Raw genomic sequence first — 121,021 nt, 5'->3', positions numbered from 1 at the left:
AAACACCAAACTCTCCTCTTTCACAGCATCGTACGCAGCGTCAGCGTTAACCTCCCTGTAGCGGCACGCAGTACAGCCCCGCTGACACTTCTTCTGTCCCTAATGGATTTTTAATCTCCTCCTCGTGTCCTTGGCATGACCTGACACTTACTTCTTCCTCATGTCTTTAACTTCCCTTATCATTTTTCCACGTACCATAAATTCTGATTTACAGTGATTTCTGTTTCCAACTGGCTCCATTCATTACGCGTGGCTTTGTGTCCCGAGTTCCTAAGGAAACAGTCAGAGATATCATCCAGCTGGGGGTTATTCAAGCGGCTGCCTCCGAGGAAGCTCCGGTGCACTCCGGCAGGGGCTGGGCTCCGCAGGGCGACTTCCCCCGGGGGCAGCCCCGCAGCGCCCAGGCCGCCGGCGCCCCCCCGCAGCCACCCAACGGCCCCGCTCGGAGGCTTTGCTGAGGCCGTGCACCAAAAATCGCCGCTGATGGAGCAAAGCCTGGGCTTCGCTGAACAACAAGGTCCCACCGTGGCTGAAAATGTCAGATTGCTTCAGAAGCCTTTCTACAGCCTGACGGGAGAGCAGAAGTCCTTCTGCAGGAAGATGTGAACCCAGACTACCCCATGAAACCAACCTAAGTGGGACACCTGCCTTTTTGTCACGGTTTTCTTTTATTACAGGAACACGCATGGCTCTCCCACTGACGGCACAGAGGAGCCCATGCCTGGATGGACCCCAGGGCGCGGATCCCTGCTGCGCTCCAGTTGCTCTGCTCCTTCCAGGCCCCTCCAGCCCATGGGCTGTGTCGCCGTGGGGGGGTCTGGAGGTCCGGGTCTCAGGGTCCATGTGGCCCTGGGGCAACTGCTGACAGAAAAGCCCTGAGACCACCAGTGCCTGCCCCAGAAAAGAGCTGAGCTGAGAAGATGTCAGGGAGAAACGGAGCTGCACTCCTCCATCGCTTGTGCTGCCGTGGGTTACTCAAGGAGACTGAGAATGGGAAAAACTGGGCCAGGCAGAATTCTGTTAGCATGGGGACTCTTGCCCCGAGGAGGCATTTCATCACTCAGACGGCAGACATCCCGAGGCTGTCGGCAGGGAAGCCCAAGGAGCGCGGGCAGCATCGCCGTGATCTCCTCTGCTCCGGTGGCCGTGAGGACGCCCAGCTGCGGAGCACCGCGGAGCACAGCACGGTGCCAGCTGAAATCCCGAGGGCGAGGGAGCTCGGGCCTCGCTGAGACCTGGGGCAGAAATCCCCCCCCAGCATCTCGCTGAGCGTTTCCTGTAGCTTGATGCTCAAACTCGCAGCCTGAACGAGGAGAACATTTCCCGGGCGGCACCACGGCTGAGTGCCGGTCCTGGTCCCCCGCCTCCTCCCGGCACGCCACCGCCGGCCCGACACGGCCACAGCACCAGCCCCGTGGGACTGCGGGGCCCAACCAAGCGGGACAGGCAGGGCCCTGCAGGCAGCACAGCACCGGGGGTCCTCTGGTGCTGCTGAGCACCCGAGGGTCCCGCACCGGAGCAGGGCAGTGAGGAGGGGATGGTCCCCGCGGGCGCTCGTGTGGCCCTCGGCCGGCTGGATGGAGGCGCGGGGCATGGGGCAGCCACCCCATGCCACGTCGGCCCAGCGTGGGCAGATCTCCACGGGGCCACGGAGGGAGGCGATGCCGGCCCCTGGTGCACCGCAGCCCTGGGCACCCAGCGTGGAGGCAGGGCTGGGGCAGAGCCCACGGCCCGGCAGCGCCGGTGCTGCAGCAGCGCGGACGTGCGCCCAGGCAGGTGCCGGCACAGCGCTGCCACCGCCACCCCTCCGCGGGCCCGATCCAGCCAGCAGCGGCATCCTGTGCTTGTGCAACTGCTCATTAGCACACACTTCCCAGACCTTGTAATTTACGTTATCAGCACTTGGGAGCAGCAGTGGCAGCCTCAGCACGATGCCTCCATCCTGCTGCTATCTGATGGAGCCCTCCTCGGAGGGTCACAAGCAGCTGGTGCCGTTCCAGCCATGGAAACCACCCGTTGTGCTGGCAGCGGTCTCATCACATCACCAAACCGTGACCCTGCACAGACAACCCCTCCTCCTCACTGCCCGCGCCCTGCTGCCCACCCTGAGCCGCCCGCTGGTACGCACACGGTGAGCTCCATTTCCTCATGCTGCCTGCACAAAGCCAATCAGCGACATCAGGAAACTCTCTGTGTCATCAGTATCGGAGCTCTTTTATTTATAATGTCTTGCAACAGCCTTGGAAACAAGGGGATTGGCAAAAAGAGCATTCAGCCGGGAGGGGTGCCTGCTCTGAAGCTGGCACTACTCAGCCTGGCAGGACCGGGCTCAGCAGTGTCGGGGGGCAGAGGCAGCGCGGGGTGGCTGCAGCCCTGCCTCGGCGAAGAGGGGCGAGAGGAACTGCAGCACTGCAGGCACGGGTGGTGAAAATCCCCGTGCCACAAAAAGCACAGTGCCAGGGAGGTGTCACCCCCTGCGTGTGCAGATGAGATTTGTCATCTGCTGGCCCCGCACTCGGCACCCCACAGGCAGCGGCCCCGGTGCTGACGGCAGCCGCGGTGCCGGGGAGCCTGAGTCACCCCGCGCCCTTCACGCGGCAAAGGTGCCGCTGCTATTTTGGGGCCGTGACTGCAACTTAGGAAAACAGCTAACTCCGAACGTCCCTTCAGCGCTCTCTGCTTGTGTTGAACAAAGCAGCAGAGGAGGCAGCACATGGCCTGCCCAGACACGAGCTGTGTGCGCCCGCCGCCTGCCCCTGGGGACAGCCGTGGCCTGGCAGACGGCGCGGGCGCGGGGGCACGTCTGCAGCCGGCACCCCCCCGGCACAGCCCTGCAGCCGGTGCTAGCAGCGGGCAGCGACACCCCGAATGCTGAAGGCAAAGGTGGAGGTGCTGGAAGCTGAGCCCGGGGGAGGTGAGGTGAGGACTGGCAGCAGGGCGTGCGGTGCGCTCGCCCCAGGAGCGCCCCATCACCTCCTGAGCGGCCGCCAAGGACCAAGGGCAGCGCCTGGACCAGGCAGCGCGGCACTGGGTGGCCGCCCAAGGGGCTCTGAGCGGAAGAGCGGGCGCTGAGCCCCGCGGCTGTGCCCGGAGGGGAGAGGCGGCTGCGGCACCACCGGGGCATGCCGAGGGCCGGCTCCGTCCCCCGGGCCCTCCTCCTGCCCTGGGGGAGCTTGCGCAAAGCGCGCCGAAACAGAGGCGCACAGCTGTCGGTACGGGTGTGCAAAGCAGGATGTCCTCCTGGTCTGGTAAATACCTTCCGACATCGTTTTATAATAAGGTGGCAAACAGGAAAAGACAAGACTTTGTGAGGCTGGGCCAGGAGGGGCACCTGGAACGATGCAGGGGCGGAGCGGGGTCAGTGAGGGCGGGGGACAGCGACGAGGCCGCGCTGGGGCCGTGGGGCTGGGGCTGGCTGGGGCTGGGCACTCGTCCCGGGGGTCCCGGGGTGCCGGTGGGGCCGGGGCTCGGGGGCCAGGGCAGGTGGCAGCGCCCATCAGCGCCCCCGGCCCCGCGGCTCCGCTCCCCGTTGTCTCGCCCCCTGCGCCTCCGTCTCCATCATCGCGGTGTGGGCTCTCACCGTGCCGCAGGGGGTTGGGGCTGATTCCTACTCATCTCAAGCTTGTCTGGTAAGACATTATCTGGGAGCGATTATGAAATTGCTGCTGATGAAATTAGTGGATTTCACAAAAAAGGAGAGGAATGATAAACAGCAATTATAGAGCAGACACAGAGAGAACCAGATATCTTGGCAAGCCAGTCCCGTTCAAATAACATATATTTAAATAGTCAAATACATTCATCTCCCTGGTAATGAAAACTGCAGCCCCAAGCTGAAGAAATGTGGTCTTTGCTCTAGGAAGCAAAGAATCCAAGAAGGATTTAGGGGCTGTGTGTTAAGCTAATTCGATGCAGAACTGTCCTGAGAGCGGCCAGAGCAGTTGCTGGGAGTTTCACCGAGGGAGGGACGAGCGGGTTCAGGAGCAGGGGGGGCCTCGTCCAGCCGCGGCACCGGCGAGAGCTGCGCCAACACAACGCCCCCGCCTCCAGCGGAGCCGCGCTCGGAAGATGGAGAGGCTGCGCGGCGAGGGAGAGCTGCACCGCGGAGCTGGGGAACGACGCTCAGCGAGCGACTGAAAAAATCTGCGCCTGTTGAGCTTGTCAGGAAGGTTCAAGAAGTGGCAATTACGGCAGACAAGTACATTTCAGGGAGATAATACCGAGCTCTGAAGGCTCCTTGCTTCAGAAGAATAACGAGAACTCCTGGCTGCTGTGGAAACGACACAAGCACCGACAAGAAGCACGATGTATTCGCAGCGTGTTTTAGGTTTGCTATCAGAATGGTCTCAGCGCGTATCGGTCCCAGGGAGAGCCCTTCTGGAAGGCAGGACTTGGCTGAACGCTGACGAGAGCTCTCGTTCGGTGCCCGCAGTGCCCGGGGCCGGCCCCCCTCCTCCCGCAGCAGCCCCGGGGCTCTGCCCCCTCCCCGTGCCCGAGCACCCCCTTCGCAGCACCGCCGCCTGTCCCAGCTCTCCGGATCCGTCCCCTGGGGCGCCCAGAACGAGGGCACGGGCACGGCCCCTGCCCCTGGTGCCAGCGGCACTGCCCAGGGCCCCCGGATGGAAAAGAGCATCGGGGACCGTCTCGTCCAGAGGGAGAACTGCTCGGCCCCCAGCAGCCGTGCCTGGCGCTGATCCCCAGGCACAGGAGGGCTGCGAGGGCCACGGCTCAGCCCCGGGATGCTGCCGAGCTCAGCCCTGCGTCTCCCACCTTCCCTGTCCTGCCCGGGCCAAGATATGCAGATTTGCATGCAGACAGTGAGTTTAAAAATAAACCAGTGAAGTATTTTTACATTTTGTAAAAGGATGAAAAAGAACGAGGAACATACCAGCAGTGCTGGAGAGGACTGCAAGAGCTCGTTTTTATTCATCCCCTCATCCCAAGCCAGGCTGCTATCTGACCGGGTTCCTGAGAAATATTTAGCATGCCCTTAAAAACCTCCAGTGACGGAGATCTGACAACTTTTGCTCTATTCTGGTGTTAGGTTATTCTTAGAAAATTATCAAACTTTGAGTTCCCCTTCTGGAGGTTCAGCAGATGATTCCTTTTCCTTTCTAAACGATTCCCTCCCTCTGTTAATCAGCTTTCCCCACGTTTCAATACACTGCAAAGTCATCGCCATCGTCTCCTCTCCCAGCTGAAGCCAACCCACGCTTTCGAGCCTTTCTCGCAAGCAAGGAGCTCGTGGCCTCCGCTCGCTCTGCTGCTCTTGCTCGGGGTCTCTCCCGCTCCTCCCGGCCTCCCCCGCCCCAGGGACCCCCTCTCCCACTGCAGCCTTCCTCCGGCCCTCGCCTGCCCCCGGCGGAGCCCCCGCGTCCTGCTGCGGCCGCCCCAGCAGCGGCTCACCCAGAACTGTTCAGAAATTCGCCCGTTTCAGACCCTTTCCGGACCCAGCAGCGCAGTGTGCTCGCAGCCCCCCTCGGCTCTGTCCCCGTGGTGGGAGCCGTGCACCCCCTGCACCCCCACAGCCCCTGCACCCCCACAGCCCCTGCACCCCTGCCACCCCCGCAGCCCCCACGGCCCCGGCCGGCTCCAACCCGGGGCACCCTGGCCCCGTGCACCCCCCTGCAGCCCCTTCTCCTGCGCGGCTTCTGGGGCCGCATCAGGCTTTGCATCCCCCTGTCCTCCTTCGCCCCGGCCCGGGAAGCAGCTGGGGCAGCTTGGTGTGATTCCTCCTGGCGAACCGCCCCCCATGCCCCAGCACCGCCACCCTGGGCAGGGGGTGCCGGGGGGGACAGCGGCTGCACCGGCCCCACAGCACCGCGGGTGCTGGGAACCGGAGCCCGAAGTCGGTGCAGAGGCAGCGCGGGAGCAGCGAGAGGAGGAGCCCACGGTAATGGCAGGCGGACGGACGGAGACAGCGCTCGGTGCTCAGCGCAGGCAAGGAAGAAAATAACCCCGGGAGGCTGAATGTGCCGAGGGGCTGCGGAGCGGGGAAGGGGGGGAGAGGGAAGGGGGCGGGGGGCAGCGCTCACGGGGGGCTGGAGCCTCCCCTAACGGGAATTTCACGCCCAGCCCCATTCCCCCAGCACCTCCTCACACCTCGCTGGGAAGGGGAAGGGCGGCAAGCCTCGGCTCCCCCGGCGGCTGCCGGGCACGCGGTGGGGCTGGCGTCGTGGTGCTCCTCGGGTGGGCTGCTCCACGTGGACGGGGGCAGTGGCTGGGCGGGGAGGGGGCTCACAGCGGGATGTCACCCCCAGCACAGCGGCTGTCCCTACGGACAAGGTCCGGGTCAGGGTGCGGGTCAGGGTTGAGGTCGGGCTCGGGGTCGGTGGGCTTTCTCCCCACAGCACGGGCAGCTCCTCAGCTTTCCTCGGAGCTGGCCCCAGCCGCACACACGCCTCAGAGGCACCAGCACCGAGCGCGGCTGGCCGGCAGCAAGCATGAAGTGCAGGGAACTGCTTCACGGCGAGACCTGCGCGCTGCACCACTGCCTGCACCGGCACCGGGGGGCACACCGGGCACCAGGGGCTGCGGGGAGGCCAGAGACACCGGCAGAGACCTCGAGACCTCACACCAGCAGCTCCCTGGGTGCCGGTGGCAGCGGGGCCTGGGCGCTGCTGCTTGTAAAGGACCCGAGGGAGCGCCGAGGAAATCCCAGCCCGCGAGGGCAGCAGCTGCAGCGGGCGAAGCGGGGGCAGCCTGCTTCTGGCACCGGGCACAGGGCGGAGCGGCAGGGAAGGCACACGGCAGCCTTGGGGCGCAGCCGGTCCTGCGCCCGCCGCAGCGCTGCCCACGCCTGCGGGGCAAGGGGCAGCCGTGGCTCTGGGCTGAGCCCCTCGTGGCACAGCGCCTGCGGCAGCACCGGGCACAGCTCGGCAGGGGTTTGGGGCCATTTCCCTCTCCGGTGCTCAGGGCAGGACGCGAGGGGCGGGTGCGGAGCGGGGCCGGCCGGTGCCGGGGCACGCGGAGCCCCGCGGCTTCGCCTCTGCACCCCGACGGAGCAGCGATGCTGTGAAACTGGGCACGGCTTCGTGCTAACGGCGCTTCAAAGGAATATTGAAAAATCAAAGAGATTTTGAAGAGACCCACGCAGAGCGATTTGAGGGCTAGAGCGAGTGCCTTACAGCAGAAGATTTAAAGAGCACAATCTGTTCGGCTTATCCAAAAGAAGATTGAGGGGTGACTTGATTACACTGTAGAAGCACTTTCGCAGGGAAATATTAAATGGCTCTTTAATTGAGCCAGGAAAGATATAAAAAGACTCAATCGCCAGAAGCTGAAGCCAGACAAATCCACATTGAAAATTAGGCAAAATTTAATCGGTGAGGGTGATTAACCACTAGATAAAGCACGTGGAATTTGAGCAGTCACAACCACTCCAATGATTTTTTTCAGACACGGCTTATTTTCTACATCCTCAAAGTTATAAATCCTCCTTCTGCTTCGTATGCAACACATGCATTCTTCTAAAATCTGCTGCTCCTTTTGCATCCTGCCCTCCAGCCCCCTCCCAGCCCTGCGATCCTCTTTCCTCTTTGCAGCAGCCTCTCCTGCAGTCCCGGGCGCTTGCTCTGCCTTCCTGCCGGGGGCCGAAAGCTGCGCCCTAGAGCTGTGCCTGCAGCTGAATCATCATTGCTAAAACCCTCCCCTTCTCTCTCCCCGGTGCATGCAGCAAGCTCCCGTGATTTCTCCCCCTCCGTGCCCCAGCGGCTCTTCCACACCCCGCGTGCCGGGTTCGACGCCTCCTGCGCCCTGCGCCCTCCCCACACCTCCCACGGCTCCTGCTCGACACTGCCTCTGCCCGGGTGACCCGCGAACACCGTCTGCTCTGCAGACAGCTTGCCAGCTGTCCTTCCGTCTAAAAACTTTGCTCTAAAACCTGTGCCAAGGAATCCCTAAGTAATGCACGTCACTTTTTAAAGTACCAAACAGAAAGACGAAAGTTGTGAGATTTTCATCAGGCTCCCGCGGTCCCTGGGGCCAGCAGCTGGCCTGGAGCTGGGCTCCCTCTTCCATCCCCACTACAGCTTATTTAAATAATTTACCAGCAGCTAATAATAAATTTTGAATAAATAATGATAAAATAATTTTTTTCACCATATCTTTTCCTGTTCCCTTCCATCAGTGCTCTGCTGCCCTCAAAACTTTGCCTTTTCTTTACTCATTTATTCGGCCCAAAATCAGTGGGGCTGCCCCTGGGCACGGTGGAGCCGGTGCTGGTCCACCCCAGTACAAAAGAGACCTGGACACACTGGAGTCCAGTGCGGGGCCAGGAAGATGCCGCAGGGCCCGGAGCCCCTCTGCTGTGAGGAGAGGCCGGGAGAGCTGGGGCTGCTCAGCCTGGAGCAGAGGAGGCTCCGGGGGATCCCGGCCGTGGCCGGCAGCACCTGCAGGGAGGCGCCGAGAGGCCGGAGCCGGGCTCTGCCCGGCGGTGCCCAGGGCCGGGCCCGGCGGCCCCGGGCCCGGCCCGGAGCCCGGGAGGCTCCCCCTGCCCCCCAGCAGCACGTCCGTGCCGGGCGGGTGCCGGAGCCCTGGCCCAGGCTGCCCCGAGAGGGGCTGGGGGCTGCTCCCTGCACAGCTCCAGCAGCGCCTGCCCGTGGGGCTGGGCGCCGGCTCCGGGGGCTGCTGGAGCACGCCTGGGACCAGAGGGACCCGGGGGGCCTCCAGCCCCAAGCGGGCTGGGATTCTGTGACAATAACATGGGTCCGACTTCTCCCCGGTGCGTGTCCCCATCCTCGTCCTCCCTGAGGTCCACACGAGGTTCTCTCTGCCCCTTTTCAGCCACCACACCAGTGACGCCAGCTGCCGGCAGCGGTCACCGGTAGCGTTGGACGCACTGGTGCTGTGCCTGGACGATGGCAGGGGCTGTGACAGCCGCGTGCAGCGCTGCTCCGCCAACGGCTGGGTGCTGTGTGGAGGCCGCTGTGGGTGGCAGCTCCGAAGGAATCAGGCACTGGAAAGCCAGGGACTGGTTCTTCACGCTTTGGGCAGTGATGCCCACAGCATCCTCCCTCTCCAGCCATCTCCCTGCCCTGCTCTCCCCGTCCAGGCCGGTCTCTGCCCCGCACCGACCCCCCTCCCTTGTGCCCCCGCTTTCTCCTGTCACTGGGATGCTTTCAGGGGGACCTAGAGGGCACTGGGAGGCCTGGTAGAATTGCTGAGTATCTCAAGTGCAGTGAAAAAATATGGGAGGCCTACAGTTTGCCTGGAAGTACATCAGAGAGTAATGTGTCCCGTGCTCCTGCCCTCGGGCTCTGTTTTCTGCCCAAGCGCCCTCCCCACGGCACATTCCCACGGCTTGCGCTGGGGCGGGCGCCTGGCTGCTGGCGGGAGCTTCTGGAACACAGCTACGTCGGTGAAGGTTTCATCTCTGCCGCACCGCCATGCCCACGGGCACTGTGCTGGCCAACGATGCTCAGCCTCAGGGACTCAGCCCCGCAGCAGCCAGCACCCATCGCGAACCCGGAGCTGGGGAGGATGCAGGCCGTGGCTGGGGGCGCTGCCAATGCCTGGGGGCGCTCCCACATCCACCGGCTGAACCCGCAGCTTCCCCCCGCGGTGCAGGCACCAAGGCGCGTTACGTCGGGGGCCGCATCTCCCCTCAGCTTGGAGAGCCGTCCCCCCGCGGGCTTCCTGGCGCTGTGGGTACATGTCGGTGTGGGCAGGAGCCTGTTTTGGGATTCCGCTGTGCACACCGGAGCCCTGCCCCGGCAGCGCCGCCGTCAGCTCCGCCGGTGCCGGCTGCAGGCCGGGAGGGACCTCGCTCCCTGCGGCCGCAGGACGTCTCCTCGTGAACGCCGCGAGGCGGCTCTTGTGCTCAGCAGGGACAGCCAGGCCTTGGGATGGCGGCGCAGGGGGCGGTGGCGTCACCGTCCCTGGGGGTGTTCAGGGGGAGGTCGGACGCGGTGCTTGGGGACAGCGTTTGGTGGTGACGCTGGGGGTAGCGGGTGGTTGGGCCAGGTGTTGGACGGCTTTCCAGCCCTAGCGGCTCTGCGGTTCCGTGACTGCCGCGGTGCGGTGGCAGTGCCCCCGGTAACGGCAGTGCCACGGGTACGTTCCCGGAGCCTGCAGCCCCCGCGCTGCTCCTCATCGGGCTGCGGGGCGCCAACGAGCGGCGGCGGTAACGGGACCGGGCTGGGGGAGGCGGCCGAGCCAACCCCGCCCCGTCCCTGCGGCCCCGCTCCGGGGCTCCCGGTGCCCGCCCCGTGCGGGAGGGGGCGCGGGGAGGGGGGGGGGGGGGGGGCGGGGGCGTCCCGCCCAGTGGCGAACTACAACTCCCGACATGCCCCGCGTGAGAGCGGCGCCGCGCACGCGCCGCTCGGCTCCACCCCCGCCTGGCCTTCCATGCCCCGCCCCCCCGGGGCTGCACCGCAGGACTACAGCTCCCGGCGTGCCCCGCGCGGCCGCCCCGGCTGGGGGCTCCCGGCGTGCCCCGCGCGGCCGCCCCGGTTGGGGGCTCCCGGCGTGCCCCGCGCGGGCGGAAGCGGAGCGCGGCGCGATGGCGGCCGGTGAGGGGGGCGGGCGGCGGGCGGGGGCCGCGGCTCTGGGCCCGGCGGGCTGACGGCGCCGCTCTGTGCCCGCAGGTCGGTAGCCGCCGCCACCGCCGCCGCCATGGCGCTGATCGAGGGCGTGGGCGACGAGGTGACCGTGCTGTTCGCGCTGCTGCTGGCCGCCCTGGTGCTGGGCCTCGCCTGGGCCTCCACGCGCGCCCCCGAGCCCGCCGCGCCGCCCCGCGCCGCCCCGCCGCTGCCCGAGCAGGGCCCGAGCGCCGCCCCGCCCGCTGCCCAGCACAAGGCCCCGGCCCCGGCCCCGGCCCCGGCGGGCGGAGCGGCCCCCGATGGGCCGGGCGGGCTGGCGGCGGGGCTGCGGCCCCGGGCGGGCCCCGCGGCCGCGCGGCAGGGCCCCGGCGGCGAGGAGGAGGCCGGCCCCGGGGAGCCCGGCATGGTGCTGCGCCTCAAGTTCCTCAACGACACCGAGCGCCTGGCCCGGGTGCGCCCCGGAGACACTGTGGGGGCCCTCAAGAGGTGAGCGCGGGGTGGGCGCCGCCCCAGGGGGGGCCCGGCCCCGCCGCCGGTGGCGCCCTCGCTGCTGGGGACACGGTGGGGCCGGACAGGCCCCGGGGCGCCGCGGCGGAGGGGGCGGGCACGGGGACCGCGCTGGCGGGAGCGTGACCCCCCCCCCCCGTTGCGCCCCCCCGTTGTGCTCCCCAGGGCCTACTTCCCGGGGCAGGAGCAGCAAGTGCGGCTGATCTACCAGGGCCAGCTGCTGCGCGACGACGCCCAGAGCCTGGCCGCCCTGCACCTCACCCACAACAGCGTCCTGCACTGCCACATCTCCCAGCACAGCCCGGCCCCCGCGCCCGCCGGCCCCCACGCCTCCGCCGACCCCGTGCACGCCGCCCTCAACGTGGGCAGCCTGATGCTGCCGCTCTTCGTGCTGATGCTGGCCGTGCTCTGGTACTTCCAGCTGCAGTACCGCCACGTCTTCACCGCCACCGCCACCACCTTCCTGGCCGGCCTCACCCTGCTCTTCAGCTTCATGGCCTTCACCATGTACCGCAGATAGCGCTGCCCCGTGGGGCCCTCCCGCCCGGATAACCGCGGTGCCGGGCGGAGTTCACCCGCCGCTCCCGAACTCGAGGGGAGCCTGAGCGACCGACCGCGGCCCTGGCGTTCCCAGGGGCTGTGAGACTCGGCGGGCCTGGAGGAGCCGCGGCGGCCCCGTGCTGAGGCGGGCGCCCGGCCCTCTGCCTGCTGAAGGGGCGCACGGACACGCAGCCCGGCACTGCCGGCACCGGACCCTTGCCTGGCGCGGGGCGGAGCGCGCCGCTGGGGCGGGTGGCGCTGCCGGGGGGAGGGGGGGGGGGGGTGGGGGGGGCCTGGGGCGCCCTGAGCCCCTGCTGCCGCCCGGTGCCGCCGCGAGCCCCCGCAGCCCTGCGCCCCTCGTGCCGTGGGGCCGGGCTCCGCGAGGGGCCGGGCACCAAGGGGCGGCGGGGCCGGCGGCCCCCGGGGGTGTCCGTGTGCCGGGGGCACGCGCTGCCCCGCGCTGCTTTTAAAGATTAAAACGGAAAAAAAACGGAGAGTGCTGCGAGACGCTGCGGGGGGCGGGGGCGGGGCGGGGGCGGGGGGAGGCCGCGCCCCTCCGCGCGAGACCACGCCTCTACGCGAGGCCACGCCCCCGGACGAGACCACGCCCCCGTGTGGGCCGCGCCTCCGCGCGAGGCCACGCCCCCGCCGCGGGCCGCCCCCGGCAGCCGGCGGGGCGGGGCCCTCTCGTTCCACGCGTTCCGCAGGCCCGCAGCGCGCCTGCGCCGCGAGAGCCGGCCCCGCCCCGCCCCTCCCCGGCACCGTCGCTGATTGGCGGAGGCCCCGCGCTCCGCGCGTGCCCCGCCCGGCCCCGCCCCGCCCCGGAAGCGCGTCCCGCGCGGGGGGGCGGTCCCCCGGCGCCGCGGGGGCCGTCGGGAAGATGGCGGGCTCGGCGGCCGGGCGGCGCTGAGCGCGGGGCGCGGCGGGTCCCGGGCGGCCGCGAGCGCCATGTAGGGGGGGGCGGGGCTGCCGCGGGGCCGGGCGCGGGGGGCGGGGCGGGGCCGGGGGCCGGGAGCCGGGGGGCGCGGGGCGGGCCGGGGGGCCGGGGCCGGGCCGTTCCGTTCCGTTCCCGTTGCGCGGGCGGGGCCCGTTGCGGCCCCGCTGAGCGCCGCCTCCTCTCCCCGCAGGCTGCCCCGGCCGGTCGGAGCCCCCCGCGCCGCCCCGGCCGCGCCATGCTGCGCCTGCCGCCATGGCTCCGCGCCCTGAGCCGCCCCGGTGCGCGGCCCGGCGGCCCGCGGGGGCCGGCGGCCGGTGAGGGCGGCGGGGCCGGGATGTTCCCCGCCTGCTACTGCGCCGGCAGGGCCAAGCCCCGCGCCGTGCTGCTGCCGCTGGACGCCTACGGCCATGGGCTGCTGCACGCCGTGCCCCCCGCCGCGCCCCCCCCGCCCCCCGCCCCGGACGGCGGCAGGCCGCGGGGCCCCGGCAAGAGGCGGAGCTGGGGCTTCGTGCAGGAGAAGATGAGCTACGACACCTTCTTCACCATGAAGCGCCTCATCGAGCGCTCGCGCAGCGTCGGCGAGGTGCTGCGCTGGGTGACGCAGAACCCCGGCAAGGTGTCCGCCAGCCACTACCCCATCGCCCTGCACAAGCTGGGCCAGCTCCTGCAGCAGCAGCAGGGCCCGGCCGCCGTCACCGGGGAGAGCCGCGGGCCCGGCCAGGTGCTGGAGCAGCCCGAGTTCCAGACGCTCTGCCAGGCCATCATCAGCGGCTGCCCCAAGTTCGACAACTTCAGCATCGTCAACTGCCTCTACGCCGCCGCCGCGCTGGGTGAGTGTCCTGCGAGGGTCCTGCGCCCGGGCAGGGCCGTGGGGGGCGGTGGGTGCTCCGAGGTCACATGGGGAGAAGGGAGCCCGCCGGTCCCGGTGCGCTGGGACGGGAGCTGCCGAGTATGAATCCGTCTGCCCGTGCTGGCTGCGTGCAGGCGGAGCTGAGCCCTCTGCGGGCGGAGGCTCTGCCTGGGGCACGTGGCGGGATGGAAACCAAGGGGGCTGCTCCTGCGGGAGCTGGGGGCCTCGGGTCACCGGGCGCCTCGTAGGAAGGGGCCTTCCAGCGGCTCTGGATCCTCGTCCGCGGCAGCAGCCCCTCGTGTCGCGGAGCCTCTCCGGCCTTGTTGCCGCCTTTCCGGCCTGCAGGCAGTGTCCCGAGAGACCCCTCGTTAGCCTGATGAAGGGCCTCACAGGGCTCCCCGTGTCCTCCTCCCGCCTGTTGCGGAGGGATGACGTGCGGTGGCTGCCTGTGGCAGCAGGTGCCTGCCCTCCCCGCCCCGTGCTGCCGCGTCCCACGCTGCCCTTCCCAGCCACTCGGTTCAGTTTTCTGTCGCCGCGCCGAGCCGCGTGCCCAGCCGCCCGCTGCCTGCCGGGGGCGGTGCAGGAGTCGAGGTCCTGCCAAAGGCAGGGGGAGGTCTCTGCCCCCCTCGGCCCCGCGGTGCTTCGTGTTCGTTGGCACCGAGCTCTGGGCTGTCGGCCGCCTCTCCCCCGAGCTGGGCTCCCCCGGCCTGCTCTGGTTTTGACCCACGCTTTGTTCCCTGAGCCAGCCCTCCCTGCTCACCGGCTCGTTAATGAAGGTGCTAACCCGCCCTTCCCAGGGCAGTTGGGGGAACAAAGCAACCGCTCAGACCAATTCTTCGCTTCCCACCTCCCGACTGATTCCTGATTAACGGTAACGCGCAGCGACTTACCCCCTGCCGCCCTGCTTTCTTTAAAGCCCTTTTAAAAACCGAAATCCTGTCAGCTGGCGTGGGAGATCAGCGGGCTCCGGGAGCCTCATACGGCGTGCAGAACGCTTCATGCGCCCGCTGGAAATATCTCTCCTGACACGCCAGGCACGGCCTTTGCCATTTTTCGTAATCGCACTGTGCCCGTGGCCTCTCGTCCTTCTGTGGCCAAATAATGAGCCCGGAGTTAGGAGAAGTGCCTCCCCCGGGAGCTGAGCGCGGAGGACCGCATCGAAGCTACAAACTCTGAGAGGAGAAAGTTAGAAACGTGCAAGGATAAACTCCTGCCGCGCGGGCAGGTTCTGTTTTGGTGGCGTGCCGACGCCTGGGCTGGTTTCTAAGCAAAGCTCAAAGTGCTCCGAGGTGCATTATTCATCCCGGGGGAGTCCGGGGCCTAAAAAATCAGCCTGACTTCTGCAGATCAGTCAATGCACTTCTGCATCGGTGGGGTGGCAGGGGACGGTCCGAGGGCCCCGAAGGGTTGGCTCCGCAGTGCCGAGGCGCTGACGGCGCAGCCCGAGCTCTGCTCTTCCCCCTTCTCCTCCCTGGCCCGACGCAGCCGTGAGGAACCTGCTCCTCTCTGGCTGCGGTCTCGCGCCTGAGCTGGCGAGCGCGGGGGTCCCTGACGCCGCCCCTCCTGCAGGCCTGCCCGGGGAGTCGCCGCTGGTGCGGGTGCTGGAGGACGAGTCCCGCAGCCGCCTGGGCCGCTTCAACCAGAAGGACGTCTCCATGGTGTTCAGCAGCGTGATGAGGCTCCACCCGTCCAGCCCGCACCCCCTGGTCGAGTCGTGCCTCAGCAGCCTGGAGCGGCACCTGGAGAAGGAGCGCCACCCCCAGACCCTCTTCCTGCTCCTCTCCTACTACCGGCTGCGCGCGCAGGCGCTGCAGGGCCACCCGGCCTCCGACCAGCAGCTCATCAACAACCGCAAGATCCTGCGCCTCGTCCGGCACACGCTGGGGCAGGTCAGCGCCATGCGCGAGCACGAGCTGGCCCTGCTGGACGAGATGCTGGCCCTGTGCGCCCAGGAGGCCAACAACAAGGCCCTGGAGGCCATCTTCAGCTCCCAGCTCTTCTACGAGAACCGCCAGGAGCGATTCATCCGCAGCATGGCAGGTAGGGGCGGGGGCCCGGCCGGCTGCCAGCCTCACCCCGGGGCTCTCTCGGTGCGCTCCGTGGCCTTAGAGCCTCTTCTCCAGCCCCAGAGCGCGTCGGGGGCCGTGCCGGGGCCGGCCGGGGCCGTGCGGAGCTCCAGGCCCGTGGTGCTGGCGGCTGGAGCAGGAGACGCTTCTGCACCACCCTGCCGGCGACCGCCCCGCCTGCCCCTTCGTGCTGGGCGCCAGGGCAGCGGGCTGGTTCCTGGGGGGGTCCTGCAGAACCGCCCCTGTCCCCTGCACGCTGGGGCTCTTTGCCTGGGCTGCCTGGGTGCGTGGGGCGGGGGTCCCTCGGCCTGCCGGGAGCCCGGTAACTGCGCGTTTGCCGGGGAGCTGCTCGGATCTCGGCCCCGTTGCCAGGCTCCTGTCGCCTCCCCCCAACCCTCGCTTCTGCGGTTGCTTCTGGGGAGCGGCGGCCCGGGGCCGGCACCTGCGTGACGCCCCGCCGCGGCTTGCCCCGCAGAGTGGCTTCCCAGGAAGGCGGAGAACCTGACCCCCTACACCATGGCCCTCATCGCCAAGTACGTGGCCCGGCACCGCCTGCGCGAGCCGCGGCTGCTCGATACCATCGCCAACTTCCTTCTGAAGCGCGGGGAGCAGCTGGACAGCAAGGTGAGCGTCCTGCCCGCTCCGCGGGGCGGCCCGGGGCTGCCTGCGGGGCCCGGCCCGACTCCGTCTCCCTCCGGCCGCAGGTGATCCAGAAGCTGGTGTTTCCCTTCAGCCGCATGAACTACCGCCCGTCCAACCACGGCGAGCTCTTCCCCAAGCTGGAGGCCATCCTGGAGCAGAAGGCGGGCAGCTCGCCCCTGGCCACCGTCAACATCCTCATGTCCATGTTCCAGCTCAGCCACTTCCCCCAGACCGTCCTGCACCAAGTCTTCTCTCCGGCCTTCATCACCAACGTGATGAGTACGTCGGGCCCTCCCCAGGGGAATCCCGGCCCTTGAGGCCTGGCGGCGAGGTGGGGGCGGCTCTGGGACGCCCCGGGCTGAGCACGGCGCGTCGGCTCGGGGAGCTCGGGGTGGCTGCGGCGGGGGCGCGCGGCGGGGAGCCGCAGGGCCGCCTCCAGCCGCCCGTCCCCCCGCAGGCAGCCCCTACGCGCTCATCGTGCGCCGCTACCTCTCGCTGCTGGACGCGGCGGTGGAGCTGGAGTTCCGCGATTACAGCGGCCCCCGCCTCGACCCGCGCTACCGCGTCCTGATGTTCGAGCACGCGCTGACGGCCGACGAGGCCAACAGGAAGTACAGGTGAGAGGGGGCGCGCAGGAGAGCAGGGCCCTGACAGCACCCACTGCCCGTCCCCTGCAGCGCGGCATCGTCCGGGGCGCGGGTGTGCCCCGGAGGAGCGAGGGGGCGGGCCGGGGTGCTTGGGGGGCGGGCCGGGGGCCTGGCGGGCCTGTGCCGACCCTTCTGTCCCTGCTCAGTTACAAGGGGCTCGTGGCCGAGGCGCTGCGGCAGCTGGTGGGAGAGGAGTGCTACCGGCAGGACGAGGTGCTGCCCCCCGGATACTGCACAGGTACCGGCCCTCGGCGGCGGGCGCTCGGGGCAGGGCCAGCCCCGGCTGGTGGTCGCTGCCCTCCCCAGCTCAGCCCGGGTGCCACGGAGCCGGCCCAGGGCGCGTTCCCGCCCCAGGGCTCTCGGGGTCCCCAGGCCCGTCGCTCATCGCGGCGGGCTCGCGGGCCCGGCGCTGACCCCGCGCTCCCCCCGCAGACTTCCTGCTGTGGATTAACCGCTCGGGCACGGTGCTGCCCCTCTCCCGCGTCCCTGCAGCCTCCAAGGCGCCCCCCGCCCACGCCGCGGCGTCCCCCGCCGCCATCTCCTTGCGCTCCAGCGTCCTGGCCCTCGCCTCGGACTTGCAGGACTTTGCCCCGTTCGCTCCGGAGACGCCGGGCAGCCCCCCGGCCCCCCGGGAGAACAACCTGGCGGGGCGCTTCCTCTCCACGCTGTGCCCGGCCCCGGGGGGACCCTGCTACCAGCCCCCCTCGGACTATTACCGCGGCCTGAGCAAAGAGTCTTCCCTGGAGAGCCAGGGCAGCTCCACCCTGAGCAGCCCCTCCGAGTGCCTCTCCGCGCAGCCCGCCGGCACCCCTGACTGCTCCCCGCGGGGCTCCTCCGCGGCCACCCTCTTCCAGTTCCCCATCGGCAAGATCCTGGAGGAGGAGGCGGCGGCGGCGGCCGGCTGCCCCCAGCGCGAGCACGGCTGCTTCCAGGGGGAGCAGGCCCAGGAGGACGCGGAGGGACGGAGCCCCCCGCCCGCCGAGGAAGCCTGCCCTCCGCCCTCCCCGTGCCGGCCCAGCCCCACCAGGGGGCCCGGCGAGGGGCCGCCGGCAGCCGACGAGATTCAGAGGTACCGAGCAGAGCCCCCCGCGCCCCCCCAGCCCCTGCAGCACGGCCGCCCCGGCCCCCCTGCGCCCCGCGGGGTCAGGTACGGGGGCGCAGCGTTGTCCCGCGCAGGGCACGGCTGCTCCCCCCCCGGCGCCGGGAGCGGGGTGCCCTCCCCCTGCTTCCCTCCTGCACGGTCCCGGGGAGGCGGGCGCGGCGCCCTGGGGTGCTGCCCGCGGTGCTGCCCTCCTGCCGCCGCTCTGTCCCTGCAGGGTGGTGCTGTCGGTCAACGACAAGTGGCATTACTGCCAGAACTCCGACATCCTGGTGGGCTCGCGAGCCATGCGGGACAGGCACCTGCGGCTGCTGGGCTACTGTCTGGTGCAGGTGAGTGCCCGGGCTGCTCCCGGCCCCTCTTCCCCTCGGGCGGAACCGGCGCTGCCAGGCGGCACGGGGCCGGCCCAAACGCGGCGGGGGGGCCGGCCCGGAGCTGGCGTCACTGCCGGGGGGCCGCCCCCGAGCAGCCGTCCCCGCGCTCCCTGCTCCTTTCTGCCCCGTCCCGCCCCAGGGCTCCCACCCGGCCGCGTTGGCAGGAGGAGCCCTGGCACCCGGGTGGGGCACGTGCCTGGCCCCCACGCGAGCAGGGGTCGGCCCGTCCCCTGCCACCGCAGGGCCCGCGGGGCCCCCGTCCTGCTGCTCCGTCCTCGGCGCTGCGCGGAGCTGGGCAGGGTGAGGCAGCTCCTCCCGGCGCGGGGGGAGCCGTGGGGCGAGCCCCCCTCAGTGACCCCGGCTTTGGGGGCCGGGTGGCTTTGGGCGGTGGCCGGGGACGGCGAGCCCTCGGCGAGCGCCCTGGTGTCTGCGTGCGCTCGGGGCGTTACTGCGGTGTGTGCGGCTGGCGTCCGGCTGTCCTGAGCCGTTAGCCGGAGGGGAGGTGCTCCCGAGGAAGGCAGCTGAGAAGCGCGGGGCTCTCGCCCCGTTTACTTCTCTGCAGAGAGTCAGAGACTCTCCGGGGCCGCGCTCAGGCACGCGGCGGTGCGACAGGGCTGCAGGCCCTCCCCTGCCGCCAGCCCCGCGGCTCCTGACCCCGGAGCTGGCAGCGTGGGGCCCAGAATCCCATGTTCATGGTGGCTTCTGGGCGCCCCGTGACGGCAGTGCTGCTGCTGGGCTCCCCTGGGGGCCGCGCTGCGGGAGGCCCGGCTCCTCGCTGGGGGGGCCGGGGCGTGGGGCTGCCCCCGCGGCCGTGCCGGGGCGCTTCCTGCGTGCCACAAGGAGCGCGCTGCCCCCCCCCCCACGTGCCCCCTCCGACAGGCAGCGGCGGGCAGGTAGGAGAGGAGTCGCGCGTGGGCCGTGCGTGGCACGCACGGTTCGTGGCCCCTGTCCTGCGGCTCCGTCCCTCGGCGCTGAGGCCCCCGCGTGCGGCATGGGGCTGCGTGGGGTGAGCCAGCTCAGCTCGTCCTGGCCCCCGGCCCAACCCCTGCGGCTCCCCCGCCAGAGCCCCGTGTGGGACAGCTACAGCCCGCCGCCACCCGAGGAGCTCTGCCCGCGAGCACTCGGTGCCTTTCTGAGCGGGTCCTTTCTCCCCCGCCCGCAGCGCCCCGTGCTGGCGGCTCCCTGCGGCCCTGCGTGCGGGGGCCTGTGGTGGTTTTAGGCCCGCTGGCTGCCCGCGGTGCCGCCAGGCCTGGCACCGCACCAGTGGCGCGCGGCTCTGCGGTTACCTTCTCCCTGCGCTTGCGGTGCCAGAGGTCTCTCCTGTTCCCTTTGGTCAGCCCTTTACAAAAAGGAGGACCCCGGGCGCTTTAATTCCTTCCCGAGCCGAGGCCCCGTCGCAGCTCGGCTGTTCTTCTTGCTCTTCTCGTTTGAGGTTTGCTTCCTCCCGGCGCCTTCACGGGAGCCGTGGGGAGCTGCGCTTGGCAGGGCCCTGCAGAAGGTGGAGCCCAGCCCCTGCTGCGAGCAGGGCGCGCTGGGGCTGGTTGCTCGGTGCCACGACCGAGCCCCAGAGGCCTCCAGCGCTGGAGGTCGGTTGTTTTCTGGGTCACCTGCTCCAGCGTCCAGCCGTGCTCACAGACAAAGCCTCTTCTCACATTTCAGACAACCAGCTGCTGAAGTGTAAGTAGGGTTTCCTATATTTTAGGTGTGCCCACTGCCTCAGTCCCGTTTGCTGGGCACCACGGGGAGTCTGGCTCTGTCCTCACCATCTCCTCCCGGGTGCCTGTAGACAAGGTGCCCCCAGGCCTCCCCTTCTCCAGGCTGAGCAGTCGCGCTTCTGCCAGCACCACGCGTGTGCCCTGGCCCTGCCCTGACCCCCCCGTGCCCCCGCCTCGGGCCGGGCCGCCCAGCGCTGGACACGCTCCAGGCCGTGCGGCAGCGAAGGGTCGGTTCCCTCGCCCCTCGCCGCGCTGCCCTAGCCCGGGGGCCGCCGGCCTCCCCCAGCCCTTGCCTGCCCGGGCCCCCCGTCCCTTTCCTGCCAGCCCACCTCCCGTGGGGCGGCCCCCAGCCTGGCCCGGGGCTGTTCCTCGGCCCGGGGGGGCCCTGCCGAAGGGCAGCATGGGGACCCGCTGCACCCCTTGGCCCCGTGCTGCCTGCGGCCCCGCCGCGGGGCGCTCGATGTCGCCCAGCTCGTTAGCGGGGGTGTTAAATGGTTGCTAAATGGGGTTAGCGGGGTTGTTAAATGGGCTGCCTCCCGCGGGATGCCGCTGGAGCCGGGGCTGCAGCCGGGCAGGGCGCTCCGCTCGCAGCCCTGGGCCTGGCCGCTCGGCCCGCCTCGTGCTTAATTGACGTCCCACTGCTGGCGGCGGCGCTGCCACCTCCCTGCTGGGCCTGCGCTGCCTGGCACGGCTGGCACGCCGCGGCCCCGGCCGTGTCCCCACGGTGCGTGCCAGCTCCCCGCTGCGCGGCCTGCCCGGCGGGCCCGGCGGCCGTGGGGCCATGGCTGGCTTCCAACGGCTCCTTCTGTGCTGCAGCGCCTCGGGGCTGCCCGCGGTACCCGTGGGGTGCGTTGCTGGTCTCGCACCCGCTCCCTTCCCGTCCTCCGCTGGGCTCCATGGGCTGGGCCTGGAGCCGCTGCCCCTCGGTGCGGGCGGCCGGGCGCTCGGCCCTTGCCGAGGCAGAGTTCTGTTTTCCCCCCGTGGTCCTGACCCCTGCCAGCCCCCTTCCCTCCCGGGATCCTGTCTGGAATAGCGGCCCCACCTGCCGTCCCCAGCCCGTCCTGGCCGTGGCACCGCTCGCTCCCAGCCCCTTTGGCCCCAGGGGCTTTCTGTGCCGCCGGTGCTCGGGCAGGGCAGCCCCGGGGCACTGGGTGTGCGGAGCCGAGCGTGGGAGGAGGCGGCGGTGCCGGGGCCAAGCGGCCAGAAACGCGCAGCTCAGAGCCCCCGCAGCCAGGGGGTCCCTGGGTCCCTTCTGCCCGTGCCGTGTCGGTGGCTGTCTTCTGCCCCGGCCTGCGCCCGGCGTGTTTGCTGTGACGGCAGCAGACGGGCCCCAGGCCCCGCGCAGCACCGTGTCAGGATCCGGCCTCGGGCCCCCCAGGACCGTTTCTGGCTCTGCCCGTTCCGCCGCGTGTCCCTCCCTGTTCCCTGCAGCTGGGGATGCCGGGGGGGGCTGTGGGAGCTGGCCAGAAGGACGGAAATGCCCCTGGGCTGCTCTTCTGGGCCTGAAGCTCTCCGCTCAGCCCCCGCGTCTGTGCCAGGCTCCCACGCCCCGTCCCTGCAGGGTGCCCGCCGTTGGCCCCGGTTCTCCATGAGCTGGTGCAAAAAAGCCGCCTCCTGGGCAGGCCGCTGTGCGGGGAGCCCTGCAGCTCCTGAGGGGGGGGAGGCCCCCGAGCAGTGCCGGGTGCCTGTGGTGTAACGGGACCCCCCTGGGGACCCCCCCAGCCACGCGTGGGGCACTTCCCCCCTTACGGCTCCTTCCGGGCTCGCGCCCAGCCCCGTCGCTGCCTCTTCGCGGGGCCGAGCCTGCGGTTTCCTTGCGTTTCCTTTGGCCCCGAGGGGAGGGGAAGGTTTCCTCTCCAGCGTGAGGCCGCCGAGGGTGGCAGCGCCCGTCCCGCGAGGCGATGTGTCGGGTTAGCCCTCGGCCGCTGCCCCGCACGGGGCTGAAGCAGGCACAAACAGCGCGGCTCCTCCAGCCCCCGGGGTGGCCGCGGGCGCTCGGGTGCCAGCTGGAGCCTCCCCCTGTCCCCAGGCAGCCCTGGGCCAGCGCTGCCAACGTGGGAATGGGGCAGTTGGGGTTTTTCCCCGCAGTCCACAGGCAGTGGCTGGGTGCGGGCAACGGGACTGGGCCCCAGCAGTGCCCGTGCTCGCCCTGGGGGTGCCCCCCCCTCACGCACCGGGGTCTGGGGGCGCAGGGCAGGGGGAACGTTTAGGGCTCCCCGGTGGGCTGCGGGACGGCGCCGTGTGGGGGAGGTGGTGACCGGGGCTCGGCTCGGGGCTTTCCGCTGCCGGAGGCTGCGTGTGGGGGGCTGATGGGCGCCGTGCCCCCCATGGCCGTGCTCTGCCTCCCGCCTGCGGGGCAGAGACCCGAGGGCCGTCCCCTTCCCTCTCCCGGTGGCCTTGCACGGTTCGTGGAGAACGGAGGAGGAACCACCAGTCCCACACCCTGGGCCCGGTGCGGGGGCTCCAGGGGGAGGCTGGGGGTGCAGCCGGACCTCCAGAGCCGCGCGGGCTCCGGCTCTGCCCGACGTGGGGCTGGCCAGAGGGCAGGGAGCCGCGGCCGCCCGGGGGCACCGGCAGTGGAAGGGCGCTCCCTGCCCGGCTGTTCGGGCCGCGGGGCAGCTGCCGATCCCCTGGGGACAGAGCAGCGCTGACCCCACACGCACCACGGAGAAGGGTCCCGAGTCCCGTTTGTCCCCCAGCGATCCCCAGCCCCTGCCCCTGTGGGGTCTGCCCGTGCCGGGGGGGCTCTCCCTGCCCAGACCATGTGCCGGGGGGGGGTGAGAGGCAGCCGCCCAGCTCGTGGGGCTGCACTGACGCTCCTGTCCCGTTTCAGCTGCCCTACACGGAGCTGGAGAAGGTGAGTGGCATCGAGGAGGCCAAGCACTACCTGCGGCAGAAGCTGAGGGAGCTGCGCTTCTGAGGGGGCTCAGCCCTCGCCGGGTGGGCGCTGGGGCGGGCGCGGAGCCCCTGGCCGGGGCTGGGGGGGGGACGGAGCTGCCCCCTTCCCGTGGGGAGCGGGGCTCAGCCGCGGGCACCTGCTCTGCGACGTGGGGCCGGGGTGGTGCGAGCTATTTATTGCCGTGAGCGTGGGGAAGGGGCGCGACGTGACCGCTGCGTGGCGGGAGCCCTGGGCTGCGTGACGCCGGGGGGCGCGGGCCCCTGACGGCCACCCCCGGCCCCGCCGGCCTCAGGGTCGCTGAAGGGCTCTGGCGGTCCTGGGTGGGGGGTCCGGGGCCCCCAACACACCGCGGGGGGGAGGGGGGGGAGGCTCTGCCTGGCCCCCCCCGTAGGGGCCGTGGCAGCCCCACGCTGGGGCAGGAGGGGGTCGGGCAGGGCCGCGGCCACTTGCACAGGGGCTGCTCCCGGGGCCCTGGGCGGGAGGAGGGGGGTGCTTGGGACGCAGGGGTTAACTTTACAATAAAACTGGTGAAAAGTGTGCAAAGTCCGTTCTCTTTATTAGTACGAGGCAGCGGGCTGCCCCCGGCCCCGGGGCTGCCCGGGAGGTGGCGGGGGGCGGCCGTGGTCCCCAGGGCCAGCACCCCACCGCCGTGCGCGGGTGCTGCCGGCAGCCCTGCCCTGCTGCGGGCGGCCGTGGGGCAGGGCAGGGGGGGCTGCCCCCCCCGCACCTCCACACCGGGCTGCCTCGGCGCTCCTCATCCCGCCACGCTCGCTATAAAGCTGTTTATTGCCATTTACGTTAAATAAAACACGGTGGTATTCAGTTAACACCTGATTGTCGGGCAGGAGCCCAGGGCCAGGCCAGGGTGGCAGAGGAGCTGGGGCAGGGCACGGACCTGCAGCACTGCAGGGGAGTGGTGGGAGGGCTCTGCCCCACGGCGTGGTCAGGATGTGTCCGGGGGGGCGGGGGACCAAAGGCACGGGCCCCCTGTGCTGCAGCAGCGGCGAGCGGGGTGCCCTGGGGGGGTCCCCGTGGGGTGAGGCCACGGGACGGCTTCTCTTTGGCAGGGGGCCCCCGGCCGGCAGAGCGGAGCCCCAGGGGCGCGGGGTGCCCGTCCCCGGCCAGGCACGGCTGCGCAGCCGCTGCCCCCAGCCCCGCGCAGGGCGGCAGCACGGGGGCCTGGCCGTGCCCGGCCCCGCGGGCGGCTCGCTGGCTGGCACAGGCTCACACTGGCATCGGCATCTCGTTGTACTCGTCCACACCTTCCCGCTCGTCGAGGATGGGCTCGGCCTCGTCTGCGTCCAGCTGGAGGAGCGGGGGCTGAGCGCGCAGCGGGGGGCTCCCCTGCCGCCCCCATGCCGCCCCCCTGCCGTCCCCGTCCCTCCCCGAGGAGGGCACGGCTGCGGCGCACCCCGGCGCCGCGGGGCTGGTACTTACACACTTCATCTCGCGGTCGGTGAAGATGCGGCTGAGCAGGCACATGCGGAGTGGCACCGTGAGGATGAGGATGAAGGGGAAGGCCAGGGAGGCCACCGTGGACATGACAGCCCACAGCACGGCCAGGCACGCCAGCTGCAGCCCGGTGAAGAGGTGCATGCGCAGTGTGCGCACCTGCGCGGGGATGGGCGTCAGGGACGGGGCACATGGGACCCTGCGTCCCCCCCACCTCACCCTGCTGAGCCCCCACCCTGTGACCTGGCTCCCGCAGCCCTGCTTGTGCCCCCCCTCCCCCTCCCCCCCCCCAAGCCCCAAGGTAAGGGTCCCACAGGTGCCCTGGTGCCCCTGACCCCGGTACAGCCGAGGGTGCCTCAGGCGAGGGTCCCGCACCCCACCAGGCAGGGCACGGCCTCACCCACCCGTGGCACACCCCCCCCCCCCCCCCAACCTTTTTGACGTAGGGGACATCAGGGTGGTGCTTGGGGGGCATCAGCAGCAGCTGCAGGCGCTCGTAGAACTGGATGCCATTGAGGGAGGTGACGCCCATGTAGAGAAAGATCCCGAAGAGCACGGCCAGCGGGATCTGCTGCAGCAGCTTCCCGATGACGATGGACAGCCCTGTGCAGAGGGGGGGGTGTCTGTGCAGTGCCCACTGACCCCCGCACCCCTGCAGCCCTCCCTGCCCCCCCCCATGGCTGCCCAGGCCCTGTGGCCACCTGGGACCCCGGCGGGCAGGGCTGGACCTACCGACGAGCACGGCCACCAGCAGCCCGGTGACCCGCTGCTCCTTCACCTCCTGGATCTTGGGCTTGTCCCCGGGCGCCACAGCCTTACTCATGACGGTGAGCGCGTTGGCGTGCGTGACGGAGCGCACCGTGGCCGCGGCGAGCCACGGCAGCCCGAAGAGCGCGAAGAAGCCGCCCATGGCCACGATGAGCAGGAGGTCGAGGTGGAACCCAGAGCCCTTCTGCAGCATCCGCTCCTTCTTGCTGATGATCAGCCTGGGCACAAGGGCGGACTGTTGGCATGGCTCAGCACAGCACGGCATGGCACAGCTTGGCATGGCTCGGTACAGCACAGCGTGGCTCAGCACTACACAGGATGCTACGGTTCAGCATGGCATGGCACAGTTTGGCATGGCATGGCTCAGCACAGATGATCACAACTCAGCAAAGCATGGCACAGTTTGGCATGGCACAGCTTGGCATGGCTCAGCACAGCATAGCAAGGCATGGCTCAGCATGGCACGGCATGGCACAGCATAGCAAGGCAAGGCTCGGCACGGCACGGCGCCCCCTGCCCCGCTCGTGCCCCGCACGGTGCTGCTGGGCCCCCAGCCCGGCCCCGCCGCGCTCACGTGGTGATCTGCGTCTCCATGAAGATGAGGATGAAGACGAGGATGGCGGGGAGGCCGCTGGCCACCATCATCCACACGGGGAAGTCGCTCTTCTCGCCCAGGGGGTTGATCACCCAGCCCCGCTTTTCCGGGGCCGTCACCGAGAACCCGCTGGGCACGCTCAGCTTCTGTGGGGGGGCGCAAAATGCTGGGGGGGCACCGCAGGCTCTGGCCCCAGCCCCCGGCTCCCCGGGAGCGAGGAGGCCCCCGCCCCACGCTAGGGCACAGAGGCACCCGATGGGGCTGGACCCCCGGGGCTTGAGGCAGGGGGACGCCAGGAGCCCGAGGTGGCCGAGTGCCGTGGGGCCCGGTGCCTGCGCCCGTCACCCCCAGGCCCAGGAGGGAACGGGGCCGGGGGGGGGGGTCCCGCCGTGGCGGCGGCTTGGTGCTGACCTGCGTGAAGGTGTCGTGGATGCTGTAGTCCACCAGCACCATCACCAGGATGGCAATGGGCACCCCGAAGTCCCCGATGAGCCGCCGAATCTGGAGGCAGAGCAGCGTCAGCCCGGCCCCAGCCCCTGCCCGCCCCCCCACCAGCTCAGCCCTGCCCCCCAAAGCCGGGCTCACCCCAGGGCCCCGCGCAGCGCCCGCGCCGCCGTCCCGCCTGCCCCACGCACCCGTCCGGGGAAGAACCGGCTGTTCTTGAACTTGCGCAGGAAGAAGGCGATGAAGAAGGTGCCGGCCATGAGCACCAGCGAGAGCAGCGCCGTGTTGGGCTGCCCCGTCACCTTGGCGGCAGCGCGGCCCCCCGTGCTGTTGGCCGGGGCCGTGCTGCCGTCCCTCCAGGCCTCCGCCTCCGTGCCGTTGGCCCTCGTGCAGTTGTGCAGGGGGTGCTCCTGGAAGATCTGCAGCAGCGGGGGGTGGGGGTGTCAGGCCCGTCCTGGCCCCCGCACTGCCCCGCAGGCATCCCGGACCCCTGGCTCACCTTGGCCAGCTTGGAGAAGGTCTCGTAGATGAAGATGAGGGAGATGAGGAAGGCGAAGATCTCCTGCGTGAAGCGGGAGACGAAGCGCACCAGGAAGCTGCCCTCGAAGGCCACCATGACCAGCACGATGAGGATGAGCCAGAAGCCGATCCAGACGCGTCCCACCAGGTACTCCAGGCCATTGGACGTGCAGAACTGCGGGCGGACGGACGGGCGGGTGTCAGCGGCAGGGACAGCCCCAGGGCCGGGCAGAGCACCCAGCCGTGGGCTCTGCCCCCCCAGCACCCAGGAATGTCCTCCCAGTTCCCACCGTGAAGAAAGCCTCCTCAAAGACGAGCAGGGGCCCCGAGAAGCCAATGACGAGCAGGGGCTGGGCGCCCAGCAGGCAGAAGAGCACGCCCTGCAGCGACGTGGAGATGATCAGCTCCGACACCCCGATCAGGTCCTGCGTCTTCTCCCCTGCGGGCAGGACAGGGTCAGGCACAGCAGGCGGGACAGGTCTGCGCCCTGCTGTCCCCAGGCAGCGCGCTGCTCCATCCCCCCGAGCACTGCGTGCCCCGTCCCCACGCAGCACAGCACACCCCAGAGCTCACCCAGCAGCCCTCCGAAGGTGATGGCTGGGGACAGCGCAGCAAAGTAGATGAAGATGACGGCTGCGATGCACTGCGGGTTCAGCGCGTCCCTGAAGTCGCTCAGGTACTTGGGGTAGCGCCGCCGCACGTCCCGGATCAGCCCCCCAAAGGGCCGGCCCGTGCGCCGCAGGGGGTCGTCCTCATCCTCGCCCTCGCCCTCCACCACCTTCAGCTTCAGCAGTGCTGCACCCCGGGACAGACGGACGGGCGGTGAGACGCCGCCACGCCGCCGAGACCCTGCCCTGCCCCGGCCCCGCCAGCACCTTTCTCCTCGGGGGACTTGGGCTCCAGCAGCAGCCTCCGCTCCTGTTCCTCCCTCTTCTTCAGCATCTCACGCTGGAAGTGGGCGACGCTGCGCAGCAGCTCCTCGCCCTGCACCTCCGAGGGCGGCAGCACCACGCTGCAGTCCAGGAACTCGTTGATGGCGTTGAGGAGGTCGTGGCGGTCGTCGGCCAGGTAGGCGGCCTCGTGGAATTGCTGCGGGACGGCGGGGTCAGAGCCCCCGGCCGGGGGACTCGAGCCAGGCGGGGGCATGGGCAGGGGACGCCTCTAGGACACATTCCCAAAGACGGGACGCGGCCCAGGAGGCGGCGCTCACCTTGTCGGACATGAGGGTGGAGATGGAGCGCCCGATCTCGTGGTAGTCCATGTGGGTGCTGCTGGGCCCCAGCAGCACGAAGAGGAACCGCACAGGGACGGGCACCTCCAGCACCGAGTCCAGCTCCACGGCCTCCTGCAGCCGCACGAAGGCCATGGTGGGCTGGTCCAGGAACTCCACGCAGCCTGCGGGTGTCCAAGGGATGCAGGGGGTCACCTCGGGGTGCCTGGCGTGTGGAGCCCCCCCACCCCCCCCTTGCCGCCCCTCCATACCCACAAGCACCACCGTCGCCTCGGCGTTGTCTGGGATCTTCTCCAGCAGCTTCAGCTCATGCTTGGACTTGGAGCGAGTGATGCCAGCCGGGGGCGTTGGGGCCAGGACCTCCCTCTGGGGGGGCAGAGTGTGCGGCGGAGCTCAGGCCAGGGCCCGGCCCGAGGATGAGGAGCGGCAGCAGGACAGAGGAAGGCGCGGGGGGGGCTGGGGACACAGCGCAGTGGTGGTGCTGGGCTCACCTCCCGCTCCACGTCGATCCGCGTGTCGTGCTCCACGGCGTGGCCGGCGATGAGGGGCTCGGTGACGGCCGGCTCGCTGCCCTCGCCCACGTGGTTGGTGCTGTGGTGGTGCACGAGCAGCGAGCCCAGGCTGCCGGCCGAGATGTTGCGGGGGAAGGAGAAGTCCTTCTCGTCGCTCGGGTGGCTGCGGGACAAACCCAGGGCTGTCTGCGGCGGCCCGACAGCTCCGCGTACCCGAGGGGCTGCTGGCACTGACTGCCCCGGGAGAGTTCCCAGCGTCCCGGCAGGGACCGGTGGCACCAGGGACGGTGCTGTCCCCGCGGCCGTGGGGAGCAGAGCCCAGAGGAGTGGGACGCTGTCGGGTTGCTGTCCCCTGCTCACCTGTGCTTGAGCAGCAGCGCCCGCAGCACGTTGGCGCGGTCCTCGGCCCGGATCTGGTCGGTGATGACCATCTGCTCCACCACCTGGTGAGCCACCCCCGGCAGAGTCTTCTGGTCCAGGTCGAGGAGCACGGCGCCTGGGGCAAGGGAGAGGGGGCTGAGGCGAGCGGGGCCAGGGCTACGCCCGCCTGTGCCCTGAGGGGCTGCCCCCCTGCCCTACCGTGGGACAGGGTCTTGCGCAGCTCCAGGAGGCTGCGGAAGGACAGCGAGGCCACGTGCGGCTTGCCCCAGCGGTCCGTCTCCTCCTCCACGTCCTCCTCAAACTTGATCCAGCGCGCTGTCTCCTTCCACTGCAGCTCCTGGTTCTTGTCCACCACCAGCTCGTTCAGCTCCACAAACACCTGCGGGCACACACGGGTCAGCGGGGACACCCCACGGCAGCGGGGGGGCCATGCGCTGGCAGCCCCCGTTCACCGGGCCCTGAGCGAGATGGCCCCGTGGGGATGCTCCCGCGCGGAGCTGCCACTCGCTCGGCTCCTCCGCGGCACCCACGCGAGCAGTGGGACCCCCGCCGTGCCCCAGCCCCCCTGGGCGCAGACCCCACCTCGTGGGGCTGCCGGTCCTGCTTGCGGTGCCGCGTGCTCGGCTCCTTGTGGTCCTTGCTGACGTGGACAACCTGCGCCTTGGCGCTCTTCCGCACGAGGTGCCGGCGCACCCCGGGCACGTCCTCGAAGCGGTGACCTGCCAGAAACGGGGACGGACGGCGGTGGAGGCAGGTGGGTAACCCGTGGGGGGCACGGCCCTAAGAGCCCCCCGCACCACGCAGCCATGGGGAGCCCTTCCCCAGCAGTAGCCCCCCGGCAAGCTCAGGGACTGCAGCTGCGGCAGGGCAACGGCCACCACAGGACCGGGGGGCCACGGGAGCAGGGGGTGGGACTCGGCCCGGGGGGATGGGGGCCGTGTGCTGGCAAGCACCTGCACAGCGGGGGGGCCAGCAGCGAGCAGCAGCCGCCCTGCACCCCTTGCCAACGGGCTGCGGGTGCGCTGAGGGCAGAGAGGCCCCCAGGGAGCTGTTATGGCAAAAGCAGCCCTGGAAGTCCCGGAGCTGCAAGCCGGAGAGCCCTCGGGGGAGGCATCGCCGCCGCCTCCTGCTCCAGCCGCCCTGGGTGCCAGCCCCTGGCTGAGCGCCACTGGCGCTGCTCCTGCCTGTGCTCGGCGCCCGGCATCCCCTGCGCCCAGAGCCTGCGCCCAGCCCCGCTCGGCCGGCCCCAGCCCCGCTTGCCCCGTGCACGGCTCCGGCTTTGCAGCAGCCGGCACAGCTCCGTGCTCCCCAGAGCCCCTCGCCCGCCAGTCTGAGACCCCACTCACTCTTCATGTAGTCCAGGTCGGCCGAGGCCAGCGTCTGGGCCTCCGACTCGTCTGTGGGCATCTTCTGGTACTGCGCCTGCTCCACGCCCGTCATGCTGCCGATCCGCCGCCTCTCGTGGAGGTTGTAGCTCCGGTGCCCCGGCTGGGACTTGGCCGCGGGGCGGCCGGGGGAACCGGCTTCCTCGGTGGCGGGGCCCTCAGCTGAGCGTCCCTCCTCGGCATTGGGGCTGCAACGCAGGCACCACCCCGGGGCTGAGCACCACCCCTGCTGAGCCCCACAGGACGGGGTGCCCGGACCCCCGGACCCATTTCTCACCTGGCTGCCCTGGCTGCCTTGGGGGACACAGCCCCGCAGGGCTCTGCCGGGGGGGCTGGCGGTGCCGGGGGTGCCGCTGGCTCTTCTGCGCGGCGGTCGGCCACCTCGTCCTCCTGCAGGAAGAACTGCGGCGAAGGGCGGGGGGAGAAATTTGCTGCTGCAGCCCCACGGGCACCAGCAGCCCCCCGGCTCCTGCGCTCCCTGCCCCGGCTGGCCCCCACCTGCACCGCCTCCGGCGGGGCGCCCTGCAGCAGCTCCTCCGCGGAGCGCTCCGTCTCCGTGTCGCCCGCCTCGTCCTCATCCTCTTCGGCCTCCTCGATGGTGGGGGTCTCGCCGGGGGCAGAGGCGCGGGGGCGCTTCTTCTTGCCCTTTTTGGGTGCTCCCTTCTTGCGGCGGGTGTCGGGGGGCAGGTGCGTGGAGAGCGGGTGGTGGATGTGGTGGGACGACTGGCGGTGATCTGGGGGAACGGGGCGGGGTGGGCGCGCTGCCGCCCCGCTCGCCCTGCCCGGGGCCCTGCCCGCGCCCCCCGGCCCCACTCACACTCGAAGTCCTCCTCGCCGTAGCTGCGCCCGGCCTCCTCCGCGTTGCGGGGGTACGAGTCGCTCAGGATCTCCTCGAAGCGCTCCACGCCCAGCGCCTTGTTCAGGTCCTTCTCCTCCTCCTCCTCCTCCCCGAACTTGGGCGAGCCGGGGCCCAGCGCATCCTGCTCGGGCTGCGGGACGGCCGCGGGGCTGAGCGGGCACCGGGACCCGCCGCCCCCCCCGGCCCCCCCGGTCCCCCCAGCCCCGACCGCGCATCCCCGCGCCCCGCAGCCCCCGGTGTCGCCCCCCCGGTGCCGCCCCCCCGCCGCCCGGTGCCGTGTCCGCTCCCCGCCCCCGCCGTGCTCCGGCCCCGGCCCCGGGTGCGGGTGCGGTGCGGGGGGGGCCGGGTGCGGGCTCTGGGTGCGGGCGCTGGGTGCGGGCGCGGCGCGCCCCGGCCGGTGCCGTCCCCACCTGAGTCATGGCGGCGCGGCGCGGTGCGGGGCGGTGCGGGGCGGTGCGGGGCCTCCCCCGGGCGCTTCCCCCGCAGCGGCGGCGGCGGCGCTTTATGGGGGCGGCGGGCGGCGCGGCCGCGAAGGTCACGGCGGCGGCTCCGGCCCCCCCCCGCCTCGCCAAATATTGACGGAGCCGCCCCGCGCCCGCCTCAAGGTGACGGCGGCCCGCAGAGGGCACCGCGCCGCGCCCGCAGCATCCCGGCACCGCGCGGCCCCCCCCGGCACCGCGCCCCCCCCCCGCCGTGTGCACGGCGCCCCCCGCGCTGCGCGGAGCCTGCTCGGGGCTGCCCGGCCCCCCCCGCCCCGCCCCGCCCCCTCATCCCGCGGGCACGCGCGGCCCCCCCGCCCCGTTCCCCCCCCCCCGGCCGTGCCCGGGTCCCGCTCGGGGCCGCGCCGCCGCCGCCGCCCCCCCGGACCCGCCCGGGCTGAGGGGCGGGGGCGCTGCCAGCCCCCCCCCCCATGGCCAGCCCCCCCCCGCCGCCCCCCGCCCCACCGCGACCCGGGGCGACCCCAGAGGGCCCCGTCCCGGCGGGGCGACAGAAGCCGGGCGGAGCCCCCCCGGAGCCGCCCCCCCCCAGGGCTCCCCCCAGTCCCCAGCCTGCGCACGCCGCCCCCGCTCCCCAACCGCCAGCGCCCTGCTGCCCCCCCCGGGACCCCCCATCGCTGCCTGTGCTGTGAGCGCAGCCCCCAGCCCTGGCCCCCAGCCCCGTGCCCCCACGCTGAACCCTGGCCGCGGTCACGCCGAGGACCCCCCCCCCCCCCGTGCCAAACCCGCCCCCGTTCCTGGCCGGGCGTGACCGGGCACCGGTGGCCCCCTCCGCGGGTCCCCGGGGCTGAGCCCTCCCCGTCCGAGCAGCGGCTCTGGCGGGCGATGCCCCGTGTCCCTGGCACGCTGGTGGCACTGCCACCGGCATGGCCCAGCCTCGGGCCCCAGGACGGGTGGGGACAGGAGCCCGTGGCCGGGCAGCGCGGGATGCGAGGCCACGGCTTACCCGGGGGTGCAGGAGGAAATCCATGGGTGGCGGAGCGGTGAGGAAGGGGCTGGGGCCACAGCGCCTGTGCCACCCGCAGGTCCCATCCCCGATCACGTGCCGCGGCGATGGGGACTTGCCCAATGGCATGGGGCAGCCATCCCGCGTGCCACAAGGGGTTAATCATTAACCCCGCTCCCGGCAGCCCCATAAACCCCAGCAGAGCCGAGCCGCGCGCTGGCACCGGGCACGGCACCGGCAGAGCCCGCCCTCGAGGGCACCCCCAGCCCCACAGCCCTGCCCCGTGGCAGCGCACCGGGCTGGGCGCCGTGCGGCCCCGCTGGCAGCCCCTCGGTCCAGCAGGGCCGTGCCTTGCTGTGCCGTGCCGTGCCATCCCGCCCCATGCTGTGCCCCAGGACGCTGCGGCTCCCCTCGCCCGGCAGAGCACTGCCCGCAGCCCCCCGGCCCCCCGGCAGCACTTACGCTCTCGAAGGCCGACGAGACGATGTGGTGAATCTCGGAGGACACCTGGGAGTGGCTCATGGCGCTGGCCGCGGGGCCCGCTTAGCCCTTCTCCTTCTCACGGGGACTCAGAGGGCGGTGTTGGGGCAGCATAACCTGGGGGAGCAGAGCGGGGGGCTCGGTGGGGGCTCCCCGGGAGCCCTGTGGGGCCGTGCGGCTGCCCAGCCATGCCCCCGACCCCGGCACTGGGTGCCACCTCCAGCCCCACGGCTGCCCCGCAGGGAGGGCGGCCGCGCTTGGCGTCCCCTCCGGCTGACCCGGGGGCCGGGGAGAGAAAGAAAACAGCGGAGCAGGCTGCGCCCCGGGGCCGGCTCCAGCCGGGTTTGTCTTGGCCGCTGGGTCCGAGCGGGAGAGCGGGCGCCAAGACAAACGCCGGAGGAGAGCGGGGCCCAGGGCTGGGCTTGGACGGGGCCCAGCCCCTCGGCGTGACCCTGAGCGTGCGCTGAACCCAGCCCCGTGCGGCAGGGACCCCCAGACGGGCACCCCCATGGGTCCCGCCGCTGCCCTCGTTCGCCCCAAACCCTGCCACGCGCCCTCCTCCAGCCCCTCGCCCCCTGCAGCCCCCCACGCCCCCCCACTTGCCCTCGGCAGCTCCCCGGGACCCGGCTGAGCCCTCGGTCCCGGCGTGTGGGGTTTATTGCTGCGGGAGGCGGCCCCACGTGACGGCGGGGACCGCGGAGGGTGGTGATGGATGACTGCGCCTCACATGGGTGCCTCGCCGTCCGGCATGGGCACCCCTCCCGCCCCGCCGCCCCACACCTGCAACCCCTCCGCACGCCCCACGCCGCCGCTACCCCGCACGTGGGGTCCGGCTGCCGCAGGCTGCTGGGCCCCCCCGGGCCTTAGGGGGGCTGCTTCCCCCCCCGCCCCCCCGATGGCAGCGCCCCCAGGAGCGGGCGGGAGCTGCCCTGAGCCACAATTTCCACACCGCGGGGTTTTCCAGGAGCCGTCCCCGCAGCCCCGTGCCCTTGCCAAGGTGGCTGCTGCCCATCAGCAAGGGGAGGCGAGGCCGGGGCAGGCACGCCGCAGATAAGGACGGCGTTTGTGCGCCGCCCCCGGGCCGGGGTGCCTGGCCGTACCCTGCCAGCACAAACACCGCCACGGGTGGCACGGGGCCACGCTCCCCCCCTCTCCATCCCGTGCCCAGAGCGGGGGCTGCGGCCGGCCTCAAGGAGCTGCGGCCTCGGCGTCCGCTGAGACTGCGGCTCCTAGGGCCCGGCTCGGCCCCAGCGCGGTGCCGCTCGGCTGACACGGGGCCAAGCGCGGCACGGCGCTCTGCCCGCGTCTGCTTGCTCTGGGCTCGGCGCTGCCCGGCTCCGGCTGCTCCCTAATCCCGGGGCCGGAGCCAGAACATCCACATTCCAGCCGAGCGAGCGCAGATTAGCGACCTGCCGGGGCGCCCGCCAAACCGCCGCTGCCACTCCCCCGCCGCCGGCCGGGGCGCGGGACGGGGAGCCCCGGTGTGTGCCCCGCAGCCCCGGGGAGGGACACGTCCTGCGGCCCCTGCGGCCACCGCACCCTGCAGGGCACGGGGACGGCCGGGAGGCCCCAGTTCCCGTCATCTCTGCAAGGAACTGCGTGGCTCTGGTCTCGCCAGTGTGCCCAGTGGGGCTGGAACTGGGGGTGGGGGGGCACAAACTGGTGCCTGCCCCGGCAGAGCCGGGACCCCCAAAATGCCCTTCCTGGGTGCAGGGGGACTCAAGGGTGGTGCAGAAGGATCCGCACCCCATGTGGACACGGGGGTGCTGTGCTCCCTGCACGGGGACACGCAGCGCAACGTGCCCGTGGGCTGCACCCTGCCTGGGGGCCCCGTGCCACTGCGCCCCCCCAGCCCCAAGGGCTGCAGTGGTGGGGAAGGGCAGGGGGGGGGGCGGGGGGGGGCGTGTACTCTGCTGTGCCAGGCAGCACCCGGGCACGGGGATGGGGAGGATGAGCCACCGGACAGCGGCAGCACGTGCCGAGCATGCAGCGGGGGCAGAGGCACCCAGAAGAGCCTGGCTGGGTGCAGCCGGAGCCTCCACGCGGCTCCAGCCCCGCTGTGGGGTCATGGCCGCGTCGCCCCATGGGGGCAGCCCCGCCGCGGTGCCCCCGTCCCAGCCGCACCAGGCAGGCGGTGCCGGGCCCCCACCCAGGGGTGCCAGGTCCGGTGCGGGAGCGCGCTCGCCGCTGCCCTGAGAGGCTTTGCCGCGTTTAATCCTGGCTGCAGCTCACAGGGATTAGAGCCTCATAAACATCTTTGGGACTGCTCTGGGGAGAGCGGAGCTGGGAAGCAGTCCTGAGCCGTGTTCTCATGGGCACCGGGAGCCGCGCGCTAACCCGCGTCCAACCCCTGCACCGCCTGCCCCTTGCCCAAAAGCGGGGCTCCGAGCACTGCCCCGCTCCCCCTGCCTTTGGCGGTGCCACAGCGGGGACCCAGCAGGACCGCGGGGATGGCGGAGCCGCAGCGCCGGCCACAAGGGCTGCGGGCGCCCTTGGCTGACCCCGCTGGAAAGGGTGACGGGCGCCAGGGCCTCTGCTGCCCCGGTGGCGGCTGAGTCACCGCGAGCGCGGCCGGGCGGAAACGGCTCAGCAGCTCGTGCCGCGGCCGTGAGAGGAGCCACGAGGAGCCCCGAGTCAGGCGCTCCCGCACCCGCACCGGGCGCTGCGCTGGCTCCCGCACCCGCTCCCTGCAGCCCCGCGGGGACGGGAGGGCGCCCTGGTCCCTGCACTCCCTGGCCCCGCAGGAGCCCCCCGGGGGCCGGTGCCCCCCGCGCCCCGCAGCACCGCCCCGCACCAGAGCCGGTCCCGCAGCGCTCCGTGTGCTGCGTTTCCCAGGCCCTCGGCGCAGCACAATGGGCTCTTGTTTGCAGGGAACAATCCAGCTCAGATAAGCAGGGCAGGTCTCAGATAGGGAGATAGGGCTGCCAACACCGCTCTGCTCCATTAATTACCGCCTGGCTCCGATCGGTGCCTGTGCGTGAGCCGGCTCTGCTGCTGCCGCCCCGGTGCTGCCGCCGCATTCCTGGGGCCAGCCTCGACCTGCCCGCCTGATCCCGCCTAAGACGATTACAGGGCATCGTCCCGGCCCCGCGGCACCACGCCTGGAGCTCCCGGGGCTGCTCCCTGACCCGGGCCTGCTCTGCCCCGCCGCAGGCCGGCAGCACCCAGCAGCTGCTCCTTGGATGCAGGACCAACACCACTCGTGCCCGTGCCGCTGGCCACCCATGATGAGCCCACGTGCCCCCCCCACAGCACCCCCGTGTCTCTCCAGAGGTGGATGCCCCAGGCACACATCCGCGTGCTGCACGTTTGTGCCCGCAGGCCAGGGAGAAGCCTTCGGCGGCCACTGCTCCGGGCATTGGAGCCGCATCCACAGCCTGGCCACGGGGCCCAGCCCAGCCACCGCTGCCCAAGCTGGGCCCGGTCCACGGGGACTGCCCCTGTCATGCTCCGGGTGCGCTGCCACAGGCACGGTGCGGCGCTGGTCAGGCCGTGCCCTGCGCCGGGTGGACGTGCCCCGGCCCCAGCCCTGCCCCGGCCAGCGGAGCGAGGAGCCCCGGTGCCACGGCCGGCAGCCCGGCCCCACGCGGGGACCGCCGGGTGCTGTGTGGTGACGGGCACCACTGACCCCGCGGGGCTCTGCTCCCCGCAGCTTTGTGCCCCCCGTACACCTGCTGTGAGCTGCCAGAGGGGACGCTGCACCAGGTCACCAGCAGCCGTGGGCCCCCCACCCCCGGGGCTTTTTGGGGGGGGGAAAGTCCCCTTTTCCCATGCTCCATGCACGGGCCCCCACCCGTCTCTCTGTGCACTGTGTCCCAGAGCACCCGAGGGGGACCAGGCACGGCCACGTCCCCACAGAGCTGCATACACTGCCCCGGCCCGGTGGGACGGGGTCCCCGCGCCCCCGCGGAGCGCAGGCTGGGGGTGCTGCCTGGGGCTGGCACCTCGAGGACCCCCCGCAGCCCCCGCGCTGTCTCCAGCCCCACGCCATGCGGGTCGCGGGACAGCCCCCTCCCTCTGCGGCGGGTGGGCTGCCCTGTCCCTGTCCCATCCCCACCGCGGCACCGGGAGCTTGGTGGGCACTGTGGTGACGAGGAGCCCCCAGGAGAGCAGGGCTGCAGCCTTGGGCACAGCTCAGCCCAGGGCACCGGGCCGCCCACCCCATCCAACGGCGGCGGGAGGACGAGGAGGAATTTGGTGGCTGCGAGCACAAATCCCCCTGCTCCTGTCCAGGACATTGCTCAGCGCTCTCGTGCTCCGGGCGCAGCAGCCAGCCGGGGCAGCGCAGCCCCAGCCCGGCACTGCCGTGCCAGCGGCACCAGCCCGTGACCAGCGCCCCAAGGTAGGGCTGCTTCTGCGCCCCGGGGTGCCGGGCTCACCGTGCTCCCCACGGGTCACCGACACCTGCAGTGGCCATGCGCGTGTGGCCACCCCTGTACCCCCACCCCGGTCCCGCTGCCCCCCCGCTCACCTGGCGGCTCCGTGTGGCTCCGTGAGCCCCCGGCAGAGCCGGGCCTGCAGCGCAAAGGGCCAGGGAGCCCGCGCCCGCTCCCACGGCCATGGCAGGCAGCAAGGGATGGAGCGGGGCCCGCTGCCACCACCACGCCGCAGCCACCCTCGGCACGGCTCCCGTGCCCGCCGAGGTTTTCTGGACACAGCAACTTCAGAAGCCGCCACCAAAAATATCCTCCTCCCCCCGCTCAGTGACCTCAAAACAACCGGATCCAGGGGATGAATCACGGCACTGCTCTGCGCGCACGCCCACACGCGGTGCCACCGCCATGGCCCCAGGGGACCGGCCCCCCCCCGGCAGCACGGGGACACGGGGCTGGGCACAGGACTGGCCCCGGGAGCTGCCGGCCAGACCCCGCAGAGCCCCGGCCCAGGGGCTCCATCCCACGGCATCCGCCAGCCCCTGCCCCGGCCCGAGGGCTGCGGCTGCCCCAGGGTGCGCCCGGGGAGGGATCAGGCACAGCCGCGCCGCGGGCTCGGCAGGATGCCCGGGGACAGGCGCTGGCACCAGCCCCATGTCCCCGGCTGGGCTGGGGGCTGCGTGCCCGCCCTGCCTCTGCCCGGCCCCACTCACCCCATCGCCCGGCACCGCCGCGCTTCCGCCGCTCCTCGCTCCCGTGCTGCAGGGCCCGCGGGTGCCCCCGGGACAGGAGCGTGTCCCGGGGGGGCCGGGGCCCTTGGCACAGCCTCTGCCGTGGGCTGAGCTGGCCGCTGGCCGTCTGTCTGTCTGTCTGTCCGCCCGCTCCGCGCTCCGAGCTGCCAAGTGCCCGGACAACGCCGGGAGCTTTTATACCGGTGCGCGAGAAAAAAACAGCAGCAGCAGCAGCAGCAGCGAGTCTTTGTTTCGCCAAGCCTGTAACAGGCCACTTTATCCAAACACAGCCCGAGTGCCAAGTCCCAGTAACTGTTACCGAGGCAGCCACACCTCTGCGCGCAGCGAGGCTCCCGCTGGGCACGGGGGCCGGCGAGAGGCGAGCGCGGCTGGGCTGGGGGCGGCCGTGCCAAGGGAGAGGCCCCGCTCCTGCGGGGGGGCGCGGGGAGGGTCGGGCGGCAGCGGGGCGCTCGGGCACTGCGGGGAGCGGGACGTGCACCGGCGGCTGCACAGCGCCGGGAGCCAGCATCCTACAAGGGGACAGGCACCGGGACGAGGGGCACCGGGGGACGCAGCCCCGGGGTGGCAGCAGCAGGAGCTGGGGGGCCCGGGGGGGGGCAGACCCGCTCGCTGCGCCGCCCTCAGCGCCCGCTCGCCGGCTCCGTCGCGGTGGGCGCGGGCAGCGAGCCCGGGCTGCGCGGCGATCCGCTCCCCTCTAATGACAGGGCTGCGCCGGGGCCCGGGGCCAGGCTCGGTCCCACGGCCCCCGGGGGCGCTCCCTTCCGCCCGGCCCCACGCCCCGGGGTCGCCGCCGTGCCCCTGCGCCCGTCCTGGCCCCGTGCGGGGCGGGGGGGAGGAGGGGGGCGGGATGGGCGCCGCACCCGCCACCCCCGGCCACGTCTCCGCCAGCCCCCGGGGAGCTCACCGGGCCGGGCCGGGCCGGGCCAGAGCATTTCTCGGTGTCCCGTGCCCGGGGGGGGGAGCGGAGCAAAGCGGGGCAGGGGAGAGGCGGCGCCGCTCGGCGGGCAGCCTGAGGCCGCGGGGTTACCGGGGGTTACCGGGGATAACCGGGGGTTACCGGGGGCACCCGCGCAGGGTCCCCGCCGAGCCCCCCGGCCGTGCGCCGCCAGCCACGGGTGCAGGCAGCAGGTGCGGGCAGCCGGGGGGGCGGGGGGGCTGCACACCGACCGCTGCTGCCGGGAGCGCGGCCGGGGGGGGCGGCGGAGGAGCTGCCCCGCGGGGGGGGGCCGGGCCGTGGACCCCCCGCAGCTGCGGCCCCCTCGGGGCCGGGCGCCGCGCCACCGGCTGGGCTCGGGGCCGAGCGGCACCGCGGGGCCGGGCCCCCCCGGAGTTACCGAGCGGGGCCCCCGCCCCCCCCGGCAGCTCCGGGACCGTCCCCAGCGCCACCGGGGCTGCCCCGGGGGGGTGGCGGCGCCGAGCCCCCGCCGCTCCCGGGGCCCCGACCCCGCTCCGGAGGCGGCGGCACCGGCAGCGGGACCGAGCGGCGGGGCTGGGCCCGCGCCGGCGTTACCCAACCCCGGGGCCTTGCGCAAGCACCGGCACCGCGGGCGGGGGGCGCCGAGCCGCGAGGCCGGGGGGCCGGGAGCGGGGCGCTGCGGCCGGTGCCGCCCCGGAGCCGGGGGCGTCCTGCGGGGCCCGGCGGGGCTCGGGACGGGAGCGGACGGGACCGGACGGGACGGGAAGGGATGGGACGGGACGGGACCGGAGGCGCCTCGGGTCCCGCCGGCGGCCGCTGGAAGCGCGGAGGGGCGCTCCGGGGCCCCGCGGAAAGCCGGGGGGAACGGGCCGGGGGCGGCGGACGGGGGGACCGGCCGGGAGCAGCCCCGGTGCGAGCGGGGACCCCGGAGCCGCCCGCGCCCCCCCCGCCCCGCGGGCGCCCCGTCGGAACGGGGATGGCGGCGGGGCCCCGGCGGGGCGCGGAACGTGGCCGGCAGCCGCTCGCGGGTCCGCGCTGCGTCCCGCCGGGGATGCCCGGCCCGGCACTTACCGGAGCTCCCCGCCGCGCCGGGCTGCTCTGCGCGGGGCGGGGCCGGGCGGACCCGGAACCCGGCACGGGAACGGCACCGGGGGGCGGCGGGGCTCGAACCCGCGGCCCAGGGGAGGGGAGTGCGGGGGGGGGGGGGGGAAGCGGGGGGCGTGGCCACAGAGTGGGCGTGGCCTGAGCGCGGCTGGCGGGCAGCGTGGCGGGTACCGGGGCGGGGCCGGCGCGGGGGCTGCCGGGAGGTGTGGCCGCGAAGGGGGCGGGGCCTAGCAGGGGGCGGGGCCATCGCGGGGGCTGCCGGGAGGTGTGGCCGCGAAGGGGGCGGGGCCGCGCGGGGGGCGGGGCCATCGCGGGGGCTGCCGGGAGGTGTGGCCGTGCCGGGAGGCGTGGCGGTACCGGAGGGGCGGGGCCGGCGCGGGGGCTGCCGGGAGGCGCGGCGGCGGCCGGTCGGTGCGGCCCGGAGCGGAGCGCGGCGCGATGCAGAAATACGAGAAACTGGAGAAGATCGGGGAAGGTGCGGGGGGAAGGGACCGGGACGGGCACGGGGGCGGGGATAGGGGCTGGTCCCGGTACCGGTACCGGTGCCGGTGCCTGTGCTGCCCGCAGGCACCTACGGGACCGTGTTCAAGGCCAAGAACCGGGAGACGCACGAGATCGTGGCGCTGAAGCGGGTGCGGCTGGACGACGACGATGAGGTGAGGGTGCCGGGGCCGCGCCGGGACCGATCCGAGCCGTGCCGAGCGGTCCCGGGCCATACCGAGCCGTACCGGGCTGATCCGAGCCGGGCCATACCGAGCCGTACCGGGCTGATCCGAGCCGGGCCATACCGAGCCGTACCAGGCTGATCCGAGCCGGGCCATACCGAGCCGTACCGGGCTGATCCGAGCCGGGCCATACCGACCTGTACCGGGCTGATCCGAGCCGGGCCATACCGAGCCGTGCCGGGCTGAGCCATCCTGAACAGCCCCGTGCCATACCGAGCCGTGCCGGGCCGGGCCATACTGACCCGGGCCGTGCTAAGCAGTCCTGTGCCATGCCGGGCCATACCGAGCCGTGCCGATCTGAGCCATACGGAACGGTCCTGTGCCATACCGACCGGAGTCGCGCTGAGCAGTCCCGTGCCATGCCAGGCTGTGCTGTGCCGTGCCGGGCCAATCTGAGCCGTACCAAGCCGTCCCATGCCATACTGAGCCGTGCCGTGCCGTGCCGGGCCATACCAATCCGAGCCATACCAAGTGGTCCCATGCCGTGCCGGGCTGGGCTGCGCTGTACCAAGCGGTCCCGTGCCATGCTGAGCCGTGCCAAGCGGTCCCGTGCCATGCTGGGCCATACCGAGCGGTCCCACGCCATACCGAGCCGTGCCGTGCCGTGCCGTGCCATGCCGTGCCGACCCGGTGCTTGGTGCCCGCAGGGCGTGCCCAGCTCGGCGCTGCGGGAGATCTGCCTGCTGAAGGAGCTGAAGCACAAGAACATCGTCAGGTGAGGACGGCCCGGCCCCGCGGGGCGTGTGCCCCCCGGGACCCGGTGCGAGGTGCCGCCGCCCCCGCAGGCTGCACGACGTCCTGCACAGCGACAAGAAGCTGACGCTGGTGTTCGAGTTCTGCGACCAGGTGAGCGCCCGGCGCGTGCGGCACGTGGCCCCCGGCCCCCGCCGCGCCCTGACGCCGCCGCTGCCTCCCCGCCAGGACCTGAAGAAGTACTTCGACAGCTGCAACGGGGACCTGGACCCCGAGATCGTCAAGGTGGGGGTCCCGGGGGGCGGGGGGCGCCCGGCTGCGGCGGTGCCGGGCGGGCACATCGCGCTCACGGCCGCGCTCTCCCCCGCAGTCCTTCATGTACCAGCTGCTGAAGGGCCTCGCGTTCTGCCACAGCCGCAACGTGCTGCACAGGGACCTCAAGCCCCAGAACCTGCTCATCAACAGGGTGAGCCCGGGGCGGGGGGCGTCTGTCCCTCCGGGGTCCCTCTGGGGTCCCTCTGGGTTCATTTCGGGCGCGGAGCAGTGGCTGCCGCCGGGCACGGGGCTCTCTGACCCCGCTGACCCGGAGCTCTCGCCGCAGAATGGGGAGCTCAAGCTGGCGGACTTCGGCTTGGCGCGAGCCTTCGGCATCCCCGTGCGCTGCTACTCAGCCGAGGTGAGCCGGGCGGCCGGCGGGACGCACTCCTGCTGCCGGTGTCTGGGGGGGGGGGGCCCGGCCCCGCCTGCCCCGCCGCGAGCATCCCCCCGCCGCCCCCGCACAGGTCGTCACGCTGTGGTACCGGCCCCCGGACGTGCTGTTCGGCGCCAAGCTCTACTCCACCTCCATCGACATGTGGTCGGCCGGCTGCATCTTCGCAGGTAGCCGGGGGCGGCCCTGCCCTGGGGGGGGGGCGGGGGGGGGCGGGACCCCGCGGGGCCGCCGGGGCTCATCCCCGCTCCCTGCCTAGAGCTGGCCAACGCGGGGCGGCCGCTCTTCCCGGGGAACGACGTGGACGACCAGCTGAAGAGGATTTTCCGATATCCTTCTGGGGAGAGGGGGGGAGAAGGGGGGGGGTGCAGGAGGAGAGCTGGGATGGGGCCGGGGGGGCGCGCGGGTCCCCGGGCTGGGGTCTCCCGAGCACCCCGGAGCGGTGGCCCTTGACTGCGGCCGCCCCCACGCTGCTGGGCACCCCCACGGAGGAGCAGTGGCCGGCCATGGCCAAGCTGCCCGACTACAAGGTGAGGCGCGGGGGGGGCGCGGGGGGGCGGCCGGCGCGGGGCCCGGCTCTCACGGCTCTCCCCAGCCCTACCCCATGTACCCCGCCACCACCTCCCTCGTCAACGTGGTGCCCAAGCTCAACGCCACCGGCCGGGACCTGCTGCAGGTGAGCGCCGCGGGGAGGGCGGGGGGGGGCGCACCGAGGCCGTGCGGGGAGGGGGGGCTGCTCCGGGAGCCCCCAGCCTCACCCCCCCCCGCCCGTGCCGCCCGCAGAACCTGCTGAAGTGCAACCCGGTGCAGCGGATATCGGCGGAGGAGGCGCTGCAGCACCCCTACTTCACGGACTTCTGCCCGCCCTAGGTCTGGCCTGGTCCCGCGCGGAGCCGCGGCCGCGGCGGGGGGAGCAGGGGACAAGCGCCCCGCGGCCCCCCCCCTCCCCGCTATTTATTAGGTTTTTATCCAGCGCCCCCCGCGCCCGCCCCGCGTGCCGGGCGCTGGCTCGGCCGCCTCTGCCCCCCCAGCAGCAGGGCTGGGGCACCGGCGTGCCCCCCGCGGTGCTGGCAGAGCGGCAGGACCTGGGGGGGGCCAGACCCCCGCGCCCCCCCCGCCTCTCCCCAGCCCTGGCAGCGGACGGGGCCCCCGGTGCTGGCTCCGGGGGGGGCACCGCGTTTCCCACCACGCTGCACGCGGGTGGCTGCGCGTGTTTGGTACAGACATAAAGAGCTTCCCCCTCCCCGAGCCGCCTCCTTCCTGGTGCAGCTGGGGGCCGCCGGGACAGCCTGAGGCTGCGTGGGGGGGTGGCGGGTGGGACCCCCCCCGGGTTGGGACCCCCCCGAGGCACAGCCATGAGGCACAGCCACACCACCACCGCGTGGGGCAGGACTTTAATGGCGCGGGGAGGCGCATGTACAGCGGGGACGTGGGGACAAGCAGCACATGCAGGGACACGGGGAGCCCCGCAGCCCCCTGCCGCCTGGGCACCGTGCCGGGCTGGGGGGGGTCTGCTCCCCACCAGCCCCCCCCCGGCCGGCCGGGGGTGCGGGGCCGGGCCCCTCAGCAGGCGAACTCCTCCAGGGCGCCTACAGCCGGGTGACGAGGTAGCACGTTCGGGGCGAAGGCGACACCGTCCGCGTGGCTGCGCAGGGGGCGGCAGGCACTCTGCGGGCACGATGGGGGGCAGCAGTTGGGGGGGGGGCTCTGGGGGGGCTGCTTCCACCCCCCCTCAGCTGCCCCACGGGGCCCCAGAGGACTGGAGCTGTTGTCCAAGCTGTGCGCGGTGTCATTGCATCCATGCGCGCTGTGGGAGCCAACACACGCACACACCCCCCACACACACACTCCATGGGGCAGGGCCCCCCCCCAACCACAGCCCCCCATTTTGCCGGAGCATCACCCCGACCCCGGGCAGGGCACGGCCCCGGCGCTGTCCCCGCTGTGCCTGGGGACGGTGGCACGCCGCCGGGGGTGATGCATGAGGATGGGAGCGCAGCCGGCCCCGCGGATGGTGCCGAGAGAAGCCTGGGATGGAGGGGGACGTGGGGGGGCCCTGCCGCCGTCCTCGCCCCGCGCCCCCCCCACCCCCCCCCCGGTGTCCCTGGGTCCCCGTGGCTGGGCTGGCGGCGCGGCGTCTACCTGGGCCCGGGCGGGAGCGCGGCGGCGGGGCTGCCCGGCACGGCTGGATGCTCCTGGGGCAGGGCGGGCGGACAGAGAGGAGACAATGAGGCGCGGGGGCCGCAGATGGGGTGGGATGAGGTGCCGGGGGGGGGGGGAAGCGGGGCAGGGGGCTTGCGGGGCACCGGAGGGGGGTTACCAGGGTGCTGCTGCTGCTCCGCCGCATCCGCTTCTTGTCCTTGTAGAAGCCGAGGAGCTTGTCCCGAAACACCTTTGGGAGGGGAGAGGTCAGCGCCCCCCCGCCCGTGGCCCCGATGGGCCAGGCGAGCGGCCCCGTGGCGCGGGCAGCCTCACCTCGTACAGGTAGTCGAAGATCTCCAGGATGGTGAGGAGGCTGGCGCCGATGAAGAGCCCCATCTGTCCCCCGATGTCGCCTGGGGCGCGAGGGCAGCGTTGGTGCGCGGCCGCCCCCCAGCCCCGGCCCCAGCCCCAGCCCCAGCCGCAGCCGCAGCCGGGCACTCACCCAGCAGTCCCGCCACCTCGTACGCCTTCTTCTGCTCTATCATCTCATAGTTCAGGGCCTCGAAGAAGATGTCCAGCACCAGCACGTTGTCCCTGGGGGACAGGCGGGTTTGGGGCAGGCAGACGAGCCGTCCGGCGCGGCGACGAGCTGGGGTCTGCGCTGTGCCGCGGGTGGGACGGGGGGGGGTCTGCGTGCACGCCGGGGGCGGCACAGCAGGGCCGTGCCATGCAGTGCCGTGCGGTTTGCCCAGTGCTGGGGCGGGTTTGCATCCGGGAGGCCATGCCATGCCGTGCCGTGCTGCTCCATGCAGTGCTGCGTGCTGGGGGGTGGTACGTGGCTGTGCCGTGCCGTGCCATGCCGTGCCATGCCGTGCCGTGCCGTGCACCATGGGAAGCAGCGGGGCCACGCGGCACTCACGCGATGTACTGCTCGGTCTTGTTGAACTTCTTGGCCAGGTAGCGGGCGGAGGCCTTGCTGGGGATCTTCACCATGGAGAGCTCTTTGCCGTAGCGCACCATGTCGCAGGGCGTGCGGCAGGCGCAGTACTCGCTGTCCTTCTTCACCAGGAAGTCTGGGGGGGGGGGGGGGGCATGGGCTGGGACGGGGGGCGCAGGCCCGCAGCCCCCCACCCTGCACGTGTCCCCCGAGCGCTGCCGGCGGGAGCCCAGACCCGCACATCCCCAGTGGAACCGACGGGGACGGGCTTGGGGACAGCGGGGCTGTGACCGCGGGGCTGCACCTACCCAGCGCAGGGTCAGCGCACTCCTTGTACTGCTCCGGCGTGCAGACGTTGGCGTTGCCTGTGGGGGGACGCAGCGGTCGTGGGGTGCTGGGGGGTCCCGGGGGGGGGGGTCCCCGCTCCCCCGCCGCCCCCCCACTCACCCGGCATGTGCACCATGCGGCAGTTGCAGTTCTCGGCCAGGTAGCGCGTCTCGCAGTCGAGGCGGCAGGCGGTGATGCTGTAGTTGGTGAAGAAGTCGGACTCGATGGGGGTGGCCTTGCAGTCCCCCCAGGGCGGGGGCAGGTACACCAGCTGCCGGGCCGGTGCTAAGGAAAACTCGGCAGCGCCGGCGGCCCCGTCCCACGGCCCCATCCCACGGCCCCGTCCCACGGCCCCAGCCCGCCTCGGTGGCCCCATCCCACGGGTGGGCAACGCAGAGCCACGGTGGGGCCGAGAGGGGAGACCCATGGCGGGCACTGCGGGATGGGGGCTCCGGACCCCACGGGGACAGGGCCTGGTGTAGCCAGGGGGTCACCAGCACCGCGGGCTTGGTGGTGCGAGAGGGGGGTGTTGGGGGGGGGGACAGCAGAGAGGGGCAGGGGCAGCGCTGCTGCCCACACCAGCAGCACCGGCACACATGGAGACGCCCACTCGAGGCACCTAAATTTAGGTGTCTGGCTGCGCCAGCTGGCGGCCGCCCCTGCCCGCAGGCTGCTCGGCAGGAGCCGGGGGGAACGGTGGGGGGGGCACAGCCCGAGCCTGCGGCAGGGACCGAGCGGCCCCGGCACGGGGCTGCCCCACGCCACGGTGCCAGAGCCGCTGCACCAGTGCCCGCGAGCTGCGGCACCGCACGGGACGACCCTGCCCAGGCACTGCCGGAGCCTGGGGCAGCCTCGGTCCCCGCAGCGGGGGCTGCCTGTGCCGGGGAGGGGTCCCGGTGCCCGCCCAGCGTTGGGGTGCACCCGCGTGGTGCGGGAGGCGCCGGATACCCGCTGCTGCTGGCAGGACACGAAGGTCTGGAAGCCGGGCGCCACCCCGAAGCCCAGCTGGTCGATGAAGGGGGGCTCCTGCTGGCTGTGGATCTGCACCTTCACCCCCGCCTCGTAGGATGTCTCGTCTGCAAGGCAGCGCGGGGCTATGCAGGGCTGGGCCTCCTCTCCCCCCACACACACACACCCAGTATGCAGGGTCCTCACCAGTGTCCCCCCAGACGGGCAGGTATTCCTCCTGCTGGATGTTGAGCATCAGCTCCAGGCCGTTGCCCGCGCCGCCCTGCAGCGTGGTCAGCAGCTCGGTGCCCGGCTGCCCCGAGTTGAAGGTGTAGCACTTGCCCAGGCGGGTGAAGATCTGCGGGGTGGGGGCGGCAGCCTCAGCACCTGCCCTGGGGCAGGGGGACGGGAGCTGGGCCCCACAGGGCCCCGAGTGGGGCTGGAGGGCCGGGGGCTGGGACCCTGCAGGGCCCCGCGGCGCAGGGCAGGGCCGGTGCGCTGCTCCCTTCCCCGCTGGCACCAGCACGGGGCCGCAGCCCCTGCCCCAGCGCCGTCCTACAGCGGTGCCGGAGCCCGCCCGGCCCCACGGCGGCTGATCCCGTGCTGAGGGGCCGGGAGGCGGCTTGGCACCGCTGGGCTCCCCTGGATGCGCCCTGGTGCTGCAGCCCCCACGTTGCCCTACGTCCCTGGGGGTGGGCGAGAGGAGCTGCCCCTGCCAGCGCCGTGGGGGCTTCACCAAGCACCTGGGGCTGGGGACGGAAAGGGTGGGCAGGTGCCATGCCCCACAGACACTGCCCCACATCCTGTGCACCCCACTATCCCACAGCCTGTGCATCCCATTGCCCAACAACCTGTGCACCCCACTATCCCACGGCTTGTGCACCCCACTACCCCACAGCCGGTGCGTCCCACAGCCTGTGCATCCCATCACCCCACAGCCTGCACAGCGCACCACCCCACAGCCTGTGCACCCCACAGCCCGCAGCCTGCACATCCCATCGCTCCTCAGCCTGCCCTGCCCTGGGTCCTGCCCAAGCCCTGCCCTGGACAGAGCCACCCTGGGGGCAGAGCTGGCCGGGCATGGGGATGGGGAAGGGAATGGGGAAGGGGATGGAGAAGGGGACAGGGGCTGCTGCGAGTCCTGCCCAGGGCCGAGCTGCCTGCGGCAGAGCCGGCCACGGCCACGGTGGTGGCGGTGGCCACGGCAGTGGCCACAGTGGTGGCAGTGGCACTCACGGCGGTGAAGTTCTCGGGGCCGCAGTCCTGGCCGCGGAAGCGGCAGCTCAGCAGCATGTCGTGGATGGGGTGCCCGGCGCGCTGGTAGAAGGCGGCCAGGTCGTAGCTCTTGCTGGGGAAGAAGCCGGTGAAGTCCGCGGGCTGCCCCAGCGCCCGCAGGTAGCGGGAGAAGTCCTCCCGCTCCACGGCCAGCAGCTCCTTGCCCAGCCAGAACAGGTCGTTGGGGGTGAGCTGGGAGCGCCGGATGCGGTTGTAGTTGCAGAGGGTGACGGCGGGGAAGACGAGGACGCGGCTCTCCGCCTCGTCCAGCATGGTGACGTGGGGGTAGGCGGCGTAGTGCCGGACCCGCTCCCCGGCCTGCAGCAGGAAGGCGCCCAGCGAGGCCAGGAAGGCGCCGGCCCAGAGCAGGCGGCGCGGGGCGGGGGCGCCGGGCACGAAGACGTGCCCCAGCCCGTGCAGGGTGCAGGAGCTGGCGAAGGCGGCCAGGCTGGCGGCCCCGCGCGCCCCGCTGCCCGGCTGCGCGGCCATGGTGGCCCCGTCCTGCGGCGCGGCTCTGCAGGGGGATTGGGTTTCAGCGCCAGCGCGGGGCAGCGCGGGGACGCGGGGGACACGTGAGCGGGCGCGAGGCAGGGCGGCAGCGGGGAGCGGGGCGGTGGGGACACAGCCCGTCACCCTGCAGGGACACAGCCTGTCACCCCGCGGGGACACAGCCCCTCACCCTGCTGGGACCCACCCGCCTGCCCAGTGCCGGGGACCCCAGGGAGCAGGACGCCAGCACCCACAGTGCGAGCCGGAGCCGAGACCCCACGGATCTGTGAGAACCCCTCCCTGCCACCAAAGCCCCCGGGCAGAGCAGCCCCCGCACCCTGCACCCCCCTGCGCCCAGCCCCGCGCCCCCTGCACCGAGTCCATCCCACGCAGGCTGCGGGGCCCCACGGAGCCCCCCCGGAGGGGCTGCATCAGGCGCAGGGGAAGGGGGGCGGTGGGCTGCTTGGGCCTGCTGCAGCCTCGAGCCCCCAGCCCCGTCCCACGGCCGCACGTGGCTGTGGGACCCCCCCGGCGGCCCCGTCCTGACCCCACCGCGGGGGGGGGGGGGGGGGCGGCTGCTGCAGTACCGAGCTCCCAAAGAGGGGAGCCATCGCCATGGCAACGCTGCCCATGGGGGGGGGGCTGCCATGGCAACCGGCGGCCCAGCGCCGGGACGTGCTGGCTGGGGGGGACGATGGGGACGGGGACGTGGCCCCTGCGCGCGCAGCGCTCGCCCCAACCATCTCCCACCTCCACCCCGCAGCGGGGACCACATGTCCCAGCCCCCGGCCCCACTGCCTCGGGGGGGCCCTGGGGGCACAGATGCGGCGTGAGCCCCCCGCCGCTCATGGCCCGGGCTTGGGACCCCCGTCACACGGCCGGGTGCCCGCACGCAGCCACCTCTGTGCCTGCGCCACAGTGGGAGCCGGTGTCCGGAGCGCGGGGCGGCGGCGGGGGGGCAGCGGGACCCTAATCCCCGCTCAGCCCGCGCATTAGCGCTGTATTTTTAGCAGGCAAAGTTGCAGCCGGTGCAGCCAGCGGTGGGGCTGAGCCGTGCTGCTGGGGGGGGGGCACGGCCGGGCTCCGGGCAGGGCACTGCTGCGCACACTCCTGCTGCCAGCGCCGGGGCCACACGTGCCCGGTGCAGCCCGTGAGCCGGGAACGTGGTGAGCAGCAGCCCCAAGAGCGGCAGGTGGCACGGGGGGAACGGGCGCTGGCCCCAAGACCCCCAGCTTGGCCCCGCGCCCTGCCCCCGCCCCACCGCCCCCCCCCGCCACAGCACCCGGCCCGGGGGATTACAGCCCGGGGAGGGGGTGCCGCAGCCCAGGGCTGCCCGGGGGAGTCCTTGGTGCGGAGCTGCAAAGGCGAATTAATTTCCTGCTCCCAAGTGTCAGGCTGGCGGCGGTCGCTGGCGTGACCGCGCGCCGAGCTCGTGCCGACTGCGGTGGGGACTGGGGAGCAGAATGCGTGCACGAGGGTGCTGGCAGACAGACGTTTCCTGATCAACATGCCCCTTCCCCACAGAGCGAGCAGGGTGCCCGCCCCATGGCCCCACAGCCCCCCACCCCGTGGCCAGGCACTGCCTGCGTGGGTCTCACCTCTGCCGCAAGCGGGACCCCGCAGTGCTGAGTGTGCTGGATGGGGGTCCCAGCGCCCATCCCGGCTGCACCGGGTACACGAGGCCCCTCCTCGCTGCTACTACCCCCCGGGGGCTCAGCTCCCCGGCACCGTGCTGCACTCACTGCAGGTGCCTGGGGCTGAGCCCCCTCGTCCTGTGCAGGGCGTGCAGCACGCCGCGGGGCACGGCAGCAGGGGGTGCTGATGGCATGGGGAGGGCAGGGGGGGGTGGAGGCTGCTCGGCTGCAGCACGGGCACTGTTCCCAGCTGCCTGGCACCCCCGTGGTGGGCACGGGATGGGGGCACCGCCAGCCAGCACCCAGCCCACCACAGTGCCCGGGCTGGCGGTGCCAAGGAAGGGGCTCGCCCAGGTGCCCACCAGCACCGACACAGCCCCTGCATGCTGCTGCCCAGCCCCGTGGGGACACCCCCGGCCACCTGCGGCCCCCAGGAGCGGCGACCGCCCCGTCCCCCAGCGCGACCTCGTCCTGTGGCCGGGCCCCCCGGCGCGCCCGCACCCCGCACTCACCACGGTGAAGTTGCGGGCGGTGCAGTTGGCGCCGCGGAAGGAGCACTGCAGCAGCATGTCGGTCAGGTCGTGGCCCGTGCGGTTGTAGAACTCGGCCATGCTGAAGGGCTTGGCCTTGAAGTTCTTGAAGTTGGCCTTGTCGCGCAGCGCGGCCAGCACGTCGGGCTCGGCCAGCTGCGGGTTGCTGATCTCGTAGCGGTCGTTGAGCAGCGCCAGCAGCTCGCCGACGTGGTACATGTCGTTGCGGGTGATCTTGGAGAAGCGGAACTCGTTGAGGTTGCAGATGGTGATGGCCGGGAAGGTGAGGTTGTGCGCGGCCACCTCGTCCAGCTTGGTGACGTGCGGGTAGGTGAGGAAGTAGGCGACGCGCTCGGCGCACACCAGCAGCAGCAGCCCCAGCGAGCCCAGGAAGAACACGCTCCAGAGCACGCGGCGCAGCGACACGGCGCCGTAGGCGAAGATGTGGCTGATGCCGTGCAGCGACGAGCTGCTGGCGAACGCCCGCAGGCTGGAGAGGGGCTCGGGGCCCCCCCCGCCGCCCTCCCCGCCGCCCCTCATGCTGCCGCCGCCGCCGGTCCCGCGGTCGCCGCCGCCCGCCCCCGCCCCATCGCCGCCCCAGCCCCGGCCCGGCCCGGCCCGGCCGCTCCGCTCCGCCGCGGGAGGCGCCGCTCTCCGGGGGCCGCGCCCGGTGCGGCACCGCCCCCGGCCCCGGCACCAGCCCCGGCCCCGGCCCCGGCCCCGGCCCCGCCGCCGCTGCGCTCCCCGCGCCGGGCGCCTCCCCCGGGGCTCCGCGCTCCGCTGCCGCCGCCCCGGGCCCCGCCGCTCCCCGGGGCCGCCCCCGTGCACGGCGCCGAGGCTGCGGCTGCGCTGCCGGGGCCGCGAGCTTCCCGCAGCCGTGCCGCGGGCCGGGAGCTGCCCGGGGGGGCCGCGGCGGGCAGAGGCTGGGCCGGGGGGGCTCAGAAGGGAGGCGGCGGGGCGGCCCCCGGCAGCCCCCTCCGTCCCCGGGAACCCCCCGCGCTGCGCCCCGGCCCCCAGCCCCGGCGCTGCCCTGCCGGGGGGGCGGGCGGGGACCCCCCCTGCCGCTGCCGCAAACTCCGGGGGGAGGCCTGGGGGTCCCGGGCGGCGGGGAGCCGAGACCGTGCTGCAGCGCCGGGACCGGCCCGGGGGGGGTCCCGGAGCGCCCGGAGGAGCCCCGCGGGGGGACAGCGGCCGGGGGACGCCAGGGGCAGGCGGCGGAGCGCCCCGGTCCCTTCCCGGGGCCGTGCGGGGGGCGCCGCCGGGACGGGGCAAACCGAACCGAACCGAACGGAACCGGGCCGGGCCCAGCCCCCCCGGGACCCCGCTGCCCTCCCGGTGCCCCCCGCCGGAGGGGCGGGGCTTAGGAGCAGCACGGAGCCCGGCCCCGCCCCCCGGCCCGGTGCCCCGCCCCCTCCCGGAACTGCCGCCGCTGCCCGCCCCGCCCCGGCCCCCCCCGCACACGTCACAGCCGGTGTCCGGCACCGTTTTATTGCCCCCCCCGCCCCGCTCAGCGCCGCTCCGCCGCCTGCCGCCGGGTCAGCTCCGCGTACAGCCCGCCGCGCCGCCACAGCTCCTCGTGCGTGCCGGCCTGCGGGGCCGCCGTCACCGGGCGGGGCACGGCCCGGGCCCGCCCACCTCGGGACAGGCCCCGCCCACCTCGGGACAGGCCCCGCCCACCTCGGGACAGGCCCCGCCCACCTCGGGACAGGCCCCGCCCACCTCGGGACAGGCCCCGCCCCCAGCCCAAGCCCCCCCGAGGAACCCCTCCAAGCCCCGCCCCCTTGCCCCTCCCTGGAGGACCCCCGCCAAGCCCCGCCCTCAATTTGAGCCAAGCCCCGCCCCCCGCCCCTCCCCAGAGGACCCCTCTCCAAGCCCCGCCCTTCCCTGGGCCAGGCCCCGCCCCTTGCCCATCCATGAATGAAACCCCCAAGCCCCGCCCCCTTTGAGCCAAGCCCCGCCCCCTGGCCCCACACCCTTAGGGCACCCCGCCAAGCCCCGCCCCGCTTTGGTCAAGCCCCGCCCCCTTGCCCCTCCCTAGAGGACCCCCTCCAAGCCCCGCCCCTTGCCCTGCCCCGCCCCTTGCCCCGACGACCCCGCCCCGCCCCTCACCCTGTCCCCAGATGACCCCGCCCCGCCCCCTGCCCCTCCCACGGGTGGCCCCGCCCCCGCCCCGCCCACCTCGGCCACGCGCCCGCCGTCCAGCACGACGATGAGGTGGGCGCCGCGCACGGTGCTGAGCCGGTGGGCGATGACCAGCACCGTGCGCCCGCGCGCCGCCCGCTCCAGCGCCGCCTGCACCACGCGCTCCGACTCGGCGTCCAGCGCGCTGGTGGCCTCGTCCAGCACCAGCACGGCCGGGTCCTTGAGCAGCGCCCGCGCGATGGCGATGCGCTGCCGCTGCCCCCCCGACAGCGCCGCGCCGCGCTCGCCTGCGGAGCGCGGGGACGCGGTGGGTGCCCCCGACCCCCAGCACCCGCCCCGCCGCCCCCCGCCCGCACCCGCCCCGCCGCTCACCCACGACGGTGCCGTAGCCCTCGGGGAAGCTGCGGATGAAGCCGTCGGCGTTGGCGAGGCGCGCGGCCGTGTACACCTCCTCATCGGAGGCGCCCGGCTTCCCGAAGCGGATGTTCTCCATGATGGTGGTGCCGAAGAGCACGGGGTCCTGCGGGACCGCTCGGCCTTGAGCGCCGGGACTGGACCCGGCCCCCCCACCCCAGACGCGCCCGGCCCCCCCGCGCCCCGCACCTGGCTGATGAAGCCGATGACCTGGCCCCGCAGCCAGGAGGGGTCCAGCGAGGCGATGTCGTGGCCGTCCAGCGTGATGCTGCCCTGCGTGGGCTCGTAGAAGCGCTCCAGCAGCGCCGCCACCGTCGACTTCCCTGCGTGGGGGCACCACGGGGGCAGTGTCAGGTCCCGGCCCCAGCCCCGTCGGGGCGCACTGGGCAGCACACTCGCCCCTGCCTCCAGCCAACAGGGGTCCTGTGCCCCAGGGGTGTCGGGAAGGGGCCGTGCCGGTACCTCCTCCGGAGGGTCCCACGATGGCCACGGTCTTGCCAGGGGGCAGGCTGAGGCTGAAGTCCCGCAGGACGGGGTGCCCGGGGCGCGTGGGGTAGCTGCGGGCAGAGGTGCGGGGGCTCAGGGGGCTGCAGGCAGCTGGGGGGTCGGTGGGGCAGGGGCAGGGGCCGGGGGCTCACCTGAAGGAGACGCGGTGGAAGGCGACGTGGCCGAGCAGCGAGTGGCTGGGGATGGAGGCGCCCCCCCGCAGCGGCACCTTGGGCTCCAGCGTCATGAACTCCAGGACGCGGGCACCCGCGCTCAGACCGCGCACAACCTGGGGGGGGGACAACACGGACACAGCCGGAGTGCCCCCGTCCTGCCCAGCAGCTGGGGGTCAGCGCGGGGACCCGGTGGGACCCCCCCTACCTGCCCGAAGAGGATGGAGATGTTCGCCATGGACCTGCCGGCACGGGGGAGAGGCCGAGCTCAGGGTGAGCCCTGAGGCGGTGGCAGCGAGGCGGGGGGGGCGCAGGGGCCCTGCCCTCACCTTTGCACCGTCTGCGAGGCCACCAGGAAGGACATGAGGTCTCCGGGCGAGAGCTCGTTCCCGGCCATCAGCGAGCCGCCCACGAAGATGGTCCCCAGCACGATGCCTGCGGGCATGGGGCGCTTGTGGGTCCTGCCCCCCTGTGGGTCCTGCCACCCCCCCCGCGGGGTCACTCACCGTTGAGCGCCAGGTTGGAGAGCCCCTGGAAGGCGGCGATGCCCAGCCCCAGCCGCTGGCTCAGCTGGCTCGAGTGCTCCGCCTCGGTGCAGTACAGCCTGCGGGCGGGGGGGTGACGGCACCGCGGCCAGCCCGCGCCCCCCCGCCCCGTGCCACCACTGCCGGACCCCGCCGCGTCCTCACCCCGCCTGCTGGTCCTCCATGGCGAAGGCGCGCACGGTGCGGACGTTCCCCAGCACCTCGTCTGCCACCCCGGTGGCCTTGGCCACCTGCGCCGAGAGGGACGAGGGACATGGGAGAGGGCAGCCGGCGGGACAGGGCGGCCCCGGGCTCTGCCCCTGGGGGGTCGCGGGTGAGGGGCGCGGGGTTTACCTGCTCCTGCGCCCGGCGGGAGAGGCTGCGGAGGAAGGAGCCGACGAGGGCGCCGGCGCCCACCAGCGTGGGCATGACGAGGAGGAGGAGGCCGGTGAGCTTGGGCGAGAGCAGGTACAGCGAGAGGATGCAGCCCGCCGCCTGGGTGCTGCTGCGCAGGCCCTGCGGAGAACGGGGCCGTGGCAGGGCCGGGCACCGGGATGGGGGTCCAGGGGGGTCCGGTGCCACGGCCTCACCTGGGAGATGATGAGCTTGAAGGAGGACTTGAACTCCTGGACGTCGGCCGTCAGCCGGTTCACCAGCTGCCCCGTCCGGTTGGCGTCATAGAACGCCACGTCCTGCCTGCGGGACAGCGGCGGGGTGGGTCGGGGGGCTGCAGCAGGACTTCCCCCACCGCCCCTCGTTTGTGTCCCCCCCCGGGGCATCGTACCGCAACAGGGAGATGAAAAGAGCCTTGCGCATGCTGGCGGCCACCTGCTCCCCAACCCGCGACAGCAGCGCGATGTACCCGAAGGTCAGCAGCCCCTGCGGGAAACGAGCGGGGGGCTTGGGACGGGGCGCGGGGTGCAGCCCCCCTGCCCCCCCCCCCCCCCAGCACGGTGCCGGTGCCCACCTGCAGGCAGTAGAGGCCGAGCAGGCGCAGCGCCGGCGGGCGCGCAGCTCGCAGGTACCCGGCCAGGCGGCTCTGGGCGCCGCGGGCCACCACGTTCACCAGCTGCCCCAGCAGCACCGGGATGCGGACGTTGAGCAGGGCTGCGCCCAGGGCCAGCTGCGGGACGGGGCGTCAGCGGGACCGGGACGGGGACAGGATGGGACCACAGCCCCTGCCACCCGCCTCTGCTCACCACCACGGCCGCTGAGAGGGCGAGGAGCTGCGGGCGCAGGAAGGCCCAGAAGACCGGCCAGTCGAACACGGGCTCCGGACGGGGCTGCGTGGGGTCAGTGGGGACACCGGGGACACCGGGGACAGCCGGGACAGCGGGGACAGCAGCCTCCTGGCAGCGCACAGCCGAGCCCAGGCAGCCCAGCGCCAGGCCAGCCGGGGCGGCCAGCAGCAGGCAGCGCGGGGCGAGCGGCGCGGGGCGGCGGGGGGGGGCGCTGGGCCCCGGCCGGGCCCCCCCGTACCTGCAACTGGGGAGCGCCGTGAGCGCCCCGCCCGGGCACGGCGGGGGGGCGGCGGGGGACACGGGGGGGGGGAGGGGGTCTGTGTCCCCCACAGCTCCCCCCCCCCGCGTCCCTTCCCCTCCCCCCCCCCCCCCGAGGACCCCGGTTCCCCCCTGCCCCCCCCCGCTACCTGCGCCCCGGGGCCGTGGACGGGCGCAGCGCAGCGCGCACCGAGCGGGCACCGACCCGCGCCCCGAGCGCCAGCAGCAGCAGCATGGCGGCACCGGCGCGGCACGGCCCGGCTCGGCGCGGCTCGGCACGGAAGGGGCGGGCTCCGGAGGGGCGGCCCCGGCAGCGGCGGGCGGAGCCCCAGCACCGCGGCCCGGGCCCCATCGCTGCGGGGCCGAACCGGAGCCCCCAGCCCGCGGCACCGCGCCGGGACCCCCCCCCGGCTCCGCCACCGGGACCGGGACCGAGACCGGGCCCCGCTCCGCGCCCCGCGTCCGGACCCCGACCCCGACCCCCTCCCGGGCCCCGCTCCGCGGCCCCGCCGAGCCCCCGGGGCGCCCCCCCCGTGCCGGTGCCGGTGGCGGTGCGGCCATGCCCGGCGGGGGGGCGCAGGCCCGGTCCCCGGGGGGGCGCGGGGCCGTGTGAGCGCCCAGCGGCGGGGACGGCGGAGCCCCCAGGTGAGCCCGGGGACGGGGACACGGCGACACGGGGGCACCGCGACACGGGGACATCGCGACACGGGGACGCGGGGACGGGGCCCGTGCGCTGCCTCCGCCTCGGCCCCGCCGCCCGGGCCCGGTGCCCGAGCCCACCCCGCTCGGGGGTCCCCACGCGTGTCCCGGGGGCCGTGGCGGGGCCGCGATCCCCGCGGCGGGGCCGTGCCCGCGGAGGGCGCGCGTGTCCCCGGGCGGTCGCGGCGGGGCGGGGGGGTGCCGGGGGCACCGGGGGGCCCGCGGGGACAGCGAGTCCCGCAGGGGCGCGCGTCCCGGGGCTCCCGCGTGTCCCGCGGGAACACGCGTGGACGGGGGCGGTTCGGGGGGGGACTCCCCGGGCGCCGGGGTCCCGCGCCTGGCCGTGCACCCCCAGCCCCCCCGCCGGTGTTTACGCTGCCCCCGGCTATTTTCGGGCCCCCGGCTATTTTTGGCCGGCAGGGGCGGGGGGGGGCGCGGGGGGCGGTGTCACGAGCGGGCGGCGCGCGGGGACACCCGATCCCGGGGGGCAGCGCGGGGACAGCGCGTCCCGGCCGGCCCGGGCCCCGCCGTGCCCCCGGTGCTGAATCACGGCCCCGGCCCCGTGAGTCAGCCCCGGGCGGGGCGGGGCCGCGCGGCTTCACCTGCGGCCGGGCCGGGCTCGGCCCCACGCGCGGGACCGGCGGCGGGCGAGCAGCAGCGGGAGCCGAGCGGCGGTACGGGGCGGGGGGGGCGTCCCGCCCGGGGAGGGGGCACGTCCCGTCCCGTCCCGTCCTGTCCCACCCCGGGGGGTGGGGGTCCCAAGGGAACGGGGGCCTGTCTTGCTTCGGGAGCGCGGGGGTCCCATCCTGCCCCAAGGGTTGGGGTTCCATCCTGCCTGGGCGTTTATGGGGGTCCCGTCCTATCTGGGAGGGTTATGGGGGCCCCCTCCCGCCCTAGGTTATGGCCATCCCATCCTACCCCAAGGGGTCAGAGGGCCCATCCTGTCCACGAGGGTCCTGAGGGTCTCACCCTGCCTGGGCGTTTATGGGGTCCCTATCCTTCCCTAAGGGGTCTGGGGTCCCATCCTATCAGGGAGGGTTATGGGGGGGCCCCATCCTGCCTGGGCGTTTATGGGTGTCCCATCCTTCCCTAAGGGGTCTGGGGTCCCATCCTATCACGGAGGGTTATGGGGGATCCCATCCTGCCCCAGGTTCTAGGAGTCCCATCCTTCTCCAAGGGGTCTGGGGGTCCCATCCTGCCTTAGGTTATGTGGGGTCCCATCCTACTTGGGGTGGTTACAGGGGCCCCATCCTTCCCCAAGGGTTCTGGGGTCCTATCCCACTGGGGGGGGTTACAGGGGTCCCATCTTTCCCCAAGGGGTCTGCCCCCTCCCGGGCACCAACTGACCGCAGGGCACGGTGCTGGGCCCTGGTCCGGGCCACCCCTGCGGGCTGTGGGGTGCTCGCTGCCATGGGGCCGGGGCCACCTCATGCTGGGTGCAGCTGAGCCCCCGCTGGCACCGCACGGAGCAGGTCCGGGTGCCGGCGGTGGTCCAGCCGGTGGGACGGGACCGACGGCCTGGCCCTGCCCGGGGCTGTGCCTGCGGCTGCGGTGCGGGGCCAGCTCAGGCCACCCGAATTCGGGGCACGCGGGCGGCGCTCTGTGGCCTCCCCGGCATTTCCTGTGCCCGGCCCCGGGGCAGACAGCTCAGCCTGGCTCGGTGCGGCACGGCACGGCACCCCTCTGGGGCTGGGCTGGGTGGGGGCCCCATCCCCGCCCCGCTGCCGGGGGTCCCGTGCCAGGGGCTCTCCGGTGCCAGCGCACGCGTCCCGTCCCATCCCGCCCCACGCAGGCGGCACGGCCGGAGGCAGCGATGGCGGCGCAGGCCGAGTACCACCGGCTGGAGGACTACGAGGAGGACTCCCCCCCCGGCGAGGAGGAGCTGCTGGTGCACGTCACCGAGGGGCTGCAAGGTGGGGGCACCCCCCGTTGGCCCGGGGGGGCGGCCGGAGACGTGGCCTCGGCTGAGCCCCCCCCGGTGTTTTTCTCTCCCGCCAGACTCCTGGCACCACATCAAGAACCTGGATAATTTCTTCACCAAGATATCCTTGCCGGGCCACGTGCCTGCCTGCGGGGGGGTGGGGAGGTGCGGGGGGGGCAGCACCGTGGGCACGTTCCTTAACGCGCGCCCAACATCTACCACTTCCACCAGAAGAACGGCTTCGCCTGCATGATGCTCTCCGACCTCTTTGAGCTGGTGTAAGTGCCGCTGCGGGGCAGGGGCTGGGGCTGTGCCTCCCCCCCCCCCCGCTGAGCCCCGTGCCCCCCCCAGGCAGTTCCTGTTCGTCGTCACCTTCAGCACCTTCCTGCTGTGCTGCGTGGAGTACGACGTCCTCTTCGCCAACCGCCCGCTCAACCACAGCCAGGTGCCGGCCCCGGAGCGCAGCAAGGTGACGCTGCCTGACGCTATCCTGCCCGCGCCGCAGTGCGCCCAGAGGTGAGGAGCGGGGGCACGGGGGGGCACGGCGATGCGGTGGGGCCCCCCCCGAGCCACGTGTGCCCATCCCGCCCGCCCAGGATCCGCGCCAACGGCTGGGTCATCTTCCTGCTGGTGATGGCCGCGGTGTTCTGGCTGTACCGCCTGGTGAAGGTGCTGTGCAGCCTGCTGAGCTACTGGGAGATCCGCGCCTTCTACATCAAGGCCCTGAACATCCCCTCGGTGAGCGGGGCCGGACGGGGCGCCGCTGGGGCGGGCGCACGGGGGCCGCCCGTGCCGCGGTGGTGCCGGCGTGCCCGCGGCGACCCGCCTCTCCTCGGCGCAGGACGGGCTGTGCAACTACAGCTGGCAGGAGGTGCAGGCGCGGCTGATCTCGCTGCAGCGCGAGCAGCAGATGTGCGTGCACAAGAAGGAGCTGACGGAGCTGGACATCTACCACCGCATCCTGCGCTTCAAGAACTACACCGTGGCCATGGTCAACAAGTCGCTGCTGCCCGTCCGCTTCCGCCTGCCCCTGCTGGGCCACGTCGTCTTCCTGACGCAGGGCCTCAAGTACAACCTGGAGCTGCTCCTCTTCTGGGGCCCCGGCTCGCTCTTCCAGAACAAGTGGAACCTGCAGCCGCAGTACAAGCGGGCGGGCTCGCGGCTGGAGCTGGCGCAGCGCCTGGCGCGCACCATGGTGCTGCTGGGGCTGGCCAACCTGCTGCTGTGCCCCTTCGTGCTGGTGTGGCAGGTGCTCTACGCCTTCTTCAGCTACACCGAGGTCATCAAGCGGGAGCCGGGCAGCCTGGGCGCGCGGCGCTGGTCGCTCTACGGCCGCCACTACCTGCGCCACTTCAACGAGCTCAACCACGAGCTGCAGGCGCGCCTGAGCCGCGGCTACAAGCCGGCCACCAAGTACATGAACTCCTTCACCAGCCCGCTGCTCACCGTGCTGGCCAAGAACGTCGGCTTCTTCGCCGGCTCCATCCTGGCCGTGCTCATCGTCCTGACCGTCTACGACGAGGACGTGCTGACCGTGCAGCACATCCTCACCGCCATCACCCTGCTGGGGCTCGTGGTCACGCTGGCCAGGTGGGTGTGCCGTGCCGTGCCACCCGCAGGCACCAGGGCTGCCGTGGCAGGGGTCCGACGCCCGCCCCTGCCCCGCAGGTCCTTCATCCCCGACGAGCACATGGTGTGGTGCCCGGAGCAGCTGCTGCAGCGCGTCCTGGCGCACATCCACTACATGCCCGACCACTGGCAGGGCAACGCCAGCAAGTCGGAGACACGCAACGAGATGGCGCAGCTCTTCCAGTACAAGGCGGTGAGCGCGGGCCGGCGGCCGCGGCAAGGGGGGGCCCTTCCTGCCCCCTGACACGCCCCCTGCCCACCCACAGGTATTCATCCTGGAGGAGCTGCTCAGCCCCATCCTCACCCCCCTCATCCTCATCTTCGCCCTGCCCGCCCGCGCCCTGGACATCATCGACTTCTTCCGCAACTTCACGGTGGAGGTGGTGGGGGTGGGCGACATCTGCTCCTTCGCCCAGCTCGACATCCGCAATCACGGCAACCCCCAGGTGAGGGGGCCGGGGCCGGGGGGCTGGGGCCGAGCGCTGCCGCCCCAGTGCCCCCGCTCACCCCGCTCCCCCGCAGTGGCTGTCGGCGGGGCAGACGGAGGCCTCGGTGTACCAGCAAGCCGAGAACGGGAAGACGGAGCTGTCGCTGATGCACTTCGCCATCACTAACCCGCGCTGGCAGCCGCCCCCACAGAGCGAGCTCTTCCTCAGCCATCTGAAGGAGAAGGTGCAGCAGGACGCGGCCGCCGCGCCGCCCGCCCAGCGCATCCTGGCCGAGGGGCCCCTGGGCACCTCGCTGCTCTCCGACGACTCGGCCACGGCGGTGAGTGGGGCGCGGGTACTCCCGTGGGGACTGCGGTGTGCCGGGGCCACCCGTGCCCCCCGGGCGGGGGGAGCTGGAGGGGCGGCGCGGCAGGGATTCGGCTCGGCACGGCATGGGCGGCTGTGAGCGCAGTGTCTCCGCAGCCGGACGGCTTGCTGGCCAGCGTGCTGGCCCGCCCCATCCTCTCCGCCAGCGGACTGGTGTCCCGGGACCGGCGCTTCGTCCAGCCCTGCAGCACGGCCAGCGCCGCCGCCAGCGTCCTGGCGTCCCTCTCGTCCCCGTTGCCCGGGCGGGCGCGCGTCCCCTCCGCCGACAGCCCCGGCTGCCACAGCGACCGCCTGCTCCCGGAGGAGAGGTGCTGCCGCCGCGCGTCCCGGGCTCGGAGCCCTGCCGGGGGCGCGGGGTGGGAGTGGGGCAGGGGGGCTCGTGCTGGGGGGGTGGGGGGGGTGCCCTCACCCCATGCCAGCCCCGTGCTTGTGCTCTGCCTGCAGCTTGCTGCTGAGTGAGTCGCGCCTGCTCAGCCTGAGCCGTTCCGCCGTGCTCGCCGAGGTGGCCTCTGCCGAGATGAGCCTGCACGCCATCTACATGCACGAGGTGAGGTCCCGGCCCCCACCCCGTGGTGTCCCCGCGGCCGTGCCCCTGCCACCCGCAGTGCCTCCCCCGTCCCCATCCCTGAGCCGCAGCCCCCCACCCTGCGCCTGGCTGGGTGTCACCGCGAGCCCCCTCCTGCCGCCCTGTGCCGCAAGGCCCCCAGCCCTGGAAGGCCAGCCCAGCCGCCCCGCGCTGTGTGCCCCCGCTGGGGGGGCAGCGAGCGGTGACTGCCTCTCCCCCCCCAGCTCCACCAGCAGCAGCAGCAGGGCCCTGCGCCCCTGGCCGTGGGGCTGTGGGTGGCTGCAGGGGCTCCCAAGCAGCCCTCCGTGACCGCAGGTGAGTGCCGCGGGGTGCCGGATGCGTGCTGGCCCCAGTGCCTGTGGGGCTGAGCTGGGGGTGACTGGGGGGCTCCCCCGACCCCACAGCGGGGGGCTGTGGGGCACAGCATGCCCTGACCCTGCTCTGTGCCAGGCTCGGCTGCCCGCGCCTCGCAGGCTCAGCTCCGGGAGATGCCGCTGGGAGGCTGGGCTGAGGAAGACGAGGAGGAGGAGGAGGAGGAAGAGGAGCAGACGACGGGCTAGCTGTCCATTGCTCCGGTGAGTGCAGAGGGGAGGCTTGGCACCCCCCAGGGCCGGGACCTACAGCGTGCACGTGCTGCAGGGTGCCCCTGACGGCCCCCTTTCCCCGCAGGTTCCTGGGTGCACCAACAGCGCCCGGCACCCCCAGGCCCGGGGGAGCTGCTGGAGGGGGCGGCCGGGGCCCGGGCGCCGTGGGGCCGCTCGACGCCGCCTGCTGCAGCCGGGGGCCCGACCGTGGGGACCCCCGCTTGGCTGCGTCTCCGTGCCGCTGCCCGGCCTGCGGCGTGGGGCCGGGGCGCTGCCGGGGGCAGCCGGCCCCACCAGGTGCTATATTTATATGGGGGGCACGGCGCGCCCGGGGCTGCTGCCGTCCCTGCTGCCCACCCGTGCCGGGGCCCCCCCACTGCTGTGGCCAAGCCTGGGGTGACGCAGGACCCCCCTCGGCCCCGGGAGCCCCAGGGGCAAATAAAGGTTTACAGACTGGTTGTGCTGGAGAGCGCTGCGTGCGCTGCCCCGCCGGGGTGCTGCCGGCTCCGCGTGGGGACCGGGGCAGGGGGGTGGGGGGGGGTGGCACTGGGGCGACGCCGTGGTTCCGTGGTGTTTTGTGACACGACGCCGGGGTGCGCCGGGAGCTGCTGGTGCTGCTCACCCGCTGCCCCCTCACCCCCTCAGCCCCAACCCTGCCTGCAGGGTGCAGGGGCCGCCGAGGCGCTGCCCGGACCCCAACCCGCACATGGTCCCCCCCTGCCGCCCCCGGAGCCCCCCGGGACGCAGGACGCCGTACGGGGTTATCAAAACTAAACCTTTACCAGGGGCGGGCGCTGCCTGCAGCGGGGGGGCAGCAGCGCGGGGGCACGGGGGGGGTCCCCGGCGCGCTCAGGGGGCCGGGCGCGGCGGCCGGCGCTCCTGCATGGAGAAGGACTGGCTGCGGATGCGGAAGGCCACCTCCTGCGTGCGGAAGGTGAGGCCGAAGATGTCCTCGTGGTACCGGTTCTTGTCCTGCGGGGAGGGGGCGGTGAGGACAGCGGCTCCGGGCACCCTCCCCAGGCCCTCCCTGTCCCCGCGCCCCCCCGTCCCTTACCCGCAGCTCGCTGATGAAGTCCCCCGCCTGCCCCAGCGTCATGCCGGCCTGCTGCACCAGGATGTGCTGCACCGTCTGCAGCACCTCGGTGGCCATCGTCACGTCCCCGCACACGTACATGTGCCCCGCGCACTGGCACAGCACCCGGTGCACCTCCTCCGCCAGCTGCGTCCGCAGCACGTCCTGCACGTAGGCCTGGGGGCGCGGGGGCTGCGCTGAGACCCGCACGTGGCCCCCGTCCCCGTCCTGTCCCCATCACGTCCCTGTCCCCGCCCCGTCCCTGTGTCCCTGTCCCCCCTGTGTCCCCACGCCAGCCCTGCCTCCCTCCCTCTGCGCGCCCCCAGCCCTGTCCCTGTCCCCATCCCGTTCCTGCCCCTATCTCGCCCTGGCCCCCACCTCCCTCCCCTCCCCGTCCCCGGTCCCCGTCCCTGTCCCACCTTGGGGGTGTCGGGCTCACGGGAGAAGGCGGTGAGGACCTGGCTGAGGGCCCCCCGCTCCCGCGCCTCCTCCATCTCCTGCCGGTAGATGTGGTCCAGCGCGGACGAGCGGCACCCGAACACCAGCACCATGCTGCCCAGGGGGCCGCCTGCGGGGGGCAGCGGCTGCAGCACCCGCCCCGAGCCCCGCGCCCCCCGGCCTGCCCCCCAGCGCCACCACAGCCCCGTGTCCACGCCTCCCCGGCCCCCCGCCCCTTTTCCCTGTCCCCGTGTGCCCACGTCCCCGCAGCCCTGTGCCCCATGTCCCCACGCACCGTGTCCCCGTGTCCCATATCCACGTGCACAGCGCTTGTGTGGCCCCATGCGTGGTGTCCCCATGTCCCATGTCCCCACGAACGATGTCCCCATGTCCCTGCACGGGGTGTCCCCATGCACAGCGTCCCTGTGTCCCTGTGCGTGGTGTTCCGGTGTCCCATGTCCCCACGCACACTGTCCCCATGTCCCCAAGAATGGCGTCCCTGCAACCCGCTGTCCCCAGTGTCCCCATGCATGGTGTCCCCACGTCCCAGTGCCCCGGTATCCCTGCGCGTGGTGTCGCCATGTCCCTCCGCCCGATGTCCCCTTGCCCCCCATGGTGTCCCCATGTCCCCTTGCCCCCGCACAGTGTTCCCATGCATGGTGTCCCCCCGCCCAATGTCCCGGTGTCCCCACGTCCCGGTGCCCCGGTATCCCCCCCCCGACGCCCCCCTGCCCCCCGCAGTGTCCCGGCGCCGCACCTCCGCCCTGCAGCTCGTGCAGCCGGTGCTGCCAGAAGCTGCGGAAGGGCGCCACGCCGGTGCCGGGTCCCACCAGGATGCACGGAGCCTCGGCGGCGGGCGGCAGCCGGAACGAGGGGGCGCTGCGGGGCGGGGCCGGGCGGAGGGGGCGGGGTCAGCGGGGAGGGGGCGGGGTCATCCCGGAGGGGGCGGGGTCAGCAGGGAGGGGGCGGGGCCAGCAGGGAGGGGCGGGGTCAGCCCGGAGGGGGCGGGGTCAGCCCGGAGGGGGCGGGGCCGGGCGGAGGGGGCGGGGTCAGCAGGGAGGGGGCGGGGTCAGCCCGGCGGGGGCGGGGTCAGCCCGGGGGAGGGCGCGGGGCATGCTGGGGGTTGGAGTCCGGGGAGGGGACGGGGTGGAAGGCGCTGAGGGAGGGCGAGGGGCGGCCGCGGGCGGGGAGCCGCGGGTTTGGGCTGAGGCGGGGGCTCAGGGGCGTGCTGGGACACCGGGCTTGGGCTGGGCGGGGGCAGGGGAATGTGGTTTTGGAGGGGGGGGGAGGGGGGGGGAGGGGGGGGGGGCACCCAGGAATGCTGGGGAAGGTAGTTGAGGAGGAGTGGAGCACCAAGGCATGCTGGGAGGTGTAGTTTTGGGAGCGCCAAGACAAACTGGGGAATGGGGGGGGGGGGGGGGGCGCTGAGGCACCAAGGCATGCTGGGAAATGTAGTTTGGGGGGGGCTGGAGCCCGAGGCATGCCTGGAAATGTAGTTTTGGGGCTATAACTCCGAGGCATGCTGGGAAATGTAGTTTGGGGGCTATCGCGCCAGAGCATGCTGGGAAATGTAGTTTGGGGGCTATAGCACCGAGGCACGCAGGGAAATGCGTTTTGGGTCTGGGGGCGCGGCGCAGCGGTCCCTCACCCCCGGATGAAGGCAGGCACGGTGTCCCCGGGCTGCAGCCGCGCCAGCCACGTGGAGCAGACGCCGTGGTGCAGCGGGCCCTGGCCGTCTGTGGGCAACAGGCACGGCTGCGGCACACGGACCCCAGCCCCACAGCGGGGCTAGGGGACGGGGCCCGCAGTGCTGTGGGACACGGGGTGCTGCAGGGGGGGGTGGCGGCTGGTGGGACCCCTGGGGCTGCGTGGTGGGGCTGGGCAGGGTGGGACCCCAAGGTACTCGGGGACTGGCAGTGCCCTGGGGACCCGGAGGTGCCCCTGGGGTGTGGGAGTTCCCCGGGGACTGGCGGTGCCCTGAGGGGGTGGAAATTCCTTGGGGGACCCCAAGGTTTCCCAGAGACTAGTGGTGCCCTGAGAACCCCGAGGTACCCCAGGGATGAAGAGGTTCCCCAGGGACTGGCAGTGCCCTGGGGACCCCGAGGTAACCCAGGGATTTGGGGGTTCCCCGGGGACTGGAGGTGCCCTAGGGGCGTGGAAATTCCTTGGGGGACCCCGAGGTACCCGGGGAGTGGCGGTGCCCTGGGGACCCCAAGGCACCCCAGGGATGAGGAGGTTCCCCGGGGACTGGCGGTGCTCCGGGGCCATGCAGCAGCCGCAGGGCAGGGGGGCACCAGCACCAAGCCCCTGTCCCCCCCACCCCCCGCCCCCGTCCCCGCTCACTCTCGCTGTGGTAGGTGACGACGGCCACGGTGAGGTGGATCTGGCCGGGGCAGGGGCCCGGCGCGGAGCTGATGGAGTAGTAGCGCGGCTGCAGCAGCGGCAGCTGGGTGAGCAGCAGGGGGGCCGGCAGCCCCACCGAGGGGAACTCCTCCAGCACCTCCAGCAGCGTGGGGCACCGGAACCACTTCCAGTCCTCGTACAGCCGGGCGTCCTGCAGCACGCACCGCTGGGCCACGCGCAGCGCCCGGCACCGCTGCCGGCAGGGACCCCTGCCAGCAGGGGCCCGTGGCCCTGCAGCCTGGCACCCCAGCAGCCCAGTATCCCGGGATCCCACTATCCAGCATCCCCGTATCCAGCATCCCAGTATCTCAGCATCCCAATATCCTAGGATCCCAGTACTCAGCACCCCAGTACTCAGCACCCCAGTATTCAGCATCCCAGTATCTCAGCATCCCAATATCCAGCATGTCAGTATCTTGGGGTTCCAGTATCCAGCACCCCACTATCTCAGCATCCCAATATCCCAATATCCCAGTATCCAGTATCCCGATATCCCCGTATCCAGCATCCCAGCACCCCAGCCAGAGGGACCACCGCACCCAGTGTCCCAGCTGGGCCGGAGCTGCCTGTCCCAGTATCCCAGCCCATCAGGATCCCAGCAGCCCAGCACCCACCCCCACCCCCGTCGCCAGCCCCTTCTCCCCACGTGTCCCCCGGCCCCGACCTGGCTGAGCTGCTGCAGGCGCTCACGGTCGGCTGGCTCCTGCGCCAGCGTGGCCAGGAGCTGCAGGAACTGGGGGCTCGGCGGGGCCGTGATGTCCAGGAAGAAGGTGAGCGCCTGGTGCAGGGTGCAGGGGGGCAGGCGACTCTGCGGCACCCAGCTCGACTTGTGGCCGGGGAACCTGCCTGCAGGACACCGGGGGGTGGGCGCGGGGATGGAGGGGGGGGACAGGGACAGGGACAGGGATGGGTAAGAGAGGGGAGGGGAAGGGGCATGGGGAAGGGGATAGGGAAGGGGATAGGGGAGAGGAAGGGGATGTGGAAAGCGGATGAGGAAGGGGAAGAGGAAGAAAGGGGATGGGGAAGGGGATGTGAAAGGGGATGAGGATGGGGAAGGGGATGAGGATGGGGATAGGGATGGGGATTGGGATGGGGATTGGGATGGGATGGGGATGGGGATGGGATGGGGATGGGGATGGGGAAGGAAGGGGTGGGGAAGGAGGGGTGCTCTCCCCAGGGAGGAGCGTGGCACGGTCGGACATCAAGAGCCACCCCGTTCCCAGGCAGTCCTGGTGGGGGTCCCGCTCTGGGTGCAGCCCCCACGCAGGGTCTCTGGGGACCGGCCCCGAGGGCCCTACCGCTGCTGTCCTTCTCCAGGACCTCCACCAGGACGGGCTCGTCGGCGGGCAGCGGGTCCTCCACGCGCTCCAGCAGCTCCTGCACCAGCTCGGGGCGGTTGGCGGGGAAGACGCCGAGGTGGTCCCCGGGCAGGTACTGCAGCTCGGGCTGGCCCGCGGCGTCCAGGCGCACCAGCATGGTGGCGCGGCTGCGGGGGCGGCCAGGGCACGGTGTGGGCAGGGGTCCCTGCCGGGGATGGGGGGGCGTGGGGGCTTGGGGGCACGGGGCTCACCTGGACGCCTCGCTCTGCAGGTTCTCCACCGATAGCACTGTGCACGGGAACACCTTGCGCTTGTGCACGTGGGCCAGCCCTGTGGGGCAGGGGTGTCAGTGGCGCTGGGGGGCTCGGGGGGACGGATGGGGGTCAGAGGAGCTGGGGGAGGGGTCCCAGGACCTGGAGTGATGGTGGGGGTGGGGGCTGCAGCAGCGCCTGGGGGGCTGGCTGGGGGCCATTGGGGTTGGGGGCTTGAGGGGGGCTGCAGGGGCTGGGGTGCTGGTGGGGGGTCCCAGGCTGGGGTGCTGCTTGTGGTGGGGGTCCCGTGTTGGCCATGGGGAGTCCGGCTGGGACTCTGGAGCTCTGGGACTGGGGAGCTTGGCCATGGTGGGGGTGTCCCAGATTGGGGGGAGGGTCCCGCAGGGGGCTGGTGGGGGCGGGCCCGTGCCAGGACACCAAGGGGTGCACGGTACCGGTGAGGATGTCAGCGGCCTCGGGCTGCACGGCCAGCCGGTGCTTCTGGCGCTTCCAGCCCTGCTGGGGGGCGAAGACCTCCTCGGCCGCCGCCTCCGCCCCGTCCCCCACGCAGAAGGTCTCGCAGGCGGCCTGGGGGTGGCAGGGCCAGCAGTGGGTGCCAGGCCCGGCCCCGGGGGTCCCTGCCCCGTAGCCACCCCGCTGACCTGGAAGACGAGCTTGGCCCAGGTGCGGAAGGACTCCTCCTGCGCGCAGAGCTCGTCCCCCTCGCCCATGGGCAGGATGCGCTCCCCGCCCAGCTCCTCCAGCCGCGTGTCCACCGCGTGCGCGAAGGCGCAGAAATGGGGGTACGCCCGGGACCCCAGCCCAAAGACGGAGAACCTGGTGGTATGGGGGTGCACTGAGCAGGGTGCCCCCAGCCCCAGCCCCACTCTGCCATGGGGGCCTTGGCAGTAGCTGGCTACTTCCCTGCTCCAGGTAGCATGGCTGCTTCCCTGCTCCAGAGGGGGCAGAGGTAGCCACCCCATCCCTATCCCAACTCATCCTCATCCCACCCAATCCCAATCCCACCCAGTCCCCATCCCATCCCCATCCCATCCCATCCCATCCCATCCCATCCCATCCCATCCCATCCCATCCCATCCCCATCCCCATCCCATCCCATCCCCATCCCATCCCCAACCCATCCCATCCCCATCCCATCCCATCCCATCCCATCCCATCCCATCCCCATCCCAACCCATCCCATCCCACCCATCCCCGTCCCGTTCCCATACCGCAGGGCCCCCAGCGTGCCCGCACTGTCCGTGTTGCTCAACTGCCGCCGCTTCCTCTTCCAGGAGGCCACGAGCTGGTCCGACTGCGAGACGCTGTTGAACCGCAGCTTGTAGCTCCTGTGGGGGGTGGTGTGAGTAGGTCTGGGGGCTCCCAGGGCCCGCGGCAGGCAGGGGGAGCTGGCCCCATAGCAGGGGGGACCGGGACAACCGTGGCCCCCACGCTCACTTGGGTGGCTCAGCCTGCGAGGCGCTGGTGTAGGGCGAGGACATCTCCATCAGTGCCTTGGAGAAGCTCTGTGGGGAGGTGCACGTCACTGCCCCATCCCTGTCCCATCCCTGTCCCATCCCCATCCCCACTCCATCCCTGTCCCATCCCCGTCCCTTCCCCATCCCCATCCCCATCCCATCCCATCCCATCCCATCCCCACACCTCCCCATCCCGTCCCCGTCCCCCTCCCTGCCCCACGCCGCCCCTCACCTCCCCGCACTCCGGCGGGTCCCCGTTGCCGAAGGTGCTGGTCACCACCAGCACCAGGGTCTCGTGCTCCAGGGACACAATGTCATACTCGTCCATGCACAGCACCTGTGGGGTGGCGGGCAGGATGGGGTCTGGTGGCCAGGCCACCTTGTGCCCCCCCCGGCCCCTCTGCCCACCTTGGGGTCGAAGGCGCGGCGGAAGAGCTGGCAGAGGCTCCAGGCGTAGGTGCGCGACTTGCCGGTCTCGGTGGCGTACAGGATGGTGGCCTTCACGCGCCGCGCCATCACGTGCCCCATCAGCTTGGCCGAGATCTTCACCGCACTGTGGGGGCGAGTAGCTCAGCACCAGCCCTGCCGCGGCCCCAGCGCCCTCCTGGGGCTGCCACCTACTTGGCCACCTCCTTGAAGGTCTTCCTCCTGGTGACGGTGGTGCCTTTGGAGACGTAGACCTTCCAGGCGTCGGGCTGCGGGCGGGCAGGGGGGTCAGGAGTGGGGCAGGACCGGTGGGGTGGGGAGGGGATGGGGTGGAGTGGGATGGGATGGGATGGGGATGGGGAACGGGAGGAGGAGGGGGAACGGGAGGAGGAGGGGGAAGGGGAAGGGGAAGAGAAGGGGGAAAGGGGAAGGGGAAGGGGAAGGGGGAGGGGGAGGGAAAGGGGAAGAGGGAGGGGAAGGGGAAGCGGAAGGGGCCGGGCACACCTGGTAGCGGAAGGTGGGGCAGAGCTGGTAGTTGACCATCTCCTGGTGGAAGACGGGGGTGAGGCTGCCCGAGATGGGGGGCACGATCCAGACCCAGTCTGCCGGGCACCCGCCCCGCGTCCGCAGCTCGTTCTCCATGTGCTTCACGAAGGACTCGGTGGCCGCGTGGTGGTCCACGATCGTCACTTTGGCGACCTGCGGGAACAGGGGCGCGGGCAGCGGCCAATCCCCCCCCCACATGCCGTGCCCCAGGGGTGTCCTCCTTGCTGCCCCCCAAGGCCAGCCCCCCGAGGCCGTGGTGCCCCCGGCCGCGCCAGCCCACCTGGTAGCTGTGCAGCACGGCGATGTTCACCTCCACGGCGGCTTTGTCCTTCCAGAGGGACGAGGTCTTGCGCGTGTCCAGCCCCATGCGCAGGGCCACCTCCTGTCGGGGGGGTGCAGGCTCAGCAGGGCCCCCCAGCCCCCAGCTCCATCCTCCCCTGCGGCGCTGCGGCGCTCACCTGCAGCAGGTTGTAGCGGTGGCTGTCGCACAGGTTCCTGGTGCCGATCTCGCTGCTCATGTACCAGCCGTTGAAGGGGGCTGCCGGGAACTCCAGCCCCCCGATCTCCAGCAGCATGTTGGAGACGGCGGGCAGCGCGTACCAGCGCAGCCCCAGCTCCCCGAACCACTCCAGCCTGTGTGGGGAAGGGGATGCAGCCCAGGGCCCCGCACCGGCCCCAGATCCCTATCGCAGACCCCCCACCTCCACCCCTGCCTCCCGTCCCCACTCCTGTCCCCTGCTCCAGGGCTGCGCTGGGATGAGCACGTGGAGCCCCCACCCCCGTCCCCATCCCTGTGGCCGTGCCCATGCGCTGGGGCAGCCCCCGATCCATGGGCACGGACACGGGGGTCCCGGACCCACTCACGTAGGATGCGTGAGGGGCACCTCGAGGACCAGCTCCGGCGGCAGGGGGAAGAGCTCGGGGGCCTCGTCGGGGCCCTGCAGCAGCAGGGGCAGGACGTCAAAGCGGCCGTTGCCCGGGCTCCAGCCGTAGTGCACGCAGAGCTGGGGGCACAGGTGGCATCAGAGGGGGGGGGCTGCGGTACCCTCGCCCAGTGCCGGGGCGGCATGGTGACCGCGGGGCCCCCACCTCGGTGATGTCCACGTTGGCCGGGTCACCCAGCACGGAGCCGTCGGGCTGGCGGTACCCGGCGTAGCGGATCAGCTGCGAGTTCCAGATGCGGAAGTCGCCCCGGCCCGGCACCCGCTGGGGGAAGATGGTGATGGCTGACCTGCAGAGCGAGGGCGGGGGAGGTTACTGATTGCCCCCCCATGTCCTCATCGCTGTCCCTGTCCCTGTCCCATCCCATCCCATCCCATCCCATCCCATCCCCATCCCCATCCCCATCCCATCCCAACCTATCCCCATCCCCATCCCCATCCCCATCCCCATCCCCATCCCATCCCCATCCCATCCCCATCCCCATCCCATCCCATCCCATCCCCAACCCCATCCCATCCCAACCCATCCCCGTCCCATCCCATCCCCATCCCCATCCCCATCCCATCCCCATCCCATCCCCATCCCATCCCATCCCCACCCCACCCCACCCCATCCCCACTCCATCCCCATCCCCACCCCATCCCCATTCCATCCCATCCCATCCCCATCCCCATCCCATCCCAACCCATCCCCGTCCCATCCCATCCCCATCCCATCCCATCCCATCCCATCCCCATCCCATCCCCACCCCATCCCCACCCCACCCCCATCCCCATCCCATCCCCATCCCCATCCCATCCCATCCCATCCCATCCCATCCCATCCCCATCCCATCCCCACCCCATCCCCACCCCACCCCCATCCCCATCCCATCCCCATCCCATCCCCATTCCATCCCATCCCATCCCATCCCCAACCCCATCCCACCCCATCCCCATCCCATCCCCATTCCATCCCCATCCCATCCCCATTCCATCCCATCCCATCCCATCCCATCCCCATCCCCATCCCCATCCCATCCCATCCCATCCCCAACCCCATCCCATCCCATCCCATCCCCATCCCATCCCCATCCCCATCCCCATCCCATCCCATCCCATCCCATCCCATCCCCATCCCCATCCCATCCCCACCCCACCCCATCCCATCCCATCCCATCCCCACCCCATCCCCCATGCTCTCTCTCACCGTATGTTGCCACGGTTGGTGGCGTACTGGATGTGGGTGCAGAGGAAGCCAAACATCTCCCCCACGCTGGCACAGTCCCGGGCATCAAACACCTGTGGGGCAGGGGGTGCCGCTGCCTCCTCCATCCCCAGCCCCACAGCGTGCCCGGCCCCGGGGCGCCCCTCCAGCCCGGCCGTGCGGTGGGGCTGCGCCTGCCCTCACCTGCAGCTTGTTCCACTGGATGCGGCCGACGCAGCGGGCAGCATTGCGCCAGGCCTGCTTGGCCCCGAAGATCAGCTCAGGCTCCAGCAGCTGATAGGTGCCCGTGGCCTCGATGGCCGCCTCCACGTCCCGCAGCCGCTGCGCGTGCGCCGGGGAGTTGTCCCTGCAGGCACCCGCTCAGCTCACCCCAGCACCGGCTCGGGGGTGCCCGGAGATGGGGGGGCCCCTGGGGGCTCGGGCTGCCTGGGGTGCAGCGAGGGGGGCACAGGCAGGGAGGGGGAGGCAGCGTCCTTGGAGCCCCCAGCCCAAAGTGGGGGCTTTGGGGAGGGGAAGGGGCTTTGTGGTGCCCTGGGCAGGGATGAGGATTTGTGTGCCGTGGGGTGGGCTCTGGGGTGGGGATGGGGACGGGGCTGTGGGGTGGGGATGGGGACGAGGCTGTGGGGTGCCCTGGGGCAGGGACGGAGACAGGGCTGTGGGGTGCTGTGGGGCAGACCCCCAGCCACACTCACCGCCGGATGGACGCGTAGTACTGGTTGATGAAGTCCCGGGCCAGGGCCAGCAGCTCGGGGCCGCTGCGGGCGCCCTCGGTGCCGGGGGCCGGCAGCTGCTTGGGCAGCACCAGGGAGCCCAGGCAGCGCCGCCCCGAGCACGGCAGCTCCTGGGCGGGCGGCAGAGGCTGGAATCCGTGGGGGCACCGGACCGGCCCCGCACCCCCCAACCCCCCACGCCCCCACCCCGGCCCCCACCTGCTCGGCCTGGGCGCAGAGCGTGTCGTAGGCGATGCTCCCGGTCTCCCAGTTCTTCAGCCGGGCAAAGCGCGTGGGCTCCGTGGGGCGCACGGGCACCGGGCTGGGGAGAGGCAGCCCTGAGCCCGGCCCCACACCTGGGGACCCCTCCCCACGCTCACCCCCACGGCTCTGACACTTGGGGATGCTCCCAGCCCCCAGGGAACGGGGACGGTCAGGGCAGGCGGGAGAGGGGCCGGCAGGGGTGCGCTGCAGGCAGTGGGGCGCAGTGCTGGGGTGAGAGGGGGACGTCTCCCATGCCCCTCTGCCCTTGGTGCTGCTGCGCTGTCCCCGGACCCCTGTGGGGTGTGGGACAGGCGTGGGGTGAGGGGCTGGTGCTGGCTTGGGGCGTTCCTCGGCCTCATGCGTGCGTGCGAGTGTGAACAATAGGCGTGAGTCAGAGCCGGCTCCCGCCACCCGAAGGGGTTACCCGCCATCCTGTCCCCACGGGGGCTGTGGTGTCCCCCCCGTCCCGACACGGCTTACATCCCATCCCCGCTCATCCCCCCGCTCATCCCCCCGCTCATCCCCCTGTGTCCCATCCCCACGTCCCATCCTCCCCAGCTCGTCCCCTGGGTTCCCACACGTCCCACGGGCTGCCGTGGGGCAGGGGGGTGTCAGCGGGACAGCCCCGGGCATGCCGTGGGGCAGGGGGGACACAGCCGCCACGCAGGGGGCAGCGAGGGCAGGGGGCGCAGGGGGGGTTCCCGTGGCTGCGCCCCCCGTCCTGCCGCCGCCGAGCCGCTCCCACCCCACCGGGGCCACGTCTCCCGTGGGGCCGCGGCTCCGGTGGGGCCAGGGCTCCGCGGGGCACCGGCCCGCCGGGGCCGTGCCCGTGAGCACCGTCCCGGACAGGGACGGAGGCGGGGGTCCCGCCGAGCCCCCCCCCCGCGCCCCTCCGCACCCACCTGCCCTTGTCGGGGCCGGGACCCTCCTCGGGCGCGGGGCTGAGCTGCCGCGAGCAGAGGCCGAGGCCGCAGGAGCGGGCAGCGCCGGGCAGCACGGCCGGCAGGTTCCCCATCGCGCCGCCACTGAGCCGCCGGGCCAGGAGCGGCCGCTTCCTCCGGCGATAAGGCGCGGGGGAAGCCGTGCCCCCCGCCCGCGCGCAGGGAGCGGCCGCCACGCGGCGGGGGCGTGGGCGCGGGGCCGCGGGACCCCGCGCGTGGGGCGCGTGGGCACGGCGCCTGCTCGAGCACGGCCACCCGGGGCGGGGGGGGGCGCGGACGCGGCCCCCGGAGCTGCCGCGGGACCCCACGCGGGACCCGGCGGGGTCGTCCGGGGACGGGGCCGGGGCAAGGGTCGGGGTCGGGCGCACCCCCGGGGCGCCGCGGTGCTGGCGGGGGGAGGTGGTCCCGGTGCCCCCCGTGGGTCCCCACGGCCCCGCGCCCCCCCGGCCCCCCGGCGCGGGGCGGACATCCGGAGGTGCGCCCCGGTCCCCCCGGCCCGGGCCCCCACCCAGTTCCTGCCATTGATGCCGCCGGCCGCTGCCGGCCCCCCCTCGCAGGGCACCCTACGGGGGCTCCTTCACGGGGATGGGGGCGCAGGCGGGGGGGGGGCACCTAGGGCGGGGGGGGAGAGTGGGGGGGGTCCCGCCGGGTAGCCGCGGGGACGCTCCGAGCTGGGCGGGAGGACCCCGGGGGACGGGGGGTGGGGGGGCGGGTGGTCCCGGGGGGTCCCGGGAATGGGGCTCCCGCCCCACGGGAGGGGGGGAGCAGCGGGGACAGAGCGGGGTGCCCCGGGGGGGGCCGGCCGGGTCGGTCCGGCCGGGGGTTCCGCAGCAGTGCCGGGACTCGGGGGGGGCGGCAAGAGACGGGAAGCCGCGCCCCGCGGGTTTCCTTCCTGCGCTTCGGAGGAAAGCAACGCCTGGGGAGGGCGCGGGGGGAGCGGGGGGGTCCGGGCAGGGGGCTGGGGGGGGCGGGACCCGCGCAGCGCCCCCGTGGGAAACGTCCTCGGGGACCCCCCCGGGGCCGCCGCTCGGGGGCAGCGCCCCACGGCCCGGGGGTGCCGCCGCGGGGGCAGCGCCGGGGGCGCCCCCCCCAGCCCCGAGGGCAGCGCGGGGCAGCCGGCCCCGCGGGGGGGGGCGTGGGACCCCCCCCAGCCCCATGCCGGGGGCGCCCGCCCGGCCCCGCCGCACGGGGGTCCCCGCCCGCCGCCCCCATCCCACCCCGCGCCCCCCCCCCCGACCCCCGCGCCCCCCCCGGGGCGGGGCGGGGCTGTCCGTCACCGCCGGGCGCTCACCCCTCTGGCTGCCCCCCCCCCCCCAACCGGGGGGCGGTGACCGGGCGGCCCCGGTGCCGGTGCGGGGCGGGGGCGGGGGCCGGGGGCGGCCCCGGGGGCAGGCGGGGCGGGGGCTCGGGGCTCGTCCTGCCCGCAGCCCGCAGCCCCCCGCCCACGGCCCGGCCCCTCCCGCGTGGGTCCGCCCGGGGGGCAGCCGCGGGATCGCCCGCAGCCTCCTGGGGACCCGGGGCAGTGCGGGAGCGGCGCGGCTCGGTGCGGCGTGGCACGGCTCGGCACAGATCGGCTCGGCCCGGCCCGGCCCGGCCCGCTGGGAGCCCAGCCCGGGGCCGCGCGGGGCGGGCAGGGCCGGGCCGGGGCAGGGCAGGGCCGGGGCAGGGCCGGGCCGGGACAGGGCTGGGCCGGGCAGGGCCGGGGCAGGGCAGGGCCGGGGCAGGGCTGGGCCGGGACAGGGCTGGGCCGGGGCAGGGCAGGGCCGGGGCAGGGCAGGGCCGGGGCAGGGCAGGGCCGGGGCAGGGCCGGGCCGGGACAGGGCAGGGCCGGGACAGGGCAGGGCCAGGACAGGGCCGGGCCGGGCCGGGCAGGTCCCGCCGCCGCTTTCAGCACCTCGGACAGGGGCGGGCGGCGCGGCCCCGCCGGGACCGGCACCGGGAACGGGAACGGGACCGGCACCGGGAGTGGGACTGGGACCGGCACCGACACCAGCACCGGGACTGGGACTGGGATTGGGACTGGGATCAGTAACGGGACTGGGTCGGGGACCAGGACTGGGACTGGGACCGGCACCGGGAATGGGACCAGCAAAGGCACTGGGACCGGGACTGGCAAGGGACCGGGACCGGGACCGAACTGCGACTGGGATCGGAACTGGGAGTGGGACTGGGACCGGAACTGGGACTGGGACTGGGACTGGGACCGACACCAGGATTGGGACAGGGATTGGGATTGGGACTGGCACCAGCAATGGGACAGGGACCAGTAACGGGCCTGGGCCTGGGCCAGACACCGACACCGGGACTGGGACAGGGACTGGCACTCAGACAGGGATCAGCACTGGAGCAGCACCGAGACCAATACCAGCACTGGAGAAGGACTGGGACCAGTACCAGTACTAGGACCAGCACTGGGACCAGAACCAGAGCTGGAGCAGGACTGGGACCAGTCCCAGTGCTGAAGCAGGACTGGGACCAGTACCAGTACTAGGACCAGCACTGGGACCAGTCCCAGCACCGGAGCAGGACTGGCTGTGTGGAGCCCACCCGGCTGGGGACCGTGTCTGGGGGCTGCACTGTGGGGCTGGTGGGGGGGTCCCCAGTGTGAGTCAGATGCAGCCCCCCCCCCCATGACCCCACATGACCCCGGGTAGAGCATGCTGCCCCAGCTCCCAGTGTCCCCAGTACCGGGACTGGGATGGGGATTGGGACTGGGACTGACACTGGGACCAGAAACGGGACCGGAACTGGGACCAGGACCAGCACTGGCACTGGGACTGGGATGGGGACTGGCACCGGGATCAGCAGTGGGACTGGGACCAGTAATGGGACTGGGACCGGCAACGGGGCTGGGACTGGGACCAGCAATGGGTCGGAGACCAGGACTAGGACCCAGCACCAGCACTGGGACCAGCAATGGGCAAGGACCAGGGCTTAGAGAGAGGATCAGAGCTGGGACCAGAATCTGGACTGGGACCCAGCACTGGGACCGAATGCCAGACTGGTTGCAGCACTGGGACTGGGACCAGCACAGAGATTGGAGCCTGGCACCAGGCCAGGACTCGGCACCAGGCTGAAACTGGGGCCGGCACTGGGACCACTCCCAGCACTGGAGCAGTACTGGGACCGGTCCCAGCACTGGAGCAGCACTGGGACCAGTCCCAGTACTAGGACCAGCACTGGGACCAGTCGCAGCACCGGAGCAGGACCGGCTGTGTGGAGCCCACCGGGCTGGGGACCGTGTGTGGGGGCCGCTCTGTGGTACCGGTGGGGGGGTCCCCGGTGTGGGTCAGATGCAGCCCCCCCCGCGTGACCCCACATGACCCGGGCAGAGCACGCTGCCCCAGCGCATCCCAGTGTCCCCAGTTGCAGACCCACCCCGGGTGCCGCGTGCCCGTCCCCCCCCCGTTTGGCCCCCGGCCCCCCCCGGCCCCCCGGCGCTGCCGCCCAGGCGCAGCTGCTGTTTACGTTCCCGCGGCTGCTCCGCCGCCGGGGCTGGCACCGGCCCCCGCTCTGGGCTCCAGGGCTGGGGGGGGGGCGGGGACGGGGGGGGGGGGGGGCCCTTGGGTGGGGGGGGGGGGCCGGGAAGCGTTTCCATGCCCCGGTCCCCCCCGGCCCCCCTTGCCCTATTCATGAGCCCCTATCCGTGCCCCCACATTCATGAGCCCCCCCCCCCCGTCCCGGGGGGGTTGTGGCCGGGCTCTTCGCATGGGGGGGGGGTCGCAGCCGGGATGGTTGGGGGGGGGCGTGATTGAGTCTGGGGGCGCGGGGGGGTGGCGCGGGGCAGTGGGGCTCTGGGGAGGGGGCTCGGGGGGGAACGCGGGGCTGGAGGGGCCCGGGGCGGGGGCGGGGCTGGGGGGGGCCGCCCCGGGCGCTTCCCCCCCCCCCCGGACCCCCCCGTCCCGCTCGGGCCATTGGCTGCGGCCGCGCTCGCTCCTCCCCGGCCGGGCTCGGCTGGCACCGCGCAGCGCCGGCCCCGCCGCGTCCCGGCTCCGCTCCGCTCCGAGCCGCGCCGCGCCGAGCCGAGCCGAGCCGAGCCGGGCCGGGCCGGGCCGGGCCGGGCCGAGTCGGGCCAGGGCGGCGCCGCGGGGGGGGGACGCAGGGCGGCCGGGGCCGTGCCGATCCGAGCCGATCCGACCGGAGCCGGGCGGGGGGGGCCGCGGTGATAAATCTCCCCCCGGGCCAGCCGCCTCCTTGCCTAAATAAGGCCGATGCTGCGCCCGCCGCGGCGCGCACGGAGCCGCTAGCGGGGAGGGGGGCGGGCGGGGCCGGCACCGGTACCGGCACCGGCACCGCTACCGGCGGCGGGCGCGCCCCGCACCTGGCCATGGGCTAGCGGCGGCGGGGAGCGGGGCGCGGGGAGCGGCCCCGGAGGGAGGGCCCAGCCTTAACCCCTGCGCGCCCGCCCGGCCCCGCCCGCCGCCGCCGCCGCGCCGCGCCGAGCCGAGCCGTGCGCGCCCCGCGGAGCCGCCGCGGCGGCGCCGTCCTTGGCTCAAGGGCACCGGGACCCCCCGCGGCGCGGGGCCGCCGCCGCCTCCCGCGCCCGCGGCCGCTGCCCCATGGGCCCGGCGCCATGCCGGTGCGGCGCGGGCACGTCGCCCCCCAGAACACCTTCCTGGACACCATCATCCGCAAGTTCGAGGGGCAGAGTGAGTGCGGGGGGCGCGGCCGGGCGGGGGGCGGCACCGCGCCGGGGGGGCGGCGGGGGGGGCTGGGGGGCCTTTGTGTTGGGGCTGGGGTCCTTTATGTTGGGGCTGGGGGGCTTTATGTGAGTCTGGGGGGGCTTTATGTGAGTCTGGGGGGGCTTTATGTGAGTCTGGGGGGCCTTTCTGTCGGGGCTGGGGGCTTCAGGTAAGGCTGGAGGACATTTATGTGAGGCTGGGGGCCTTTATGTTGGGGCCGGGGGCTTTTATGTGAGTGTGGAGGGCTTTATGTCGGGGCCAGGGGCCTTTGTGTTGAGGCTGGGGGTTTGGTAAGGCTGGGGGGGGGGTTGGTGAGGCCGGGCATTTTGGGCGAGGCTGAGGTTTGGTGAGGCTGGGGGGGGCTTTTGGTGAGGCTGGAGGTGAGTGCCATGGGGCTCTGGGGCAGCTGTGGGGCACGTGTGAGAAGTCCAGCTGGGGGCTGGGGGGGCCCATGGGTGCTGGTGCCACCGTGGCCCCACAAGCACCCGTCCCCACATCCATCCCTGGGCAGGGCACCCAGGCAGGGGGGTGCAGGGGGGGCCGGGGCTGGGGGTGCCCAGGGTCCGGTCCCTGAGGTGGGGACAGGGACGGAGCGCGGCCAGGATGGAGCCGCAGCCACAGCTCGCGTGACATGGCCGAGGCTGGGGCCGGACCGCGGAGCCCCGCCAGCACCACGGCCTCCTCGACCCTCCGGAGCAGGGGCCTCGCGCTGGCATCGCGCCGTGGGTTGTGGCCGGGGCCCTGCTGTCCCCGTCGGGGGGCTCCGCACCGCAGCCCTGGGGGCACTGCGGGGTGGCACAATGCGCCCCGGGGCATCGGGGTGGGCGCGCGGGGCTGCGGCGGGGCCCCTGGTGCACGCATGGGGCGGGGGGACCCCGCTGCGGCCGGTGCCCTTGGGCAGCTCCAGGCTGGGGACGAGCAGGGCGCTGCCGCTGCACGGTCCCTGGGGACGCTTCGGTTGCTGAGAGCCCAGGGTGGGGACGGATGGATGGACGGATGGACGGATGGACGGACGGATGGATGGATGGGCGGATGGAGTGGGGCGTGGGGCCAGGGCTCCCATGGGCTTCACCTCCACCTCCCTGCAGGCCGCAAGTTCATCATCGCCAACGCCCGGGTGGAGAACTGCGCCGTGATCTACTGCAACGATGGCTTCTGCGAGCTGTGCGGGTACACGCGGGCCGAGGTCATGCAGAAGCCCTGCACCTGCGACTTCCTGCACGGGCCCCGCACGCAGCGCAGCGCGGCCGCCCAGATCGCCCAGGCGCTGCTGGGCTCCGAGGAGCGCAAGGTGGAGATCTGCTTCTACCGCAAGGACGGTAGGGACCCTGCCGCCGCGTCGCCCGCGGGCTGGGGGTGCTGGGTGGGGAGTGGGCGCGCGGGCACCCTGTGCCGCGGGAGCCTCCCAGCGCGCTCCCAGCCGGCCGGCGGAGATTTATGGTTATTTGTGCGGGTGTGAGGGCGGCCGTCCGTCACGGGCAGACAGACCCTTGAGTTAACGGCCTGCTGCGGCGGGCGGCCGCGCCGCGTCCATCCATCAGCCGTGCCAGGCCCCGCCGCGCTGTGGGTGGCGTGCGGTGCCAGCGCGGGTGGGAGCCGGCACCCGCCCCCCGGTGACAGCGTGCCGGGGCTGGGCCGGGGGCTCGTCCTGCCCCACTGGTGCCAGCACGTCCCCTGCCGGGGCCCACAGCCCTCCCAGCTCCCTTGGGTCCGAGCAGGGTCTGCGGGTGCTGTGGGGCAGCTGTGGGGCACAGCGCTGTAACCTGCCTTGGGGGCTGCAAAGTGTGTGTGGGGGAGGGTCGGGGGTCCCTGCGCTGCCCAGGGAGGGGGGCAAGGGGGTAGCAGGGAGCTGTGTCTGGGGCAGTGGGGACGGAGCCCCCGGGGACAGGAGGGGCAGCCCCTCTCTGGTGCCCCACAGCTGCCCCACAGCCATGCCCAGCCAGCCTGGGGGCTGTTGGCTCTGAGCCCGTGTCAGGCAGCGCGGCCCCCACTGCCCCCTTCCCCGTGGGCACTTTGCTCGCTGGGGTCCCCAGGCAGGCAGGCAGGGACGGCGCCAGTGCTGCCCGTGGCACGAGGGCTGTGCTGCATTCCCCGAGCCCAGTGCTCCCAGTCCTGGGGGGGCCCGTCCCTCATGTCGGGCGGGGCCCCTGCTGCCCCACGGCGTGGGGGCTCCGTGGAGAGGGGCTCGCTCCCCCCGCCCGTGTGGCCCCAGAGCACTGCGGGTGCAGCAGGGCTGCCCCTCGCCAGGGCCCTGCGGTGCGGCTGCGCGCCACAAGGAGCCGGTCCCTGCGCCAGGTGTCCCGGCTCTCGCCGGCAGCTGTCTCTGGCGCTCGGCACCCGGCCCCGGTTCCGGCGCGCAGAGTAAACAAAGCTGGCTCCCAGCTGCCGGCCGTGCCGCGGAGCCACCACGTGCAGCCAGCAGCCCCGGCGCTGCGCCGCCGCCCGCAGCACAGGCACGGGGCACGAGGGCACAAGGGCACGGGTCCTTCCCCTGCGGCCCCCATCTCCCACTCCCTCCTCCCGTGCTCATCCCCCGGGAGGAGCAGGAGCGAGGCTGCCGTGGCTCGGCTGCGCGGCCCCAGGGCTCTCACTGCCTGTCTGGGGGCCTGGCTGCGGCTGTGGGGCTGCCCCAGTGCGGCCGCATCCTGGCTCTGGTGCAGCCCCCGGCGCGGAGCTGAGCTCCGGTCCCAGCACGCAGCCGCTGGCGCATCCGTGCCAGGCACGGCCCGGGGCACCGCGACTCGGACGGGCACATCTGCTGCCTGCGCACTTTGGACCCGCACGCAGGGTGCTCGGGGTGGCGGGGGCGCAGGCAGCACGTGGCTGCTTCCTCCCGCAGCCGCAGCGCGCCGAGTCCTCGTTAGCCCTCTGCTAATTGGCCCTGTCCATCTCCCGCTGTCGGGCATGTGCTGAGCAGATGGGGAGGCCCCGGGTCCCAACCTCTGCCTGCTGCCGTGGGGCTTTCCCTGCCCCGTGCCTCAGGGCCATGGGCAGGTGGTGCCGTGCGGTGCCGTGCCGTGCGGTGCTGTGCCGTGCCGTGCGGTGCTCAGTGGCGGCGGGGCCGTCTGGCCGCGGGGCCGCCCGGCTGACAGCTGCGTATGCTTCGTGTCTCCGGTCGCGGGGCTCTGGCCAGCGTCAGCGCAGCTGGGCCAGACAGGCTGAGTGAGCGGGGGGACGCGGCCCTCAGGGGGACACAACCCTCGGGGGGGGGCCTGGGATGCGCACCCTGCGGGGCCAAGGGGGCCGGTGCCGTGCCGTGCGGCGCGAAGCCTGTGCCGTGCCGGTGGCACCCCGCGGTGCCAGGGCAGCACAGTGCTCGCAGGCGGGGTGGGGTGAGGTGCTGTGCCTGTGGCCCCCCCGGAGCGGGGAGGGGGCGGCTGCATGGTCTGTGCCCCTGGTGGGGGGGTCTGGGGGGGCCACCCCTGGTCACTGCCACCCTGGGGACTACACCTGGGGCTGGGTCCCCATGGAGCCCATGGGGCTGTGCAACCCCCACCTGGCCAAGGAGGGGGCACCGAGGGCTGACCCCCCACGGGGCCGTGCTCCCCACAGGGCCATGCACTCCTGCAGTGCTGTGGGGGTCCCAGCACCCCACAGCCCCCCCCCACCCGTGTGCTGCCACAGGGCTCCGGGGAGCAGCGGTGCCGCTGCCCCTTGCTGTGCCCAGGGCTGCCGGGGGGGCCGGGCGGGGGCCCCCGGGCGTGCGGCGGGTGCCGGGTCGGCTGGCGCTGCGGCAGGGCTGCCCGCGCCGCGTCCCCGGGGAGTGCGGTGTTTCCGAGGGGATATTTATAGCCAGAGGAGAGCAGCAGCGGTGCCTGCAGAGGGGGAGCTGCTCCCTTTAACCCTTCCCTGCCTCCCCGCGCTGCAGGAGCCCCCCGCGACCCCCTGGCAGCCCCCTCCCCGTGGTGGCAGCGGGGACCCTAGGGTGCAGGCGCCCACAGCTTGTGGGGCGGCTGGAAGGGTCCTGGCCCCGTGCCCAGCCCCGATGCCCCGCCGGGCCGGGGGCACCCACGCTGCCTGGCTGCTGGCCCCAGCCTCGCGCGGCCCCGTGCCATGGCACCGCACGGTGACGTCCCCCTGAGGCCAGGGCCTGCTGCGGGGGTCCTGGCTGGCAGGGCCCACCGGGGCCGGGGAGTGGCTGGAGCCGGGCGCGTGCTGCGGGACAGAATTTGTCCCGGGCCCGAAAATGACCAAACTGGGCAGCGAGGTGTGTGTCGGGGGCCTTGTGCCTGTCAGCGGCTGCGGTTTCCAGCCTCCCCTCCAGCTGCACTGCTGAAGGCTTCACCTGGCGCTGGTGCGTGCCAACACCACGCCGTGACCCCTGCTGCCCCTGCTCAGCCCCAGCCCCGTGCTGCTGCTCCAGCAGGATGTGACCGGGCCCTGGTGGGGCCCCGCGCAGCCCCGCAGCTCCTGCCCCGCTGTGCTTTGCTGCCTTGGCGGCAGCGGGGACCGGCTGCTCCTGCAGTGCTGCTCAGCGCCGGTGCAGCTCCCCACGCCTGAGCGATGTTTGCAGAGCCCAAACAGGGACGCGGGAAGGTCGCGGCAGCCGCAGGGGAGCACGGCGGGGACAGCCGGCGTGCCGGGCAGCCGCGGCAAGGAGCGAGGTCAGGGCCAGGCTGTGCTGGAGCAGAGACCCCCCCCCCGGCGTCGTCGCCGCTGCCGGTGGCGTTTCAGGTCACTGGGGGCTGGGCCTGGCCTCCGGCGGGTCCCTGGGCTGCGTGCAAGGGCTGAGGCCGGGCCAGGATCAGGCCCTCGGTGCTGCCTGCCAGGTGCCAGCGGGTGATCCTGGCACAGGGCCCCCCTGCGCCGCCGGGGCTTCCCCGTCGCGGGCAGCTCAGCTGCTCCAGCCCCAGAGCATCCCAGTGCGGCACTGGGGGCTCCCTGCGGGTTCGTGCATGGGGACACGCGGTGACATCTCCGGGGTGCCCCACACCTACGTGCACCCGCAACACTCGGGGGAGGGGGGGGCGGGGTGGGTGCATGGGGTGGGCGCATGGGGGCCGTGTGGGGTGCTGTGCTGCGGGGCTGTGCACCGCCTTGCCCGTGGGGTGCTCAGCGTGGAGCAGTGCAGAGGGGAGGGCGCACAGCGGGGTGCGCGCAGCAGGGGGGTGCGTGGGGCAGGCTGCGCCGCGTGCCGTGGGGTGCGGAATGGGTGCACGGTGCGGGGTGCACGGCTCGGTACGGGGGGGGCGCGGCGGGGGGTGCCCGGTGCCGCCGCCCGGTGCCGCCGCCCGGTGCCGCCGCCCGGTGCCGCCGCCCGGTGCCGCCGCCCGGTGCCGCCGCCCGGTGGCCAAGGCGAGCAGCGCAGCCCCGGGCCGGAGCGGGGCCGGGGGGTTTTGGGGCGCAGGGAGGGGGGGGGGCGCGGGGGGGTGAGGGCGCGGAGCGGGACTGCGGGGTGCGCCTGGTCTTGGGGTGCGCGTGGGCCTGGGGCGCGCCCCAGGGCCAGGGAGTGCCTGGGTTTTGGGGTGCAGGGCGGGAGGGGTGGGGGCTCCCTGGGCGTGCAGGGCCACGGGGGGGCGGTTGGGGCGCAGGGCGCACCCCGAGCAGCGCGGGGCCGCCTCCGGCCCCCCCGGCTCGTGGGGGGGTGCGGGGCCCGGCGAGGGGTGCGGGGCCCCTCGGCCCCCCAAGTCCTGTTGCGGGGGGGCTGGCACCGGGCGTGGGGGCCGCTCCCGGGCTGGGCCCCCCCAGGGCTCCGGGGAACAACCGGCGGGGGGGGCACGGCCGGGACAGGGGCCGAGGGGCTCGGGAGAGGCTTGGGGCCGGGGGGGGCGATGCCGGGCGGGGGCGATCCGGGCCGGGCTCCGCGCAGCCCCCGGCCCCCGCTCCCAGCACCGGGCTCCCCCCGGGACCCCCGCGCCCACCGGGGGTCCGTAGGGCCCGGCACCCCCCAGCCGGCTGCCCCCGCGCCCCCTTCCCGCAGGGCCCCCACGGCCCCAACCCCCGCGGCCCCGCGCCGGGGTTGGTGGCTTGGATGGACCGGGGGGGGGGACGGACACGGGGAGGGGTGGGGGGACACGGGGCGGGTGGGGGGGGGGGGGACGCGCAGGGAGTGGACCCGGGGGGACGGACACGGCGCAGGGTGGATGCGGGGCGGGATGGCCACGGGGGGTGGCCACGGGGGGGAAGGATGCGGGGCGGGATGGACACGAGGGGGTGGCCACGGGGGGGTGGCCGCGGGTGTCACCGGCCCGTCCCGAGGCGCGGGCGGCCGCTGGCCGCAGCCATATTTAGGCATAAAACCGGCGCCGGGTGCGGTGCCAAGGCCGCAGCCCCTGCAGCCGGGCCGGGGGGGGCGCGCACCCCAGTGCCGGGGGGGCCGGGGCCCGGCCCCCGCCCCCGCCCGCGGGACCCCCCCGCCCGCCGCCCGGTGAGCTTCGCGCGGCGCCGGGGGCTCCGGGGGGCCCGGGGAGGGGGGGACACCGCGAGGGGGGCGGGGGGGGGATGCGGGGGCCCCCGTCCCGTGCCGTGGCCCCCGCACGTGGCCGCGGGGATGAGCCGGGATTAGGGCATCCCGCGGCGGGGGGGCGCCGGTGGAGCGCCAGGACCGCGCTGCTAATCCGCGCCCCCCCGCCCCGCGCCCACGGGGGCGTCCGGGGCCGCGCCCCCACCCGCCGGGGCCCCACGCGGGGCCGGGGCTCCCCGGTGCAGGCTGCCGGGCGCGCCGCCAGCGGGGGGGGCGGGCGGGGCGCGGGGCCCCGAGGACGCGGGGCCACGGGGGGGGGACTGCGGGGCCCCCTGCCCCCCCCCGCCGTGTCCTGCAGCGGGCGGCAGGAACGGGGGCGGAAGGGGGAGTTGCGGAGCCCCCTCCCCAAAATGATGCTGGGGAAGGGTCAGCCCCCAGCGGAGCCCCGTGGGCGCGGGATGCGGCCTCAGCCCAGTGCGGGAGAGGTCACCCCGGGCTGCCCCCCCCGGCCCCCCCCCGTGCCCGCACGGCCGAGTTCACAGCTGCAGGAGCGGGATTAACGCCGCAGCTGGCAGAGCGCTGAGCGGCTTAGGGCGGCCGGCCGGGGGCGGCGGGGGCAGCCCCGGCCCCAGCCCCCCGAGATCAGCCCCTGGGGCTTCCGGGGGGGCCGTGTGCCGCCCCCGCCCCACGATCGGTTCCCCCTGGCATGGCCGTGCCGACGGGCCCCAGCGGGCCCTCCCTGTCCCCGCCGTGCCTCGGTTTCCCCCGGCAGCGGCAGCCCGCGGGTCCCTGAGCCCCGCTCCCCGCAGGCAGCTGCTTCCTGTGCCTGGTGGACGTGGTGCCGGTGAAGAACGAGGATGGGGCCGTCATCATGTTCATCCTGAACTTCGAGGTGGTGATGGAGAAGGAGCGCCCGGGCTCGCCCGACGCCGACACCAACCACTGGGTCACCCCCGCCAGCTGGTTCCCCACAGGTGGGGCGCCCCGACCCGCGGCACCCGCTGCGGCCGAGCTCCTCGGCTGGGCCGTGGGAGGGTCTGGGGGGGCCGCCCCTCACCGCGCCCCTTCCTCTGGCCAGGGCGCAGCAAGTCCTTCAGGCTGAAGCTGCCGGCGCTGCTGGCGCTGACGGCGAGCAAGCAGTCCCTGCCCCAGGAGCCCCCCGATGCCGTCATCGTGGACTTCTCCAAGCACAGCAGCGAGTCAGCGCCCGAGGAGGCCACGTCCTCCCTGGAGAACAGCTGCCTGGGCTGCTCCCAGCCCGAGGACCAGAAGGCGCTGATGGACCCGGAGGAGGGCGATGGGCGCCCGGAGCCGCCCGTCACCCAGTCCTCGCCCCGCGCCGAGCGCCTGCACCTGCACGCCGCCTTCTCCAACTGCAGCCTGGCGCGGAGCCGCTCGCGTGAGAGCTGCCACAGCGTCCGCCGTGCCTCCTCCGTCGACGACATCGAGACCATGAAGGGTGAGGGTGACAAGCGCTGCCACAACCGGCACGCCACCGTGGGGGCCAGCATGCACCGTGGCTCCAGCACTGGTACGTGGGCTCCTGGCGCATCCCGGTGGCCGTGGTGCTGGGGATGGGGGGCAGGTGCTGCCGGGGGCCTGCCCGCACCTCCCTGCCCCACAGCTGCAGGAGGGGAGGGTTCAGGCCCACCGCGCAGGCAGCATTTGGCCCTGGGGTGAAGTCATTAGGGCTGGCAGCTCGTTAGGGTGCAGGGCAGCTGCTGGCACGCAGGTAGCCAGGTGGCTGCCAGCAAAGGGTGCCGCCGGCGGCTCGTTAGCGGTGCGGGGCGCCGGGCACCCGTCACTGTCAGGCTGGGCATTGCTGTAATGCGCTGCGCTGCCGGCATCTCCGGTGCATGTGGGGCAGCCGTCCCTCGCCCTGCGCAGTGTCCGGCCCCCGTTTGGCTCCCTTGTCCGGTGCCCTTCTGGCCCTCGTTGCCCGTCAGTGCCTGGCTTCAGCCCCGGTGCCGGTGTCCTGCCTGCTCGAGTGGCAGCTCCCGTCACCACCTGGCGTGACCCCCGGCCCCGTAATCCTCTTAGCGACAAAGGGAGGGGACGGCAATTGCCTTGTTAAGCCCCCGCGCCCGCTAAGCGCATTAGGGAGGGGGGAAATAATTACATTAACAGTAAATGATACCAAGCTGTCGGTGCCCGTCCCGCCGCGCCTGCTGGTGGCCTCTGCCTGCCCTGGGCACGGCTCCCTGCTCCCCTCACCCCACGGGGGACCCTGGGGGTGGCGGGGAGGGGCAGGGAGGGGTCCCACCCAGTGGCTGCAGCCCGTGCTGATGGTGCCCCCCCGGCCAGGGGCCATGAACAACATCCGCAGCACCCTGCTGAACTCCACCTCCGACTCGGACCTGATGCGCTACCGGGCGATCAGCAAGATCCCCCAGATCACCCTCAACTTCGTGGACTTCAAGGCGGACGCCTTCCTGGCCGCGCCATCCAGCGAGAAGGAGATCATCGCCCCCACCAAGCTGAAGGACCGCACGCACAACGTCACCGAGAAGGTCACCCAGGTGAGCCCAGCGGCCGGAGGTGGCTGGACGGTGCTCCAGGCATGGTCGGAGCCCAGGAGGATGCTCCGCACTGCAGGAGGGTGGTGCTAGAGCACACGGGGTGATGCTGGAGTGCGCAGGCAATGCTGGAGCGTGAACGGTGATGCTGGAGTTGATGGTGATGCTGGAGCTCACAGGGTGATGCTGGGGCACGCAGGGAGTTGCCTGTGGGTGCTCTGCACTGCAGGATGGTGCTGGACCCCTCAGGATGGTGCTCAGGACAAGGCTGGGGCCCTGGAGGGGCTGCATCCTGCGTGGGCTGGGACTGCTGTGAGGCTTGAGGTGCCACTTGGTGCCCATGTGGCTGCTGTCCCCCACCCATGGGACCAGGCTGTCCCTCCCAAGCACCTCGAGAGATGTGGTCTGCAGCGGGGCCACTGCGCTCCCCGCAGCAGGGCAGGGCGGTGGGGCCGGGCTCACCCATGGGGGTTGGCCCCCTTCCCCAGTGGGGAGCTCGATGTGGGCGCTGCCCCATGGACGGGGGCATCCCCTACAGATCCTGACCTCGCTCCCTCCTGGGTGGGCTCAAGGCCCAGCAGCAAGCCCCAGCCCTGGCCCGCTGCCTGGGTGGGCTGCGTGAGAGCTACGTGCATGGCACAGCACGGCCCTGCACCTCCTGCACCGTGCTGTGCTGTGCCGTGCCACGCTGCACTGTGCTGTGCCGTGCCATGCCACACCATGCTGTGCCATGCTGTGCTATGCTGCACCGTGCTGTGCCAGGCCATGCCATGCCATGCTGCACCATGCTGTGCCATGCCATGCCATGCTGTGCCGTGCCATGCTGTGCCATGCTGTGCCATGCCGTGCCATGCTGCACCATGCTGTGCCATGCTGCACCGTGCTGTGCCATGCCACGCCACGCTGCACCGTGCTGTGCCATGCCATGCCGTGTTGTACCATGCTGTGCCATGCCACGCCACGCTGCACCGTGCTGTGCCATGCCATGCCATGCTGCACCATGCTGTGCCGTGCCACGCCACACTGCACCGTGCTGCCTGCGCCCTGTTCTCTGGCTGTGACTCTTTGGCCCGTGCTGGGCCCCTGCCCTGCGCTGGCACTGCGGGCTAATCCTTCGCACGTTGTGTAACTGCCATCTGGCTGCGGGGAGCAGGCGGCTGCTGCTGCTTAATTACACCCTGATCCCAGCTCCCACTAATGAAGTTAAAGCTGCCGGCTTGATGCGCCGGGGCCGGCGGGCTCGGGGGACCTGCTGTGCTCGCCCTGCCTGCCAGGGGTCGGGGGCTCGGGGAGGGGCCCGGCGGGGCGGGAGCTCCCAGGCACATCTGCCCTGCGCCGCCTGCGTGCGCCCGGGGTCCCTCGGTGGCCTGGCCCCCCCAGCGACGTGCCTGAGCCTCGCGCCTGCTGGCCCATGTGAGGGAACCCCCCCACCCTGGGAGCTCCCAGCCCTGCTGTCGGGGCTGCCCCTGGGCCCCCCCTCGCTGTGAGATGGAGCAGCTATGGGGCTCCTACGTGGGCGGCAGAGCCCCCAGGGGGTCCGTGGTCCCAGGGGCAGCACGGTGCCAACGCTCGGCCCCCTCCCCCTGCAGTGCCGGCCTTCCATGCTCCTCTCCAGTGCGCTAACGAGCAACGCATCCTGATTGCCTTTGCTGTGTAATTAATTACGATGCCGTGGCGGCTGCCGCTGCTGCTGTGCTGCCTGCCCAAGCCACGCTAATCTCCTCCTGCCACCAGCTGCCATCACCATGCGGTGCTGGACGGATGGACGGACGGACACAACCCCCCTTGCTGGGCCAGCACAGCCCCCCTGCCGTGGGGTGGAGGGCTCGGCCGTGCCCCGCTGGGCTCTGGGGCAGGAGCAGACGCTGCGCCTGGGCGTGGGGATGGGGTCGGGGCACACCGAGCACCGCTGCCAGGCTGGCGGGTGCGTGCTGGGGCTCCTCCAGGACGGAGGTGGATAGGGGTGCTGGGGGTGCAGGGGGTGCCAGGGGCACGGGGGACAGGCTCACCTCGGTGGGGCAGATGCTGTGGATTTGGAAGCTGAGGCCAAGGCGAGCCTGTCCCCGGGCAGCCGTAGTTCCAGCACGGTGAGCTGCTGGGTGGGGGCCAGGGGGGCCGGGGCTTCCAGGCAGCGGCACCGTGAATCGTCTGCAGTGACGGCATCCAAACAAGCCCGCGCCGCCCGCCGCACGCTCCTGCAGCTCCCGTCAAGGTCACCACGCTCCTGGGGCTGCCGGCCACCCCGACTGGGCGACACCACCTGGGGACGGGGACAGGGGCTGCGGCTGGCACGGGGCGTTGTGGCTGGGGGGGCGCGAGGCCCCGCCGCAGCCCAGGGAGCACCAGAGGTGCCGGGGATGGAGGCTGCAGGGTCCCGGTGGCTCACGGCAGACCGAGGCCCCCTGACCCCTCCTGGTGGGGACCCCTGCCCGTGGGGCGCAGGCTGGTGCTGGAGCTGGGCGCTGCTGGCACCGTGCTGCCTGTGCCTGGGCTCCACTCGCTGCAGGACGGGGCTGGTTTGGGGCACGTTGTGCCGCGGGGGGCTCGGTGGCTGTGCCCAGCTGCCTGCGCTGAAGGCTGGGGTGGATCAGCAGCGCCTGGGGCTGGGAGCAGCATGGGGGCAGCTGTCCTGGTGTGGGGTGTCGTGAGGGCAGGAGCATTGGGAATGCAGAGCGGGGTCTCGCTGGCAGGGCTGGGAGGCAGCCAGGGAGAGCGGGAGCCAGCGGAGCTGTGAATCAGCCTGCGGCAGCTGAGGAGCCCTGAGGGCAGCTTGTCCCCTTCTCCATCCCCAGCCCTGTCCTTGCTTCCTTCCCCATCCCCATCCCATCCCTATCTCATCCCCATCCCATCCCATCCCCATCCCATCCCATCCCATCCCACCCCACCCCACCCCACCCCATCCATCCCCTTCCCTGGCACGCGGAGCTGTGACTGCCTCACACCGGGCTCCCTGTCTCAGGGGTCCCGAGGACCGTGGGGCACCCGTGGCTGGGGACGCGCGGGGGGGCTCGGGGCCCCGCGAGTGGGGAGCCCCCTCCCTGCCCCCCCCGCCGTGCCTCAGTTTCCCGGGGGTGTTCCCGGTCCCTCCCCGGGGCGTGACGGGCACCGCGGGGAGTGGCGGCGGCTGCCGGGCTGGGAGCGAGCCCCGGCGGGGGCGGGGGCGGGGGCCGGGGGGGGCCGGGCCGCCCCTCTCCATCTGCCGCCCGCCGCGGCAGCTCCGCGCCCGCAGCCGCGCAGGGCAGCGCCGGGCTCCGCGGCAGCTCCGGGATGCGGGGCCCCGGGGGGGCGGCCGGCGGCTCCCCCCGCCCGGCGGCGCGGCGCTGAGCGCGGCCATGGCCCCGGGCAGGCGCGACAGCGGCGAGCGCCCCGACGGCGACCGAAAGAGCGCCCGCGTCCGCCGCGCCGTCCGCATCTCCAGCCTGGTGGCACAGGAGGTGGGTGCGGGGGGGCCGGGGGGGAGACCGGGACCTAGGGGGGGAAGGTCCCGCCGCCGTACCCCGCCCGCAGCCGCGCTCGCCCCGACGACGGCGTCCCCAAGGCATTGCCCCGCGCTGCGCCGGCTCCAGCCCCCCCGCGGGATGCCCAAAACCCCCCCCCGGCCCCCCGGTGCGGGGGTGCCCTGGGTGCCCCGGGCGCGCGGGGGCCCGGACCGGAGCCGTTCCCCGCGCTGGGTTGCGGCCGGCCCGGGGCGAGCCGGCTGATGTGCCGGCACGGAAAGGATGGGGTGGGGGTGGGCTGCCCGCAACCCCCCCCCCCCCGGTGCTGGGCTCCGGGGCGGGGGGGTCCCGAGTGCCGTGGGGCGGTGGTGCTGGAGAGCCCCGAGCGGCGGGGAGCACCGCGTCGGGCTGGGCTGGGCTCGGCGGGGCTGCGAGCGGGGTCTGTGGGGACGCAGCCCCCCCACGGGGACCCCTCGCCAGCCGGTGCCACCCCAGCCCCTTGTGGGGTTGGGGTTGTGGCCACGGCGAGGGATGGGGCAGCGCCAGGTGTTTGGGGTGGCTGTTGTGTCCCCAGAGTGCAGTCCCTGGTCCCCACCGTCGGGCGTGCCGCGGCGCGGTGGCGCACGCCGCGTGGCCGGGGTGCCGGGGCTGCTCCGTGTCTGCGTCAGCGGGTGGGGGTTCGGCTGCTGGGGGCTCGCACCGCCCCGTGGGGACGTCACCTCGTCACGGGGCTCGCCATCCCACCCCGCCACCGGTGCCTGTGCTGCGGCATTGCTGTCGGCAGCGGGAGAGGGCAGCGCCTCGAGGCCCGCGGTGGCACCCGTCCCGCTCACCCATGTCGGTGGGTGCGCAGGGCGCCGCGCCGCTGCCGCAGCTGAACGCGGTGAGTGCTGGCTGGGCGTTGGGGTGTCCCCAGCACCGGAGTGCCTGTGGTGGGTGCCGTGGGTCCGCACGGTGTGTTTGGGGTCGGCTGTGCGGGCGCATTGCTGTTGGACGGTGTCTGTTGGCGGAGAGGTGCGTTGGGTGACCCACACACCGGGCACCTCTGAGGGTGACAGCACCGGGTGTCCGTGACGGCGTTGGGCGGCTGTGCTGGTGTTGGCCGTGGTGGATGTGGGGTGTCTTTGTCACTGTGGCGTTGGGTTTTGGTGTGAGTCCTGCCGTCGGGTGCCGCAGAGCACACCAAGTGCTGCCGTCACACTGGTGTGGTGCCGTGGCTGTGGGGTGGCTCTGGCAGTACCACAGCCGTCAGGGACCTGTGTTATTTGGGCATCTGAGCTTTGGTGTTTGTTAGGCGTCGCAGAGGGCGTTGGGAATCCATCAGCACTGGTCCGGGTGGACCTGGGCAGGTGCCAGGTGCCTGGTTTGGGGCAGGCATTGGGGTCTGAGGCACGGCAAGGCCAGGTGGGTTCTGCGAGTCCATCCCCAAAGGCCTGGGGACGCCGGGTGCCTGCCTCATCCCAGCGCTGGGTGCCCGCGCTGCGGCCGTTTCCCTGCGGGTGCCTGGTGCCACCGCAAGCGCTGGTGTCAGCTGACGGGTTGGCGTGTGCCGGTGCCCCCGAAGCCACCAGCTGGTGGGCTGGGTGCGGGTGCCACCCACGCGCCGGGTGACAGCGGCCGCAGGGTGGCCGCGGGCTGCAGGGTCGGGGTATTTGTGGCAGCGAGGGGGCTGAGCCCCGTGGGCGCGGGTGTCTGGGTCGCGGCAGGTGCCGCGCCGGGCGCCTCCGGCTGTGCGGGCTGGGTGTCAGGTGCCTGTGTCACAGCAGGTGTCGGGCGTACGTGTCACCGCGAGCGAGAGGTGCTGGTGACTGCACGCCTGTGAGCGTGAGGTGACGCGTGCCTGCGCCAGGGCGGGTGTACGTGTCACCGGGTGCCGGCACTGCCGGGTATCTGTGTCACCGTGACTGATAGGTGTTGTGTCGCCGGGAGTCTCGAGGGAGCGCGTTCCTGCCGTGTGCCGGCGTCACCCGCACGCTGCTGGTGCACGGGTTGGAGGTCCGGGTGCCACGCATGCAGCCGGTGTCCGGGTCCGCTGCCGCACCGGGTGAGCACCCACGGCGGGCATGGGTGCGCCCGGGTGCCGGGCACCGGCTGCACGGTGCTGGCGGTGTGATGGGGGCTGCGGGAGCCGAGCGCGGCAGTGTGGCTGTCCCCACGGCCGGGTGGCTCAGAGGGGGCTGTCCCTGGCAGTGGTGCAGCACCGGGGGTGTCCGGGGGCTGCCCCCCGACCTGCCCTGGGGGCTGCCTGCCGCAGCTCGGTGACGTGGGGATGGTGCTGTTGTGTGCGGGGCTGCCCCTGGGCCATGCTTGGGGTCCCGGCGTGTGCCGGGAATGGGACAGGGGGATGGGGGTGCCGGGGCTGCCTCCCTGCAGCTGCACTGCTGAGGGGTCCGGGGGGGCGCCCCGTGGGTGTGACGGGGCCGCGTTTGGGGAGGGGGTGTCCGCAGGGGCAACGCGCTGCAGCTATGGGGCAGGGGGCGTCCCGCGGGGCCGACACCCCTCCGCTCTCGCCCGTCCCGTTATGGCCCGTTCCGAGCGGCTCAGAGGGGCCGTGGGACGGGGCCGTGGGGCTGGGGGTGTTCCTGCCCCCCCCCGGCCCCGCGCGTCCCCGCGGCCCCCATGACCCCGCGTGCCCTCGTGGCCCCGCGTGCCCCCGCGGTGCCGTCACCCCCGTGCCGCGGGGCCCCCGTGCCCGCAGCCGCCCCCCCCCCCCCCCCCCGGTAGGGGCGTGCCGTCGCCCCCCCCCCACCCCCCCCGGCGCGTGCCGCGCGCGGCCCCGTCCCCCGCTCCGTCACGCGGCGTCTCGCGGGGACGCGCGGGTGCCAGCGGGAAATCCCCGCGCGTGGGCGGCGGCGGTGACTCGGGGCTGCCCGCGGCTGCCGAGCCCCCCCCGTGTCCCCCCCCGCGTGTGCCCCCCGCCGCCCCGGGGCCGGCCCCGCCGCCGCCTCCTGGGTCCTCCCCGAGGCCACCCGCGGCCGGCGGCGCTCCGGGGCGGGGGGAGCCGGGAGGGGGCGCGGCGGCGGCACCGCCGTACCGGAGGGGTTAACGGGCGGGGGGCGGGCGCTGGGGGGGGGGCAGCGGGGCAGGCTGGGTAGGATTTCCGCCCCAATAATTCCCCGCTCCGCCGGGGCGCTCCCGGCCGCGCCCCGCCGCCGTCCCGCGGGGGGGGGGGACGGCACCGGGCGATGGGCGCGGGGCCGGCGGGGGGGGTCCGGGGCCCCCCGGGCTGAGCGGCGGGGGCGCGCGCCACGGGCTCGGCCCCGCGCCCCGGGCGGCCGTGAGGATGCTGGCGTCGCTCCTGCAGCTGCTGCGGGACTTCTCGGGCCCCCCCGGCGCCGCCCCCCCGGCCCGCGCACGCCCCATGCCCGGCGCCTCGCCCTGCGGCACCTGCCTCGGCCTCGGCCTCGATGGCGCGGGGCAGCGCCAGGAGCAGAAGGTACCGGCCGCCGCCGCCCCCCCCCCCGCGCCCCGGGGCCGCTGCGGGATGCCCCGGGGGGGGGGGGAGCGGGGGGGCGGGGGGCGAGGGCGGGCGCTGGGACCGCCCCGGGGCGCCCCTGCCCGGGGGGCGGGGGACCGCGCGCTGGCACCCCCACTCGTGGCACGGCCCCCACGCAGCGGGGGGAGCGGGGGGGAACACGCGGGGGGGGGGGGACGGGGACGGGGAGCCCGGGCAGGGGTCGCGCCGCGGGGCGCCGGGTCCTCGGTCCCGGGGGCCGCGCTCGGGGCCGTGCGGCTGCGGGGCCGGTGCGGTGCCCGGTGCGGTGCCCAGCGGGGCTCTGCCCCGTGCCCCCCCCCCCCCGCGGCGCAGCGCCCCGCTCCCCCCGGGCCCCCGGTGCGCCCGCTCCCCTATTTATAGCCCGTGCGCCCGCAGCTGATCCCGCCGCGGACGGATGGGCACAGCTGCCGGGCACGGCCGTGCCACCCGGGGCCCTGCTCGGGGTGCACGCGGGGGGGTCCCCGCTCCCCGCCCCGAGCTGCCGGGGTCGTGGGGCAGCACCAGAGCCGCCCCCCCCCCCCCAGAGCGGGGCGAGCCGGGGACCGCCGCACGTCCCCGCTGCGTGCGTGGCCTCCTTTGCGGTGGGAAGGCGAGAATTGCCTGCTTCTGCCCCATTTCTGTGCCAGCGCCTCCTGCGCCTCCGCCAGCCAGAGGTGCTGCTGCCCCCGCACCCCCCCCCAATGCTGGGGGCTGGGGGCCGGGGGGGCCTCAGCGGCTGGGGGGGGGGCAGGTGTGGGGCAGGATGAGCGGGGCCCTGCGGGGTGCAGGAGGGCTGGGGGGGGGGTGCGGGGAGGTGCCTGCGACAGCCGAGGTAGCGCCTGCGGGGGCCGGGCCCCCCCGCATGGAAATGTCCCCTGGGCGCCTTTGCATTCGCGCCCTCATTTCCATGGGGCCCGGCTGCCGCACCCGGGGCTGGCGCTGCCCGGGGAAGGATGGGGGGGGGAGGGGGAGCCCTGCCAAGGCTGGGGGCTGGGAGGGCTCTGCTGCACCCCTCACATCCCAGTGCACCCCAGTGCACCACATTGTGAGCACCCTCACACTGCACTGCACCCCACAACACCCCCCCAGCGCCCCATTTGTCCTCTCTGCACCCTGCTGTACCCCACCACAGCCCGCTGCGCTGCACCGTACCCCCTGCACCCCATGGCTCCCCTCTGCACCCCACAACACCCCCCTACACCCTGCTGCCCCCACCGCTGCCCCCCCTGCTCCCCGCTGCCCCCACTCGCGCCCCGTTGTGCAGCTCCTGCACCTCCCTGCACCCCTTGCACCAGGCACAGCGCGTGGCCAGGAGCAGCCCGGTGCCGCAGCGCCTGGGGGCAGCTGGGGCTCGGTGTCCCCACGCTGGTGCCCAGCGGGGTGCAGGGACAGCCCGGGTGCCTGTGCTGCGGCACCGTGTGCCGGGGGGGCCGGGGGGCTCGTTCCCCGCCGGAGCAGGTGGGAGCTGAGCCCCTGCCGCCTGCCCAGGTGCTGTCGCTGGGCGCCGACGTCCTCCCCGAGTACAAGCTGCAGGCGCCGCGCATCCACAAATGGACCATCCTGCACTACAGCCCCTTCAAGGCGGTGTGGGACTGGCTCATCCTGCTGCTGGTCATCTACACGGCCATCTTCACGCCCTACTCGGCCGCCTTCCTGCTCAACGACCAGGAGGAGGCCCAGCGGCACAACTGTGGCTACTCCTGCAGCCCCCTCAACGTGGTCGACCTGATCGTGGACATCATGTTCATCATCGACATCCTCATCAACTTCCGCACCACCTACGTCAACTCCAACGAGGAGGTGGTGAGCCACCCCGCCAAGATCGCCATCCACTACTTCAAGGGCTGGTTCCTCATCGACATGGTGGCCGCCATCCCCTTCGACCTGCTCATCTTTGGCTCCGGCTCTGAGGAGGTATGGGGACGGGGACGGGGACGGGGACGGGGACAGGGACAGGGACCAGCCCAGGTTTCCTGTGCGGGGAGGCAGGATGGGGTCTGTGTGTCAGGGCTCCCGTGGGGGTCCCCACAGCCCTCAGTGCCCCCCTTGCAGACCACCACCCTGATCGGGCTGCTGAAGACGGCGCGGCTGCTGCGCCTGGTGCGGGTGGCCCGCAAGCTGGACCGGTACTCGGAGTACGGGGCGGCTGTGCTCTTCCTGCTGATGTGCACCTTCGCCCTCATCGCCCACTGGCTGGCCTGCATCTGGTACGCCATCGGCAACGTGGAGGGGCAGCGCATCGGCTGGCTGCACTCGCTGGGCGACCAGATCGGCAAGCCCCTGAACGACAGCAACCCCCTGTACGGCCCCACCATCAAGGACAAGTACGTCACGGCGCTCTACTTCACCTTCAGCAGCCTGACCAGCGTCGGCTTCGGCAACGTCTCGCCCAACACCAACTCCGAGAAGATCTTCTCCATCTGCGTCATGCTCATCGGCTGTGAGTGCGGCCGCCGCGGGGCTGGGGGCACGCGGGGCTGAGAGCGCACAGCTGTGCGTGTGTGTGAGCTTGCACGTGGGTGACAGCGTGCCCGAGTGTGCGAGCAGGCGTCTGTGTGCATGAGCACGTGTGAGCGTGTATGGGCACGTGTGGATGTGAGTGTGCATACGTGTGGTGGAACGTGTGTGAGTGGACGTGTGTGTGTGCACGTCAGCATGGATGTGTGTGTGAGCAGACTTGTGTGAGCGTGGCTGTGGGTGTGTGCCTGCATGTGGTGTATGCACCATAGACCACGCATGTGTGAGCATACGCGTGTGTACGAGCATGTGTGAAAGTGTGTAAGGACACGTGTCTGACCGCGTGTGGATGGCTGTGCGCACCCCTGCGTGTGTGAGCACGCACCTGTCAGCAGCCCAGCTCCGCGTGCGTGGGTGTCACCGCGCAGAGCTGCGGGTGTGCGAACGGGTGTGTCTGCAGGGTGGGGGGGCGGCCGTGCCCCTGCGGGTGCAAAGAGCACGCTTCTGTAGGCAGCGACGCTCCTCACGCGCGTGCGTGTCTTTGTCTACACGTGCCCGTGTGCGGGGTGCCCAAGGCGAGTTCCCACAGAGGCCCCCACACGCGGGGAGGGGGCTGCAGGGGGGGCTCCGGGGCACCGCTCACCGCCAGCCCCCCCCCTTGCTGCCCCGGGGGGCTGGGGCCGCCCTCACCCCCGCCTCGCCGTGCCGCAGCCCTGATGTACGCCAGCATCTTCGGGAACGTCTCGGCCATCATCCAGCGCCTGTACTCGGGCACGGCGCGCTACCACACCCAGATGCTGCGCGTCCGCGAGTTCATCCGCTTCCACCAGATCCCCAACCCGCTGCGGCAGCGCCTGGAGGAGTACTTCCAGCACGCCTGGTCCTACACCAACGGCATCGACATGAACGCGGTGAGCGCCGCGCCGCGCCGTGCCGCCACACACCGCCTCGTGCCGTGCTGTGCCACGCCGCGCCGTGACGTTCCCGATGTTCCCGTCTCCGCAGGTGCTGAAGGGCTTCCCCGAGTGCCTGCAGGCCGACATCTGCCTGCACCTGAACCGCAGCCTGCTGCAGAACTGCAAGCCCTTCAAGGGGGCCACCAAGGGCTGCCTGCGTGCCCTGGCCATGAAGTTCAAGACGACGCACGCGCCCCCCGGGGACACCCTGGTGCACGCCGGGGACGTGCTCACCGCCCTCTACTTCATTTCCCGGGGCTCCATTGAGATCCTGCGTGGGGACGTGGTGGTGGCCATCCTGGGTGAGCCCCCGGGCTGAGGACGGGTACGGGGATGTGCCCCGGGTGCCGGCCCCCCCTCGCCGCCCCGGGCTGAACCCCGGTGCCTCCCTCCCTCCCCCCCAAGGGAAGAACGACATCTTTGGGGAGCCGCTGAACCTGTACGCGCGGCCAGGGAAGTCCAACGCGGACGTGCGGGCGCTCACCTACTGCGACCTGCACAAGATCCACCGCGAGGACCTGCTGGAGGTGCTGGACATGTACCCCGAGTTCTCTGACCACTTCTGGTCCAGCCTGGAGATCACCTTCAACCTGCGTGATGTGAGGGGCTGGGGGGGGGGGGGATAGGGGCACGGGGGGGCACTGGGACGGGGGGTGCTCACCCGGCTAGGCTGGGCTGGGGGGGCAGCGCGGGGGTGCTCAGGGTGGGGACAGGGATGGGGCACAGCCACCGTGGGGCTGACGGGGATAAGGCACCACCACATGCCCCCTCCCCACGCCGCCCCTCTACCCCCACCCCGGGGGGGCTCCTGGCATCTGCCCCCGCCTCAGCCGCCCCTCGCCCCGCAGACCAACATGATCCCCGGCTCCCCGGGCAGCGATGAGCTGGACAGCGGCTTCAACCGCCTGCGCAAGCGCAAGCTCTCCTTCCGCCGGCGCACGGAGAAAGGTACGGGGAGGGCGTGGGGGGGCTGGAAAAGGGGGAGCCCGGTGGCTGGGTGGGAATTCCGAGGGGCCGCCGTGACCCAGGGTTCGTCCCCCCCCTTCCCGATCCCCACAGACGCGGACACTGCCGGGGAGCTGCGGAGCGGGCAGAAGGCGCTGCGGCTGGGCAGGAGCTGCCAGGCGCCAGGGGCCCCGCGGGGGCCGGCCGAGTGGGACCCCTGCCACTCCAGCTCGCCCTCCAGCTCGCCCTCCAGCGATGAGGACGAGCACCCCACACCCGCCCCGGGGGCCGCCGTGCTCTCACCCTTCCACAGCCCCCGCCCGGGCGGCGAAGCCCCCGCGCCCCCCGACGCCGAGGAGCGCAAGGGCAGCGATATGTGCAACCCCCTCTCAGGTGGGGACGGCGCTCGGGGGTGGTGGTGGTGGGGGTCACCGCTTCTCCCCCTCCCTGCTCAAACCCCACCGGCATCTCCCACACCCCCCACCCCGTGCCCCGCATCACCCTGCCCCGTTCCTCCTTCACCCCCCTCTCTGCTGTCGCGCCCCCGCCCTCCGAGACCCCTCTGCGTGCCGCTGACGGTTGTGCCCCGCCACCAGGAGCCTTCTCGGGGGTGTCCAACATCTTCAGCTTCTGGGGGGAGAGCCGGGGGCGGCAGTACCAGGAGCTGCCGCGCTGCACCATCCCGGCGCACGCCGCCCTCAGCATCCCGCTGCCCTCCATGAGCCGCCGGCAGCGCTCCGAGGTGGAGACGCGGCTCGATCTCCTTCAGAAGCAGCTCAATAGGTACCGTGGGGGGGGGGGGCAGCGAGACCCTCGGCAGCCCCCCCGGATCGCCCCTTAGGGGCGATCCGGGGGGGCTGCCGAGGGTCTCGCTGCCCTGCGGTAAGCGATGCCCTGCATACAGCACGGGGAGCCCCCACGCCCCCCCGTGACACGTGTCTACGTGCAGGCTGGAGACGCGGATGGCCGCGGACATCAGCTCCATCATGCAGCTGCTGCAGCGCCAGGCCGCGCTCGTGCCCCCCGCCTACAGCACGGTCTCGTCCCCGCATCAGCCGCCGGGCCCCCCCCCGTGCCCGCTGCAGCCCGTCCTCCCCATCACCCCCATCCAGCCGCTCTCTCAGGTGAGCACCCAGCGGACCCCAAACCCCCCAAAGTGTGGGGCAGGCCCTGGGTGCCTGCCGGCAGGGTCCCATTATTGCGTCTTCCAGCTCCACCGCGAGCTGGGGGCACTGCTGAGCCCCCCACGTTTGGGGCTTTTCTTCTGCCCCATCCTCCAGCCCCGTGGTGAGCTGGGGACGTGGCTGAGCCCCCAGCTTTGGGGCAGCCCCTCTCCTGTGCCCCATTTTCCATCCACTAGCCCCACAGTGAGCTGGGGCCATTGCTGACACCCCCCCCACCATTTAGGGGCTGCCCCTCTCTTCTGCCTCCTTTTCCAGCCCCACAGTGAGCTGGGGGCACTGCTGAGCCCCCCCAGCTTTGGGGCAGACCCCTCTCCCTTGCTCCGTCACCCAGTCTTCCTTCTACGTGGTGAGCTGGGGTGGTCACAACCCCCCCACTTTTGGGGCTGCCCCTCTCCTGTGCCCCATCCTCCACCCCCAGGGTGAAGTGAGGATGCTGCCGAGCCACCGGGGGTGGTGCAGCCCCTCTCCTGTACCCCCCCTTCCCCCCCTCAGGACGAGCTGGGGTCACAGCCAAGCCCCCAGGTGGGGCGCAGACCCTCTCCTGTACCCCCCCTTCCCCCCCCCAGGACGAGCTGGGGGTCACAGCCGAGCCCCCGGGGGTGGCGCAGCCCCCTCCCGGCCCCGCGCTGACGCTGGCCGCCCTCTCTCCCGCAGGTTCCCAGCTTCCCGGTGCCGCCGGAGCTGCGGCGCGGCCCGGCCCCCCCCGAGCCGCCCCCCCCCGACGTGGTGCTGCTGCTGGAGCCCGCGGCCGCCCCGCGCCGCCGCTCGCTGCCCGGACAGCTGCCGCCGCCGCCGGGCGCTCAGCCCCTGCATAGACACTGCTCCGACCCCGGCAGTTAGTCGGCGGGGGGGGGGACGGGGCCGGGACCCCCGGCGACGGACGCGGGACCCCCGTCCCAGGACGCTGGGGCTGCCGGGGCCGCGGCCGCCGTCCCCACGGACAATGGGGCCGGGCGGGCGCCCACGTTAGCTGGCCTAACCCGGGGCCGGCCCCCCCCGTGCCGGCGGCTTCCAGGGCTCGGCTGGCAGGACTGGGGGCGCGGGCTGCTCCTCGCCCTTCCTCCTCCTCCTCCTCCTCCTCCTCCTGCCCCCCGTAGTGCTGCAGCGGGGCGCAGCCCCCCCGCCTTCCCCCCCGGACCCCGCCGGGCCGGGGCCGCGCTGCGCCCCCCCGGGGCCGTGGGGCTGGGGGTGAGGGGAGGGGGCTGGGGGGGGGCCGTGTGTGTGTCTGCGTGTGTGTGCGTGCGTGTGCACGCGTGTTTCCCTGTGTCGCGGGCCCCCCTGCCCCGCGCGCTCCGTGGGTGCGGGTGCACGCGGGGCCGCGCGTGTCCGTGCGCTCGCGCCCCTTCGGCCGCCGCGTGTGCGCGCTGCGGGCTCCCGGGGCCGCGGGGCCGCGCTCTGCCGTGTCCGTGGGGCTGGGGGCGGGGGTGGGGGGGGGTCCCGGCCGTGCCTCCTGCCCGCCGTGGCGCGGGGCGGGCGGCAGCACCCGCGTGGGCCCCTCCGGACGCGTCCCCGTCCTGGCCCTGGCCCGGCGCCCCTTCCCCTCCCCGCGCCGTGGGGCCGGGCCACGTCCCCTCCCCGCGCCCCCCGTTCCCAGGGGGCGCCCCCAGCCGCGCCCCCCCCCCGCCCCGGGGCCGCTCCCCGCGCCCAGCGCGTGGCAGCGGGCAGGAGGGAGCGGGGGGGGGTCCCGCTGCCCCGGCCCCCCCCTGCCTGCACCGATCCCCGGGCCGGCGCCGCCACACGCACAAGGGGGGGGGACGCCCCGGGGCGGGGGGGGGCGCGGGCAGGGTCTGGCCGGGGGCCGTGGGGCAGCGCCCGCCCCCCCCGGCTCCCCGTAGCGTGTGCCGTGTTTGTGCCGTCGTCCCGTAGCCGGGCGCTGCCCGGGTCTCTGCGTGCCCCCCCCCGCCGTACCCAGCCCCGCATGTCGCCTTCTGCGGTAGGAGCCCCCCCCGCCCCCCGGTCCCCGCACCCCAATAAACCCGACCGAGAACGCGTCTCTGTGTGCGGCTGCGCTGCGGGGGGGAGGCGGCTGGGGACCCCCGGGGTGGTGCGGGGGGGGGTCAACGCCGGCAGCCCGGTGCACGGGGGGCTGGGGGGGCCGGGGGGCAAAGGCCGCGGGAGGGTGCGGGGGGGCCAACCTTGAACGCAGGCGTCATTAAACATTGCGACAGCCGGCGGAGGGGCCCGCAGCCAGGCAGAGACGGGGCCGGAGGCGGTGGCACGGCTTTTATTGAGCCCGAGGGGCTGGGGTCCCCAAGGCCCCCAAGGTCCCCAAGGTCCCCAAGGCCCCCAAGGTCCTCGGGGTCCCTGCCCCGTACCGCGCCCCGCGGCGCTCACTCCGGCCAGTACGTGCCGTTGTAGGCGAAGGGCCCCGGCGCAACGCAGGGGCCGGGGCTGTCGGGCGTCCAGCGCTGCACCTCCAGCCGCGAGAAGGTCTGGTCCAGCGGGCGGACGATGACGGGGCTGAGCGAGGCCACCGACGGGTCCTCGTCGAAGAAGTTGAAGGGGCGCAGGAAGAAGCCGACGGCGTTGCCGGGGGTGGCCGTGTTGGGGACGTCCTCGGCGTGCGGGATGTGCAGGAAGCCGACGGTCACCCAGGCCACCAGGTCCTGCGAGGAGGGGACCGTGGCCGTCAGAGGGCCGCATGGATTGGGAACGCCCAGAGCCATCCATGCTCCATCCTGCCCCAGTCCCCAGCCCCGCTGTCCCCATCACCTGGTCCTCGATGCTCTCGTCGTCGCGGATGAAGCCCTCGAAGTTGACCAGGGGCTCCCAGGGGTCGTTCTGGGTGTAGAGGCTGCTGCTGACGGCTTCGTTCTCGTGGTGCCGTGTCACGGCCAGGTGGTACCTGCAGGGACAGGGACAGGGACAGGGAGGGGATCAGCCCTGCCATTGAGCACGGGGACCCTGCAGAGCCACAAGCATGCGTGCCACAGGCCTGCAGGACGCCTCTCCCCCCCCCCCCGGCTCCCCTGGATGCACCAGGGAGTGCCCGCTGCCGAGAGCCCCGTCCGGAGCCCCACCTGCCCCAGGAGATGCCCCTCTCCTCCCTCCAGCCGCGGGGCAGCACGCGCCCGGCGTGGGAGCTGTGCTGGATGCGGTAGCTGCGCGCGTGGCCCCAGCGGTTGCGCTGGCGAGGGTTGGAGAAGAGCAAGTAGCGGGGCAGCGCCTGGCCCAGTGGGAAGGCGGCCCGGCGCTCGCTGCGGCGCGGCTGCCGGTGCAGCCAGGGCTGCACCACGCGTGCGTCGGGGCTCCAGGGGTTTGGGATGTTCTCGAAGCTCAAGTCCATCGTCTCGAAGCTGTTGCCAGTGCCTGCAAGCGGAGAGGCTGTGAGCCGCAGGTGCTCCAGAATCACCCTGGGGACCCCAGTAGCAGCAGGGACATGGCCCCGAGCCCCCCCACCCCCCCAGCTCCGTGCCACCCCCAAGGCCCTTCCCGCAGCTGCCGGCACAGGGTCCAGCCCCAGGGGGTCAGCAGGGGGCTGCACCTGCGATGTCCAGGTCCACCTTGTAGTGCACCAGGTGGGTGTGCAGGTTGCCCAGGACGTGGCTCTGGACGCGGCTGCCGTAGCGCTGGCCCTGCGGCGTGTAGAAGGTGGCGTGGATGAAGCCGGTGGCGTGGACCTTGGCCTCCATCACGCCGTTGGGGTAGAGGAGGAAGTCCCAGATGTAGTCGTAGTTGTAGACGGTGGAGGTTGTGCGCAGCACCAGCGCGTGTCCCTCCAGCCCGGCGTAGAAGTGGTACCCGCCCTGGAAGTTGCTGTTGAAGTGCCGCCGGAGCGGGACGCCCGTGGGCAGCTCGAAGATGCAGACGGCGCGGGCGAAGCGCACCGGCCCGTCGGCGTCGTAGAGGTGGTGCGTGTCCAGGTACGTGGCCACCTCGGGGCAGTCAATGCCGGGGGCCAGCTCGTAGGTGACGGAGCCCATGCCCCAGCCGGCGTCGATGTACTTGGTCTGCATGGCGGCCGGCGTGTCGCCGCCGTAGAAGGCGATGGCCTCCTGCACGCTCACCTCGTAGGCCACGCGCTCCTCGTTGAAGCGCAGGTCGAAGAGCTGGAGGCCGGAGGAGGAGCGCAGGCGGAAGGCCAGGCTCCAGCCCCCGTACTCCAGCCGGTTCCCCCGCAGCCGGTAGCGCCGGCCCTGGGGCTCGCACACCTTGGCCCCGTGCACGTCAGTGGGGGTGCCGGTGGTGAAGCGCCCGCGCGGCACGTAGGTGGAGAAGAGGAGCTGGGACGCGTGGTCGGACAGCCGTGCCACGGCCACCTGCCCCTGCTCATAGCGCTCGGCCAGCTCCTGCGGGCTGGAGAAGTATTGCCCGTTGTACCAGAGGCGCTGGACGGCCCAGCGGTGTGGATCGGGGTCCCGGTGGTCGATGAGGATCTCCAGCCCCACGGGGTGCAGGAAGTAGCCCTCCACAAAGCGCTGCAGCATGAACCAGCTGCGGCGCTCGCCGGACGCCAGCCCACGGGGCGCGATGTCCGAGAAGGTGAGGCAGCGGTCGGTGCAGTTGTGGTACCAGAAGCCGGTGGCATCGCGCAGCAGCCGGTACAGCGGCTCCGTTGCCTGCACGAGTGCGCGGTGCAGCAGCTCGTACTCCAGCTGCGTCATGGGCCGGGCGGCGAAGGGGACTCTGCGCCTGCCCTTGAAGCGCAGGGGCCGGTAGGAGCTGGGCCGCGGCAGGGGCCCCACGGCGAATTCGGTGACGTTGGGCTCCGCCTGCCCCCCGAAGAAGACGACGGCTCGAGCCTGGCGCCGGGGCGCGGGGCCGCCCTCATCCAGGTGGCGCAGGGCCAGCCGCTTCTTGGGGGGCAGCAGCTCCACCAGGAAGAGCGTGTTCTGCGCCAGGGTGCCCCCCCGGCTCGGGGACAGCCCCAGCTCCGGGCGGCCCATCAGGAAGTCCCGCACCGCGCGCAGCTCCACGGGCGTCAGGTCGGCGAAGATGGAGGCCCTGTCCGGCAGCGGCGCGGTGGGGTCAGCGCCGGCCGCGATGCCCAGCGCGGCCAGCGCCCAGGCGAGCCGGAGCGGCCACATCCTTCCTGGGGACCTGTGGAGGGACAGGGCAGTGGGCAGCAGGACTGGCCCTGCCCTGGGGAGATGCTGCAGTGCGATGTCGGTGCCGGAGCTCAGCCCCTTCCCTCGAGCAGCCTGCCGCGGGCTCAGCCCCGCTGGCTCAGCCCATGCCTCGTGCTGAGCCCCGGGCAGGGGGACCGGCTACTCCCCTCCCTACACCTCGGCCCCACCCATGGGTGCCCTCTCCCCGCGCACAAAACCTGGCGTGGGCCCTGCACAGCAAAGGCCACCTCGTCCTGCCCCGCAGCACCGCAGCGAGGCTGGCAGCGCCGCACCGCACCGCGCAGACGCTCCCGTTGCTGAGCGGAGAGCGCTTCACAGCACCGGGCACCGGCCCCTGCGGCAGCAAAGCCCCCGGCGCGCCCGGTGCAGACGGTGTGCAGCTCCTGCCCGTGCCAAGTGGCACCTTCCAGCAGCACCCAGCCCAGGGGGCCCAGGGAGCGGGGAGCACGGCGGGCACGGTGCCCCAGGACGTGAGGCCCTGCTGCCAGCCCAGCCGGGGTCGGTGTTGGTGAGAGCTGCGGGGCAGGCACGGAGCCAAGGAACAGCGGGAGGGGGCCCGGGGGGCTTCACCCCCCCCCATCCCATCCCATGCAGCTCCTGTGCCTGGGGTTCCAGGGGTGGAGGGCACACAGTGACACCCCGAACGGCCACAGCAGCAGCAACATGACCAGCACGGGGGGGGCTGCACAGCCCCAGCGCTCCCGGTTGGGGGCTCAGAGGGGTCCCCGCAAGCAGCGGCTTGAGGCTGGGGGGGGTGCTGGGAATCACTCCCCCAGTGGGCACGGGGACAGCGAGCGCTGCGCGGCTCCTTCCGTGGGGCTCCTCCGGCGCTCCGAAATACACGAACAGCAGGCACGGGGCTGCGGGGGCTGACCCCGAGCCCCCCGGCCCGGGTCCGAGCCCCCCCGGACCCCCCCTCCCTGGCGGAGCGCCCGGCCCCGGCAGCCCCCTTCGTGCGCCCTCCACTCACCTCGCGTGGGGAGCGCGGCGCCACCCGGGCTCTCTGCCCCGGCCCGGCCGCGCCGCGGGGCGCTGACCCCCCCCCGGCTCCTCCGCCCCCCCCTCCGCATTGCACGGGCCGGGGGCCAGACCCTGCCCCCGCTGCCTCCCCCCGGGGTCAAGGCCGGGAGCGGGCTCCGCATCCCCGGTGCCGAGCGGGGACGGGCGCGGGGCACGGCCGCTGCCTGCCCTCCCTCGCCCCGCCACGAGTGGGGACGCCCCGCGGTGCCCCCCCCAGCACCCTCCACGGGGGGCCCCGACCCCGGCTGCCCCCCCCGCCCCCCCCCCGCCGCCTCCCGCACCTGCGCGCTCGCCGCCGCCGCTCGCCGCCGCGCTCCGCTCCGCGCCGCCACGCCCCCGCGGGGGGGGCCGGGGAGGGGCCCCGGGCTGCGGGGCAGCACCCCAGGGTGGGGGTCCCATGCTGCGGACCCCCCCCCTTCCTCCCCACTTGGTGCGGAGGCGCGCGGAGCCGTCGTGCGCGTCGTCCCCCCTTCCCTCGTCCCCCTTCCCACTTCCCATCCCAGCACATCCCACGCGTGGGGCTCCGCGCCCGGCCCCCCCCCGCGGGTTAATGAACACCCGGGGCCGTCCGGTCGTTCCCCCCCCCACGCCCTGCGCGTTCCGGGGGCTCTGCTCTTTATGGCCTCGCTGCGATCAAACTCCAGGGACGAGGCGAGATAACGGCCGGGGCAGGTGCGGGAGCGTCCCACTCGTGCCCGTGGCTACATCCTGGGCACGGGGGGGGGGCGGCGGGGGGGGGGGGCGTGGGAGCGCCGCAGGGGCTCCCCCACCTCCCCGTGCCATAAATGTGGATGCGCATTGGATGCTCCCACCCCAAAAACCACGCGGAGCAGCTGCAGCTTCCACTTTATCCTCTGGGATGGGTACAGCGGTGCCCCCCCCCGCCCCCCCCGCGTGGATCCCCGCAGCTCCGTCCCGCGTGGGAAGCAGCGGGGGGGGGGGGGGCGGGGGGAGGTTGGTTCTTCAGAAATAGTCGCGGTCCTCGCCCCGTCCTGCCGGGCCCCCCCGGTGCGCCAGGAAGGTCTCCATGCGGGCAGGCTGCGGAGCGAGCCGTCACGCACCGTGGGAGCGTCCCGGGGGGGGATCTCGCGCCCCCCCCCGCCACGCACACACTCACCGGGGGGGGCTCGGGAGGCTCGGCCTCGGGGGTCCCGCAGGGCTGCACCCGGGGCAGGCTGAGCCCCCGCGCCGGGAACTGCAGGGCCCCCAGGTCCGGCAGCGGCGAGGGAGGTGACGGGGGGGGGCGCCGGGCTCTCCTGGGGGGGGGGGGGGAATGGGACGGGGGCTGAGCTCTGGGGGTAAGGGGGGGTCTGCGGGTGGGGGTGCGAGTGGGGGAGCCTCGCCGCATCCCTCTCCCCACACAGAGCCAGGGTGGGGGGGCGGCGGGGGGCTGGGGGGGGCCGTACCCGTTGAGCAGCAGCAGCAGCAGCAGCAGCAGCAGCAGGGCCCCCCCGCAGCAGGACACCAGCACCAGCGCCAGCAGGAGGGCTGCGGGGCGACAGGGGGGGCAGGGCCGGGTTCGGGGGGGGGGGTCGGGGAGGGGTCGGGGTCGGAATTGGGGTCGGGATTAGGATCGGGATCGGGGCTGGGATCGGGATCGGGGTTGGAAACGGAGTCGGGGTTGGGACTGGGGTTGGGGCCGAGGTCGGGGTCGGGGTCAGGGTCGGGGTAGGAATTGGGGTCAGGGTCGGAATTGGGGTCAGGGTCAGGATCGCGATCGGGGTTTGGGGTCGGGGTCGGGGCCGGCCGGGCCGGAGCAGGGGTTGGGGTCGGGGTTGGAATCGGGGTTGGGGTCAGGGTTGGGGTCGGGGTCGGGATGGGGGTCGGGGTCGGGATGGGGGTCGAGGTTGGGTTCGGTGTCGGGGTCAGGGCTGGGGTCAGGATCAGGCTAGGGGTCAGGGTTGGGGTCAGGGTCGGGGCTGGGACTGGGGTCATGCCCCGTGCCGCTGCCGGCCCCGTGCCACACTCACGCTCCTCGCACTCGAAGCCGCCAAAGCCGAAGGGGCACCTGCGGGGAGCGGGCATGAGGGCGGGCGGCGGGGCTGGGGGCTCAGGGCTGGGGGGGCCGGGGGGGGCGGGGGGGGGCCGCACTCACCTCTCACAAGCGTCGTCTCTCAGCCGCGACCCGGGGTGGCAGGCTGGGGACAGAGTGCGGGCCGTGCATCCCCGGAGAGGGGGGGGGACGTGGGGCTTCAGACCCCCAAGGGGCCGGACCCTCCCCTCCCATGGGACCACGACCCCCCCCTTTGGGGCTGGCCCCTGCCCCACGGGCTGCGACCCCCACCCTCAGACCTCCCCCACCCCATCAGCACCCCCATGGAGCCCTCCCACCGCCCCCCACCAGGCCAGAAACCCAAACCCCCTCCCAGCCCTGCTGTGGGGCTGCAGCCCCCGGCCCCCCCGGCCCCCCCGGCTCCCACCGGTGCAGGCGCGGTCCATGGGGTGGGCGCTGCGGAAGCCCGGGCGGCAGGCGCAGAGGGCGAGCCCCTCCTGGGGCAGGCACACGGTGGACACGGGGTCGCAGGGCTGCAGCTCGCAGAGGCTCAGACCTGGGGAGGGCGAGGGTCAGGAAGCGCCCCCCCCCCACCCCCCCCATCCCCAGGCAGGGGTCCCACGCACTGCTGTAGGCGACCACGTCCCGCAGCAGCCGGCAGCCGGGGTCGCGGGGCTGGCAGCGCGCCTGGAAGCTCGCCACGGCCTCCTCCACGTGCCGGGCCGTCACCGAGGAGAGCACCGAGAAGCTGTGCAGCACCGTCACCCCCGCTGCCCCCCGCCTGCGGGGCGCCCACCGTGTCACCCGGGCACCGGGGGGGCGGCGGGGGGGGGGGGGGCGGCGGGCAGGACCCCCGGCACTCACGGCGGCTCCAGGAGGGACGAGGCCACGTAGGCGTCCAGGGAGCCCAGGATGCGCTGGAACTGCGGCGGGGGCTCGGCTGGGCGCTGTGGGAGGGCCCCCTCCTGCCGAGCCCCCGAGCCCCCCGAGCCCCTCACTCACCAGCCGGGGCAGATCCGCCTCCAGCACGGGGCTCGCGGCCACGGCTTTGGGGTCCCGCGGCGTCAGGCGCCCCGGGAACGTCCTGGCTTCGGGGGGGGCTCGGGTCAGGGCAGCCGCAGAGGGCCCCACTCGGCCCTGCGGGCACCAGACCCCCCACCCCTCGTGGGGTTCCCACCCCGGTGGGGTCCCCGTGTGAGTGCCCCCCCGCTGGCGCGCAGCCCCTGGGGGTCCCGTCCCCTACCTGGCACGCAGCCGCGGTCAGCGCTGGGGGTGAAGCCGGGCTCGCAGCGGCACGCGGCGCCACCCGGGTGCTCCACGCAGCTGCTCCACGGGGGACAGGGGCGGCCGGGCCCGCAGCTGGGCTCGGCTGTGGGTGTGAAACCGGTTGAGCCCCGTGGCGCGGACCCCAACGAGCCCCATGTCCCGCAGTGAGCCCCGTGTCCCCATGGGCACAGATGCCGCTGAGCCCGCTGGCCTCATAAGCACAAACCCCGGTGTCCCATGGGCACGGGCACCTCTGAGCCCGGTGTCCCCATGGGCACAGACCCTGCTGAGCCTGGTGTCCCCAGGGGAACAGCCCCCCCCCCCCCCCCGATATCAGTGCCCCGTAAGCACAGACCCCCAGTCCCGCTGTCCCCATGGGCACAGACCCCTCTGATCCTTCTGTCCCCCTAAGCACAGACCCCGGTGTCCCGTGGGCATGGACATTTGTGACCCTGGTGTCCCCATGGGCACAGACCCCCGATCCCACCGTCCCATGGGCACAGACCCCCTGTGCCCCCCCATCCCCCCCCAGCACGGTCCCGACGTGTCCCGGCCGTGCCGCAGCGGGGCCCGGTGCCGTGCGCTCGGGGCCGTGCCGGGTCCGCCCCGGTCCGTGCCGGGGGTGCCGCCGGGGTCCTTACCTGCCCCCCCCATCCCGAGCCGGCGGCAGAGGAGGGGGAGGACGGGGAGGAGGAGGAGGGGGAGGAAGAGGCGGCTTCCCCCGCGCATCGCGCCCAGGCCCCGCTCGGCTCCCGGTTAATGATTGCCGGGCGCTGGGGGGGGGCCGGGCCCTGCGGGCAGCGCTGACACGGCCCGACCTGTCCTGTCCTTGTGCCCCTGTCCCTGTCCTGTCCCTGTCCCTGTGTCCCTGTCCCTGTCCCTGTCCCTGTCCCTGTCCCCTCCCTGTCCCATCCCTGTCCCTGTCCCTGTCCCATCCCTGTCCCTGTCCCATTCCTGTCCCGTCCCTGTCCTGCCCCTGTCCCTGTCCCATCCCTATCCCTGCCCCTGTCCCTGTCCCTGTCCCTGTCCCTGTCCCATCCCTGTCCCTGCCCCTGTCCCTGCCCCTGCCCCTGCCCCTGTCCCTGTCCCTGTCCCTGTCCCATCCCTGTTCCTGTCCCTGTCCCATCCCTGTCCCTGTCCCTGTCCCTGTCCCTGTCCCTGTCCCTGTCCCCTCCCTGTCCCATCCCTGTCCCTGTCCCTGTCCCATCCCTGTCCCTGTCCCATTCCTGTCCCGTCCCTGTCCTGCCCCTGTCCCTGTCCCATCCCTATCCCTGCCCCTGTCCCTGTCCCTGTCCCTGTCCCTGTCCCATCCCTGTCCCTGCCCCTGTCCCTGCCCCTGCCCCTGCCCCTGTCCCTGTCCCTGTCCCTGTCCCATCCCTGTTCCTGTCCCTGTCCCATCCCTGTCCCTGTCCCTGTCCCTGTCCCATCCCTGTTCCTGTCCCTGTCCCATCCCTGTCCCTGCCCCTGTCCCTGCCCCTGCCCCTGCCCCTGTCCCTGTCCCTGTCCCTGTCCCATCCCTGTCCCATCCCTGTTCCTGTCCCTGTCCCATCCCTGTCCCTGTCCCTGTCCCTGTCCCTGTCCCTGTCCCTGTCCCATCCCTGTCCCTGCCCCTGTCCCTGCCCCTGCCCCTGTCCCTGCCCCTGTCCCTGCCCCTGCCCCTGTCCCTGTCCCTGTCCCTGTCCCTGTCCCTGTCCCTGTCCCATCCCTGTCCCATCCCTGTCCCTGTCCCTGTCCCTGTCCCTGTCCCATCCCTGTCCCATCCCTGTCCCATCCCTGTCCCATCCCTGTTCCTGTCCCTGTCCCATCCCTGTCCCTGTCCCTGTCCCTGTCCCTGTCCCTGTCCCATCCCTGTCCCATCCCTGTCCCTTTCCCATCCCTGTCCCCGTCCCTGTCCCTGTCCCTGTCCCTGTCCCTGTCCCATCCCTGTCCCATCCCTGTCCCTGTCCCTGTCCCTGTCCCTGTCCCTGTCCCGTCCCTGTCCCTGTCCCTATCCCTGTCCCATCCCTGTCCCATCCCTGTCCCGTCCCTGTCCCATCCCTGTCCCGTCCCTGTCCCTGTCCCATCCCTGTCCCTGTCCCTGTCCCTGTCCCTGTCCCATCCCTGTCCCATCCCTGTCCCGTCCCTGTCCCTGTCCCTGTCCCTGTCCCAGCCCTGTCCCGTACCCATCCCCATCCCCACCGCCGGGGATGTTCCGGGCTCTGGGTGCTGGCGGGGGCTGGGGCTGGAGCTGGGGGTCCCCGGGGGCGAGGACAGCAGCAGGCGGGGCGGGGCTGTGCTGTGCTGAGTGGTGCGGAGCGGTGCTGTGCTGAGCTGTGTGCTGCAGGGCGGTGCTGTGCTGTGCGGGGGGGGGGGCAGTGCTGAGCGGTGCTGAGCGGTGCGGTGCTGTGCGGGGCAGGCCGGTCCTGAGCGGTGCTGAGCCGTGCTGAGCCGTATGGTGCTGTGCGGTGCTGAGCGGTTCTGTGCGGGGCAGTGCTGAACGGTGCTGTGCTGTGCGGGGGAGGCGGTGCTGAGCGGTGCTGAGCGGTGCTGTGCAGTGCCGTGCCGTTCTGTGTGGGGCAGTGCTGAGCGGTGCGGTGCTGAGCGGTGCCGAGCCGTGCCCCAGCATCCTCCCCCGTCGCCATGGCAACGCCGCGCCCTGCCCCTCCCGTCGCCGTGGCAACGCCTCCCCGCCCCGCCGCACCTGCCGGCGGTTCCCATAGCAACGCCTCCCTTCGGCCCCGCCTCCCGCCCGGCGTGGCCACGCCCCCGTCACCATAGCAACCCCCTGTCACTATAGCAACCTGCGGGGTCCGGGAGGCCGCCGCTCTATGGTCCGTGCCTAGAGCGGCTGCGGCGCCATGGCAACGCGGCCTGCCCGGGAGGACCGCGCGGCCTGCAGGCCCGGCCCGGCCCCGGTGTGCGGTGGTCACCGGGGTCACCGGGACTGCTGGGCTTACCGGGGCTACCGGGGTTACCAGGGTCACGGGGGCTACCAGGGTCACTGGGGCTACCAGGGTGACCAGGGCTACTGGGGTCAACGGGGCTACTGGGGTGACTGGGGTCACTAGGGCTACCGGAGCTACTGGTGTCACCGGGACTAGCAGGGCTACCGGGGTCACTGGGGCTACCGGGGTCACTGGGGCTACCGGGGTTACTGGGGCTAACAGGGTGACCGGGGTCACCGGGGCTACTGGGGCTACCGGGGCTACCAAGACTACTGGGGTGACTAAGCCTAATGGGGTTACCGGGGTCACTGGGACTACTGGGCCTAGCGGGGTCACCAGGGCTCCTGGGGTCACCAGGGCTACTGGGGCTACCGGGGCTACTGGGCTGACCGGGGCTATTGGGGTCACCCAGGCAACTGGGGCTACCGGGGCTGCCGGGCTTACTGGGGATACTGGGGTGACCGGGGCTACTGGGGCTACCGGGGTCACCAGGACTACGGGGGCTACCGATGTTCCCCCGGTGCGCCCCCAGAAGGCAGGAGCCTTTGCAATTGCAGCTTCGGCAGAGCTGAGCCTGCTGGCTGCCAGGTGATGAGCTCAGACTCGGCGGGGATTTGGAAAACCGTTCTCGCTCTGAAAGAAAAAAAATCCCGTTTCTATAAAAGGAAACCACCTGAGGATGTCTGGCATCGAAGGAGCCTTTGAAGAAAACCCTTACGAGCAGGCGTTTATCGGTTTCGCAGCGGGTCAGGTCATCAGCTGAGCGCAGAGCACGGCGCCGGCAGTGAGCGGCTGTGGGGACTGGGGTGGCGCTGCCGACGCCTCCTCTTGCCCCGAAGAGCGACAAAAGGCGAGCGAGGGAAGGGCCGGGCTGCGTGGGCAAGCACCACGGGCCGGGGAAGCCAGGTGGCGGGGGGGGCTTTGTCCTGCTCGTTTTGTGCTGCCCACCAGGAGCTCGCCCTGCCGCCGGTGCTGCTGCGCCCTGCACGTCTCCCAGGGCACCCGCCCGTGGGAGCTGTTCTGTGCCTTGTCACAGGACGTCCCGCCAGGGAACAGAGGGCAGCATTTTCAGCTGCGGCACTGTGGTCACTAACGAGCGCAGCGATGTCCTTGTCATCATGGTAATGTAAATGGGATGGACGCCCCTCGCTGAGCTCTCCTGAGGTCTCGAGCCAGTCTCGGAGGTGGCAGCCAGTTCCGAAAGCTTTGTGCTCGCGCAGAATGCGTGGCCTGGTGGTGCAGCAGTCGGAGAGAGCCTCCGGAGAGCCCAAGAGAGATGTGGCCACGGGGACAGCGTGGTTCCCCTGGAGGAAGAAGAGGCAGTAACCCCCCAGCCTCGGAAAGGCCGTCCCTTCCCAAAGGAGGAGGCTGCAGACACCCAAAAGCAGCTGCTGGCGGTACTGCAGAGGCGCTGCGGACGCCCCTCTGGTGCTGGGTGAGGTGAGCCTTGCCCACCCCTGCTCCCTTCTGTCAGCCCGCAGCGAGGCTTTCCTCCGAACACCTCGCCCTCCTCCTGACCCCGCGTTTCGAAATGTTTTCCTGCTTACCTCATCTGGCAGCCCTGTGAGCAGCGCCGGGGAGGCAGCGCGCAGGCAGGGCCCGGCCGCTCGTGACTCAGCACAGCTCCCTCAGCCGCGTGCCTTCTGCAGCACCCCGTCCCCATCCCCATTCCCATCCCCGTCCCCATTCCCATCCCCATCCCCATCCCATCCCCATCCCCATCCCCATCCCCATCCCCATCCCCATCCCCATCCCCATCCCCATCCCATCCCATCCCCATCCCATCCCATCCCATCCCCATCCCCATTCCCATCCCCGTCCCCATTCCCATCCCCATCCCATCCCCATCCCCATCCCCATCCCATCCCCATCCCATCCCCATCCCATCCCATCCCCATCCCCATCCCATCCCCATCCCATCCCCATCCCCATCCCATCCCCATCCCATCCCATCCCCATCCCATCCCCATCCCATCCCATCCCCATCCCCATTCCCATCCCCATCCCCATCCCATCCCCATCCCCATCCCCATCCCCATCCCCATCCCCATCCCCATCCCCATCCTATCCCATCCCATCCCATCCCATCCCATCCCATCCCCATCCCATCCCATCCCATCCCCATCCCCATCCCATCCCCATCCCATCCCATCCCATCCCATCCCATCCCATCCCATCCCATCCCATCCCCATCCCATCCCTTCGTATCCCCCCCCGCTCAGGCACTGGGTGAGCGCGGTGCTGAGCGGTGCTGCGGGGACTGCGTCTCCTGCTCTCCCTCTCCCCGGTGTCTCCTAACGCCTGCTGTGGGCTCTGACCCCTTCTCTTACGCCTGCAGCCTCTCCCCGGGGGTCGGGCCCCCACTTCCACACCGTGACGTTTCAGACCAGGGGTCTGCACGGCTCTGTGCCGCTCTGCGCGGGGAAAGGCGCCCCGAGGAGCTCAGGGCGCGGGGCTGGGTGGCGATTCGATGCAGCTTGTGCAAAGCAAACACGGGGCCTTGGGCACGTCTGGAAAGTTTCACGTCCGTTGCAACAGCCCGGCTGCGTTTCTCGTGAGACCGTTTGCTCTGGGATTTCGCAGCGGAAGGCCTGCTTCTGGCTTCTGGCAAAACTGTTTACAGTCACCTCCTTCCGAAATCAACGCAGTTTCCTGGAAGCCTCGTACCTGCCCAGCAGCAGGCACGGGAGCGTTTCAAAGGTCGAAGGACGACCCAGAGACGATGTCAGGGAGTTTCTTCTGACAGAAGGGGACAGTGTGCCGCAGCCTGCCGTGAGGATCAGCAGACGTGCCAGGGGCTCCTGGCGGCACCGGGACCTGCGGCAGAAGAGGGAAATCTTTGGTTTACCAGGGCTTTGAAAAAGAAACGCCCTGGGCTTGAAGGGGCCGAACAAAGGGGAGGGTTGAAGCTGAAGGACCTGTGGCTGAAACCACACGCAGGGAACAGGAGCAGGCGGCCCCCACGTGCAGACCTTGCCTCATCTCGCCGGCAGAGGGTTGCGTGGCCGTGCCCGGCCGTTCCCGAGCCGTTGCTGCATCGTCCCCAGACCCGAGCGGCTGCGCTTTGCTCCTGCCCTGCGTGGAACGGGCTTGGTTCTCCTCCGCCTTCAGCGCCTGCCTCGTACGCCAGGTGCTCCTGCGGCAGGGAGGCGTGAGGCTGAGCTTTACCCTGTCCTCTTAAACGTGTCCTCTGGGGACGATCCCTGCTGCCTACGTTGCTGTGGTTCTGCTCTCCTCCTCCTCCTCCTCCTCCTCCGGAGGCATCACGTTGCTCCAGCTGGTGCTCGCACACCAGATGCAGTTTTTTCCCACATTTCATAACTGCAGTCAAAAAGCTCCTAATCACAACAACAACAGAGCGTGTGACGGCCCTGCAATTCTCCCATCTCGTCCACCAGCTGTTCCTTTCTTTTAAGAGAAAAATCTTCCACCACTCAGGTCTTTAATGAGCTTTTGCTGCTTTTTGGGGCCCTGGAGCAGCGTTCCACCGAAGGGACGCTTCCTTTTAAGGCAGAGAGGGCTGCTTCTGAAAGGGCAGCTCCTAAATCACCCGAGCTGAGCAGAGCCCTCCCCGCTGGAGGACACGCGCCGGGCGCATTTCGCGGCCCCGTTCCTTTCCACGCGAGTGCGGTTCTCGCCTGGCGGCCGTCAGCCCTCGGGTGCCGCGGGGGCTGCTGTGCCTCCCCAGGGGCCCCTTCCTTCACGCTATCCAAGCGTTTTGCCTTCTTTCCCCCCCCCCAGACTTCGCAGCCTCCAGAGCAACCCCCTTGACTTTCCCGCGGGCCCTTGTCGGACGACGTGTCCGTGCCCTGGGGGTGCTCCGGCTGCTGCCCGCGAGCTGTCCCCGTCCTGCTCCGAGCGAGGTCCAGCACCACGAGGTGCCCTTTGTTCCTGCATCGGCACCCGCTAATGAAATCTGTTTTTCCGGGGAGAGCTAATTACACAAAGGTTAATTGAGGTGTCTCCAGCGCGGGAGTCGGGGAAGCGTGATCTTTGGCTGAAAATACCCAACAAAGGTTTCTGCAACAACCGAGCGGTTTTTCCTTCAATTGATCTATTTTTGTGGCTGGCTGTGACATTGTCCTGTCCTCCTCCTTCTCTTCACCGGTTCCGGGGGGCGGTGGGCACGAGGCCGTGCTCCTGTGCGAGATGTGGTGCCCCCTGTCCCGGGGGAGCCTTTGGGGACCCAGGGCCTCGCCACCCGCTGTCTTCCTGCCCGAGTGCAGGGAGGAGGAGACCTTGCCAGGGCTGTGTCCTGACCCTGGCCGCACCAACACAACCTGAACGAGCGAAAAAAAACCCCACAGGAGTGACTTTGGGGTGATCAGGAGGCTGTTGTTTTTTAATTTGTTTTTTTTTTTGATTCAGAAATTGAGGGGCTTTTGTGGTGGGAAGTGGTGGGGGAGCTTTCCCAGGGTGAGGCTGGCCAGGCGGAGCGGTGCCGGTGCCTCCAGCACCCTGAGCGCGGCTCCTCCTGCCCCGTCCCTGTCCCCGTCCCCATCCCACGGCTCCCTGCCGGCGGGGCCCCGTGCGTGCCCCCATCCTCCCGTGGCTCACAGAAGCAGAGCCCACGTTCTTGGTGGGCCCTGGGGCGGCTTCAAAGGGATGGAGTCCTGCTGTGGGGCGCGCGGGGTCCTGCCGTGGGGCGCGCTGCACCCAGCCTCACCCAGCCTTCGGTGCTCAGCGGCACCAAGTGACCTCAGTAACCCACAGCGCTAGGACGGCGCAGACCCAGAGCCGTGTCCTTGACGGTACTGGGAGGGTGATGGGCACTTTTCACCGCCTCAATTTCTGCCGGCCCTTCCAGCTCCGGTCCCGCTGCAGAGAGATAATTGGGAAGCTGTCTCCCGGCCTCCTGTATTCATCTGGAGTAGCAGAGAAGGAAGAAAAGGATTTTCAGGCGTTTCATGCTTTTTGTTGGCGTCAGAGCCTGGATGGGTCCTGAGATGGGAGCGAGTCCGGGGGGCCGGGCGCTCGGTGTGCCGAGGTTTGGGCGAGCTGCGGCGCGGGGCCCGGCCGCCGCGGCCACGTGCGGGCGGCACACGTGGGGGCACGGCCGCGCAGCCCACAACTAGGGCACCCCAAAACAGCCCCTGCGGTCACCTGCCTGTGCCAGGCTCGGAGGTGACACAGAAACGGGCGAGAAGGGAGGTATCTGTGTAGTAACCGGCACTGATCATCCGCACCGAGCGCTCCGGCGGAGCACGGCACTGACATAACCGCTCCTCAAGGTGGAAAAGGTCCTTGGGAGCCCGGGGGTCTCGTGTCCGCCTGCAGGCTCCCTGCGCGGCCCTGCCTCAGCGCCGGCCTGGAAAGGCTCCGCCGGCAGCACTGCGCCGCTCGGCGCGGGCTCGCCCTGCTCCAACTGCCCCAGTTTCCCCCGAAACTTTCTCACCCCGCCTCGCGGTTCTGGAGCACGGGGTCAGGAGCAGATGGGGCGACAGGAGGCTGCCTGCGGGGCGGGGGGGCTGCTCCTGCCCGATGATAGCCTGCGAAGGGCTGCAATATGTCTCTGTGCTTGGTGCAACGTTCCTGGCTGCTGGCCTTTCAGTTCTGCATACCCCAGCGTGCCGAAGCAGCCTGGCCGGCTTGCCAGAAACCAGGAAAAATAAAAATCCCCACTTGGTGCCCGTGGGAAGCTGGCGTGCCGACGTGTGCAGGTGAATGCTGACGGCACAGGTCGTGGTTTGGAGGAACGGCGCTCGCAGAAGGGGGTGCAGCACATCTGTCAGCCGTCAAGAAAATCATTTTTCCCTGGAAAGCGAAGCGTGGGGGCAGCCGGTGCGCAAGTAGGGCAGCATATGGACCAGCAACACCCCGGGGGGCACGGAGCCGTTCCCCACGCGATGGAGAAGCTCGCTGCCTCCCCGGGCACGGCGCTGCCGCTGTCCGGGGGCTGCCCTGCGTGTGGCGAGCAATGCTGGTCCTGAATCCTGCCCTCCTGGGGCACAGGGGGAAGGTGCCTGCCGGTATGTGCCTGTCCCTGCACCACGAGGCCGCCTGTGCCCAGCGCCCTGCCAGCAACGGGGCGAGCGGCATGGAGCTGTGTGCTGCGGGGCTCTTGGTGGCACCAGGGCTGGGCTGGTGACTGTCCCCTGTGGGCGATGGGGCTCTGGGTGTGGGAGCAGACAGGGCAATTTGTCCCGGCCTGATGTGAACCGATGGGGACATCTCCAGGGTGCTGGGGAAGGGGCTTGTCACAAGGAAATCCCAGGAACAAACAGGGATCGCGGCACCTCTGCCTGCTCTAGTGCCGAAAGCTCCCCAGTGGGGCTCTGTGAGCCCAGCCCCGCCAGCTCCGGCCTCTGTGGCACTGCTGGCACGGGCACGGCGCGGGTTTGTGCACGGGACCGGCCCAGCACGGGCAGGAGGGCTGCTGGCACGGTGGGGACACACTGCTCCTGAGCTTGCGTTTTGGTGCCAGCCTATGCCTGTGGCTCGTGCCCGACCGAGGCCACCTGCCCTTGGCCATGAGCCCGCAGCGAGGTTTAATCAGAGCTGGCGCTGGGCCCTGCCGCATCAGCTGGCACCTGGGTGGCTCTGGGTGGCACTGGGTGGCACTGGGTGGCACTGCGTGGCGCGGGGTGTCACCGCGCGGCACCGGGTGTCACCACAGGGCACAGCCCAGCCCCGGCCATGCAGCCCGTGCCCACGCTGCTGCCGCCTCCCGAGCCCCGCGGTGCTGCCGGGTGGGCGCACCGGGGGGGATTTCTCGTGCCTAAGCACAGCAGCAGCAGTTCGGTACCCAGCAGGGGCGCTTCAGCTGTCTGCAAAATTTCCGTTCTCTTTGGCAACAAAAGGAAAGGGAAAGGCATTCTCTGCGCTTTTGGAGCCTCTGGCAGGTTCTCGCCCCCTGCGCTCGTGGCCCCGTCTCTCCCTGTGCATGCCCCGTGCCCGCGGCAGCCCCGCAGCGCTGCTGGGCAGGGGGAGAGGAGGGAGCGCGGGACGTGTCCGGGCTGAGGTCCCCAGCCGTGGGTGCAGGACGTGTCCCTGTGTCCCATGTGGCATCCTGGGGGCTGCAGCCTGCAGGGAGCAGCTCTTGGCTCCCTGTGCCAGGAAAATCCTTCACTTCGCGCCTCCCGCGCGCCGAGGGGAGGTGATTTCCCGGCACGGGGGTGTTGGCGGCTTCCCCATCTGCTGGGCTCCGTCTCTGCCTTCTCTCCGTGCTGGGGATTTCACCGTGGTCCTGGTGCCCGAGGAGCCCGGCTCCAGCTCCGCGGTGTCCTGGGTGCTGCTGCGGGGCCGGGCTCCGCGCAGCCCCCGCTGCTCCCGGGGGGGCTGCTGCTTTCTGCGCTGTCCTGGGCGCGGAGCAGAGTGAGGGGCGCAGCGGGGTGCAGGCTGCGTGCCTTTAAGGCTCTGCAGATTTGGGGGTCGGGGGGAGCTGGTGGTGGGAATGGCAGAGACGCGAAGGGAAAGGGCTGCGGTCTAAAAACTCGCCCTGCTCAGCGTTATGTAACCAGGCAGACCGTCGTCGTCATTACCTTTTCAGCTGTTTTTCTCGGCAGGCAGCCCAGCACCATGCAGCTGCTCGCTCACTGCCCCACAGTGGGATGGGAAAATCTTGCGGGTTGAGATAAAGGCAGTTTAACCGGCGGAGCAAAAGCTGCTTGCGAGCAAAGCAAACCGAGGAATTCCGTCCCTGCTTCCCATCAGCAGGCAGACGTTCGGCCACGTCCAGGAGAGCAGGGCTCATCATGCGTTACGGTTTCTTGGGAAGACAAACGCCATAGCTCTGAAAGTCCCCCGCTCATCCTTCCTTGCCCCAGCTTTTATTGCGTGATGCCACAGGGTATGGGCCGTCCCTTTGGGTCAGCTCTCCCAGCTGTGTCCCCCCCCCAGGTCCTGGTGCACCCCTCGCCTGCTCACCAGCAAGGCAGCACGAGAAGCAGAAAAGTCCTTGGCTCTGGGGGGGGGACGGGGGCAGCAGCAACCAAATGTCGGTCACCAACACCCCCCTGGAGAGGGGACATCGTGCTGGGTGCAGGGGCTCTGAGCCCTGCTGAGGCTTCCCCTGCACCCGGGGCTGTGCAGTGCAGGATACGGGCGCTGCCCACGTCCTGCCCTGGGGACAGGAGCATCAGCAGCACCCTGAGGACCGGGGGCCTGGGGTCGGTCTCTGCATGGGTGCATGTGGCAGAGACGTGTTGGTGCAAAGCGCGCTCACCTCCAAGGCCTGGGTTTTCTCCCCCATGACTTCAGGTTTGGGTGCCCAGCCCTGCTCGCAGTGAGGCCGGCACAGGCTGTACGGGGACATGGCGGTGCCAGCCCTGCCACAGCCGCCCTTGTGCTCCTCACCCCTAATGTCACGGGCTCCCCGGCCTTAAAACACAAACAGCACTTCTGTTAGGTGTCTGCCAACCAGAGCTGTGATTCTGGGGACCGGTTTAACTCGGTGCCTGGAGTACCAGGACGGGCATTGCCCGGGGTGAGGAGCCGCTGGGAGCACCGCATGCGGCGCGGTTCGGCACGGTGCGGTACCGCCAGCCCTGCGCACGCCATCTCCCCCCCGCGTGCTCGTTGATGCGTGAGCTGTGCGGGAGGGAGCGCAGCCCGCTGTCTCCTACCCAGCCGCTTTTAACCGAGCCCTGTGCAGTTTCTCTCGGCTTTCATCCTGCACTTTCCCTCGGCTTTCATCCCAGCGCACGCAGCTGTGCACATCCCCGTCCCCACCCGTGCCGCCAGCCCCCTGCGGGGCTGCCTCCCCCCGTGCCTCCTGCAGGAGAAGGCTCCGTGTCCGCTCTGCCCACGTGTTCCTGCGCTCTGCCCACATTTCCTCACCACCCCAATGCCACCCCCGTGTCGGGGGC

At 72.6% G+C, this 121,021-nt stretch overlaps 11 protein-coding genes across 32 annotated transcripts; 5 read left to right on the top strand and 6 right to left on the bottom strand.

Moving 5' to 3' along the window:
* Nucleotides 1-10,428: 10,428 nt before the first annotated feature.
* On the top strand, nt 10,429-12,082 carry TMUB1 (transmembrane and ubiquitin like domain containing 1). The gene is made up of 3 exons (XM_083825539.1): nt 10,429-10,511; nt 10,587-11,027; nt 11,214-12,082. Exons 2-3 carry the CDS (start codon nt 10,615-10,617, stop codon nt 11,566-11,568), a joined length of 768 nt encoding a protein of 255 aa, XP_083681665.1. The 5' UTR covers nt 10,429-10,511; nt 10,587-10,614; the 3' UTR covers nt 11,569-12,082.
* A 335-nt stretch (nt 12,083-12,417) lies between these two features.
* FASTK (Fas activated serine/threonine kinase) lies at nt 12,418-23,354 on the top strand. Its single transcript, XM_083825538.1, has 10 exons — nt 12,418-12,538; nt 12,716-13,355; nt 14,945-15,415; nt 15,917-16,065; nt 16,146-16,362; nt 16,541-16,700; nt 16,877-16,968; nt 17,163-17,799; nt 18,047-18,161; nt 22,752-23,354. Exons 2-10 carry the CDS (start codon nt 12,761-12,763, stop codon nt 22,836-22,838), a joined length of 2,523 nt encoding a protein of 840 aa, XP_083681664.1. The 5' UTR covers nt 12,418-12,538; nt 12,716-12,760; the 3' UTR covers nt 22,839-23,354.
* SLC4A2 (solute carrier family 4 member 2) lies at nt 23,352-40,135 on the bottom strand. 7 transcript variants are annotated; one of them, XM_083825536.1, is made up of 24 exons: nt 38,068-38,219; nt 37,973-38,018; nt 32,869-33,003; nt 30,922-31,093; nt 30,603-30,838; nt 30,382-30,506; nt 30,066-30,292; nt 29,302-29,438; nt 28,918-29,098; nt 28,699-28,834; nt 28,318-28,501; nt 28,078-28,192; nt 27,806-27,990; nt 27,471-27,684; nt 27,169-27,390; nt 26,886-27,034; nt 26,576-26,770; nt 26,268-26,495; nt 26,044-26,133; nt 25,612-25,778; nt 25,002-25,255; nt 24,703-24,872; nt 24,255-24,428; nt 23,352-24,122 (listed from the first exon to the last, which is right to left on the bottom strand). In XM_083825536.1, exons 3-24 carry the CDS (start codon nt 32,926-32,928, stop codon nt 24,042-24,044), a joined length of 3,702 nt encoding a protein of 1,233 aa, XP_083681662.1. In that variant the 5' UTR covers nt 32,929-33,003; nt 37,973-38,018; nt 38,068-38,219; the 3' UTR covers nt 23,352-24,041. The 7 variants fall into 7 exon arrangements, with proteins under 7 accessions (XP_083681662.1, XP_083681658.1, XP_083681659.1 ...); XM_083825532.1 differs by lacking the exons at nt 37,973-38,018; nt 38,068-38,219 and adding an exon at nt 39,999-40,135; XM_083825533.1 differs by having other exon boundaries at nt 37,973-38,227.
* A 218-nt stretch (nt 40,136-40,353) lies between these two features.
* Nucleotides 40,354-43,406, top strand: CDK5 (cyclin dependent kinase 5). Of its 3 annotated transcripts, none has more exons than XM_083825528.1 (12): nt 40,354-40,506; nt 40,599-40,687; nt 41,404-41,471; nt 41,542-41,602; nt 41,678-41,734; nt 41,820-41,915; nt 42,051-42,125; nt 42,232-42,328; nt 42,418-42,487; nt 42,628-42,688; nt 42,754-42,834; nt 42,942-43,406. In XM_083825528.1, exons 1-12 carry the CDS (start codon nt 40,470-40,472, stop codon nt 43,026-43,028), a joined length of 879 nt encoding a protein of 292 aa, XP_083681654.1. In that variant the 5' UTR covers nt 40,354-40,469; the 3' UTR covers nt 43,029-43,406. The 3 variants fall into 3 exon arrangements, with proteins under 3 accessions (XP_083681654.1, XP_083681655.1, XP_083681656.1); XM_083825530.1 differs by having other exon boundaries at nt 40,414-40,506; nt 40,622-40,687; XM_083825529.1 differs by lacking the exon at nt 42,754-42,834.
* A 179-nt stretch (nt 43,407-43,585) lies between these two features.
* Nucleotides 43,586-51,045, bottom strand: ASIC3 (acid sensing ion channel subunit 3). 3 transcript variants are annotated; one of them, XM_083825527.1, is made up of 12 exons: nt 50,423-51,045; nt 47,749-48,105; nt 46,720-46,870; nt 46,513-46,640; nt 45,685-45,835; nt 45,546-45,602; nt 45,220-45,373; nt 44,803-44,894; nt 44,634-44,713; nt 44,479-44,550; nt 44,301-44,353; nt 43,617-43,826 (listed from the first exon to the last, which is right to left on the bottom strand). In XM_083825527.1, exons 1-12 carry the CDS (start codon nt 50,978-50,980, stop codon nt 43,748-43,750), a joined length of 1,932 nt encoding a protein of 643 aa, XP_083681653.1. In that variant the 5' UTR covers nt 50,981-51,045; the 3' UTR covers nt 43,617-43,747. The 3 variants fall into 3 exon arrangements, with proteins under 3 accessions (XP_083681651.1, XP_083681653.1, XP_083681652.1); XM_083825526.1 differs by lacking the exon at nt 47,749-48,105 and having other exon boundaries at nt 50,423-51,040; XM_083825525.1 differs by lacking the exons at nt 44,301-44,353; nt 47,749-48,105; nt 50,423-51,045 and having other exon boundaries at nt 43,586-43,826; nt 46,720-47,521.
* Nucleotides 51,046-51,912: 867 nt separating this feature from the next.
* On the bottom strand, nt 51,913-55,984 carry ABCB8 (ATP binding cassette subfamily B member 8). 2 transcript variants are annotated; one of them, XM_083825522.1, is made up of 16 exons: nt 55,828-55,984; nt 55,379-55,664; nt 55,147-55,302; nt 54,964-55,058; nt 54,770-54,875; nt 54,534-54,695; nt 54,345-54,430; nt 54,162-54,259; nt 53,985-54,090; nt 53,864-53,897; nt 53,635-53,771; nt 53,459-53,553; nt 53,186-53,319; nt 52,955-53,102; nt 52,619-52,869; nt 51,913-52,028 (listed from the first exon to the last, which is right to left on the bottom strand). In XM_083825522.1, the coding sequence occupies exons 1-16, from the start codon at nt 55,911-55,913 to the stop codon at nt 51,948-51,950; spliced, it is 2,061 nt and encodes a 686-aa protein (XP_083681648.1). In that variant the 5' UTR covers nt 55,914-55,984; the 3' UTR covers nt 51,913-51,947. The 2 variants fall into 2 exon arrangements, with proteins under 2 accessions (XP_083681648.1, XP_083681649.1); XM_083825523.1 differs by lacking the exons at nt 54,964-55,058; nt 55,147-55,302; nt 55,379-55,664 and having other exon boundaries at nt 55,828-55,966.
* A 99-nt stretch (nt 55,985-56,083) lies between these two features.
* On the top strand, nt 56,084-62,350 carry ATG9B (autophagy related 9B). Of its 3 annotated transcripts, none has more exons than XM_083825521.1 (15): nt 56,084-56,323; nt 58,170-58,290; nt 58,376-58,421; nt 58,514-58,576; nt 58,650-58,814; nt 58,895-59,036; nt 59,197-59,888; nt 59,967-60,120; nt 60,194-60,373; nt 60,450-60,695; nt 60,839-61,050; nt 61,187-61,289; nt 61,532-61,622; nt 61,758-61,882; nt 61,977-62,350. In XM_083825521.1, the coding sequence occupies exons 2-14, from the start codon at nt 58,191-58,193 to the stop codon at nt 61,865-61,867; spliced, it is 2,304 nt and encodes a 767-aa protein (XP_083681647.1). In that variant the 5' UTR covers nt 56,084-56,323; nt 58,170-58,190; the 3' UTR covers nt 61,868-61,882; nt 61,977-62,350. The 3 variants fall into 3 exon arrangements, with proteins under 3 accessions (XP_083681647.1, XP_083681645.1, XP_083681646.1); XM_083825519.1 differs by having other exon boundaries at nt 59,140-59,888; XM_083825520.1 differs by lacking the exon at nt 56,084-56,323 and adding an exon at nt 56,849-57,051 and having other exon boundaries at nt 59,140-59,888.
* Nucleotides 62,351-62,652: 302 nt separating this feature from the next.
* Nucleotides 62,653-74,483, bottom strand: NOS3 (nitric oxide synthase 3). The gene is made up of 26 exons (XM_083825518.1): nt 73,849-74,483; nt 72,902-73,004; nt 72,665-72,813; nt 72,156-72,318; nt 71,955-72,046; nt 70,914-71,055; nt 70,689-70,828; nt 70,283-70,457; nt 70,105-70,206; nt 69,783-69,977; nt 69,474-69,547; nt 69,261-69,405; nt 69,085-69,189; nt 68,833-68,900; nt 68,607-68,723; nt 68,037-68,211; nt 67,830-67,962; nt 67,375-67,453; nt 67,103-67,290; nt 66,469-66,650; nt 65,745-65,955; nt 65,050-65,137; nt 64,159-64,280; nt 63,383-63,531; nt 62,946-63,140; nt 62,653-62,863 (listed from the first exon to the last, which is right to left on the bottom strand). Exons 1-26 carry the CDS (start codon nt 73,959-73,961, stop codon nt 62,741-62,743), a joined length of 3,528 nt encoding a protein of 1,175 aa, XP_083681644.1. The 5' UTR covers nt 73,962-74,483; the 3' UTR covers nt 62,653-62,740.
* Nucleotides 74,484-78,381: 3,898 nt separating this feature from the next.
* KCNH2 (potassium voltage-gated channel subfamily H member 2) lies at nt 78,382-101,933 on the top strand. 6 transcript variants are annotated; one of them, XM_083825505.1, is made up of 16 exons: nt 78,382-78,536; nt 79,658-79,888; nt 85,782-85,946; nt 86,051-86,503; nt 87,277-87,491; nt 95,889-96,314; nt 96,453-96,607; nt 96,755-96,840; nt 97,569-97,768; nt 97,863-98,115; nt 98,219-98,412; nt 98,662-98,761; nt 98,873-99,151; nt 99,355-99,541; nt 99,708-99,882; nt 100,597-101,828. In XM_083825505.1, the coding sequence occupies exons 1-16, from the start codon at nt 78,461-78,463 to the stop codon at nt 100,780-100,782; spliced, it is 3,381 nt and encodes a 1,126-aa protein (XP_083681631.1). In that variant the 5' UTR covers nt 78,382-78,460; the 3' UTR covers nt 100,783-101,828. The 6 variants fall into 6 exon arrangements, with proteins under 6 accessions (XP_083681631.1, XP_083681629.1, XP_083681628.1 ...); XM_083825503.1 differs by having other exon boundaries at nt 96,453-96,840; nt 100,597-101,933; XM_083825501.1 differs by lacking the exon at nt 78,382-78,536 and having other exon boundaries at nt 78,917-79,888; nt 100,597-101,933.
* Nucleotides 101,934-102,150: 217 nt separating this feature from the next.
* Nucleotides 102,151-106,363, bottom strand: AOC1 (amine oxidase copper containing 1). 2 transcript variants are annotated; one of them, XM_083825507.1, is made up of 5 exons: nt 106,313-106,363; nt 103,427-104,982; nt 102,963-103,251; nt 102,655-102,787; nt 102,151-102,548 (listed from the first exon to the last, which is right to left on the bottom strand). In XM_083825507.1, exons 2-5 carry the CDS (start codon nt 104,967-104,969, stop codon nt 102,273-102,275), a joined length of 2,241 nt encoding a protein of 746 aa, XP_083681633.1. In that variant the 5' UTR covers nt 104,970-104,982; nt 106,313-106,363; the 3' UTR covers nt 102,151-102,272. The 2 variants fall into 2 exon arrangements, with proteins under 2 accessions (XP_083681633.1, XP_083681632.1); XM_083825506.1 differs by lacking the exon at nt 106,313-106,363 and adding an exon at nt 105,982-106,070.
* A 502-nt stretch (nt 106,364-106,865) lies between these two features.
* Nucleotides 106,866-110,205, bottom strand: LOC310894873 (protein HEG-like). Of its 3 annotated transcripts, none has more exons than XM_083825512.1 (11): nt 109,932-110,205; nt 109,268-109,393; nt 109,027-109,112; nt 108,889-108,947; nt 108,651-108,772; nt 108,452-108,580; nt 108,127-108,169; nt 108,002-108,039; nt 107,438-107,519; nt 107,149-107,287; nt 106,866-107,069 (listed from the first exon to the last, which is right to left on the bottom strand). In XM_083825512.1, the coding sequence occupies exons 1-11, from the start codon at nt 110,017-110,019 to the stop codon at nt 106,995-106,997; spliced, it is 987 nt and encodes a 328-aa protein (XP_083681638.1). In that variant the 5' UTR covers nt 110,020-110,205; the 3' UTR covers nt 106,866-106,994. The 3 variants fall into 3 exon arrangements, with proteins under 3 accessions (XP_083681638.1, XP_083681637.1, XP_083681639.1); XM_083825511.1 differs by having other exon boundaries at nt 108,651-108,805; nt 109,932-110,202; XM_083825513.1 differs by lacking the exons at nt 107,438-107,519; nt 108,002-108,039 and having other exon boundaries at nt 108,651-108,805; nt 109,932-110,204.
* Between the last annotated feature and the right edge of the window lie 10,816 nt (nt 110,206-121,021).

The sequence above is a fragment of the Anser anser genome (assembly GCF_964211835.1).
Source record: "Anser anser genome assembly, chromosome: 2".
Taxonomy (NCBI): domain Eukaryota; kingdom Metazoa; phylum Chordata; class Aves; order Anseriformes; family Anatidae; genus Anser; species Anser anser.
The sequence above is the reverse complement of the archived record's forward strand: the minus strand, read 5'-3'. Positions and strand labels throughout refer to the sequence as shown.

Excerpts from the sequence above, each read along its gene's own strand:
- TMUB1 (XM_083825539.1), top strand. The coding sequence starts at position 10,615 with ATGGCGCTGATCGAGGGCGTGGGCGACGAGGTGACCGTGCTGTTCGCG. Across the intron at positions 11,028-11,213 it reads ACTGTGGGGGCCCTCAAGAG|GGCCTACTTCCCGGGGCAGG; the intron begins GTGAGCGCGGGG and ends TGTGCTCCCCAG.
- FASTK (XM_083825538.1), top strand. The coding sequence starts at position 12,761 with ATGCTGCGCCTGCCGCCATGGCTCCGCGCCCTGAGCCGCCCCGGTGCG. Across the intron at positions 16,701-16,876 it reads GAGGCCAACAGGAAGTACAG|TTACAAGGGGCTCGTGGCCG; the intron begins GTGAGAGGGGGC and ends GTCCCTGCTCAG. Across the intron at positions 18,162-22,751 it reads TGGGCTACTGTCTGGTGCAG|CTGCCCTACACGGAGCTGGA; the intron begins GTGAGTGCCCGG and ends GTCCCGTTTCAG.
- SLC4A2 (XM_083825531.1), bottom strand. The coding sequence starts at position 32,535 with ATGCCATTGGGCAAGTCCCCATCGCCGCGGCACGTGATCGGGGATGGG. Across the intron at positions 30,839-30,921 it reads CGGCGAGGAGGACTTCGAGT|ATCACCGCCAGTCGTCCCAC; the intron begins GTGAGTGGGGCC and ends CCGTTCCCCCAG. Across the intron at positions 26,134-26,267 it reads GCCGGTTCTTCCCCGGACGG|ATTCGGCGGCTCATCGGGGA; the intron begins GTGCGTGGGGCA and ends CTCTGCCTCCAG.
- CDK5 (XM_083825528.1), top strand. The coding sequence starts at position 40,470 with ATGCAGAAATACGAGAAACTGGAGAAGATCGGGGAAG. Across the intron at positions 41,916-42,050 it reads AGAACCTGCTCATCAACAGG|AATGGGGAGCTCAAGCTGGC; the intron begins GTGAGCCCGGGG and ends CTCTCGCCGCAG. Across the intron at positions 42,689-42,753 it reads CCAAGCTGCCCGACTACAAG|CCCTACCCCATGTACCCCGC; the intron begins GTGAGGCGCGGG and ends GGCTCTCCCCAG.
- ASIC3 (XM_083825527.1), bottom strand. The coding sequence starts at position 50,980 with ATGAGGGGCGGCGGGGAGGGCGGCGGGGGGGGCCCCGAGCCCCTCTCC. Across the intron at positions 46,871-47,748 it reads GCCCCGAGAACTTCACCGCC|ATCTTCACCCGCCTGGGCAA; the intron begins GTGAGTGCCACT and ends CCCACCCCGCAG. Across the intron at positions 45,836-46,512 it reads TGTCCTGCCAGCAGCAGCGG|CTGGTGTACCTGCCCCCGCC; the intron begins GTATCCGGCGCC and ends CCGGCCCGGCAG.
- ABCB8 (XM_083825522.1), bottom strand. The coding sequence starts at position 55,913 with ATGCTGCTGCTGCTGGCGCTCGGGGCGCGGGTCGGTGCCCGCTCGGTG. Across the intron at positions 53,898-53,984 it reads GCCTCGCAGACGGTGCAAAG|GTCCATGGCGAACATCTCCA; the intron begins GTGAGGGCAGGG and ends CCGTGCCGGCAG. Across the intron at positions 53,103-53,185 it reads TCATCGGCTTCATCAGCCAG|GACCCCGTGCTCTTCGGCAC; the intron begins GTGCGGGGCGCG and ends GCGGTCCCGCAG.
- ATG9B (XM_083825519.1), top strand. The coding sequence starts at position 58,191 with ATGGCGGCGCAGGCCGAGTACCACCGGCTGGAGGACTACGAGGAGGAC. Across the intron at positions 60,696-60,838 it reads CCGACGACTCGGCCACGGCG|CCGGACGGCTTGCTGGCCAG; the intron begins GTGAGTGGGGCG and ends GTGTCTCCGCAG. Across the intron at positions 61,623-61,757 it reads GCAGCCCTCCGTGACCGCAG|GCTCGGCTGCCCGCGCCTCG; the intron begins GTGAGTGCCGCG and ends GCTCTGTGCCAG.
- NOS3 (XM_083825518.1), bottom strand. The coding sequence starts at position 73,961 with ATGGGGAACCTGCCGGCCGTGCTGCCCGGCGCTGCCCGCTCCTGCGGC. Across the intron at positions 70,829-70,913 it reads CCAACGTGGACATCACCGAG|CTCTGCGTGCACTACGGCTG; the intron begins GTGGGGGCCCCG and ends CTGTGCCCCCAG. Across the intron at positions 67,454-67,829 it reads GGCCGCTGACATCCTCACCG|GGCTGGCCCACGTGCACAAG; the intron begins GTACCGTGCACC and ends CCTGCCCCACAG.
- KCNH2 (XM_083825500.1), top strand. The coding sequence starts at position 79,201 with ATGGCCGAGGCTGGGGCCGGACCGCGGAGCCCCGCCAGCACCACGGCC. Across the intron at positions 86,504-87,276 it reads GCACCGTGGCTCCAGCACTG|GGGCCATGAACAACATCCGC; the intron begins GTACGTGGGCTC and ends CCCCCCGGCCAG. Across the intron at positions 99,542-99,707 it reads CTTCAGAAGCAGCTCAATAG|GCTGGAGACGCGGATGGCCG; the intron begins GTACCGTGGGGG and ends GTCTACGTGCAG.
- AOC1 (XM_083825507.1), bottom strand. The coding sequence starts at position 104,969 with ATGTGGCCGCTCCGGCTCGCCTGGGCGCTGGCCGCGCTGGGCATCGCG. Across the intron at positions 103,252-103,426 it reads GGTGGACCTGGACATCGCAG|GCACTGGCAACAGCTTCGAG; the intron begins GTGCAGCCCCCT and ends CTCCGCTTGCAG. Across the intron at positions 102,788-102,962 it reads AGGGGCATCTCCTGGGGCAG|GTACCACCTGGCCGTGACAC; the intron begins GTGGGGCTCCGG and ends CTGTCCCTGCAG.
- LOC310894873 (XM_083825511.1), bottom strand. The coding sequence starts at position 110,019 with ATGCGCGGGGGAAGCCGCCTCTTCCTCCCCCTCCTCCTCCTCCCCGTC. Across the intron at positions 108,170-108,451 it reads CATGGACCGCGCCTGCACCG|CCTGCCACCCCGGGTCGCGG; the intron begins GTGGGAGCCGGG and ends CTCTGTCCCCAG. Across the intron at positions 107,288-107,437 it reads CTGCTGCTGCTGCTCAACGG|GAGAGCCCGGCGCCCCCCCC; the intron begins GTACGGCCCCCC and ends CCCCCCCCCCAG.